This window comes from Rhinatrema bivittatum, chromosome 11 (assembly GCF_901001135.1).
Source record: "Rhinatrema bivittatum chromosome 11, aRhiBiv1.1, whole genome shotgun sequence".
NCBI lineage: Eukaryota > Metazoa > Chordata > Amphibia > Gymnophiona > Rhinatrematidae > Rhinatrema > Rhinatrema bivittatum.
In genome coordinates this window covers 86,193,762-86,310,210 of record NC_042625.1, presented here as the reverse complement: position 1 = coordinate 86,310,210, position 116,449 = coordinate 86,193,762, and the positions used below count along the sequence as shown (strand labels likewise).

The 116,449-nt window shown below is 46.3% G+C and overlaps 1 protein-coding gene and 1 long non-coding RNA gene across 3 annotated transcripts; both read right to left on the bottom strand.

Moving 5' to 3' along the window:
• Positions 1–9,914: 9,914 nt before the first annotated feature.
• LOC115073178 (mitochondrial peptide methionine sulfoxide reductase-like) lies at positions 9,915–54,877 on the bottom strand. Of its 2 annotated transcripts, XM_029571408.1 has the most exons (6): positions 54,731–54,877; positions 30,289–30,357; positions 27,858–27,977; positions 24,294–24,398; positions 19,478–19,584; positions 9,915–10,221 (listed from the first exon to the last, which is right to left on the bottom strand). In XM_029571408.1, the coding sequence occupies exons 1-6, from the start codon at positions 54,801–54,803 to the stop codon at positions 10,063–10,065; spliced, it is 633 nt and encodes a 210-aa protein (XP_029427268.1). In that variant the 5' UTR covers positions 54,804–54,877; the 3' UTR covers positions 9,915–10,062. The 2 variants fall into 2 exon arrangements, with proteins under 2 accessions (XP_029427268.1, XP_029427269.1); XM_029571409.1 differs by lacking the exon at positions 30,289–30,357 and having other exon boundaries at positions 54,731–54,862.
• LOC115073179 lies at positions 37,421–46,314 on the bottom strand. Its single transcript, XR_003851942.1, has 6 exons — positions 46,184–46,314; positions 44,949–45,023; positions 44,507–44,839; positions 44,395–44,429; positions 42,372–44,113; positions 37,421–37,723 (listed from the first exon to the last, which is right to left on the bottom strand). It is a non-coding gene; the product is annotated as an uncharacterized LOC115073179 (long non-coding RNA).
• Positions 54,878–116,449: the final 61,572 nt, after the last annotated feature.

Below are 116,449 nucleotides of genomic sequence, written 5' to 3'. Positions count from 1 at the left end.
CTCTGGGGATAGGGAAATACCGACAGTACCTGAATGTAAACCGATGTGATAAATCAGATCGAATGTCGGTATGTATAAAAAAATAAATAAATAAATAAATAATACAGCCCCTTTTGGGGTGGCAATGAGAGTCCCCCAAAAGATGACCATTTGAAACAGCGGCAAGACAGAGCTGTCTGAGGGCAGCTCGGATGCGGGCACGTCCTGGGCACCAGGTTACTGACCTGGGTACCATTCAAGAACTGTCAAACAGCAGAGCCCTCATATGTGAGCCATGTTACAGTGGATACAGAGTTTTGGACCCATGTTACAGTGGATACAGAGCTATGGGCCCATGTTACAGTGAATACAGAGTTATGGGCCCATGTTACAGTGGATACAGAGTTATGGTCCCATGTTACAGTGAATACAGAGCTATGGGCCCATGCTACAGTGAATACAGAGCTATGGGCCCATGTTACAGTGAACACAGAGTTATGGGCCCATGTGACAGTGGATACAGAGCTATGGGCCCATGTTACAGTGAACACAGAGTTATGGGCCCATGTGACAGTGGATACAGAGCTATGGGCCCATGTTACAGTGAACACAGAGTTATGGGCCCATGTGACAGTGGATACAGAGCTATGGGCCCATGTTACAGTGGATACAGAGTTATGGGCCCATGTTACAGTGAACATAGAGTTATGGGCCCATGTGACAGTGGATACAGAGCTATGGGCCCATGTTACAGTGAACACAGAGTTATGGGCCCATGTGACAGTGGATACAGAGCTATGGGCCCATGTTACAGTGGATACAGAGTTATGGGCCCATGTTACAGTGAACACAGAGTTATGGGCCCATGTGACAGTGGATACAGAGCTATGGGCCCACGTTACAGTGAACACAGAGTTATGGGCCCATGTGACAGTGGATACAGAGCTATGGGCCCATGTTACAGTGGATACAGAGTTATGGGCCCATGTGACAGTGGATACAGAGCTATGGGCCCATGTTACAGTGGATACAGAGTTATGGGCCCATGTTACAGTGAACACAGAGTTATGGGGCCATGTGACAGTGGATACAGAGCTATGGGCCCATGTTACAGTGAACACAGAGTTATGGGCCCATGTGACAGTGGATACAGAGCTATGGGCCCATGTTACAGTGAACACAGAGTTATGGGCCCATGTTACAGTGGATACAGAGTTATGGGCCCATGTTACAGTGAACACAGAGTTATGGGCCCATGTGACAGTGGATACAGAGTTATGGGCCCATGTTACAGTGAACACAGAGTTATGGGCCCATGTGACAGTGGATACAGAGCTATGGGCCCATGTTACAGTGAACACAGAGTTATGGGCCCATGTGACAGTGGATACAGAGCTATGGGCCCATGTTACAGTGAACACAGAGTTATGGGCCCATGTTACGGTGGATACAGAGCTATGGGCCCATGTTACGGTGAACACAGAGTTATGGGCCCATGTTACGGTGGATACAGAGTTATGGGCCCATGTTACGGTGAACACAGAGTTATGGGCCCATGTTACGGTGGATACAGAGTTATGGGCCCATGTTACAGTGAACACAGAGCTATGGGCCCATGTTACAGTGAATACAGAGCTATGGGCCCATGTTACAGTGAACACAGTTATGGGCCCATGTTACAGTGGATACAGAGTTATGGGCCCATGTTACAGTGGATACAGTGTTATGGGCCCATGTTACAGTGAATACAGAGCTATGGGCCCATGTTACAGTGAACACAGAGCTATGGGCCCATGTTACAGTGAACACAGAGCTATGGGCCCATGTTACAGTGAACACAGAGTTATGGGCCCATGTTACAGTGGATACAGAGCTATGGGCCCATGTTACAGTGAATACAGAGTTATGGGCCCATGTTACAGTGGATACAGAGCTATGGGCCCATGTTACAGTGAATACAGAGTTATGGGCCCATGTTACAGTGGACACAGAGTTATGGGCCCATGTTACAGTGAACACAGAGCTATGGGCCCATGTTACAGTGGATACAGAGTTTTGGACCCATGTTACAGTGGATACAGAGCTATGGGCCCATGTTACAGTGAATACAGAGTTATGGGCCCATGTTACAGTGGATACAGAGTTTTGGACCCATGTTACAGTGGATACAGAGTTATGGGCCCATGTTACAGTGAATACAGAGTTATGGGCCCATGTTACAGTGGATACAGAGCTATGGGCCCATGTTACAGTGAATACAGAGTTATGGGCCCATGTTACAGTGGATACAGAGTTATGGACCCATGTTACAGTGAACACAGAGTTATGGGCCCATGTTACAGTGGATACAGAGTAATGGGCCCATGTTACAGTGAATACAGAGTTATGGGCCCATGTTACAGTGAACACAGAGTTATGGGCCCATGTTACAGTGAATACAGAGTAATGGGCCCATGTTACAGTGGATACAGAGTAATGGGCCCATGTTACAGTGAATACAGAGTAATGGGCCCATGTTACAGTGGATACAGAGTAATGGGCCCATGTTACAGTGAATACAGAGTTATGGGCCCATGTTACAGTGGATACAGAGTTATGGACACGCCGGTGTTCACCAGCTCCTGTAAGGTCGCTGGGCCCTGCGTCTGCAAACAGGTCGGCCGGCTGTGTGCGCATGTTAGCACGCACTTCTATGCACTTTCAGGCCGATGAAATATGGATACGCTAAAACACATGCGTCCGAACTGGGCGCACGCACAATCACCTCTCCCGGGTGCCCAATGCAATAAGCAAATGAGCTGCCGAGCTAAAAAGGAGGTCCCTAGTGCATCCATCGTATCCGCTACCCAGGAGACGTGGCTGTGCCTGGGTTAGGAAAAAAGACGCTCACGTTACGAGCGTCCTATCCCACAGCAGCTGATTTACCGGCACGATACGCACGTAATAAACACGGCCCAGAGCGTGTATATTGTGCGCCCTGACATTTTTTTTCCCTGTCCAGACTTTTTTTTTTTTTGCGTGGAGCTGTTTTCTGTGGTATCGCGACGATACTAAGAAGGGGGAACCACAGAAAAGCAGTTTTTTTTGTTTTTAAGATGAGCCCTTGTTGCGCAGGAAGACTTCACGCCTGCTCCGGGGCAGGCGTAACATTTTATGGGTTAAAAAGTGCATCTTGGGCACACAGAATTTTTGCATCACAGGGTAATTAATAGCTAATAGCATCTACATAGCATTTACATATATACGTGATGAGCACTATTAGTTACACACGAATTTGGACGCGCTGATCCCCTTACGGCATTGGAGGTTAAGCACACTCGTTACCCTGTGCGCACTTTACTGCATTGGCCCCATTGTGCGTACAGCTCGACTCCTGATTCAACAAGGACTTTAGCAGGCAAAAAACTCTGCACACAATATGAGTACAAGTGCACACAACTTAGGGTGCATCCATGCAAATCCTATGCTAATCAAGGCAATTAACTATTGCTCTCCAATGCAGAGAGGCCCTAGGCTTAACTCAGGTTTTCTTAATGGTGGAAATGTAAGTCTGGGTCAGAGGTGAAGCAAAGTTTCTGGTGCTGAACCCGGAGTTCATGGTGCCAGCATCCTGTACTTAGGATTTTGGTGCAGAAAACAATTTGTGTGCAGGACCCCTGTTCTGTGCACACTAAGTATGTCTCTCTCTAAAAATAAGGTTTGCTGAAATTCAGGGCCAGAGGGAGGTACAAGGAGAGCAGAATGGGACACGGAGTACCGCCAGACTACAGGGATCACGGGGGTATGGACAGAGACGCAGGCAGTGAGAAATCACAAGAGCACAGAGACCACACGTGGGCACAGAGAGGGAGCGACAGAACATGGCAGAAGTTTAAGGACCACGTGTGGGCAAGGGAGCCAACTTTTCAAAATGAAAGTGAACAGAAATCACCCCATCCTGAACACGGGGAAGGAGCTTGCTCAGCCTTGGGGGTGTTCAAGCGGCCACAGAGTTGGCACCAATGCACCAGGGTACAGAGGAAGGCAGCGAGGAGAACATGGCAGGAGTTTAGGGGACTACACGTGGGTATGGAGAAAGGCAGGCAGCCTGACGGCACAGCAGGAGTATGGGGAGGCAGAGGGCGAGAGAATGCAGATGAGGGGCCCGAGGAACTCACAACCTCCAACTAAATGCAGGCGGTCAGGAACACCCGAAGCTTGTCCTAATTTTTTTTTCACTAACAGCAGGCATAGAGGAGCATGCACAGCTCTCAGGCTCGTTGTGCTGCAGATGGGTGACGTGTCTGGGACGTCCATGAAAAACAGTTGCTTCTCATGCGTTACTGGCAATTTTCAGAAAAGTGAATGTCTTTCATACCCTCACTATCTTTCTTCTAGGTCCTTCAGTCTCATCTCCGGAGACTTTTGGTGCAGACCCTACCCCATTTTGGACCTGGACCAGTCTGTTCTCATTGGGAGGTGTGGCCTCCAGAGGTGGACACTTCTCCAGCTGAGACCTCACCCGCGATCCGTACAGCTATTACCACCACCTCCTTTCTTCCTGGTTTGCTCATTCCTCGTCCCACCGTTTTGCTACTGTGAGATCATTTGCGCCGTCTCTCCCGTTTGCTCAATGCGCCCATCTTGTATTGCACGCTCGGGTTTCCACGCATCACCCGACACGAGGGGCTGTGACGGACACCCAGAGCAAAGGAGGCAGCTGGTCAAGCTCCGAATGCAGATGTGCGAAACATTTCTGCACCGATACTTAAAAAGCACAGGAATCCAAGTGATCATCCCCCTGGAAATTATTTTTCACTCCAAACTCTGAAATATATTCCAAATGATCCTTTGAGCCTGTATTTTATTTTTTGGAAGGCTTCACCTTAACTCTCAGAAATATTAGTTCCCCTCTCCTTTGGTCCAACACATTTTTTTTTTTTTTTTTTGTTGCCCTTCTCTGAAACGCCTCATCACCTATAAACTGTGCTTGCATTAAAAAAAAAAAAAAAGAGAGAGGCAACATCTTTACCAGCGAAAGGGTGCACAATCCCCAATCCTTGCCAAGCACTTCCTGAAGCGAGATGCTACCCGTCCTGCGGGCCATGGCTGGGAAGCCCATCTGCCGCCTCGCCTGCTCTGGAAGGCCTCCGACACGGCTTCAGCTGCTGTGACTTGATTAATGAGCCCCAGAAGTTCCTCCTCCTGGGGATGGCAGGATGCTCAGGGCTGACTGGGCAGGGGTCCAGGAATCCCACCTGTTCTGACAGGGAGGAAGTTTCCGGGAGACCTTCTTCCACCCTCAGAAGTCGGGGCTCACGCAGCTGGAGAGCAGACATAACAGGAGGCTCGGATAGCCCTTGCTCTCCTAGCCTGGGACAGCTGGGTGAAGATAAGGGGTGGAGGGGGAGGGGATGTCGGTGTCTCTTGCCTACGTTAGCAGGCTGGGAATAGATCCCATCACTCTGTGTGTGTGTGCTGACCTGGGAGGGTAGGGCGATTGCATGCTCTCGACATGGAGCTGGCATGTTTTCTGCTATTGTTGCCAGCGCTTATGGGAATGATGACCATTATGGGATGATGGTGTGGCTCCTTTCGTCCAGTGTATGCAGGCCCCATGCAAGCAGCCACCTCTGGGATATGTGGTCAGGCAGCTGGTCGCCAGTTGTTCCCGTTCTACCTCAATTAAAGTTGGGTAAACTGAGGGGGGATGGCTCCCGCTCAGATGGTAGGCTAGGGGTGACACGGGGTCAGCATCTCGGGGTCGGTACCATGAGTGGCAATGGGCCGATAGAAACCACGAGTGCCTGCAAAATATTTTTCAGGGTGGAGGGGAGAGGAGAAGCATAACCAAAGAATAGGGGCAGGCAGAAACAAAGCCAGAAATAATTATAAAAAGTCGGGGGCTGACCCCCCACGACAGAGACTCCTGAGACTATTTCTAAGCGCTGGGGGCTAGCAGGCGGGTTGCGATTTTCCGCATATCGGTGGAATCACAGGCAGCTGGAGGGACTGATTCCCTATGACATACGAATGTTTCTAGAGGGGATGGCAGCAGCTTACCCTTCCGACAAAGGCACCTGAGGATCCCTGACGGCGGCTTTCAGGGGCAGCGTGGTGGGGTCCTGGCGCCACCTGCCGGCCCTTTGCAGAAGTGGCTTACTCGGTTAATTTCTAATTTATGGTGTAGGGAGCGCTGATCCAATCCTCGACTCCTCTCGCAAATAAAATGTTGCGAGAATTCTCTGCTCCGTGGTGAAATATTTCACAAACAGGTTTTATTATAATGCCAGATTTTTCACGCATTTGTAAGAGTACTGCCTACTCTCCTGCTCCCCAAAATAGTGGCAAATTGGCATAAAGAGTGCAAAAGCGTCAAGTCTCTGTTTCTGCGAGATTTGCAATGAAATTTTAAGATTTTGGGGGACGAATAATTCGCAAGGAGAATGGTCTGGGCGCCAATATTTTCATACGCTTTCAGCTTTTAAGGTGAAGGGAGGAAGGAATTGAAGGCGACAGAATGGAGGGCCCTTTTGGTAGGATAAACCCTCTGCAAGGAGCAGGCTTGACGTTTCGTACTTGGTAAACTGCAGGGCCGGAACGGCCCGGAACGCAGTCCCACCGCGGCGGGGGAGTCCTGCCCTCTTCACGTGACTGCAGCCAGTAAAAGGGGTCGAGTCTGCACCCGTTTGAGACTTGTGAGCTGTCAAAGCTTCAACCCCCTGGCTCCATGCTCGCAAGTCTCAAACGGGTGCTAATTCAACGCCATTTTGTGTCTCATCCGGGGCTTAATCTGTGGTGGAAGGCCCTCGACCCGTGCCCTCACCATTTGTCGGGTGTAAATCACGTCTGATGGCAAAGGATGGTTGGAGTTTAACCTCTGGTGGAGGCAGGGGCAGGCGCAGGGCACGTTTTGGAGAGAGTTCCTGGCTGCGCCCCAGCTCTTCACAGGATCCTCCCCCATCCACTTCCTATTTGTCTACAAATTAAGCCCTGGCAAATGGTCTATTTGTATATAGTTTAAAAACAAACACACGAATGGTTTTCAATTTTAAAAATGTGACTTATTGGACAGTCCCAGGTGTCGGTCTTTATGCACTGCCACCGGAAAGCAGGCAGCTCTGCTCGTTGGCCACCGTAGGAGCCGCCCGTGTCTGTCACTCCCCTCAGGCTGGGAGTGCCACTGCAGGCTGGGAGTGCCACTGCAGGCGCATGTCCAGCCCGAGAGCCGGTATCAGACCTCAGGTCAGAGCCCTAGTTTCCACTATTTTTCGTGACCAGCTTGTAAGTCCCTGGGACCAAGACCTGTTGCCTTTGTATCTGTACAGCGCCGTGTACTTGAGGTAGCACCATAGAAATGCACTCAGTAACTGGACTGCAGGAAGTGTCTCAGCTTGCTACAGGAGCTGACATCTGTCAGACACTGTCCAGTGGTGGCCCAAGGACACTGATAGTTTTTCTGGCTTTTAAATTTAACTATTTGCCTTTCTAGATCTCAGTTTAAAGGGAATTGTACAGATGGTAGGTCCCTGTCCCTGTGGGCTTACAATCTGTTTGTACCTGAGGCAATGGAGGGTGAAGTGACTTTTCCAAGGTGAAAAGGAGCATAACCCTCATCTTCCATGGTTCTCAGTTTGCTGCTGTAACCACTAGGCCCCTCCTCCACTCAGCTTCCAGCTGTTTCAGATCCAGGGATGAGATCAGGCCCCAAGTACCCAGGGCCTTTTTGCCTAATTAAAATGCTTTCCCAGCCATTGCAAAGACAGTCCTTGACCCGGCACCATGTGCCATGCACCAAGGCTCCTTATGGAGCCCTGCGATTATGGTTGCCAAATCTACTCACTAGGAGTCACCATTGAGCAATGACTGGGACTTCCCACCCACCCACCCACCCCCTTATGGCATCCCCAGCCCAGGCTGGGCCTGGCCTCTAAACCCAGAATGGTCCTGGTGGCACAGCTCTTCCACAAAGGGTAATGTCATTTCCCACCCCTGGCTGGGCATCCAGGGTGGTTGCTTTTCTTGTCCACCCTTCCTGCCTGCAAGACTAACATTTCCCTATCCCGGCAGCTTCGGCAGGCCCTGCCCCACCGCCTGTGCAAGCCGTGCAATCGCCTAGGGCGATACCCCCGGTGGGGTGGCGTTGGGAGCAGGGAGAGGTCCGTGGTGCCGCCGGAGAACCTGATCCCACTGGCGGCTGAAGAAAGAGGTCCGGGATGCCACCGGTGGGCCTGATCCCACCGCCAACAGAAGCAGGAGGCCACAGCAGAGGAAGCCCGTCTGGCAGCTCCTCCTCTGGTGCTGGCCCCGCGATATTGAACACTCGCGGTGCTGGAACCTCCTGAATTCTTGCGAGAAGAGAATATAGGAAGTGCCAACCCCGCAAGTATGGAATTACCATGGGGTCAGCACCAGAAGCGGAGCTGCAGAGCGGCTTTTCTCTGCAAAGAAGGAACAGGCTGGCAGCAGCAGAGGAGGAGGAATGACCCGTGGACCCTGACTGCCTGGTCTGTGTGTGTGTGTGTGTGTGAATGGAAGTCTGCCTGGGGTGGGTGTGTGAATGGGAGTCTGCCTGGGGTGTGTGTGTGTATGAATGGGAGCCTACCTGGGGGGTGTGTGTGTATGAATGGGAGCCTACCTGGTCTGTGTGTGTGTGAATGGGAGCCTGCCTGTGGTGGGGGTGTGCGAGAGAGAGAAAGAAAGAGAAAATGGGAGGTGCAGACAGATTCCAACCTGCCAGCAGCTGAAATGAAGATGAGGGCCTAAAGCTGCTGGTAGATCCCAACCAAAGAAGAGCTGAAGACGCCTGTGGGTTTGTCCGAGAGGGAGCATGTGTGTGTATGAGCTTGTGTGCGTGTATATAAGAAAGAGAGGAGAAAGTTTGTGCATCCCACTCCCACTACTCCACGGTAACCAGAAATCAAAAGTTCCCAGGTACGGAGAGCATGAATTTTAAAATCCTTTTTAGTTTTATTTTTCAGGTGTTATTTCCTCTGTCTGCTGTTCTGAAATATTTTATTGGTGCTTGGGACTTTTAAAAAAACGTATATGAGTTTTTAGTTATTTGATCTTTTAATCATTTGCTTTTTATGAAATACTATTAGTATGTTTTTAGTATTATGATTATGTGTTTATTTTATTGTTTGATGTTTGAGGAATGGTGATGGCTCTGTTTTTCCATTGTTGCACTGCATAGAGAGTTTGGCTTCTTGTGATTTCCAGTTCAGTTTTTGTCTGCGCGTTTATATTTCTACTTTACGGTTGCTCTATTCTGTACTTGGTGAGGGTCTGTTTATGTTCTGCATGTGGGACTGAGGTGAGGCCTTCTCCTAATAGGAAGTGTATTAGAGTTTTAGGGCTTTCAGAGGGTCATGCACACACCCAAGACACCTAATGCCAGGGGTCTGTTTTGCAGGGATTTCTGGCTGGCATCACAGCAGTGCATGTAAATATAATGGAAGGGATAGTTTTCATGTAAAATGTAAATGCATAACTCTGTGTGTGTGGAATTTGGCGGGATGGGGGTGTATTGGGTAAGGTATAAGGTTCGCCTGGGACATCCCTAATACCCTTCCACCAGCCATTGGTCCGGTGGGGGGGGGGGGGGGTGAGTCAGTTTTTAAAGTTTGTATCAGTGAAGGGAGCTGGGCTTTTTTTGGTGGCCTGGGACAGAGAATGAATGAACCAGGGCTGGGGGGGGGGGGGGGGGGGCAGCACAGTAATTGTTCGCACAGGGCAACAAGAAACCCAGCACCGGCCCTGAGCTTCAGGCTGTCAAAATCTCTCCACAAGCTCCAGTGTGTGTGTCCCCCCCCCCCCCCCATCAGTGAAATAATTGGAAATAGTCCTAGGCACAGCCCCTGGGAGGGAGGGAGGAGGAGGAGGAGGGTGAAACCTCCCAGGGACCCAGGTTCACAGCAGAGAGGGTGAAATAAGTGACACGCACACAAACGACCTACCTTCCAGAACTGGCCACACCGCACAGATGTTTAATTTAATTAAAAACATTTGCAGGCAAAAGGCGATGGCTGACACATTTGGCTTGCCCCTGACAGCACTGAAGATGGGGTGAAAAGCCTCTTGTGCGGATGCTGGTCACGGCGCTCACAGCCCCATAGGGCAGCTGACACCAGTCCCCTTTAGGCCGCAGTATCCGTCAGGGATCTTATGCAGGTACTGCTGGTGGTAATCCTCCGCATAGTAAAACTCCGGTGCCTCCCGGATCTCGGTGGAGATCTCACCCAGCTTTTTCTTGGTCAGCTCCTGCCCAGGTTAAAATAAAAAGGTTTGCACGTCAGTGCACGAGGGTAGCTCTCCTTCCATGCCGCTTTTCTCTAGCACCTGCTGCTAACTGAGGCTGCGTGCAGGCTTCTGTCGCAAGACCAATTCACCAGAAGCCCCAAATCATTCCTTGCAAGCAACTCCTGCTCTTCCAGTACTGAAATCCTCCCCCTACAGCTCTGCCAATGCATTTCACCCCTGTCCTGCCGCAGCCCCTTCTATTCCACTACAGGCCTGGCATAGACTTATGGTTAGATTGTATATTCAAAATAAACTAAATACAAATGTCCTAGAGACCCAAACTGCACCTGCACCTGTTTGGAAGTCATGGAAATGGAGCCAGATTCAAGTGGTGGAGATTTAACAGGACCAAGGTCCCATGGAACTAGCAGTGGCACCCAGTGCAAACCTGATCCTGTTTCCGGGCCACAAATAGACAATGAAAGAACCGGACAGCCCAGATCCATGGGGCTGCACAGACTCTGGGGTTTGAAAAGTACCATTTTGTTCAGATTCAAACATTCTCCAATCTTGGGAGTCAAAATGATCCCACAAATTGTACATTTGTTTCAGAAAAACCCTTGAAGTCTGCTTTTTTTTTTTTTTTTTTACAAATTGTTTTTGGTAGGGTTCAAATCCCGGGCTTGCCTCCTGCTCTCTGAATCAGCTGGGGCTAGGAGGGAGGCTCAGCCATTGCTCAATGGTGGCACCTAGTGGCCAGATTTAGCGTCCACATTAACCGAGGTCTGCGGCCCAGTTGAGGACTGTGACTGGCAGGACTGGCCTGGGGCGGGAGGGGAGGGGAGTGGTAAATAAGGGAGAAATCCCTGGGGAGGTGCCTTAGCCCGACAGAAGCAGGCTCTAAGTGAATTGGGAGGAGGAGGAGGAAAGTGCAAGACCCCCTCCTCCCCTGGAAAAAAAAAATGGTTTCTTGTAAATTCTGCAATAATAATAATAACAGTTTCTGGAAAGCAGGGTTGTTCTCTTTCTTGTTTTGGTTCTGGGAGTTAAATCCATGAGCGCCCGGGGAATGGAAGATCTGCAGCACTGCAGGAAAAAGCCGGGTCTCTCTCCTCCTGCGCCTACACTGCAAACCCCTGTTGGATTTAATAAGAACAAGGTGGCGGCAATGATGCAGTCAATTACCTTTTACCGTCTGCAACTTAATTAAATGTGGCTGAGCTGAGACGCTAGAGTTAGAAACGGAGAACACGGTCTTTGCAGAGGAAGCACACGGCACGTAGCACCCACACGGCAGCAGCTCCAATGCAGCGCCACACAAAGTCAGCCCAGCCCGGGGCCAGCACGCAAACCGACAGAACGTGCGCGGTGATCGGCGTCTTGCCTCCGGCGACGCGGTGCTCGGTCAATGGCGAGGCAAGCGGCGGGTGCTCAGGAGAGATCCCAGGGCGCGCTCCCTCCGCACAGTGCAGCACTGTCCTGGTCACACAGACCAGCAAGCGCTGCAGGGATTATGATAGCACAGGAGGGGTAAGCACAGGTGCTTCCCTTCCCCAAAGAGCTTATCAACTGAGAGTAAATAGAAGAGCCCTAGGCAAGGTGTTTGGCTGGGATGTGGTCCTGGGAGGCGACAGGCTTCAGTGGATGGGGGCCCTCGATGGATTGTGGTGTCTGCAGGGCCTGGAAGGAGAGAGGAGGAAGGATCCTGGGTCTACCAAGGACGGAAGAGAGAAGGAAATCACAGAATACACACACACACACATATATATAGATAGATAGATAGATAGATAAAGGTGGGTAAATGTGGATCTTGCATTAATTCCTCTCGTGACCTCCCTGAACCTGGAACGTGACTCGTGATGGGAATTAGTGTGTCTTGAAGGAGAGTAATAGCACAAGGGTGGCACCAGTCCTAGAATAAGAGAGTGGAACTGCCAGGCGCTCCCATTTAGGAAACAACAAAACTGCATTTCCAGACAAATTATTCATCCTCCGACGAGAGAGCTGGAAGGGGCACTGGGCTAATGAAAAGGAGGAAGGGGTGGGCATTTGTTCAGACCAGGGTTTTCTCTCCTTGCAGTGAAAGCAGAGATACTGCGCAGGAAAGTTGTTTGGGTGTGGGGGGGGGGGGGTTAAAGCCCAGTCAGAACCAGGGCTGGGATCTGGACCCAGGAGCTTTCCTCCACAGCTACCTGGGGAATCTTTTCCACTATTTTATATTCCCCCCCCCCCCCCCCAACTCAGTTTAGCCCCAGTCATTGCAGTGAAGGGTCCTCAGCCAGGGGCTGTGAACGGTTTAGCTAAGCCCCAGCGGAGGATCCGCTCCATCCTGTGCTGTAAGTGCGCTCCTTGTGCTCCCGTGGCAGCGCAGAACAGGGCACTTCCGTTTCAAGTGCCGGCTCACCAGAGAAACAAAGGAGCCATTTCTACCACTGCGGGGGGAAGAGACGCGCCATGCGGCCATTATCAGCAGCGAGACGGGATCATGCAGGCCTAGCAATAGGAAGAGAGTGGGGGTCGAGTGGGTGCAGTACCCAGAAGTGCCACAGGGTGGCACCTGGCCACCCTTTCACTCATGCTTCAGAGCCGCAGCAGAGAGACTGCACTGCCCTCATACAGCCCGAGTAATCTGCTTCCTAAGCCTCTTCCTCTCCAGCAGACCTCCCCCCTACCCCTAACCTTCTAGTTCTACCGGTACAGGCAGAGCTGCTGCTTTTAATGAGTGCGATTAAAGCTAAATTTAAAATTTGTGCTCCAGTGCCACTGACTGAATAGGTTTCAGGAAACTGCCACTGAAGCCTGCAGAGCCCCTAGATCGATGGAAGGGGGGGAGGCCTTCTTACAATGAGGGAGTCTCCCTTCCAGCACTGGGGGTGGGGATGGGGGGCAGCCCATTAGAGAGCTGGATGGCTGTGCACATTGTGGGACGCGGGAAGGAGGAGAGACCCTGACAGAGGTTTTCCCTCCATCTCTCTCTCATCCCCTTTCCCCCAGTGCAGGGCGTGACTGATGCTCATGGTAGGGCTCTTCTGTAATCAGGACACTGTCCCCATTACCCATCGATACTGGCTCAGCCCTGTAAGCAAAAGCAGAAACTCCAACCAGAAATCAATGGCCACAAACACCTTCACTTTTTAGTCATGCTTACAACTTTAAAAATAAAAGCTAGCCAGGCTGGGACTTGGAGCAAACCTGTCACCTGGGGGAGAAACTGGTAAAGCAGAGAGTGGTGGTGACCCGTGGGAACGCTCATGAATTGACAGCTCGCCTAGCAAATGCCAAGAAACACCAAGTGCAGATAATGAAATCGGCCAGCTAGGGCCTCCAAAGTGGACCTGGCCTGCGGCTGAACGGAACAGGCTGGGAGCAGCAGGAAGAGCCCAGTCGGCCTGCACGGCCCAAAGGAGAGGCAAGTGCTGGTCGGAGAAGGGGGCAGCTGGGCTGAACAGGTGGGAGGGTTAGCCTGGTGGGGTCCTGGAGGCAGGAAGGGTAATGGAGACAGGCCTGGGGTGCGGGGAGAGAAAGACGTTTTGCACACTCTCCTCTCTCCTGCACACTCTCCTCTCTCCTGCACACTCTCCTCTCTCCTGCTGATTCTTGCCAATCTCAGGGAGACCGGAAATCAAAAGTTCCCAGCTAGGATGGTAATCAGTGGAGTCCGTTCTGGAGCATGGAAAGTGACCAGTGGGATTCCAGAGGGATCCGTGATAGGACCATTCCTCTTAAATATCTTTAAAAGTGACACCGGGGAAAGGCTAGAAGCAAAGTGAGCCTGTCTGCAGGTGATGCGAAAATCTGCAACAGAGCAGAGATAGCAGAGGGGTCAGAACAGATGAAAAATTGGAAGAATCATCAAGGGGTTTGCAGCTACACTTTAAAAAAAAAAAAAGAAGGATTAAATAGAAAAAAAAAAAGAGGTGAGAGACAGTAATAGGGGACTACACACAAGGTGGTTCAGAGCAAACAGAGGGAAAAAACCCTAAATAAAGAGAGCGGGGCAGCAGATGCTGTCACATGGTTCCCTCATCTCCTGGCTGGCTGCGAAGGCTGATTTTAGAAGGCCAGTGCTCAGAAAAGAATAATAATAAGGTCGCTCATCTCACCCCCCTGGATACTGTGCAATCCCCGGCCCATCGCGGTGCCAGAAAAACACTGGGGCCACCCCCCCCCCCCAACACAACTGCAGAAACTGAAAAAGCTGGGCTCACATGGGATCAGGAGCCTCCTTTGGGGGAGGGGGAATCAGGCCCCACGCTTTGGGGAACCGAAGAGCCCTGCACCCCTCCTAGGGTTAGCTCCGCATGGGATACTCCCCTACCATCCAATAAAAAGCTTGATATTAGAAAACCAGACAGAGGGCCTTTTTTTTCACCATAGACACAGAATGGGGGGAAAAAGGCCTCAAGTGAATGAGGCCCATAGGGGTAAAAGAGAAAAACACAGGAATGGCATCGCTAACAGAAGTCTCAGTACCAAGCGACTGTTCTGGACTATGCCCAGAGAGACGGAAGATCCTCGGGAAGAAAGAGATGTAATCAGAGAGCAAGACAATGCCGCGTGAAGATACAGAAGTAAATCCCAGTTGTATCGGGTGCCACGCGCTCGAGTAAAAGGCACTTCCAGGCACGGCTCCAGCTGTTGAACTCCAGGAGGAAGTCGTCTCTGTCGCCACGCGAGCCTCAGGAATAAACTTGGATTGCCACCCAACCTACCCCGGTTTACGAGCGAGGTTCATTCCTGCAAAATCCACCCATTCGGAAACAGTAAACAGGATCATCGCCGCTGCCGTCAACATGGGCAGCTCGGGCCCGACTCTTCCTCGCTGGAGTAAAGCGCACTTGGGTGCATAAGGAGAGCATCGCTAGCAGGACGAGGGAAATGCATGTTATCTCTGCAGGGGCTGCTGCCGAGACACCCCCCCCCCCCCACACCTCCAGAGGGTACTCGAGATGGGGGGGGGGGGTCTCAGGAGGTCACTGATACCGTGGAGAGAGTACAAAGCAGGGCCAGCACCACCATACTGCCTGGCCTGCAGGATGCAGCTCAGGGTACAGAAGATGGAAGGAGCGGAAGCTGTGCCATCACGGGAGAACCTTTCCTCTGTGGCACAGACTCCAAGTGTCTGACCCGCAGAAGGAAAAAATAAAGAAGCAAAACACGGAGGGGTTTTGTAAATAATTTGCAAGGGGGCAAAATCCCCACTGTTCTCAGCTTGTGGTGTGAAATTACTAACGTTTCTAGAGCTGGGGACAGCGGGGTTTAAAGGGGCAGCCCTTTGGGGAGACGGAAGGACAGAGCGAGGAGGAGGAGGAGGAGAGGCGAGTGCAGGTCTGGGGTTAGGAGGCCGACAGTAAGAAAGCTTGGGAAAGGCAGAAGGCACATCTCTAACAAGAGGAGGCGAGCGCGGTGTCCTGATGGAGAGGAACTGGCCAATGACCCCCATCCTGGCTCCGCCCCCAGCCTGCTCCATGTTCAGCTCCGGATGGCACGGAGAAGGGAAGGGAGTCCCCCTGGGGCTCAGGACAATGGCTGCATGACAGCCTCCCCACCAATCCCATCCCTTCCCCGGCTGCTGCATGGAGCCCGGCTGATAAGGAGGCCCGGCTAATTATCCACAACCCCCAGCAGGGCTGGACGAGGGAGAAAAGGCAGCAAGGAATGAGCAAAGGGACAGGGACATACAGCAGGCACGCGCACACCATCAGGAGGCACATAGAAGGTCCTGGAAAGAAACGAGAGCGAGCGTGGGCAGCCTGAATCTTGTGCCAGTGAACCTCCCTCTCAGGCTGGGGTAGCAGCCGCTCCCTCTGTTAGGCCATGGCTCTCATGTCAGTCTCTCTTAGGCTGGGGTGGGTGGGTGGTGATCCCTGTTACAGCCTCCCCTTTAGTGGGCTGAGGGGTCAGGTAGCAGTCTCTCTCTCAGGCTGGGGCTGTAATGGCAGTCTCTCTCTTCTCCTCTCTCTCACTCAGGCTGGGGCTGTAATGGCAGTCTCTCTCTCCTCCTCTCTCTCTCTCAGGCTGGGGCTGTAATGGCAGTCTCTCTCTCCTCCTCTCTCTCTCTCAGGCTGGGGCTGTAATGGCAGTCTCTCTCTCCTCCTCTCTCTCACTCAGACTGGGGCTGTAATGGCAGTCTCTCTCTCCTCCTCTCTCTCTCTCAGGCTGGGGCTGTAATGGCAGTCTCTCTCTCCTCCTCTCTCTCTCTCAGGCTGGGGCTGTAATGGCAGTCTCTCTCTCCTCCTCTCTCTCACTCAGACTGGGGCTGTAATGGCAGTCTCTCTCTCCTCCTCTCTCTCTCTCAGGCTGGGGCTGTAATGGCAGTCTCTCTCTCCTCCTCTCTCTCACTCAGGCTGGGGCTGTAATGGCAGTCTCTCTCTCCTCCTCTCTCAGGCTGGGGCTGTAATGGCAGTCTCTCTCTCCTCCTCTCTCTCTCTCAGGCTGGGATGTAATAGCAGTCTCTCTCTCCTCCTCTCTCTCTCTCAGGCTGGGGCTGTAATGGCAGTCTCTCTCTCCTCCTCCTCTCTCAGGCAGGGGCTGTAATGGCAGTCTCTCTCTCCTCCTCCTCTCTCAGGCAGGGGCTGTAATGGCAGTCTCTCTCTCCTCCTCTCTCAGGCTGGGGCTGTAATGGCAGTCTCTCTCTTCTCCTCTCTCTCACTCAGGCTGGGGCTGTAATGGCAGTCTCTCTCTCCTCCTCTCTCTCTCTCAGGCTGGGGCTGTAATGGCAGTCTCTCTCTCCTCCTCTCTCTCTCTCAGGCTGGGGCTGTAATGGCAGTCTCTCTCTCCTCCTCTCTCTCACTCAGACTGGGGCTGTAATGGCAGTCTCTCTCTCCTCCTCTCTCTCTCTCAGGCTGGGGCTGTAATGGCAGTCTCTCTCTCCTCCTCTCTCTCTCTCAGGCTGGGGCTGTAATGGCAGTCTCTCTCTCCTCCTCTCTCTCACTCAGACTGGGGCTGTAATGGCAGTCTCTCTCTCCTCCTCTCTCTCTCTCAGGCTGGGGCTGTAATGGCAGTCTCTCTCTCCTCCTCTCTCTCACTCAGGCTGGGGCTGTAATGGCAGTCTCTCTCTCCTCCTCTCTCAGGCTGGGGCTGTAATGGCAGTCTCTCTCTCCTCCTCTCTCTCTCTCAGGCTGGGATGTAATAGCAGTCTCTCTCTCCTCCTCTCTCTCTCTCAGGCTGGGGCTGTAATGGCAGTCTCTCTCTCCTCCTCCTCTCTCAGGCAGGGGCTGTAATGGCAGTCTCTCTCTCCTCCTCCTCTCTCAGGCAGGGGCTGTAATGGCAGTCTCTCTCTCCTCCTCTCTCAGGCTGGGGCTGTAATGGCAGTCTCTCTCTCCTCCTCTCTCTCTCTCAGGCTGGGATGTAATGGCAGTCTCTCTCTCCTCCTCTCTCTCTCTCAGGCTGGGGCTGTAATGGCAGTCTCTCTCTCCTCCTCCTCTCTCAGGCTGGGGCTGTAATGGCAGTCTCTCTCTCCTCCTCCTCTCTCAGGCTGGGGCTGTAATGGCAGTCTCTCTCTCCTCCTCTCTCAGGCTGGGGCTGTAATGGCAGTCTCTCTCTCCTCCTCTCTCTCTCTCAGGCTGGGATGTAATGGCAGTCTCTCTCTCCTCCTCTCTCTCTCTCAGGCTGGGGCTGTAATGGCAGTCTCTCTCTTTCCCTTCTCTCTCCCTCTCTGTACGGCTAGGGCTGCAATGGCAGTCTGACTGACTCTGTCTCAGGCTGGGGGTGTAACAGCAGTCTCTCTCTTCTCCTCTCTCTCTCTCAGGCTGGGGGTGGAACGGCAGTCTCTCTCTCTCAGGCTGGGGGTGGAACGGCAGTTTCTCTCTCTCCTCTCTCTCTCAGGCTGGGGGTGGAACGGCAGTCTGTCTGTCTCAGGCTGGGGGTGGAACGGCAGTCTTGTTCTCCCTCTCAGGCTGTTGCTGGCCTGCCTTTCTGCTCCGTGTGCCTACAGGAGCAAGGGCAGCTTGCAGGCTCTCCTCTTAAAGAAGACACCAAGGCAGGCTGGTACAGGGGGCTCTGGAGATGCCCCGCCCTGTCCAGGCTCGGCCCAGAGTTCACTGGCCACCCTCTCCCATCCCAGGCGCTGCACTGCTCAGGGCAGGGCTTGGGATCAGGCAGTGAGGCAAGGAGAATGGGGCGAGGAGGTTTAAAACTGCTTTCTGGAGGGTTCAGCCCACACTGCCCTGCCCTGCAGGTCGGGGGTCACCAGGGAGCGTTGCACTGGGAAGAGGAATTGGTCTGGGGTACCCGCACCTGCCTTCCCCAGTGACCTTTGGCCTGCGGGCGCGGGTTGCCATGGAGATCCCGTTACTGTGGAAACCCCGCTTTCAATCTGAAATGGATGAGAGAGTCGGGGACGGCACTAGCCCATTCCTCTGCGGGTGGGGAGGGACGCTTTTGGCACGGCCATAGGCAAAACCGGGGTGGATTAGATCTGTAACCCCCCAACCCCCCCCCCAACGGCAGAAGGAAGGATCTCGGATTATCGGGTGCACGAACCAGTTTCGGGGAAAGACGTGGCATTCGTGGCTCTGTTCGAGCCACCGCCCCCGATCCGTCCGGACTTTGGAGAAGAGCCACGTGCAGCTTCGGACGTTACCTGCCTGTGCTTTCCCCGCAGTGACCCCGTGTCAGCGAGAGGCAGCCCGGGTCGTGAATCTTTGAGAAAGAGAGAGAGATGCGTGCAGCCACCCCTGGGGGGGGATCACGGCTGTAACGTCTTCCTGCGTCGGCACAAGGTTGGAAGCGGTGAGAAGGCTCGGAGGCCAGCGTGCGAGGCGACTTGCTGAAAGCACCAGCGCCAGTTGGGATTTGAACCCAAATGTTCAGGTTTTATCAGCTCTTTAGAAATTCACAGGCATCTCCGTACTGCTCTGCCTGCTTTAAAATGTGCTCCTTCCCTTTGCATGTTGGGTAGCAAATCCCAGAATTACCCAGACCCAGGGGGAAAACAAAAGAAATGACCAGCGTAAAACACAGAGTTTCACTCTGAGGTGCGAGTCCTCATCTACAATGTCAAATTTAGTAATTAACAAAAAGGCACTCTAGGAAATGAACAAGGGCTAATTAGTACAATAACTATTACCCACGGAATTAAAATGTGAATATTTTGGACAATACTAGTGTGAGCCACACTATGGATCCCTCTTAAGAACCCTCCTATAAACGAGATAAATGTTCTCATAAGAAGCAGATCCCTGGTAACAGGAATTACTCTCTCTTTTCTCAGTCACTTTGCTTTAGGTCCTCCCTATAACCACACACACACACACACACACACACACACACACACCTCCTGGAAGATGCCCTTGGATTTCAGCGCTGCTGCCTTCTGCTGCGGGCTGTAGGTGAAGATGGCTGAGCGATACTGGGTGCCAATGTCGATGCCCTGTTTCATGCCTGGGAAAGATGGGAAAATAAAAGAGGGGGCGTTAAGAGGAGCAGAGGCCTGCAGACCTGTCCGTGCGCTGCTTTCCCGACTCGCCCAGTCACCCAACCCACTTGGGAGGCCAAGGGCCAGAATTTCACGTCTTCCCATTAACCCCTGCCCCCACGCCGCAGGTGCGTGATAAACGGCGACTCAGTGCAGACCTTCACTCAATTTCCACTACGTTGTCACTGAAATAACAAAAAAGTGCCACTAAACCCTTTGGGACACGCTAAATCTTAATTTTCCCTGGCAGGTGATGGGAAAAGAGCTGCTGGAAAGGCAGGCATAGGGCAGTGAGGCTTCTGGAGAAGATTTAAGTCCGGAGCCGACCACCGTCCATAAGTGGTCACAGGAAGGAAAGCTCTGTGCCACGGGCTGCCAAGTTAAGAATGCAGAGGAGGTCAGGGCCACGTAACCCTGGGAGCACAACCTCTGCAGTGCTGGACCGAATCAGCCAGCTGGACAGACGTCATCTGCACCCCACACTGACAGGCTGGGCCCAAATCCTGCTCCCCCCCAAGCTTAGGAACTTCCTTGGTGATGTTTCGGTCCCACAGAACCATTTTCAGCAGCCGAAGCAAACGTGAACCTTTCAGGGGAGAAAGGCAGGGGCTCCTGGCCAGGAAGCGAGATGGAGAAAGCCCTAAAACCAGAATGGCGGAGCAGGGTCGCAGAGTTCCCAGAACCTACGTTGACCCATTATAAAATGTTAGAATCTGATATTTCAGCAGCAGTAATTGTGGAGCAGCTAAAAGCAATGTTTTGATTAGGATCACATTACTTCTTCTTCCCCTGTGGAAGGCGTCAGACGGGTCAGGAACTAATACTGGCACCCACACCCCTGAAGAAGACGGAGTGGAAGGTATTCCAGCAATTCGCGATACTGGCGACCATCAATAAGATCTCTTGCTGCTCCCACTCGAAATCCACCCTCCAGGAAACATAAATCTGTTACCCACTGCATGCACCTAACATTGGAGGTGGGGGAAGGGTCACCTTCTTTTGTGTTTGACACTGATCAGCACGGCATCCAGGAAAGGTCTGCGTCGCCCCCTCGCCCCCCACCCGTGACCAACACGCCGGGGGGAGGGGGGGGGGGGTTGTCGTGTGTTCACGGATGTGAAGGGAGGCGAGCAGAACAATTACGTTGCGGTTGGGGAAATAAAGCAAATCGCCTGCCCCCGCCCCGGCTGGCAGGTCCGGCCAGACCTCCGACCACGTTTTGGCTTTTGAACAGCTTAACCCTCTCACTCCAGGTCCACCTTGCGGGCTGGTCCAGTCCTGGCTTTCGCCTCACTGCATGCATGGATTTGCACTGCTGATTTTCTTAGGGAAGTCAGATGAGAGCTAAATATCCTCTGCATGCAACGGGGCAAACCCAGGACCGTATTGGCCTGTTCAGGTTGACCTAGGGTGAAGCGGCAGCACCGCCTCCCCTCCCCCAAGCACCGTTCTACAGCAACATCACCTCCTGCCCTCCCCTTCTCCCCTCGCCCGGTGATTAATATTCCTGTCTCTGCGCACACGTCCTAATCACCGCCGTGTGCGAGCTGAAATGCGCCTTCAGAGACGCCCTGTGCCGCTGGTAATTTGCATAAAATTACCTCCCAGGGACCCGTTGCTCATTAGCAGCCAAGCATAACGGGGAGGCGGTTTCAAAGAAGGAAAGGCTTGTACAGAGGGGGGGGGAGAAGTGGGCATGCGTTGTGGGGGAGTCGGAATCAAGGTCATACAGCGGCGGATGCAGCCGGTGCGGGTGGAGGGGACGGGATTCCGCCAAAGAGAGGCTGTTCTACAATTAAAAAAAAAAATCCACGGAACGATAAAATAAATCTTGAGATGCACAAAAGCTCTATTTTTATTAAATTGCTTTCAGTCGCCTCCTTCCTGACTTCTATACAGAGCGCTCTCCACCCTACCCCATGCCTTTTATGGCAACAAATATTCCCCGTGTGCCTGTAGGGCTGTCTGGAGTTATATCTAGGGGACTAATGCTGCAGGCTGGTCCGGAGACTCTCCGTGGCCAGAAAAAGAGTGAAGGATGCTGGGCTGGGATGTTATAAACACACACACACACACAAATAAGAGAGAGTTTTCTTCCACAGTCTGCTTAAGAATCACCGAACTCGGTCTTGGCCACAGCCAGAGAGTTTTCTAAGCAACTCTTGCCCTCTGACTCTGGGGAGATGTTTCCCATGTGAACATGACTAGTAATAATGTTTGGGAACCGTGTCATCGATGACCTCACATGGGATGGGGTCGGATTGGTTCAAGCGGCACATGTCATCATCCGTCACATGACCGTCAACCAGCTGAAGGCAGTGTGGCTTCTGCCAGAGATGCTAGGAGTAGGGGGGCCTTGCACAATCATCTCCCCAAATGAAGAGAACACAAAAAAAAATGGACTTGGATAAGGATCGATATCCTACAAGTGGTCAAGCTTCTGTTGCCGGCAGCTGGGGTACAGCAGTGTAGACTGCAATAACCGGGCAGGCCGGATGGGCCCAATTGCCATCATCTACCAGTAAGAGTGTGGCAACACGCAGGGCAACTGTGCTCAGCCCAGGAGACGAGAGCCAGGCCTCCTTCCTAGTCCTAGATCTGAGCACTGGGGGTCATCATAAGAGTGATGTTTGCAGCACCCCCATCCCCAACCTGGGAACGCAACCCAGGTCCCGAGCATGGCGGTGCTTAGCGCTTACCGCCAGGCCAGTCTTGTGTGCTTTCAAAGCTCGCAGTGGACTGTGTGCAGCTCTCTGGGATGTGTCCAGGCTTAGAGAAATGAGACTACAGGCAAGAGAGCGTATTACAGAGAGTTTCCATAGGAGCACTGCGCTACAGTGTACCAGACTGTCACCACATAACGAAGGCATGAAGGAGAGCCGAGGTCATAGCGCAGGGGCGAGGAAGCCGATGACATGAGATCGGAGGGGCTACATCCCTAAGCCTTAGAGGGGAGGAAACCAATACCTGAAAGGGACCAATAATGCACAAGAAGCAAACCTTTTCTAAAATGGCACCAGAAGCTTAGCAGGAGGGGAGGGGAGGGGAGCTGATGGATGGACAGAGTGGAAGGGAGATAAGGCTGTGATGGACGGAGGGGAGGGGAGAGAGGTTGAGAATGTGACAGAGGTGGACGGAAGGGAGGGGAGCCAAGGCTATGATGGACAGACGGACAAGGGGAGGGGAGCCGCGGATATGATGGGCAGATGGATGAACAGAGGGGAGGAGAGGTGAGGCTGTGCTGGACAGAGAGAGAGAGGTCAGAGAAGCTGAGAACATGATGTGCAGATGGATGGAGGGGAGAGGATCCAAGGTTAGGACTGTTTTGGAAGAGGCATGCAGAAGAGATTGTCGGGGGGGGGGGGGGGTACAAACGCGGCAAAACCGCAATCCTTGATATTAAAATGCAGAGTTGAGAATGCCGAGTGGATGTGCTAGAATAAAATACAGCAGTTTCTCATCCCGTCATCAAACCCTCCCCCCAGTCCCCAGCGCATCCCTGGTGCCATTGTGTGGCTGGGACGTGAGAGGAGTTTCAAACAGCTCCTGCTGCTCCTCCTCTTATTAAACACCCCCCTCCCCTCCCTCTCAATGCAGCCCAGCACTCCCCCAGATCCCACCCCCCAGGTACTTTGTACCGTGACTGCAGCAATGCTGTACTGCAGGCTGTCAGATTTAAAGAGACAGGACCCCCCCCCCCCCGCCCCTCCCCCATCACAACTTTACAAGCCCTTCCACCTCCTTTTCTGACCCTTTTGGAATCTGGTGCTGCCCAGACCCAGGTCGACAACCCTATAACAGAACATGGAGAGGTGGGTGGGGGGCATTGTAAATAAGTTTGCCGCTGGGAATCCGATAAGGCGTTTAAATCCCTTTTCTAAGGTGTTCTGTTCGAACATTTTCCAACATAAGGACCCCCCTCTCTCGAAGGCAGGCCCTTACCACGTTCCTTTTCGTTCCCGTTGACGTAATCCATGTCTTCCAACGCTCTCTCTCAGAACACAGCTTCCGGTATAAGCAAAGCTGGGGAAAATGCCGGAAGGCCAGATTTATGATGGAGAAGGGGATTTTACCTCCATCGGCTGCATGGACCGGCTACAGATTCATGCACAGTCCGTCTCGTCTGTGCAGTTCAGGTCTCTACGTTGCTGAAGGAGCATTTTTTTTTTTTTTTTTTGGTCCGACGAGCACTGGATTCCATGGGATTCTCCTCCATGTCCAATCCAACTGCTTGTGGTACGGTGCACTCCCTCTCTCGCTATGAGACTTTCCCCCAAACGCTGTGCTCTGCCTGGACCTCTCTCGCACACTCCCTCCTTTTAGCAGTAGCTCTGGGTGGCTACGCACCAGTTGCTGCTGTCACACGGATATCAAAATGAGAAACTGGGCTGAGAATCTCTTTGCCCGTTGGACATGGGGCGTCCGGGTGTTTAGAGATTCCTGTTCTGTGTCAGCAGTCCCTCTCTGTGCATCCACTACTCTCTCTCTCTCTCTTAAAAAAAAAAATAATAATAATAATTCCCCCTGCCTCATATTCTAGAATTTCCTCTACGTTAAAAAGACTCTGCCTCTGGCCCACTGTTTTATACCTTTTCAGATATTTGAAGGAAGGGAGGGGAAAGGAAGCCGCTGCTCATCCTCTAGCACAGGAAGGCAAAAGGATTACTCCCATTACCTTGAGTTGGGTCATGAGACTCCCAGAAGACTTTGAGAAGAGCCTCGTAACTGATTTCTTTCGGATCGTAGATGACTCTCACCACTTCCAAATGCCCTGTCAGCCCTGGGGAGGTGAAAAAAAAAATGAAACTGGTTTATCTCATGGAGAGCTGAGAATACGGGTGGAGCTAGCTAAGGGCTTAAGGTGGGAGCTGAGGGAGGGAAGAGGCAGTGCAATTGGCTGACCCGGTCACCTGTTAGTGCAGGGGTGGTCTTCAGGAGCCACAGAGGGTAACCGTAACATGCATGAGAGAGCTGCAGACTGGGGTGGCAGTGCATGCAAAGTCATTGTGAATAGCCTGAAAACCCGGACCTGTCCATGGCTCTTGAAGACCAGAGCTGGCCACCTGTATTTTAGTGCAGCTCTCATGTGGGCTTCAATCTCCCTCTTCATTTGGAGGGATGATGCCTTTCCTCATAGTGGACTGATCAGGGTCAAAGTTGGGGTGAAGGCCAATCAGGAGCCTGGAAAATTCCCTACTGAAACTGACCTCAACCTGAGGAAGTCAAGGTCAGTTTCAATAGAGTCAGGTTGAAAAGCATGGGAAGTTCACGCCTACACGGGATTTCCACTCCCTTCGGTTTCACACCAACCTCATTGATATCGCTCACCTGAGGTCTTTAACATCAGGATGATGGATACGAATGCTCCCTGTTATTACAGGGTTAGGACATGTGGAGCCGTGCATGTTTGACATTAAAACCATCGTAAGTACTTGAGCCCTTGGACTTTGAGCTCCTGCTTAGACATGATGCGCAGTGAAGGTACTCTCTCGAGTATGTATTGCAGCTACATGATGATTATTACATCCTTCTCCAGTTTGTAACGCCAGCAGTGATGCCAGCCTAACTCCTGCCCCAGTGCATTCTGGTCCTTCCCCTTCCCTTTTAGTTAGGTTCATGACATTGATTGCCAGCACTGGAGCAGGTCTTGCCTGACCTCCTTTCTGGGGGGTTGCCACCCTGATGCAGTTCTGGTTCTGCTCCATTGCATGCGTGGAGTCGTAATCCTGACTTGACTTTCTTGGGGAAAAATCAATCAAAAAATCTAAACTGTGACTCCATGCAAGCAATGCGGCGAAAACAAGGACTGGACCAGCCTGTTCAGTTGACCTGGGGTAAGGTGGCAACCCTACTCCTTCCCCAAAGAGACAGAACTATAGCAAAAGTGTGAGAAAGTGCAGGAAATGAAAGGGGGAGTCTGTAAATTAATGGAGTAGGGATTTTGGGGAGATGAAGTTAAGACTCCTCCTACCTTTTTGCATTTAAGGAAATGCATGTGTTGTTTGCCAATGGGAAGCTGGCGTGGGACATGGCCTGCTCACCGCCTTCAGTGTGTTTTGCATTTTGATGGAATCTCTGCCACTCTCAGCTCCTGAGAATTCACCCAAGGCCCCCGACTCCCTCAAAGACCTCAGCAGAAGCCCCCAAAAGGCCCCGTGACTTCCCTGTGTTGAAAGCACAGCTCAGTCTCCATGTAAAGGCTTTCCTTTGGCTGAAGGCAAGGAGCTCTACAGCAGCGCCCCAGTTCACCTCAACTGTCCTTCCAAATCAAAATGAGCGATGTGCCTCAAAATTCAGGAGGGGGGGGGGGGGAAGAGTTAAAGACCTTCCTGTGCCTGCATAACTGAAGAGTGACACCAAAGGGGATGGCACCCTTATGATACACCTGAGCAGGTGCCAGCAGGGTGGTGCATGGACGTGGGCATCAGAGGCGAGTGTGCAGAGAGAAGCGGCTGTTGGAAGGGTTGGTGTGGCATGAGCTTCGGGGGGGGGGGGGGGGGCCTGCGGCGAATCAGAGGCAGGGTGGCAAGGAGGGAATGCGAGGTGAGCCTGCGCTGCGACTTTCTTGCTGCTGACTTCTCCTCCCCTCCCATCACCGTCAGTTCTGTTGCCTTTGTGCTGTCTCGCCAGCTGGATTTTTCTGTGTGCCAGAAGGCAACTGGCCTCCCTCTGTGCTCCCTGCACTCAGCAAAAAAAAAATTGCTGCAGAGCTGCATCTCATTACCACCCTGAATCTCTCGATTAACCCCTTGCTGCCCACTGAGTTTGCGTGCTACCGGAGAAAAACCGCATTCTCCCAATGCACCTCCGTCCTGCCCTGCAGGAGTGCTCCGCTACTCCAGTACCGACCCCTGTACAACTCTGCCCACGTACCTCAGTCCTGAACTCCAGCACCTCCTGCTATTGCAGTAATGAGACCCCACAACCCAACTCTACCTTACTACCAGCTCTCCCTCCTTTTGTTTTTGTATTTATAGCAGAGCCAGCAATGAGTTAGTTGCAACCTGACTTTCTAACGCTTTCATACCTATATTAATTTTATGCATTCACAATCATGTTAACCATTGCATCATCTCCCAAACAGAAGGTTTTCTGGTTTATCCATAAAAAAGGAAAGAGTCATCCATCCTAGAGCACAGGAAAGAAAAGATCCCTGATCCTTACACTACCCACCCCAAAGTCCTTAATTCTTCCTCCCACCCTTCTCCATCACCTACTAATGGGGCCTCTTGCCCAGCACTCAGAAAAAAAAACAATGCAGGGGTGAACCCCACCGCATACAGATCCAGAGGACAAGAGTTGCAGTGATCTCACCAGGTCCAGGTTCTGTAATTAGCAAAGACAGAAGTCCCGTCAGTGCATCGGTGAGCACTGCAGAGAGACCTGCTCTAAGAAAGCAGCAAGCCGAGGACCCATGCACTGCAGTGCCAGCTCAGAGCTAAGGCTGGGTAATAGAGCAGTGTGCACTGAATCGACAGTAAAGGGGCTTTTTTCAATGCAGTTGGCCCTGGTGAGATCACTGCAACTCTTGTCCTCTGGATCTGTATGCAGTGGGGTTCACCCCTGCATTGGTTTTTTTTCTGAGTGCTGGGCAAGTAGGTGATGGAGATGGAGAAGGGTGGGAGGAAGAATTAAGGACTTTGGGGTGGGTAGTGTAAGGACCAGGGATCTTTTCTTTCCTGTGCACTAGGATGGATGACAGAGGTTTATAAAATCAGTGGAGTGGAATGAGTAAACATTAATCAGTTGCTTACTCTTTCGAAAAGTGCAAAGACCAGGGGACACACAATGACGTTACCGGGTAATACATTTAAAACTAATCGGAGAAAATATTTTTTTTACTCAACACAAATTACGCTCTGGAATTCATTGCCAGAGGATGTGGTAAAAGCTGGTAGAGTAGCTGCATTTAAAGAAGGTTTGGACAAGTTCCTAGATGAAAAGTCCATAAAACATTATTAAGGGAGAGTTGCAGAAATCCATTGCTTATTCTTGGGATAAGCAGCTTGGGATCTATAGACCCCCTTGGGATCCTGCCAGGTACTTGTGACCTGGATCGGCCACTGTTGGAAACAGGATACTGGGCTTGATGGACCTTTGGTCTGACCCAGTAATGGTAAGTCTTATATGGATGCAGATATTGATGTACAGATTCTCCTTCTATTGATCACTTGTATTTTGGACTGAGTGTATGTGTGTGTGGAGGAGGTGGTGGAAGGCGAGGGGTAGGGGATGTTACCTGTGCACACTTCTTCATACGTAGGGTTGGGGCTGTAGCCTCCTGCATATCCTACTTGAGTAGAGAAAACCCCGGGCTGTTGCCAGAGCTTCTTCTCGACGCCCCAAAAGCAGCCCATCCCTGAAAGAGACACAAAGAAAGAGGGACAAAACTGATGCAGCAGCAGCAACACGATTTATACCATCAGCACTTTTACCCCTGGGGAAACCAGGGCCAGATCTAATATTTTGGCACCAATAGGCAGGACAACAGGGCGAGAGCAGGATCCCTTCCCCAGGTAACAGGGATTTCACCACCGGAAACTGCAAAGCAAGGGAGAGGTTGTTCAGCCGGAATGCCACGGTGGTGGCTCTTTGACGTGGCAGTGGTGCGTGACCCTAAAATAAGTGGGAGAAGGCTTCTTTATGGCCCCAGGTATTTGGCGCTTTCAAAATTTGTCGCCCTAGGCATTTGCCTATGTTTAAATCATAAGCACTGCAGTTAGAACAACAAAGATCTCAGCCAGTTCAAAGCTTTCACCATGTAAGAGATCTTGTTATAAACCTCGTGGAAGAGGAGCTTGCCCAAAGTTGCTGGGATCATCTATTTCTGGAAAGCTGTTTTCCATGTCTTGCCTATCTTCCTCCTTTCCTCTCTCACCCCCTCAAATGACCCAGATTGGCAGACACGGAAATCGTGATAAGCAAAGTCTTCCACTGTACAGTTTGGGCAGCGCATGCAAGCTTCCACGCACTGCGAGAAGGACCACCCCCTAAGGGTGAAAGGGTAATTGTGACTCCATGCCTGTTCAGTCTCATTCTGCCAACAAGGTTGCCAATTTGGGATGGTGGCATTAGTGGTGTGAACTCAGAACATCAACTCATGTCACACAACCCATCTTGATTGAGTCATTAGCAAATGATGCTGGACTTGAACAGGTGACCTACAGGTGAAAGGGCTCCAGGGGTGATCCAGGAAACTACAGACCAATAAGCTTGATGTCAGCGAGGACAAAATGGTAGAAACTATAGTTAAGAACAGAATTACTGGCATATGACTAGGCATGGATTAATGGGAAAAAGCCAACGTGGATTCAACAAAGGGAAGTCATATCTTACCAATCTATTAGAATGTTTTGAAGGTATAAATAATTGTAGATAAGGATGAGCCAGTCAATGCAGTGTACCTGGATTTTTAGGAGGCATTTGATAAAGTCCCACATGAGACTCCTCAGGAAATTACAAGAAGTCATGGGATAGAAGGTAATGTCCTCCTCTGGACTAGTAACTGGTTAAAAGACAGGACACAGAGGTCTAAATGGTCATTTTCCCCAATGGGGAGATGTGAGTACCCCAGGGATCTGCAGTGGGACCTGTGTTTATGACATATTTATTAATGATCTAGAAAAAGGAGCAATGAGTGGGGTGATCAATTTGCAGGTGACAAAAGTATTAAAAGCAGTTCAAACACAAGCTGATTGTGATGAGATGCAGGAGGAGAATGGGGGAACTGGGCATCTGAATAGCAGATGAAATTGAAATGTGGACAAGTGCAAAGTGATGCACAGAGGGCAAAATAATATTAATTGTGAATACCCAATGTTGGCTTCCACATTAGGAGTCACCACCCAGGAAACAGGACCTTGGGATCATTGTGGATAACACCTTAAAATCTTTAGGTCAGTGCGTGGTGGCACCCAAAAAAAAGCAAACAGAATGCCAGGAATGATTCAGAAAGGAACGGACCCAGAACCGGGCATATAATAACGCCTCCATTGATCCATGGTGCAGCCACACCTTGAGAATCGTGTACAATTTGTCACCATACGTTAAGAAAGATGTAGCAGAACTAGAAAATGTAGACAGAAAGGCAACAAAAATCATCATGGGCACAGAAAGGCTCCAGGGGTGAAGAAAGGTTTGACAGATTCGGGCTCTTTTGCTTGGAGATAAGACAACTGGGGATATGATACAGGTTTATAAAATGATGCATGGTTTGAAACAGGTATATAGGGAAGGGCTATTTACACTAGGACTAGGGGATACATCCTGAAAATAACAGTTAGCAGATATAAAAACAAAAATCGAAGAAAGTAAATTTTTTCAGTTCGCACATAATTAAGCCATGAAACTTAATACCAGGAAATATGCATAAGGCCAGCAGTATAACTGAGTTTAAAAAAGGTCTGGACAAGTTTCTGAAGGATAAACAAACAGCAGCCAAATAAGCGCTGGTTTCTGCACCTAATTCCTACGGCGAGAAATGTGAAAAGGATTCGCCGGAGACAGGATGATCCGACCCAGCATGGCGTTTTATGTTTTATTAATAGGAATAAATAAGATCCTCATGGGATATCTTTCTCCCAGATGTGCCTCATGCACTGTGAAAGCCTGCCCTCCCCCTCCATATCCTCGTCAGAGGGGAAAAAAAATACAAAATGCTCATCACCTACCAAAGAGAGCCATTTGCAGCCCGTTCGGGAAGGGTGCGACTGTACGACTCCCGATGACAGCATGCTTGACTGGCGGAGAAAAGAAAAACAAGAATTGGGGAGGGGGGAGAAGGAGAACATTTATTAATGAAGATTTGATATTCTGCGTTTCCCAAAGTGAGTGGCAAGGTGGCTTACATAAGAATAAAGCACCATATGGCCTGCGGCGATGCCTAAATACAAGCAGATTACGGAGCAGACGATGCCGATAGGACCTAAGATATGAGTAAACGTGAGAGATCGAGTGCAAACTCTTTTTTTTTTTTTTTTTTTTTTTTTTTACACATTTCTGTCTCTCAAGTCCTGTAAAACGTTGAAGTGTTCTGGACAATCGATCAGCAGCAGGAATCTGGCCATGGCACTGGATCTTCCCCACACTATCATGGGATGGTTTTCCGTAGGATACCAGTTAGAGCCATCCAAAGGGACGGAGAGGCTGCCGGTGTGCAGTGGCATACAATCAATGTGCTGTGGGGTGTTGCTGGAGTCGTGTGGGCAAGGCAACAGTGCCATCGACGGTAAAAATAAATAAATAAATAAATAAAATGAAATGAAAGGCCCTGGCCGTCCACTGACGCACACAGTGACCTAGGATCGGGGATCCACCACGACGACATGATGAGATATACAAGGGGCTCTAAGTGATTTCCATGTTTTGGTTACCCCGAAAATCAGGCCGACTTCCACCAAACCCCCCACCACCACCAAGCACACGCAACCCCACACCCCCAGGACCAGAGTTGTCCATCTTTACAATGAATGCATATTTTGGAGGGAGGAGGCGTTATAAGAGGGAAATACCATCAATTTAACCAAAATGGAAGGCCCTGTTCTCCAGGCTTCATAGTTCTATGTCCAAATCTAGACACTGCACAGCCAGGTCTCATAATGCAGTCAGTCCCCCACCGATCTTCCACTACAGGCAGTTGTTCAGGTGCTATTTGTCTGCCTTGGTGGTGCAGCCTGTGCATAAGTGCTCCCCTCACTCCGCACGCACTAACTTCACCGCGCTCACTAAGTCCGGGGTGACCCTCACTTCGAACCTACTGACTCTGGTACCGCTCCCTCCCTCCGTGTATACCGACACCTAATCTGTGCGTTGGGGTAGGGGGTCTGTGGCCTACAGTTGGGGAGGTCATGGCCATCTTGTCAGCTAGCACGGAGATGAAAAAGATGCTTAGGAAGAAGCCAAATATGCAAATGAGCTCAGCTTAGAGCAAATGCATCTGGATCCAGCTGCTGAATATTTATGGCTGAAAACCAGACCTATCTGAAGGAAGCCAGGACGGAGTTTCGGCAAAGTTTGCATAAGAAGCCGTCCTGGATTATAGCAGGAGAGGGCAAGCCGTCTCTTCCTGCATCTGATAGAAGAGGCCAGGGCAGCTTTTGTTTCAAGAGAAGAGGGGAGGGCTGGGGTTAGGACAGACAAGCAGTGGCAATTTTCTGAATGAAAATGGTACTGGCTCGGGTCCGGCCCCAGCCTCCCCCCCCCCCCCCCCCACCCCGATGGGGAAAAGGAAGCAACAGGGCTGCCTTTAGGCGGGTACAGGGCTTGGCATGAGCCAGGCGCAGAGGGTGTTGGGGTGAGACTACCAGGCTGTCACCCGTTTGCCCTTAGAAGCGGGGTCTGACCGAGGCCCATCGAGCCCAGCCTCCCGCCTCCGACAGCGGCCAACACCCCCCCCCCCCCCCCCCCAACCCACTCAGGACAGCCCTGGAAAGCAAGGTCAAAAGGCTTTTGGCTTGGGATCCGGACGAAAATCACTACTGCGGACAAGGCTAGATCACTTTGGGCCCTACAGTTTAATCCTGCAGGATGGGGTGGAGAGAAAGACACTTCCACCTTTAAATCAGAAGCAGGGAAGAGCTTAGAGAGCAGGGCGTCTGTTCTTACATCCGTTTCAGGCACTCCTACATCTGGATCTGCCCCCCCCGCCACCATGGGTTGCCTGAGGGTGAAAGTCACTATTTTTTTTTTTTATTCTTCCCTAAGGGGGTAATTTTCAAAAGGATTTACACGCTTAAAGCTGGGTTTTATGAAAATTGCTCCAATATATGCCCTTGAATTGTTAACAGATTTTGTGTGTGCAAGTGCACTTTACACGTGTAAATAGGCTTTTGAAAATTGCTCCAATAGTATGTTACATTTATTTAATTTATATGCCGGCTTTTGGCATTTCATAGCGGATTACATTCAGGTGCTGTAGCTATGTCCCTAGCGCCAGAGGGCTTACAATGTAACAGGTGAATTGTCAAAGGAGTTACGCACGTAAATGTAACTACTATTGCAGCAATTTTCAAAAGCCATTTACATGAGTAAAGGGCACTTACATGAGGAAATCGTATGGACAATTCTATGGCATATATTATAGCAATTTTTGTGTAAAACCCAGTTTTAAGCATCCAAATGCTTTTGAAAACCTGGCCCCTGGTTTGTACCTGAGGCAATGGAGGGTAAAGTGACTTGCTCAAGGTCACAAGGAGCGACAGGGAGATTGTAACTCTGGCTTCCCTGCTTACAGCCCACTGCTCTAACCACAAGCTATTCCTCCACTCTTTTCAAAATTACTTCCTCTCACTACAGACCTAAAATCACTTTGTAAGACTATGCATACTCCTAGTGCAGAAACAAAATGCAGTCTTGAAGGCAGGATGCAGGACTCCCTGAGCTAATTGTCCAGTGGTGTCAGCTATCAGGATAAAATCCTACTCGAACGGCTATCCGATATAGGAATTCAAGGAGAAGCGCATAACTGGTTCCAATCGTTCCTGGAGAACAGATTCTACAAAGTAAAAATCAATAATGAAGAATCGCATCCTATCAAATCAACTCGAGGAGTACCTCAAGGATCATCTCTCTCCCCTACGCTTTTTAATATTTACCTGCTTCCACTCTGCCACCTACTCTCTAACCTCAAGCTAAAACATTATATTTTCGCAGATGACATCCAGATCCTCATGCCCATCACAGAATCACTGCAAAAAACTTGGGCACATTGGAACAACTGCTTACAAGCTATCGACACCCTGCTATCCAGCTTGAACCTCATACTCAATCCAAACAAAACAGAAATCCTCATCATCTCACCTGACGAAAACCATACCCTTACCAACTCCCAAAGCGCTACACAATTCTCAAAACTAACTATTAACCACTCCACCTCCGTCAGAGACCTGGGGGTGCGTCTCGACAACAAATTCAACCTTAAATCCTTCATTACCAACACAACTAAAGAATGCTATTTCAAACTCCAAGTGCTAAAAAATCTTAAACCTCTTCTTCACTTCAGTGACTTCCGGCTAGTAGTCCAGTCCATAATTCTATCTAAGCTGGACTACTGCAACTCTCTACTGCTAGGCCTTCCAGCCTTATCCACAAGACCTTTACAGATGGTGCAGAATGCCGCAGCGAGACTACTCACTAACACAAATAAAAGAGCCCACATAACACCTATTCTTCACAGCCTTCATTGGCTTCCTATAAAAGCTAGAATCACCTACAAGACTTTATCAATGATCCACAAGGATATCATGGGCATTGCCCACCTAAATCTAAACTCACGACTCCGCCCTCACACTTCACAAAGACCCATCAGGCACAACTACAAAGGTTCCTTATATGCTCCCCCGATCAAAACCAAACGAACAAAACGAGCACTCTCCACAGCCGGGCCCACCCTCTGGAACTCATTACCGCCGGATATTCACCAAGAGACTTGTCATCCAACTTTTAAGAAAAACCTAAAAACGTGGCTTTTCAGGCAAGCCTACACAGAATCACAAGATCACTCCGACACCGGTCAAAGAGAAAAATAGTCCAACATCAGATCCTCGATCAACCATACTCCCCTCCAGATCTAACCACGTCAGATCTGAACAACACACCTGTTTAAGACTCCTTCTCTGATTCATCAGTCTCCTTTTACTCATGCACATCTCGGACTCTGCACAGCAACAAGGTCTATGTACCCACATATCACAATTTAGACTACCCCTCTAATTATTCAAGGTATATACTCATGCCTTAAACATCCTTTGTATTTATCCACGTCCTGTTGATGAGTTATTATTATTATTATTATAGTCTATGTAATATTTAAATTTGTATTATTTATTTATATTTTTTTATATGATATGTTATATGTTACTCATATGTTAAGAAACGCTGTTTAATGTAACGCCTTTATTGCGATAGTTTTGTTCCATGTAAACCGACCTGATTCGATACTTGTATTGAGAATGCCGGTATATAAAAATCCGAAATAAATAAATAAATAAATAAAAATATATTCAACTAAAAATTGGGGTATAATGTGCTAGGACTTTGCATTTTGGATGAAGCAGGCTGAAAATGGGGCTCTGGCATCTCATAGCATTTGGTTCTCCTTCAGTTAATTTTAGCAAGAGCAGAATCATGTTGGAAGTAGTCAGCTCTCCTCCACCTAGAAGCACCGACTTTCCTTGTGATTTAAAAAAGGAAATTCAATTTGTGTTCTCCAATAAACAAATTCAGGCAATGGGAAAAAAAAAAAAAAGACAGACTTCAGATGTACCGGATCTTGGTCACTATGATCTGAAATCTGTTTTTAAAAGTTTATAATTGTGAAATGGGTAAATGTGATGTGGTGAACATATCCATACCCTTTCATATCATCCAATAGAGTGAAAACTGGACATCAAAAGAACACTGTTGATTTAATACCTTATTGCAAGAAACTCTATGCATGCTAAGAAACCTAGTCACGTTCCTTCTGCCATGTGAATATGTGATTTGATATATGCCTTCTGACTGGAGTGTAATCTCATCGGACTCTGCACAGTCTCTGCCTGTTTGTACAACCTTTGAAAAGATCGATAAAAATGTATTGAAGGAAAAAAAATTCATCCACTCTTGTGAATTCCACTGTTCTTTATGACTAGGGTGACTGTGTTTTTAGCATCACTTGGGCGGATATGTGCGGGCATCCAATTGAGTGACTTTCTTTGCAGTGCCCTGACAAATGGCCCCTTGACCATTCTTACAAACTTAAAAGTTGGCCATCTCACTCAGGACCTTCCTCTCATTCCCAATGCACTTCTAACTATACTTCAAAACTACATATGAAAAGTTGGCAAAACAGGTTCAATCAAGAAAGCAGGTCCCTTCCAGTGCTCTTGAACTGCCATGAGAAACCAGCAGAACAACAAGACGCGGTAATGAGAAAACCCTGCACATGTATGAAGTTCTGGTGCTGCTCAAGAATTGCGTGTTATTCTGTTGGTACCACTGATCCCATACTCTCCTTCTGCGGTAGCACAAGCTGCAGGACCACATGTTGACCTTCACTCAAGGTTTAAGCTCAACTTGTCATCTTTTATGGAAGCTATTAAGTCCCCGGATAGACGAATAGGTGAACGGGTTGAATCATGCTATAGCACTTTAAGCCCTGGTGGAAAAATATTAAAAAGAATCATGAGTTCACCTATTATTACCATTTGCTTTCTTTAAAAATGAAATTGCCTTCTTTAAATCCAAGCTGCCACCATGCTTGGTAGGTTTATACATTATGTATCTATGTGATGCCCACATGGGGGTTCTGATGGGGCTCAGAACAGCAGTGCCCTCTGATTTATTTATATTAGCTCAAGATCCATGGACAAGCTTTCAGAGTCAGAATGAATCTTAAGAGATTTGCCAAGGAAATTATCCAAATAAGTTTGACTGGCTGTAGTAGCTGACAGCAGATAAAGATGACTTGGCTCCTGCAGTCTGCCCAGTTATTCCAGTCCAACCTTAAGGATACAGCTCCGCTGCCAGCCACAGAAACTGGACAGCTTGTAGGATGTCTCTCCTTTTCCAAGTTAGACTTTGGTGGTTTTCTTCTTTGGGCTCCTGCCATCCTGAACATACGAGTTCCCCTTGCGAATCCAACACCCAGATCCACTACCCCATGCCTTACCACCAAGCTCTGTGCTGTTGCTTTAGTATGGCTTTAAGATCAAAAGATTCAGGAGGGCTGGCAGCTCGTTCTTTCTTCCCAACAGTGTGAGCCAATCCTGGTTTTACCCCAGGACTACAGCATTCACTCCCCACAGGCAAGAGGGTACATATCAAGATTGAATTAACCTATAAGATTAAAAAAAAATGGAGCCAATTGTCAATTTTGTAAACTGGGGCTGGGGGCAACCAAAAATATCCCCTCCCCAAAATACTGTGCATCTAGTTTTGTATCGTACTCAGCGGCCATGGTGGTACAACAGCTTAGGGAAGCTGATCCCATCCAACAGAAAAGCAGCCCACTCCCCGCATTAAAACAAAACGATACTAGGTCTGATTTCAATTCCAACAACTTTAGAGCACAGAGTCAGGTCTCTTCCTCCCCCAGCAAAAAACGCATAGAAAATAACTCCCCATCGTCGCGCAGGCTTTTTAAAAAAAAAAAAAAAAAAAAAAAAAAGGTCTGATATTCCGCCAACCTGCAACTTTCCCCATGCCTTGTCTCTCCCCCATACTGTCTGCTTGCTACCCGTCTCCATTCTGCCAGTCTTGCAGTGTCGCTGCCAGGCAGTGCTGGCATTCCTCCAGCCTCTGCCACGTCTGTCTGCCCTCTCACTCTCCCTCGCTTTCTCTGTAACCCTTTCTCCCACGCTGTCCCTATCTCTCTTGCTCACATCCATGTTTTCCCTTCTGTCTCAATCACATTCTTCTGCTCCGTCCTTCTCGCACTCAACTCTCCCTCCTGTACCTCCCTCTCTTCCCCATCTGACTCAATCTCTCCTCCTCTGGCTCCGTCACTCACTCACACTCTCCTGCTCCGACCCCCCCCCTCCCTATCTAACCCATCTCACTCACACTCACTCTCTCTTCCCCTCCCTACCCATTTCACTCACACTCTCTCCCCCTGTCTCGTCGGCCTCTGTCCAAACTCTTCAAGCCTCCCTCTCTTTGAAATTTTTTTTTTCTCACTCCAGCTGGTATACCCAGGAGCTGTGCCAACAAACAGGAAGGAAAAAAAACCAAAACCTGGCATTTGAGCGCTTTCCTCTTATTTATTTAATTTTCTCATCCTTTCCCCTGTAAAAGAAAAAAAAAAACAAAAAACAAAACCACCAACCTTGGTTGTTCAAGAGTCAAAAAAAATGCACACTTGTCTTGCCGGACGCTGCCCGGTTTTTCGCCCGCCCGCTCGGCCTGGGGGATTTCCCCCCCGCTCCGCCATGTCTGGCTCCAGAGTTCAGGAGGGAAAGGGACCGGAGAAAGCTGGGCAGCGGAAGGGAGGTGGCGGCTGGTGGGAGTCGGAGGGTTTGGTTTCCAAACGGTGCCAGGCTCTCCCCCCCTCATTTACCACCGCAGAGACGTCAGTGGGGCAGCAGCGCAGCCCCTTGCTTTTATAATGGTGCCAGTCCTGCTGAGCAGCTGAGCATCATGGGACAGAGAAGAGGAGGAGGTGGGGGTGGTGGGGGGGGAGAGAGAAGACAAGTGAGAGACAGAGGATATAAAATCAATATTCCATCATTAAAGAAAAAAAAAAAAAAAAAAAAAAAAAGGAGGCACGTGCAGGGCTGCCATTAAAATCGTCTCTCGTTACTGCTGCCAGTCTCCTATTCTCTCTTGTGCCCGCAACCAGAACTGGCAATGCCCTCCCTATAAGGACAAGAGGGTGCTGGCCCGGATCTGCTGGTTGCCTGGTCTCTAGGGGGTGACCAGCATAGGCACCAGGGGTTTGAACGAGCAAATGCTTTCTGCAAGGAACCCTCACAGATAATTAAAAGGCTTCACTTTCCACTCCTGCCCTCTCTTCTGCTGCTTGGAACACTCCCTGCCTGCGGCAGAGACCCTGCAGGCTCGTGGCAGGTATGGCACTGTTACACTGGAATATTTGGCCCGCAGCTGGGAGGAAAAACACTCATTCTTTTAGTTATTTGGTGGTGGGGGGGTCATCTTGCAGTCACATCATTCAATCGCTTCCCTGTATCTTAACTTTTTGGGGTCTGAGCATGGATTTTCTTTCCCTGGTAGTCTGAGGGTGAGTCATTAAATATTCTCGCTCTCTGGTCCCTGGTTTTTCAATTCTTCCCCTGCAGTGAAATCTAAAACCCTTAAAAAATAATCTCTTAATACAACATAACATTTACTTTCATGTATTGCCTTCCTCACCCAAAAGGAGAGGCCCAAGATGGCTTACAACAAGAATATAAGTACAACCAGGAGCATAAGCTATCCCAACTAAATCCCATCCATCCTCTACTCTCAGGAAGGAAGGGAGAGACCACGACTCAATTTACATATCTCATAACGCAGGCCCTACCTAAAACCAGAGCCTGAAGGCAGTTTGCAGCACGAATGTAAGTACAACAACAAGCATAACATATAAAAACAAATATTTACAAATAAAATAATCTAACAAAATCCCACCCTTAATCCAATAGCCCATCCATCCCCCCTATTCTCAGTGGACCACAACCCACCCAGGGCAGATTTGATTTACGTGGTTTATCCAAAGATGCTGCTCTGCTTAATTATTCTCTTATGTTGGTCTCACAACATGCGAAGAATCCAGCAGGATGCAGAGCCACGTTTGGCAGCAGATTAATGCTCTCTCTAACTAAGTGTGTGTTATCGCCCTCGTTTATCCTACAAAATTGGGTAATAAATGTTCCTTTCCTCTTCAGCCCACGTCACAGATTGTCACACCAAACAGCAGCTGCTGGGACACCCACACCCCGAGGTGGCTGCATGGAGAGGCCTCAAGCGCCAGAGCTGGCCTTGAGAAGGACCTGCTGCCGGGCCAAAAGCTGTTATGGAGATGGAGACTAGCAAATTTTTAATCTACTCCCAGAATCGAGTTGATGTCAAACACGGGACGAGGGGGACAAGTTACAGGATCAGGACAGAATGAGCTCTGTAAGCGCAAGGCTTGCTCTCTGGTTATTCTTCTGCAAGGTTATCTCATACAAAGCTAAAAGGAGGGGGATTCAAAAGCCTGGTGAGAAAATTGTTTTCCACCAAGAGGGCATTGGGGCACCTGGACAAGACTTCCAGCAGGGATGACAGAAGCCCAACCCGTGGCCAGCGGCAGAATTCAAGCGCACACGGCCTAGAGAGCACAGATCAAGGGAGCCCCGTGACAGCTCGTCCCGACGGGCAGAGCGGACACACTGTGGGGTCCTTTATTTTGCCAACACTGTCTAGGTCTCTCGCATCTCCTACACAAAGCAGGATGTGAAATCTGTCATGAAGAGCAGTATAGCCCTTAGGAGGGGAAAGCTGGATTTTTCTTTTTAGACAAAAATAAACACATTTTTGCTCGTTCGGAACGCGAGTTGAATAAAGAAGCCAGTCATGATCTGTCACTGCTCATCCTGCCCTCGGAGGGGCTCCCGGCAAGGCCCCTGCACCCCCCCCCCCCCCCCCACGTATTTCTTGCGACAGCTCAGGGTTAGAAAAGGATGCAGTTTTCAAAATACTGCGCCCCCCCCCCCCCCCCCACGTATTTCTTGCGACAGCTCAGGGTTAGAAAAGGATGCAGTTTTCAAAATACTGCGCCCTAGTCACAGAAATATCTATCTGGCCTTACATTCCTTTCACTATACATGAAGCTAATTCTCTTTCCAAACTGGTCAACAAATGCTTTCTTTTGCTAAAACAGGCAATTTTTATTTGATGTTATTTTTTATTGGAAACTGAACACGTCCTCCGCATGATGTTTCACATATTCATACGATGCTTCGCGTAGCGTTTTCTTCTCTACGGATCTCATTGTTCATCCCACAGTCTCCACACATTTTTTTTACAAGTTTCCTCCCCCCCCCCCCCCTTCCGTTATTACAGAAAGCTGAATCCCCGTCCCTCATTGCTACGAGGGGCAGGCAATGTGACACCACGGCCAGGACGACCGCTGCTCTTTATACCATACATATTGTGCTGTTCAATTTCTCCCCTTCCATCCCAAGTTTATTTTCCTTGTTTTTTGTAACTTTCCCTCTCCCTTTTTCTGATTCACTGTATTTAAAGTTCAAGGTTCTTATTGAAAATATTGTTTTTTACGTTACGTTATGCTTTACACTCCTTGTTATTTGTAAACCGGGTTGATGTGATGCCTATCATGAAACTCGGTATAACAAAAACAATAAATACATAAATAAATAAATAAATATTGTCTGCCAGGGGGACCACTGCACCCAGGGCTCCCGTGCCACGCCAGAGGCTTCTCCGTGCCACAGACCTGCCAAAGCCCTTGTAACCGCTGCAGTTTGGGGTTTTTTTTTATCTGGTGCAGCTGCTTTCGCAGATCCTGCTGCGGTCAGACCATGCACGAGCAGTTTATCAACTTCCCCAACACAGGCACTGCCGGGAGAAAAGCTTCAGCATCCCACAGCCTTTTGCCGTCTGCCCTCTGGTTCATTTTTTCCCCCTTTCCTCCCTACTATGTAAAGGGGGAGGGGGATGGGGGGGAACCAGCATTATTGTTTTTAAGAATTGTAATCCCATCCCCCCCCCTCTCTCTATATCCTATCTTTTCCCTCGTTTCACCTCTCCTCCATAGTCTCTTTACCATTCGCCTTTCCGCTGTTCTCCCCTCCCCCCCCCCCATTCCGCTTTTCCTCCTTCCTCACTCCCATCCAACAGGGGATATGAAAGAGCCATTACGACTCCTTGAAAACATAAATACACAGGAGCTCATGGGGACGCCAAGAACCCCCCGGGGTAACCTGCATGGAGCAGCGGGCACAACCCTAACAGCGGGGCTGCAGTGGCCTTCCAAAAAAAAAAAAAAAAGGTATTTGGGAAGCTGCATGGGGTGGCCACGGTAAAAGAATAATAAAAACCCAACCGGTTCTGGACAACGTCTTCAGCAGTTTGGGCAGCAGCGTCGATGATTAGAAAACGTGGTAATTATGTAAGACATGGAAGGGGAGCTGGGTGTTGGATTTTGAGTTGGTCAAAGGGAAAGGGGGCATTGACGGCAGTGGAGGAGGTGGACTGCAGTGCTCTAGCACATTGGGACGGATGTGGAGGGCCCTGGTAGGAAAGGGGGTCAGGTGCAGGTAGAGTACAGGAATTGTATCGACTCAGTTACTCAGAGGTGAAGGATCTCAGCTGGACAGGAAAATGGGGCTTCTCCCTACTCATTTTCCATGTTGTTGCTATGGATAGTTTTAAAACGAAAACCACAAATTTTCCGAAGCAAGCTACATCAGCAGCTCTTCACCTCCGAATCACTTAACCTCCTGGGCAGTGAATAAGTGTTGGCTGCCAGAGTGGGGGAACGGGGCAAAGAAGCTGCATTGGGTCGCAGGGCGGTCAGGGCTTGGAGCAGCAGCACCATTATCATGAGGACTGAGGCAGTGAATGATTGTGGCAAAAAGCTGCAAATCTGCTGCATGACGTCGACTGGGGTAACATCAGCTCTCCCCCCCCCCCCCACCAAACAGCTGTTTTCCAGGTGTGTGAGGAGAGATTTTAGGACCTGTGAGCTTCACATGGCAGTGTCACATGTTAGGGCCAACTTACTAAGGAAGATTTTTAATGTTATACTTGAAGAAACCTTAGCTTTATTTAAAATGTAAAGGACGTCTGCAGAGGAAACGGAATCCCAGTCCTCTAAGGGAAATGAAGTAAGTGGCAGCTAATGGCACAGATTTTTTTTTTCTTTTTGGCAGAGTTATTTTAAAATGCGATGTTATTTTCAGTTACGAATAGAACCAATCTGTTCAGGGACTGGTGCTCTTTATTCTGGTAGTGGAAAAAAAAAATGTATTCATTATGTTACGAGCAATAAAAGACAAAATGATCATATCTTGAGATCCGCTAACAAGATAAATAAAATCTTTTGCTATCTATTAGATCCTGAGCAAATGACTTGAATAACTTACAGGGAATCTGCATGTACAGAGGTAGGGGAGAGAGGTGCGAACCCTGCCCGCGCTGCGTGAAAATAAACCCGATTGGTTAGAATCTAATGGTGCTAAAATGTTGTTAAGCGCTTAAGAGCTGCCCTCCCTGCCACTGGAGTTGAAATAACCACCTTTCTTCCGCAGAACCAATTCACATCAGGGCTTACCGTAGTTTCATCTGGAGTTTACGGGGTAGATATTCTTAGCATATTAGTCAGTTTTCAAGGGAGATGTTAGAGCAAGCAGCAGTGTTCATGGTTCCTGCCTCCGCACGATTCTAAGTGTTGGGGAAGGTCGGTAAAGTAAAGAGAATAATCATATTAAAAAGCAAGGGACAGCAATTCTTAAATAAAGCAAGTACTAAATTAAAAAAAAAAGTTTAGAATGGGGGGAGCGGTTATTTATTTTTAATAGACAGAAATATACAGTTAGTTCATATACCAAGGCAGACAAGCCATGCGTTAGGGGACAACGTTTAATCGGAAGATTGAGGCATGAATGAGAAGGGAGTCAAGTTTCCAAACCAATCCTGGTCGGCTACATTGAAAATTTATATCAAGTGAAGGGGTAAAAAATGGAAAACTTCTCTTTTGAAACCTGAATGTAAGTATGGACGGTGCAGCTGGAACAGCATGCAAAAACGCACTGTATGCACCTATGCCATTTCCTAATCCTCTCCCAGCACTCCCTCCTCAAGATCGCTGGACTGTGGAACCTCTGCACCTACTTTCAGGCACCAGGGCTGGCATAACCCACTGTGCAAACTGTGCGCCTGCACAGGGCAGCAACATCCGCCAGCTGAACTAGCTCACCGCGTCAAAACCGTGTAGAAGCTGTTTTATCCTCTCCATTCCCTACTACACCCGCCCACCCCCAGCGTCCTGTGCCGGGCCAGGCTCCTAGGATGAAGCACAAGGTCGACAGGATCTATTAGACTGGACCCACACAGCACAGAAAGTTGACACTGTTAAACATTGTTCCTTCTGCAAGCAGGGAGAAGCGAGAGGAAGCCAGGCTGCATGGGAGACTGCAGGACAGTGAGGATGAGGCGGGGGAATGGGAAGACTGAATGAGAGAAAGAGAAAGAAAGGCCTCTGGCTAGAAGTGAATGCACTTGAGAGAGGGGAAGAGGAGGGAACGTGGAAGGACTCTGGCTTTGATGGGTGGGGGTGGAAAGGAGGCGAGAGCAGATGGAGAGAAAGGAGGAGACCAAGACAGAGAAGAGAAGCAGCAGAAAGATAAAAGTATTAATGTATCAATTTTGAAAGAAATAGTCAAAGATGGGAAAGAACTTAACAGAAAAGAAATAAACAAAAAGGAAGTGATAAGAGACGAGTAAGATCAGTTTAACATCCTTGCACCCAGTTCTCTCAGAAAATGAAAATGGGAACAGCTGGGTTTTGTGGCCCGGTTTGATTTTTTTGCTGGTGCAGGACCCAGCCACCAGTCCTGAGGCCTTTGCACCGGGTATGAAATGTTTTGTGTTGACAGAATTGAAAGTGTGTGCTTAGAAGTATATTTTGAGAGCAGATTAGTACAATTTTTCATAGGGACAATCCCTCTTATTCCCCCACCCCAAAATGTCCTGCTTGATCACCACCGGTACTACCGCAAAAAAGCGCCCCAACTTCACCCACCAGAAATCTGGTAACTTTACTCTAACCCCCCTGCAGCTATAAACAGTGCTCAGCCACACAAACTTATGTTAGAGAGAGAAAGCTCCTGAACAGCTTCATTAGAGTCGGGGGGGGGGGGGGGGGGGGGGGGGGAGCAGCAAACAGGTAGCACCGCCCCCCTCAGCACACGATGGGGCGGGAAGCGGCCTAAAGCCGGGGCTCATCAGGTCAGGTGTCGCGGCAGGCCATGGTTTTGCAGGGGCAATTTCGGACCCAGCACCATCTTCCGTACTCTGAAATTAAAATAGAAAAAAAAAACAAAAAAACACACAAGTTCTTAGAGGAGCAAATAAGCTGTAAATCTGATCAGATGTACGAGTTTTAATTAAGATAAATAAAAAAAAAAACAGCAAGTGATAATCACCTTTGGAATACTGCTCGTTCCAATGATTCAGACATGTATTTTAAGACTAAGTTAATAGGATAAAGAGCAGTAATACTGACCTAATTCTTGCACTCTAAAACATATTTCATGTCAGAGAAAAGAAAAAAATAATTACATAAATTAACTCACAGTAACTTAAGCATACTTTCCACTTTAAGAGAAACCTGTAAAAAAAAAAAAAAAAGAGGGGTAAAGTCTGATTCTCTTTAGAAAGAGCTACAGCTGACGCTTATGGTTTTACCTTTTTTTTTTTTTTGAAGCTCAAGCATCTTGAAGCGTTCTTGATAAAACAAAAACTGCAGGATGGGTCCGACGGTGCCCGTTTGATCCCCGAGCTGGATCGCCGCACCGCGTCAGCTGGGGCCGGGTTTTGCTGCTGAGGCAGTGGTCACAGCGCTTGAGGTGGGGGTTTTGTGGTCATTGTTAAGGGCGACCCCTGGTGGCCAGATTTAGAGCCCACGATACAAGTGCATGGCTCCGGCTCTCAGCACTGTTGCTACAATGTTTGGGATAGGAACAGCGGGAGGGTTTTCTCCTCCTTTTTCAGACAGGGGCCGCAATGGCTCTGACTAAGCTGGAGGGGGAAAAAAAAAAATATCACAGCATTAAAACGGCTAAATAAGGAGAAGTCAGCTGCCTTAAATCATCATCAGAATGTAAAATGTTACTGAATCCGTACTTACCGGTAAAGAAACCCTAGTGCAGTCTCATCCCTGCCGAGAAAGAAACACGGTGCTCACTTTTCTTGTTGCTCTGCACTGCACACAGTAGAAAGGCGAGGTTGTTAAAATTTCAGGAAGGAGGTTTTTTTTCCTATCCCTTCTATTACACATCAGGTGAATTTTAAAAGCCCGGCGTGTGCATTATTTGGGCTTGCATGTGCCGAAGCCGCCTGGACAGGCGGGTAGCTGCCACGTCTTCACAAGAGGGGTGAGGCATGGGCATGTCGGAGGGCCTGAACAGTTAATGCACCCGGGCGGACATTGAGGGCCCCCCCCCCCCTGCCGCATAACTTTACTTCTGCTATGGAGGAGGCGTAAGTTTAAAATGCAGAAAGATAGGAAGATCTGCAGAGCGCTGGGGAGGAGGTGAAGGCTAGTAAACTAGAGGGGGTTTGAAGGACCTACCCTTTAACTGGGGACGAACTGGTTTAAATTGGCAAGGGCGTCGGCGCGTGCCACTTTTAAAAATCAGACTTTCGCGGTAGAAGTGGGATTTGCACGCGGCCAATTTTATAACGTCCGTGCTTGTATCATAAGATGGCTGCATCCCTGGGTGGGGACCCAACGCGTGCCTGTGTGAGCCTACGCGTCCCCATCTGTGACGAGGGACCTAGGTTTCAGTTCTTTTTCTGCGACACCTGCTTTACATAAAACAAAAAAAAAAAAAAAAAATCAGTCCAGACATATCCAAAGTTTATTTGGGACAGATTCTTTCTGGGGCCATTGGCGAGGGAACGGAAGTCATTTTTTTTTTGTCTTCTCCCTCCCATTCTCAGTTACTGTGCTAGATTACATTGTCGCATACCTGCTGTAACCCCCACCGGCTAAGGGGCAGAGCCGGGTAAAATTGTTTAAAGGGGACAGAGATCCCTGGCTAGCAAATATATCTATGCATTTAGACAGATTAAAAAAAAAAAAAAAAAAAAAATGAAAACCCTTGCTCAAAGTCTATTAAAAAAAAGATCCAGCGGCTTGAGCGCTGCGCCCTTATACGACCTCTCAGCCTTGCACAGCAGCTCACACTCCCAACGTGTGAACGATACAGTGTCAGCGACATGGGGGCGATGGGGTAAGAGAGAAGAAAGCGCAGAAAGAAACGAGTCACATGGCAGGGACGCGGGGCGCCCCTCCCACTCTCTTGCTCCCCAGCCGTACCCTAGCAACATCATCTGTTGCCATGGAGACCGTAGCCCTACCTTCAGCGTGATGGAGTCCCGTTGGCAGAGCCGCGGTGCCTCATTCCGAAGCAAGGATCCCTGGCGTGCTCAGACCGCAGCCGCCCTCCCTCCCGGGAACGCTGTCTGGGAATGCGGGCATGTGCCAGCGTCTGGCATGGAGCGAGAGAGAGTGGATGGGCACAGGCAGAACAATGGGGAAAAAAAAAAAAAAAAGTGATTTTGCAAGGTGCACCAGCCCCCCATTCCCTGCTGGGAGGAAGCAGAGATGTCCTCCTCAGGGGGGGGACATGAACACACAGGAACCTTCGTTTACAGTTCACATCGATTTCCCCCCCTCCAAAGGTGACATTTGGTTTAAACCACTGTTCACGACCGAACCACACTTGACCTGTAAATTCATTCAGTTTTAGTGTTTTTTTGTTATGTAACTCACGTTGATTGCTATAACGCTAGCATACTTTCTCTGTTTCAACCATGTGATACTGCTTTAATGGTATTTGGTTCCTTGTATATTCTGTTATAGTCAATAAAAAACTTCCAATATATTAAAAAAAAAAAAAAAAAAAAGAAAGCTGCTCCTGAGCCGTAGATGCAGCATTTCAAGGCCCGCGGTCAGTGCAGGTCAAAGCGCAAGTTGGGTTTCAAGTCCCACCCCCACTAGTGAAGGTGCTCACCCTCCAGTGCCACCCGTGCCATGCTTCCAGTCCCGCCTCCTCGCCTCCCCACCGGCAGGCTGCCTGGCCCTGCAGAAAAGCAGAAGTGAGGTGTTGCAGAGCGAGGGAGCCTCAGTAAGCTGCGGATGAAGGAGGAGAAGCGGGAGCCACCACTGGCAAGGATGAATATTGTTGCAGTGTGGGGAGGCCGCTAAGTAGGAGAATCTGATAATGTTTTATTATCCTGGCTTCTCTCCACCAAAATAAACTAACATTTACCCTGAAAAACAGTGAGTCTCCCCCCCCCCCCCCCCCAACTGTTTTTATTCTGGTCATAATAAACCCTAATAAATACAAATAAATACCTGATAAATACAAACAAACCCTGAGTCTTCCTCCCTCCCCCCCAACTGTTTTTATTCTGGTCATAATAAACCCAGGAAAAATAAAGACCCTCCACTGAAAATGGGGGTCTGTAAGAACACACAGACTAATAAATCTTATGTGGGTGGTGGTTTGGACCCAGGAACGCCCCCCCCCCTCCCTTCACCCACATCAGGGGGGGGGGGAAGTGGGCTCTGTGTCCCTGCGTAGCCTTCAAGGACTCTTGAATGGATTGTGCCTAATCTGCCCTTACCTGCAGGTGCAGCCATGCAAAAGTGGGATAAAAGCCCCATTTCTTTAAAATAAAAGGATTTTTTTTTTACTAGAAAAAAATTTGTGATAAACATTTTTACTAAAGATTTAATGCCAATCCTTTTCCACCAGGAAAGTTGTGTATGTCTGTGCGGAGGGAAGCAGTGAATTCTTGCAAAATCACTCTCTAGTCAAAAATAAAGCAAAATTCAAATGGAGCAATACCAATTTGCTTCTGCAGTCTACAAAAAAAAAATCTTCATTATGCAAATAATTCACGAGGAGTGAAAATGCCAAGCAGAGAAGTTGGGGGAGGGCAGGGGAGAGAAATGCAGACACTCACACCCAACCCATTTCTGGGTCTTAACTGCTCAAGTGCTCATAAAAATGGAATTCTTCATTAAAACCAGAATTTCTCTTGCCGCAAGTTTCCAGCACTGAAATCCAGAACCTCGAGGGCAGCTTTCTCAGAAGTGCTCCGGATTCCACATGCAGGACCCCAGAGGCTCAATGCGTGGATGAGACTTTTAGATTTGTTAGGAGCTGGACATCATTTGGGGGAAGTGGAAGGCCTTTTCCAAAAGGAACCAGACTTACTGGTACTAACCTGAGATAGTGCAGCTTTTAAACTAGATGATGGGGGAAAGCAGACAATAATTTGATAGATATTAATAGCTGTTAATGAATACTACCTCTGTACCCGTCGTCATGTACTGATTTATAGCTGTGAATGTTATCTTTGTAAACCGCTGTGATCATTACTTGGAACGATGGTATATAAAATGTCTAAATAGCTCAGAAGCACATGGGTCAGAATAATGTATTTTTGAAGGATACTAAGAGAATAGGGAAATTAGGGCATCCCAGTAGAGAGGTTGAAATAAATGCTAAAGTGGACCAGGTGCCTTTAGGAAAAGAGCAGACAGAGCAGAAAGATTCCGAATTACCCTTGCCAACTGATAAGCAGGTTGTTAATACAAACAAAATACTCTGAAATGTCAGTATACAAATGCTAGAAGTGTAAAAAATAAGATGGGAGAGTTAGAGTGCATAGCACTGGATGAAAAGGTAGATATAATGGGCATCTCTGAGCCCTGGTGGAAGGAGGATAACCAACAGGACACTGATACCAGGGTACAAATTATATCGAAATGATAGGAATGATCACGTTGGTAGAGAGGTGGCACTATATATGAAAGAGGGCATTGAGTCAAACAGGATAAACATTCTGCAGGAAACAAAATGCAATGTTGAATCCTTATGGATAGAAATTCCAGGAGAAAAGGGGAATAAAATAGCAGTGTGGGTGTTATTACCTGGCCATAATGAACAGACAATGAAATGCTAAAAGAAATCAGGGAAGCTAACAAAATCAGCAGCACAGTAATAATGGGTGATTTCAGTTACCCCAATATTGACTGGGTGAATGTTACACCAGGACGTTCTAGAGAAGAAAGGTTCCTAGATGAAATAAATTACTGCTTCATGGAGCAGCTGGTACAAGAACCAACAAGAGGGGAAACTATTTTAGACCTAGTCCTTGGTGGAAAACATGATTTGCTGCAAGAGGTAACAGTATTGGAGCCACTTGGCAATAGTGATCACAACATGATCAAATTTGACTTTATAAATGGAGGGAGGACACTAAAGAAGTCTACTTGCCACAGCATTTAACTTTCAAAAGGTGACTATAATAACATGAGGAAAATAGGAAAAAGCTTTAAAGGCGCAGATACAAAAGTTAAGAGTTTACATCAGGCATGGACCTTGTTTAAAAATACCATATTGGAAGCCCAGACCAGATGTATCCCACACATTAGAAGAGGTGGAAGGAAGACTAAACAACTTCCAGCAATTTTAAAAGGTGAGGCGAGAGAGGCTATCATAGCTAAAAGAGCATAGTTTATTAAATGGAAAAGGGATCCTAATGAAGAAAACAGGAAACAGCATAAGCACTGGCAAGTCAGATGTAAAGCATTGATAAGGAAGAGAGAATGTGAAAAGAAGCTTGCCATGGAAGCAAAAACTCAAAATACTTTTACAGGCACATTCAAAGTAAAACACCTGCAAGGGAGTCAATTGGACCATTAGATGTTCAAGGGGTAAAAAGGGGCACTTAGGGATGACAAAGCCATAGCAGAGAGACTAAAATTATTTGCTTCCATCTTCACTGAAGAAGATATAGAGAGGTACCCATGCCAGAAATGATATTTCAAGGTGATGAGTCAGAAGAACTGAAAAATCTCATGGAACCTAGAAGATGTACTAGGGCAAACTGAGAAACTAAAGAGCAGCAAATCACCTGGCCCAGATGGTATACATCCCAGAGTGCTGAAAGAACTGAGAAATGAAATTGCAGATGTGCTATTGGAAATTTGTAAACTATCATTAACATTGTCCAGGGTACCTGAAGACTGAAGGACTGCCAATGTAATGCCAAATTTTAAAAAAGGGATCAAAGGGATCCAGGAAATTACAGAGTAGTCCGTGCCAGGCAAAATGATAGTTTCTATCATAAAGAACAAAACTGCTGAACATATAGATAGGCATAGTTTAATGGGACAAAGCCAACATGGATTTTGCCAAGGGGAAGTCGTGCTTCACCAATCTGCTACATTTTTTGAGATGTAAACCAACATGTGGGTAAAGGTGAGCTAGCTGATATAGTGTATTTGGATTTCCAGAAAGCATCTGACAAAGTCCCTCATGAGAGACTTCTCTAGAAATTAAAAAGTCATGGGATAGGGGGCAGTGTCCTGTTGTGGACTGCGAACTGGTTAAAAGATAGAAAACAGTAGAGCTAAATGGTAAATTTTTCCATTGGAGAAAGGTGACTAATGGAGTGCTCCAGGGATCTGTTCTGGGACCACTGCTTTTTAATATATTTATATGTTACCTGGAATTGGAAACAGGTAAGGTGATTAAATTTGCCAATGACAACAAAATTATTCAAAGTTGTTAAATCACAAGAGGATTGTGAGACATTGCAAGAAAACCTTGCAAAACTGGAAGACTGGGCATGCAAATGTCAAATGAAATTTAATGTGAACAAGTGCAAAGTGATGTACTTAGGGAAGAGTAACCCAGATTATAGCTACAAAATGCAAGGTTCCACATTAGCAGTCACCATTCAGGAAAAGGATCTAGGTGTTATTCTTGATAATATATTGAAGTCTTCTGCTCAGTGTGCGGCAGCAGCCACGAAAGCAAATAGAATGCTAGGGATTATTAGGAAAGGAATGGAGAATAAAACAGATTATGATAATGCCTCCATAATCGCTCCATGGTGTGACCTTTTCTTGAGTATTGTGTGCAGTTCTGGTCACCACATCTCAAGAAAGATATAGCAGAATTAGAAAAGGTACAGAGAAGGGTGACCGAAATGATAAAGAGGATGAAATGGCTCCCCTATGAGGAAAGGCTAAAGAGGTTAGGACTCCAGCTTGGAGAAGAGACGGCTGAGGGGAGATATGATAGAAGTCTATAAAATAATGAGTAGAATAGAACAAGTTAACGCTAATCAGTCATTTACTCTTTCGAAAAGTAGAAAGATCCTGGTTACTAGTTGAGATGTTTAAAACTAATAAGAGAAAATACTTTTTACTCAATGCTTAATTAAGCTCTGGAATTCGTTGCCAGAGGATGTGATGGACACTATTATTGTAGCTGGATTTAAAAAAAAGTTTGGACAAGTTCCTGGAGGAAGAGTCCATTAACCATTATTAAGGGAGAGTTGCAGAAATCCACTGCTTATTCTTGGGATAAGCAGTTTGGAATCTATCAGCCCCTTGGGATCCTGCCAGGTACTTGTGACCTGGCTTGGAAACAGGATATTTGGTCTGACACATCTTATGAAGTACCAATAGAGCTATTAAAATTTAAAAAAATAATTAGAATTAATCTTGGCAGATGTAACCTAACAGAGTGTACATAGGGTTGCCAGTGAAAGTCCAAAGTGTGGTTGCATCATAGCACCGAAACGCTATTAGTATCTGTAAATAATTATTTATTGCGTAAATTGGATTTTGGTGTTGCTGTGATTGCGGCAGCAATTGATTCTGTCAACCATCAGATTCTGCTTGCCAGGTTGCAGCAGTTGGGGATAGGAGGAAGAGTTTGAATCCTATCTGCAGAGTCAAAGTCAACAAGTTAGATCTGGTTCCTCTATTTCCTCTTGGATTTCTACTGATGTTGGGGTCTCAAGGATCCACTTTGTCCTATTTTTTTGTTTAATATTTACCTTTTACCACTGTGTTTTGTTTTGGATTCATTGGATAATTATTTTCATTGTTATGTGAATGATCTGCAGCTATATTTCCCAGTATCTGCAAATTTAACTAAGACTCTGGGTAATATTTCGGTTTCCCTTCAAGATATTTCTGACTGGATGAGCGAAAATGATTTGCTTTTAAATACATCAAAATCAGAGGCTTTATGGATCTCTAGTACAAGGGTCCCTATTAATCTCATGTCCCTGGATTTTAAAGGAGGAAGCATTCATTTGTTGACCAGGTCTGTAATTTGGGGTTTTACTTAGAGTCCAATTTAGATTATACCCGTGAAATGAAATCTTAACTATCGAAGGGGTATTTCAAATTGCTATTACTACAACATATTCATCCTTTTTACACCCTATGGATTTTCACACACTGGTGCAGTCTTTTATCATGACTCCTGTGGATTATTGTAACTCCCTATATGTCGGGCTGCCTAAAACTAAATTATGTGCCTTGCAGATCTTACAGAATTCGGCTGCCCGTTTGATTACAAAGACTCCAATTCAGGAGCATATATCACCTATATGGAGGCAATTGCATTGGCTGCCAGTAATGCAAAGATTAAAGTTTAAAGGTTTAAATCTAGCATATAAAGCTCTTTGAAATGATGCTCCCAAGTATGTCAGAGCTTTTCCATTCTTATATCCCTTCTAGAGTTCTGCGATCTTCTGGTTCTCTTCTTCTACAAGTCCCTGATTTTAAAGTGGAGCATTTGCAGTCTACCCATAGGTGTGCTTTGTCCATAATTGGGGCATCTCTTTCAAATTTGCTTCCCAAGAAATTATGGCTTGAACAGGATTTTAAAGCGTTGCGACAGCAGTTAAAAAGCGTTCTGTTTTGTGAGGCTTTTCCTGCATAAGATTGTAATATTTTTGATGTTTCTTTTATTGCTTATAATTTTATGTTTTCTGTAATTGATTTGTCTTGTTTTTATTGATTTTAATTCACCTAGCATAATTGTTTCATTATGGGCAAATGAAATATTTTTTAAAATAATTAAATAAATAGACAAAGTGACAATGCAGACCTTTACAGCAATATTTTTCTTCAATTGACTAGGTTTAAATGGCCCTTGTGGGAGTAAAGCACTATAACATAGTACTATATAACCCCAAGGCTATATTAAAATCAAATGCTATTTTATCAATACCCCACCACAAAAAAAATTAAAAAAAAGTTGTAGCACTTTGTTTTGCATTCTGAGCACCTTCTGATTCCTGCCTGACATATAATCAGGAAACCAGGATGAAAAGGTGTGTTGCCCCTGATGAGTTGCATCAGTTACTACCCTTAATAGAAACATGGGGTAACCTGCATGGAGCGGCAGTTACTACCCTTAATAGAAACATGGGGTAACCTGCATGGAACAGCAGTTACTACCCTTAATAGAAACATGGGGGTAACCTGCATGGAGCGGCAGTTACTACCTTGGGAAGCTTGCTGGGCAGACTAGATGGACCATTTTGGTCTTTTTCTGCCTTCATTACTATGTTACTATGTAGATGGAAGCAAGGATAAGGGGTAGTTGTCTTGGGATGGGGAGGGGCATACCAGCCCCCAGACAATGTTGTCATGGTTATTAAGCTATTTTTTCTTCACCTCCAGAGGTGAATGTGCTGCCCCTCTGTACATGAGATCACGTGCAAGCAGTGATGTCTCCCAGCCATGCTCAAGTCAGGGCTCTTAAAATAAACTGTCCTGCAGTGCCATAGTGATGCATGTCCAGGCCTGAATTTAGATAAAGGCAACTACTTAGGGTACCAGATTTTGAAGGTGCCAAATACCTGGGCCAGAAAGCAGCCTTCTTACACTTATTTTAAGGTCACACACCACTGCCACATCAAAGAGGCACCACCATGACATTCTGGCCAAACATCCACTCCCTCATTTTGCAGTCTCCAGTGGTGAAAACCCCTCGTCCAAGCTGCTAGGGGTGGAGGGAACCCTATCCTCATTCTATGGGCACCAAGATCTTAAATCCATTCCTGTGTACTGACAATGGGATCTGGTTATAAACTGCTTCAAGCACACGCGCGAGAAAGCAGGAGACAAAATGTTACACGATGCCAAATGATATCTTCTCACATCACATACAGTAGTGCAACACCTGCATGGGGGGGGTGTCACTTTGGACAAAGATCAATGCGACATAGCCTGCTAGATTTACTGCAGATTCATCATGGTTGACCCTGATCAAGTCAGAAGAGTTTTCAAGCACTTAAAAAAAAATAAAAATCTCCAGAACAAAATACAAGGGAATCTCCAATCTGTTATTTTCCACATCAACTGAATTCCCTGAAGAATTGACTGGCACCAACACCTGAAGACTCACCAGGGTCTCACCAGCTGGCATCTTTCCAAGCCTGCTTCACAGCAATTGCAGGTTTGCAAGCTCATTCAAATGTTTTTGATTCTTTTTACAGACCACCTAACTTTTGTTTTACAGTCACACTTCTATCGTGCCCAGCTAATCTTAAGTGTGCTCAGAGTCCCCTCTCTGTGCAGCAGGGTAGAGTCCCTGACTCCCAGGTGCTGTAGCCGGAGCGCACGGCACTGGGGATAGGGCCTCCTGAAGATTTGAATGACTTGAAATTAAGGCTATACAACTTTTTTTTCATTGACAGTTGGCAACCTGGCCAATGATCTTGCAAGGGGAATGAGTGAGTGAGTACAGGCAGTCTCCTCCCTGGGTGAAAAGAGCAAGCAAGAAAGAAACTAACTTCTCTGCTGGATTTATCATTACACCAGCTCCCAGGAAGCTTTGGGGCTGGAAATTTCAAAGTCCCAGCACTCCTATTGCTTAAAATGAAAAACAACAACGAGGCCCCCCCCCCCCCAAAAAAAAAAAAATTTAAAACATGCATAGATTGAAAACCTGGAAAGTTTTCCAAGTGGGGAGACTCAGTCCCAACGGTACCTTCCCAAGTCTGCACGTTTTTAAAGCGGGCTGAAGCATGAGGAAATGAGCCCCGCCGTCCCGTAGCTACCCAGGCCCCTACCTGCCACCTCCAGCGGCTCAGAGCGCCCCGGCAGCGCCTCCTCCCGCGTGGGCAGCACGGTTTTGCTGGGCATGACTGCGGCAGGGATACTCCGGCTGCGGACAAAGTCCCTTCCACCACGTGCAGGGGATTAGAGAGGCTGCAGGTCGGTTTATAGGCAGCAGGAGATGGGCGTGGCCACGGAGAACGCGATAAGCGGGGGAAAGGGCTGGAACAGGGGCCTTTTTGGCCAGGTACAGGCTTTTTCCAAAAATGCACATTCAGCTGGGTTGAAAGCACTTCTCCCTCTGTTGGTGGAGCTCCTACTTAAGATGAAGAGGAGAAGTGTGTTGATCCCAAGCGGAAAGATGCTGTTAAAGGAGGCACAACCCAGATGTTTGTTTAACTACAGGGGGGGAGGGGTTAAATAAAACAATAGGGTGGCTTTGCAATTTCTTCCAGCTCTAAACTTCACTCCCACCTGCCTGGGGATTTTTCCTCTATTTTCACATCCCCCTCCCAATTCAGACCAGTCATTGCAGCAGCCGGGGGGGGGGGGGGACACAGAAACCACGCCTCCCCTCCTAAACCTGGCATGCAAGTACCCCCCCAGGGGCTGGGAGCGCTGCCTCTGTGGCACCGGCAGCCCCAGTCAGCCTGGTGCCGGGAAGACCAGACCTGAGAATGGAGCCCAGTCAGCCACGAGGCCATCTCCACAGATGGTTTGTTAGGATTCTCTTTTACCAGAAGGAGGGTGTAGTTTTGGAAACAACTGCTTTAAAAAAAATAAGGAAGAAAGGCCTTTCGTGTATTCATTTCTATTCACTTTTTAGCGTGGTGTGGCCCTCACGGGACCTGTGCATGCCAGTCCATTGGGGACACATCCATCTATGAAGCCACACCGCAGGGGGGACAGCAGATGTCCAGGTGCTCTTATTGTGATACCCTGTTAAAAACACAAAGCAAAAACACAATAGGATCACCAAGATTTTTAAAACCAGATGCCATCTCCCTAAGCAAAGCCTTTCCATGGCTACTGATTGCAGGGCCAGTGGACAGTGAAATTCTTAACAAAACCTTTGAGGCAGTCCGAGTCTGTCAAGGTCCAGGGCAGTGCAAGTCCTCTGGCAAGAGTTTTATAGAAGTTAATATTAAATCATCTCTGGGGAGCCAGATGTCTGATGCAGTTTCAGTGGGGCCAGTGCAAGGTTATTAGGCGCCCTAGGCGAGCCTTGTGCTCACCCCCCCCCCCCCCCCCCCCGGTCCAGGCCCCGGCTCCAACCTCATTCACTCAGACAGGCCCCCTCTCTTACACACACTTAGATTCCTTGTCTCATTCACACATGCACCCTTACACAGGCTCCCACCCTCTCTCTCACAAACACTATTGATCTTTCATACACACACAATCCCTCTCACTCACACACACAGAAACTGAGGTGGCCCTTGTGGCCTGCCGATGCGAGCAGGATGGGCGCAGCTCGCAGCCCGCCGAGTGTCTACATTTCTCGGCCATGAGCAGGATGGGTGCCACTCACGGCTCGCCAAGTCTCTATTCCTCTTGGCCGAGAGTGGGAGGGGCTCTGCTCGCGGCCCCACATGGCTGCTCTTTGCCGCCCCCTAATGGCTGGCACCCTAGGCGATCGCCTAGGTTGCCTATTGAGACACGCCTGCCCTGAGTTTCAGCCTTTTGAACCTTCCCCTACCAATATTTGTGGCAACTGTCTTTAAAATCCAGTGTTTTCCCTCCCTAGGTCCCCTGCCCCCACCCAGACCCTTTCAGGATAGCAAAGAATGAGTCTGTCTCTTCCATCCTGAGTGAGGCTTAACAAACACCTGAGCCCTGCAGTGACTTCACCATTTCCAGTCAGTTGGGGTTCCCGGGAACACAGCCACGCTGCTGACCTCAGCGTCGAGCTGTCTTCTGTGCTGATCCAATGCAGAGCGCTTCCAGCTTGCCCGATCTCACGTGTGCAGGAAAGGAGTTGTAGGCTTTGGGTCGTGCATGTCATGCATGTCAACTCTCTCTTGAGAGCTTTCTCATGATGTGGGCATGTGTTGTGCCTCTGCTGGAAAGGTCTGTATAAATCCCAAGCACACCCTCTCGTCTAAGATGTGGTGCTCTGCGGACAGAGGGGGCTTCAATAAAGCTTTTTCCAGAAAAGTAGTACATGGGATGATGTTTATTTCACCTGGGACACAGCTGGACCTGTTTAGAATATAAGAACATTAAGACTTACCATTACTGGGTCAGACCAAAGGTCCATCAAGCCCAGTATCCTATTTCCAACAGTGGCCAAGCCAGGTCACAAGTACCTGGCAGGATCCCAAGGGGTAGAAAGATTCCAAGCTTCTTATCCCAAGAATAAGCAGTGGATTTCTGCAACTCCACCTTAATAATAATGTTAATGGACTTTTCCTCCAGGAACTTGCCCAAACCTTTTTTTAAATGCAGCTATACTAAAAGCTTTCACCACATCCTCTGGCAAAGAATTCCAGAGCTTAATTATGCGTTGAGTACAAAAATATTTTCTCTTATTCATTTTAAATGTATTATCTAGTAACTTCATTGTGTGTCCCCTGGTCTTTGCACTTTTCGAAAGAGTAAACCACTGGAACCACTGACTTCACGGAGGGCTTTTCCTGGCTTCTCAGATTCCACTTGAGAACCACTGGAACCACATCACGTTTACGTTCAGCCCTTTTACCTCCCGAAGGTGCCTTTGTAAAAAAAAATAAATAAAAAATCAATCAATCTAGGTTTACTAAGGCAGTAGCAAGCCCAAATCTTGTCAGCCAGTCACATTATCAAGGTAAATAAATGTCTGGTCCAGTCCTAGCCACCCGGTTTCATTCGAGGCAGATGGGATCTTCTTTCCGGAATCACATTTCCTGTTAAGATTTGATGTGACGCTTTCATCCACACAACCCAGCTAAGCCGGCAAGCTGACTCAGTATCTGCAAGCGCAGGCACGAGCACCCCTGACCTTAGCGCACGTCCAACTTTCTTAGTGGAATTTGAAGTGCAAGTCCGTGCATGAATTGGGCCAAAACTGGGCCTGGATCCACCTGATCTGCAACCGAATGGCGCCCTGCTGGTCACCCTAAATCCAGCTAGCACGAGGAGCTCCACTGTGTTTACCAGCAGTCAGGCGCTGGGGCCTCAGCTGAGCAGAAAAGCGTTTTCCTGGGTGACTGAATCTTATGCTTCTGTGCATCTGCAGCTGACAAGAAAGGGACCTTCCTGAGCGCTGGCTGCTGTCCGCCACGGCAATCACGGTGGACACCCTTGCCCTGCTGCATTGTCCTGGTCTCTTCCTGTTTCCTTTTGCACCGAGATGCTGAGAAGCAGAGCGAAGGACGTGCCCTTTCCCCAGCAGGAGCCATCCGAAAATGGTTTAAAATCAGAGGACAATAAGATGGATCTTGCTAATTGCCACCTCAGGAAAAACATGCCTTCGGTGTGTTGCACCCCAGCCCACCCTGTCCCACCCCTCACGTTGCCTGGACCAACCCTGGTCTTCCCATCAACTGCTAAACATTCAGCTTCACTCGATGATCCCAGACTGCGGAAGTCCCGTGACAATGTGGAGGCTTCATGGCTCCAAGAATGGCCTGATCCAGATTTGGAGGAAGGTTATCTGGGGCTGCATCACTAGCATCTGGAACTGTAAAGGATCTTCTGCGAGCTTGCCACAGCTCCACGAGGTCACCAAACTAGAAATTGCCACACTCAACCCCCCCAGCCCCCTGCAAAAAAAAAAAAAGAAAGAATCCTCCCACGTCAGCAGTTAAGCGCTTGTCAATTAAGGCTCCTGTTTACGGTGTGTGGATACAGCTTTTAGGGACTTTGATTTTTTTCCTCTAGCACCTTGGCCACAGTTCCCCACTAGCGATGCAAACACTTAACCCTGGAAGCGAGACAGCTTTCCACATTGCTCTTTAAATAATTAACAGAGGTGGTGGAACCTTGGCTTCAAACCCCTGGCCCTAGTTTAGGCTGGGAGGAAGGGTGGAACTTGGAAAGCCAGCGGCCAACTGGCATCTTTGGCTGTGTGACGGAGTACATGGCCCTCACCTGCTGTCATATTCATTTTATCTTAATGTAATTGAAGGTTGGTTAGAATGCCCTGCAAACTTTCAGGCCAAATCCGTAAGAATCGTGTTGAGCGCCCGCTCTCCCGACGCATGCCCAGCCACCCCTCCCGGGCGCGCGCGATTCAATATTTAAATGAAGGGTCGCGCTAATAAGGAGGCATTAGGGACAATCGCGTGTCCCCAGCGCCTCCTTATTAGCACAGAGGTGGCGGTGTCAGTGGGTTCCGACAACCAACGCTCAGTTTTATCGGCGTCGGTTTCCAAATCCGCTGACAGCCACGGGTTAGGTAAACGGATGCCGGTAAAATTGAGCATCCATTTTTATAACCTGCTGACCGGCAGGTGGACTTTTTTTCTTTTTTTTTTTTTCTTTTTGGCTCCTCCGACTTAATACCGCTAGGCTTGGCCGCAACATTTTGCTTCAGTATCCCAGGCGACTAACTAATAGCCTCATGTGATGAGCGCTATTAGTTTTCGAGGGGGCTGGCCACACGTTTTCGACGTACTAAACCCCTTACAGTATAAGGGATAATAGATGCGCGTTGAAAACGTGCAGCCAATCGCGTGCTAAACTGAATCGGTCTGGGACTATACAGCTCCCTTTTCCCTTGTTGGATACCATTTATGTAGATCCAATACGGAGATATCACAGCCTATGGGGGCTCCAGATTACCCTCAGACCGATATGGTTGTTTGTCTGATCTTGTGGGAGAATGTAAACTTCCATGGTTCCCGTCTCAGCCCGACTATCGCCTTCTCCCTCAGGTTCGCCATCCTGGACGGTGCTCTAGAAGACTCTCATTATTTCCTTGGATGTCAACACATGAAAGGCAGGTGTTAGCCAGTTTTCTCAGTAACATAAGCATTGGCCCTTTATCAAAATGATTATATGAATTTCTCATATTTGTACTGCCTCACCGTGCTACAAATTCACCTCATGAATGGTTTGCAGCTCTGTGAAATTGTAACAGTTACTGGATGACTTCCTGTCAGTCCCAGTCTCCCCCCCCCCGTTGCATGTATGGAAATGTAGTTCTGATGTCCTTAAGAAAAGCAGGAAGTACAACGCCATGCATGCAATACTGTTAAACTAAGGCCAGCTTTGTCCACACCAGGTGACAGCAAGCTGTCTAGTAACCCTAGGTGTTGATACGCATCAGCTGCAGATTTCTCTCTACAAATCAGGTCAATGAAGCAGGTTCAGACAGGTCTGGTTTTGCCCCGTTGCAAGCATGGAATTGTAGTTCTCATTTGCACATTGATTTCCCTAAGAAAATCATAACTAGCTGGGCTTTTTTCCCCTACTCCCAACTTAATTTTAGTGCAGTCTTGCAGTCAGTCCACAGCTGGGTGTCCAGGTACCAAGGCTCCTTCAGGAATCCTGACCATGACTCCCTCCAGGGGAAAGGGGGCTAGGGGTGGCTGTGAACGCTGACTCCGCAGCAAACCCCAGCCTCTGCTGACCCCAGAGAGGGGAAGACCAGAGTTGGAAACTGAACCCAGCTTCTTCCGCATGGTAGTGCACGGCACTGCGGCTGGGTCACTGGTCTGGCCTCAGCCGAGATGTGGTTTTATTGAATGGTGTCTCTTTAAGAAATGCCAGTTTATAGAAATCCTGTGTGCTGATGCCTTTCAGATGAGGGTGAAGTCAGTCGTCAGTCTCCTTAGCATTTTCAGCCCTGGCGATTGCAGCAACATTATGTTGTACCCACAGTTTTGTTATCACTAAACCTACTACCACTAACAGTAGCAGATGGGTGAGGCCACTATTTAACAAGACATAGGTAAAAACTTACGGTGACTTTTGGTGTACTAAAAAATAAAAAAAAAACCTAAATAAACTAAAAAACTAAAACTAAAAAAACTAAAAAGTCATGGGATAGGAGGCGATGTCCTTTCGTGGATTACAAACTGGTTAAAAGACAGGAAATAGAGAGTAGGATTAAATGGTCAATTTTCACAGTGGAAAAAGGTAAACGGTGGAGTGCCTCAGGGATCTGTCCTTGGACCTGTGCTTTTCAATATATTTATAAATGATCTGGAAAGGAATACGACGAGTGAGGTAATCAAATTTGCAGATGACACAAAATTATTCAGAGTAGTTAACTCACAAGCAGATTGTGATAAATTGCAGGAAGATCTTGCGAGACTGGAAGATTGGGCATCCAAATGGCAGATGAAATTTAATGTGGACAAGTGCAAGGTGATGCATATAGGGGAAAATAACCCCTGCTGTAGTTACACGATGTTAGGTTCTATCTTAGGAGTTACCATCCAGGAAAAAGATCTAGGCGACACAGTGGATAATACATTGAAATCGTCGGTTCAGTGTGCTGCAGCAGTCAAAAAAGCAAACAGAATGTTAGGAATTATTAGGAAGGGAATGGTTAATAGAACGGAAAATGTCATAATGCCTCTGTATCGTTCCATGGTGAGACCGCACCTTGAATACTGTGTAGAATTCTGGTCGCCACATCTCAAAAAAGATATAATTGCGATGGAGAAGGTACAGAGAAGGGTGACCAAAATGATAAGGGGAATGGAATGGCTCCCCTGTGTGGAAAGGTTAAAGAAGTTAGGACTGTTCATCTCGGAGAAGAGATGGCTTAGGGGAGATATGATAGAGGTATTTAAAATCATGAGAGGCCTAGAATGAGTAATTGTGATTCGGTTATTTACTTCTTCGGATTATAGAAGGACTAGAAGGCACTCCATGAAGTTAGCAAGTAGCACATTTAAAATTAATCAGTGCAATAGGTTGCAAATACACCAAACTCTGGATTCATACAGTTTTATTATTAGCCAAACGTATTATTTTACAGTGTTGGTTGAGGGAAGATCCCCCTAATATTATACAATTAAGGATAAGGAACAATATACATACAATGTGCATAAATGAGAAATATATGGAGAAGCTTGATTTATTGAAATGCAGACGAACGTTGTTGTTGATCTGGGAATCATACTTACAATCTCTATCCCCCTATGTCAGAAGTTTGGGACTTAATGATTATACTGTTCCCTCTGGTAATTTATAACTCATTTATAACTGTTTGATAGGCTCACAGGGTTATAGGGTGGGGGAGGGGGAGGGGGTGGATTGCTCGGTGGGAGATTATATTGTATCAAAGGGTAGTGACCTGGAGAAGAATCACCCAGGCACTACTAAGAGTTTGCTTTGGATATTGTACATTGTTTTTAATTCAATAAAAAGATTTAAATATAAAATTAATCAGAGAAAGTTCTTTTTCACTCAACGCACAATTAAGCTCTGGAAGTTATTGCCAGAAGATGTGGTTAGAGCGGTTAGTGTGGCTGGGTTTAAAAAAGGTTTGGATAAGTTCTTGCTATTAATCAAGCTGCCTTGGGGAATAGCCATTGCTATTAATTGCATCAGTAGCATGGGATCTACTTAGTGATTGGGTACTTGCCAGGTACTTGTGACTTGGATTGGCCTCTGTTGGAAACAGGATGCTGGGCTTGAGGGACCCTTGGTCTGACCCAGCGCACATTTTCCTTCCTCACGCCCTAGAAGAAAAAAAAAAGAGTTAACTTCCCATGCAGTAAGCTAATGCACCAAGAATTTCTGTTTTTAAAGCAGGCTAACCTCAGCACGTGTGCTGAAAGACATTGCTTAGCCAGTATAAAACACGACGTGCGCGCAAAACACGTTCTCTGCGCATGAAACATGATTTGCCCATCCGGTGTGCCGTAGTACATCAGACATGACTTAGACAAGTCGCCCCCCTGCCCCATTATCCCACCAGCAAAGCGACAGAGAGGGCACCTTGGGCCTCCCCCCCCCACACCTGCTGAAGGTGGGGGGATGGTAAGTTACTGAGGAGGTGAAACGTTGATGACAAGGTTTACATGTGTGAGCCCCATCTGTGAGGGCCTGGGTTTCTTGCATGGCTCAAACCACCCAAAGATTAGGCTACAATTCGGGAAGGCCGTGAAAACGATGCTTGGAGCTGAGAAAAGGGAGGAGAGAGAGAAAGAAAGGAAGGAAAAATAAAGCCAAGGAGGACGCTCCTCCTGCTCGTCCACAGCAGCGGAAGGCACCTGAAGCTCATTTCATTCTCAAAGAATATTAAAATGGCAGAAAAGGCGAGCAAGGGGCTTCTCCGTGGGGGGTCTCGCCTGCAGAAGGCGGTATCATTACAGGGGCCGGCGACGCAAAATTACAGCGGGGGAGAAAATTGCAGGGCAAAGTGGGAGGTGGGAAAGGGAAGCTTAATTTAAAGAGATTATTACAGCTGAGAATGAATTAAAATTCGAATGCAAGCAATTTGGGTCAGACACAATGTGTCTAGGGAGAGCATACAGAGAGGGGCTGTGCGCGGCTTCTGCCTGGCTCAGCCATGGGCTCGCTTTATTGGTTTCAGGGGGAGGGGGTGACCAGGGAAGGAGCCCGATGGCTTTCGTAGTTTCTGAGATCCTTTGAAGCTCTCTGTTTTTCTGTTTTTTTTGGGGGGGGGAGTTTGTTTTGGGGTTGGGTTTTTTTTTTTGGGGGGGGGGGTTGTTTTAATTTTTTGCATTTGTGATTTTTTTTTCTGCCTGAGAAAATATTGTTGGCTCACAGCTCCAGGGCTCACAGCTCCAGGCCTTCCGGGCCCCCTAACAGCTCTGATTTTGAGGGTAACCACAAGGAGTGTTTGGGAGATATCGTACATGCATATGTTGGCTGCTCTTGGGGCGATGAGGACCAGAGGATTTTCTTTGTGGCCTGGCAGTTTTCTCCTGGAGATTCCAGCTCAGTTGGCTTTAGTGCCTAGAGAAGTAATTTGCCTCTACCTGGAGTTTTCCTCCTCTCTGACCCCAGGCACCACAGCTATAGTCCGTGGGCATGCCCTCTTCCTTGAGTCTGTTTAGTAGGTGTCGCAGTCGAGCAATGATGGGGACGTTCTTATCCTGGGAGCTGGGAGCGCTGCCTCCGGGTCATACACGGCCCCACCCAGCAGAAGATGGGCTCGGGATTCAAAACCCGGATCTCCTGTATGAGCACCTCCAGCACCGCCACCGAGCTACCAGGCCAGCCCATCGGCCAGGGTTGAGAATCGCTGCCCACTCTAGCTTGCAAACCCCAAGAGCATTGTTATACCTTATGATAAGGTGCAAACACCACAGCATTGCCATATGAACACCAGGGAGTAGCATGCCAAAATCCTCAGCATTACCATGAGGAGACTTGCAGTGACGGAAAGCAAATGCTGGTGCCCAGAAATCAGAGGCGTGGCACAGACCAATATAATCCCCTGCTCCAACATGAAAGGTACTTTCAGGGTGCAGACACTATAGCTGGATAGATGCACTGAGCATGTGCTCTGATTGAAGCCACTTGGTCCGGTAGGCCAAAGCTGGCGCAGTGCTGTCAGTTAAAGTCATTCAAAGGCGCCTGGATGCCCATCTCATAGCCATTAACCTCTTCCTGTGCATTTCTTTAATTTCAGTTGACATGCAGCCTTTGGAGTATTTAAGAACAATGCTCCCTGCCCTTGTTAGTGTCTCCCCTTCCTCCCAACATCCACACCCCCCTTCCCCTGACCTACTTACCCCTTCCTTGCTCTGATTTTCACACATAGATTGGATTTGGGGCAAAAATTTAATTTCTTACTGATTTATCAATGAAGTGAATTGATCCCAGTCTTCAATTAACGGCCACCTGTTAACATTCTCAACGTAGCCCCTGGCTGTTTCTTATGCAGAGTCATAGGAGCCCTCTTTCTTTGTTTTACTCAATTCAGCTTACCTTTTTCTCAAATTATCCCATCTGTAACCATCTACTTTACCTCCTCCTAGCAATACCCCGGCTGCAGTAGCTGATTTGCTGTGTGTCTTGTCTGCCCGTCTTGCCTAGATTGACTAAGAGTAGAAAGTGTCCATCAATGGGGGCAATTTTATAACTGTACAGGCTGGGGCAAAGACCTGCCTGTAACTTTTAGGGAGGTGCATTCGTTTCAGCTGTTTCGGCAGTACAGAAAATACCTCGCCGACTTTCTACTGCACATAAAAAAAGAAAGCGGACTGTATACGCAAACCTCATTATTAAAAAATACACGCATACTATCCATTTTCTTCACCCGCACTAGAAAGTTGGTGAGGTATGCGAGTACCTCTGAAATGAATGTGCATCCCTAGCAAATGTACCCTGAATTTTCAAAGTGAAGATATACGCTGGGACATGCAGAAACTCAGCCACAGTTAGACCTGTCCTATCAAGGGTGTAATGTATGCACATATACTTGTGAAAAGGAAAACTGATGCATGTATGTCCCAACTGCAGGTGCCCCTCTCCCCTCCGGACTGCACATAGTCAGGTTACGCACATATGTTTACATGCACAGCGCCCCAGCCTTCTTCATAACAAGTGATTTATGCATGTGAATGATTATGAATATTCGCCCCCATGTCTCTCTGTAGTGTTGCATACATTTGGCATGCAGTGTCCCAATCATGACCATAACAATAATAATAATATTGAGAGGCTTCTGGGCCTGATCGAGGTTCAGACAAAACTAATAATGTCCCAAATGCACACTGAAACGCAAACAATCTTAGATCCACTCGGTCAGTCCTACCTGTTAAACAAAGCCCGTGTCTGTTTCTTGCTGGGGTGTAATGAGTCGATTTAGCTTTAGCAAAGGCAGGAGATTCACTCTGGGCGCACAGCAGGGCATCCAGATTACCCGCCACCGCAGTCACCTTTACCTTGCTAATCAAAGAAAATCACCTTCCTTGTTTTCAAAATGAAAAGAACATTTCGATAAGGTCTTCGAAATGATCTCCACACAAGTACACTTCAGCCTGTTTTTCCTAATTACTTGGTCTGGTTACTGCAATGTAAAGACTTTTTTGTAAACGTAGAACCCGATGCGTTCCACATTTGTGCTACACGCATTTCTTTTTTCCTAATTTTCACACTTCCAACAGCCCCCAAGCGCTTGCTGATCTCAAAGGGATTTTCTTCTAGGCTTCCATGTAGCTTTCAGAGCCAAGAACTTCCCCAAATACGCACACCACAGGTTCCTCAGCTAAAACAACAGCACACGATGGAAACCTTGGTGCTCAAAGCAACAGAGGCAATGATGGCGGATGAAGAGCAATTGGCCTGTCCCATCTGCTCAGGTGTGTTCCTCTCTGGGGGGTTTTTTCATTTTGTTTTTATTTTGCTACTTTGGGTAGGCAAGCATATAAATATAACAATAAATATACTTACCAGCTGCCTCCCGTGTTTTTTACCCAACCTCTCAACCCTGTCCTCACCGCTGCCTCTCTGTATCTGTTCCAAGCAGGTTCATGGCTGCTCTGCCCCACCCCCCACCTTCTTTTCCCTGGAAGACAATGCAACCTCACCAGTGATGTCAGGGCCGCGATCCTGGCCACTCTGTGGTGGTCTCCTCAATCTTCTTGGAAGCCTAATGCGGCTGCACAATGTTAGGGTTGCAACCGTGGCTGCTCCGTGCAGCTTTCCTCAGCTTTCTTGCAAGCCCTGCTGCCACTCTCTGCCCATTGGTTTGTATTTTCCCCTTCTTTGGCTCTCTAAGGTTTTATAACGACTGATCAAACACGCAAGGCTTCTCTCTTATCTCTTCTGTTATCCCCTCCCCCCCCCCCCCCCCCCCCCCCCCCGCCCCTTACCACTGTCCCCGTGTCTTTGACCTAGAAAACTCTTTATCGACGATGCCCATGTGCAATATTATTCCAATGCTGTTGTGAATAATATCGTGCACGGGGCACGTGGAGTGTGTTTTCAGCTTGTTTCTGTAATCACTTTGAAGACAAAGTATGTGTCTGAAGGTTTATATGTAGGGCTCGTGCCGAGCTTCAGCTTTATGCATAATAAGGAAGGCTGTTTTTTGTTGGTGTTGTTAAAATCCAGTGTAGTCTGATAAAAGACTCATTTTCTCCTATGGACTGTGGCAAATTATAGATGGCGGAGTGTTTGATGCTCCCTTTACATTGCGCGCTTTGTCAGTTTTATATCAAGGTTCTCTTAGTAGAAAGGGAACTCTTGTCCATCTGCTGTACACTCCGAGTAATATGAAGGAATTTCAGGAGCAGGAAGTGACTTATGCATGAGTGGCAGGGTCAGGAGATGTTCATGCCATGTGGAATAAAATCCATGTTCCTGGATAGTGTTAACATTTTCCTTCTGTGCCTTCACTCCTGCAGCGATGACACGACGTGAAGAGAAACACAGAAACATGAATGCAGATAAAGACCTTACATACAGCCTGTTCACAACTCCTGCTTAGCTTTACCACCTCTTCCTATCTCTAGAAGATCCTCCATCCTTGTCCCAGTCTCTTTTGAATCCACCTCCTCCACGGGGAAGCTGTTTCATATGTCCACCACCTTCTCTGTAAAGAAATACATCCCTAAATTATTTTTCAGTCTACCCCCATTCTCTCTCATCCTATGAGCCTCTTTTCTGTCGAAAGAGGCCTGCTCCCTGTACATTCATTCCCTGGAGGTATGTAAATGCCTCTATCATGCCTCCTTTCCTCCTTTCTTTGTCTCTCCCAATATGTTTAATGATGATGGCCACTGACCATTTTAGTATCTGCCCTCTGGACCCCCCTATTTGGTTTCTATTTGGTTAAGAAATTGCTATGCTGGGACAGACCAAGTATCCATCAAGCCCAGCATCCTGTTCCCAACAGAGGCCAAACCAGGCCACAAGAACCTGGCAATTACCCAAACACCAAGCAGATCCCATGCTACTGATGCAATTAATAGCAGTTGCTATTCCCTAAGTAAACTTTAATAGCAGTTAATGGACTTCTCCTGCAAGAACTTATCCAAACCTTTTTTGAACCCAGCTACACTAAGTGCACTAACAACATCCTCTGGCAACAAATTCCAGAGCTTTATTGTGCGTTGAGTGAAAAATAATTTTCTCAGATTAGTCTTAAATGTGCTACTTGCTAACTTCATGGAATGATCCCTAGTTCTTCTATTATCCGAGATTATTTCAGAGATGTACATTTAATGTGTTGATGTAATTTTTCTGACAGCATCTGCCCAGTACCTTCTTTCTTTCTTTCTTTCTTTCTTTCTTTCTCTCTCTCTCTCTCTCTCTCTCTCTCCACCTGCCCAGCACCCTTGCTTCACAATTCCCCCACCCACCAAGCCTTCTTTCTGTGTCCACCCCCATATCTACCCAACATCCGGTCCCTTCTCTCTTGTGGTACTGAAAAGGCCAGCTTTAGGGATGTGACTTGTATACTAGTACAAGATGGTGCTACTTTATGGATATGGCTAGGACTGCCAGCTCACCCTAGGTGAACCGAACAGGCTGATCCAGTCCTGGTTCTGCCCCATTGCATGCTGGGAATTGTAGTTCTGATTGTAAGGGAAATCAGTTGGACCATCAGAACTACAGCTCCATGCATGCAAAGAGGTGAAACCAAACCTGGAGCAGCCTGTTTGGTTGTATTGGAATGAGCTGACAAGCATTTTGTGAAATTCCCAGCACTCCTCACCCCAGCTGTGGAAGGCGTCATTACTGGTTCTTGCATAGAGTGCCACTGTTATTAGAGACAGCCCCGAGCACTGAGTCTTCACCCTGCACCCCACCCTTTTTATTCCAGCAATGACACATCCCCTCAATAACTCTGCCAGTGCACCTCAGTGCTGCCATGCAGCAGCCCCTGTTATTCGAGTAATGAGATGCCCTCTCCCCCGATGCAGCTCTGCTTATCTGAATACCTTAGGACTCGGAGCAGTGTTGCGATGTAATGTTTCCACTACAATGCAAGCTGAAACCATGAAATTTACATACATTTAAGCATGACTGACTGCGGCGGGTACCACGTCCGGATCATGAGCATCAAGATGCGGACTATTGCGGAGGGTACATCAGGTTTCCATACCCAGATGTTTATGCCATCTCCTCCTTCTCATCACATCTGTATGCGCCCTATTGAGACAGTCAGCTCATATTTAGCAGGGAAGTGGGGGGGGGGGGGGGAAGGGGAGGGGGAGGGGTGGTTGGAAGTGACAGAATGATCAATGTCTCCTCGCACACCTAATGTGCAGGAAGAGGAAAATTAATTCCAATTATTGATCCCGGCCGCGTGTGAGGAAGAGGGAGGGCGAGTCTGGGGAGGAGGGAAGAGGAGAAGCAGGGGAGGGAACAACAGTTCATTCTGAAAATTAATCGCCATCGAGTGGATTTCGATTCCAATCAATCAAGGTCAGGGCCGAGCTCCCGGCGTTAGCCCGCGTGCTGCCGCAGTGCAGTGCCTGATGGGGGGGAGGGGGGAGAGACAGCGTGGGAAGGACTGATGAGAGCGCTCGCACGCGCCGTCCAGAGCTGAGAGTGTGGTGCCCTTTCATTCCGGAGCTTTAGCACAAGGGCCTTCCACTTTTTGCGGACCCTTTAGGGCTCCCTGCTTCTCCCTTTCCTATTCTGGCCGTGCATTACTGCTGTCAGCGAGACTGACAGGCGGATCAGATCCGCACCGGTCTCCATGGCAGTGCAGAGTCAGTTTTCTGCAGCAAAGCATCGCTCTCCTGTCGCCCCACAATACCATGGGGTTGGATCTACCCCTTTGTGCCAGGAATAGCAAAAGCCAAAAACAGTGGCAGCTTGACATAGTTTCCAGTGCAAAATGTTTCTCTCTCTGTGTTGCTTGGGTTAAATGCTATGATTATCATATTAAAACTGGAGCAAGGTCTACCTTGCTGCTCCTGTTACCTATTCCAGTTCTTAAGAAAGGGGAAGAAATGAACAAACCATTATCTTGCATGTCAGGTTGTTACTTTCCAAGCATTTGCTTCTCGACCATGGAACGAAACGTTTTGCTAAGCCTCTTGTAACAGCTCAGAATAACCTGTTCTGCATAGGCTCGGGGGGGGGGGGGGGGGGGGGGGGGGGGGGGGGGGGGCCATGTTGTCTGCGATGCATGTTTACAAAACCCGGGAATTGATAATGATAGAATAATATCCAGGATCTGTACCGTGCTTCTTTCTCTCTAAAGCCCTGGAAGGGTAGGCTGGAGAGTTGTTGTTATCCAAGTGCCACTAATGCCCCTGTACAAGCCATCAGTGAGACCCAATCTGAAGCACCAAGTCCATTTCTGGAGGCCCTAACTCCCGAGGGAAGCTGGAGGTGGTCCAGAAAAAAGGCGACCAACATGATGCAGGGTCTGCACCAAATGCCCCGTGCGACAAGCCTTCTGGAGCTAGATATGGAGGCGAGGAGGACTGAGGATTGGGAGGACTATGATAGAGACTTTCAGATACCTGCAAGACAGAAATAACACACAGGAAGCAAACATTTATTTATTTTTTTTAAGTGGAAGGTCGTGGGAGAAAGGCGTCCGAAGGAGGCAGACTCAGAGGTAAGATCAGAAAATATTTCTTCATGGAAAGGGTGTTGGATGCATGGAGCAGCCTCCCACGGGAAGCGGTGGAGACAAAAAAACAGTAACGGGATTGAAGAAAGCCCAGGATGGGCACAGAAGATCCTTAATTACAGTGAAGCGAGGGGGAAGGCCGCGATCAACCCGGGTCTATGGAACTACAAAAAGAATCCGATTGAGCGGACTGGATGGGTCTCTGGTGCCTTCGTGCTCTGTGTACTTATTAATCCCTGCCTTAGAAAGAGAATGGTCTGAGAGGGCCCTTGTTCGAATTTGGGAGCCCCAGATATACAGATAAGTTGCACACATTCCAGAACGTCACCTTCCACAGACCTTTTCGCTCCAAACTAGAACAATCTCGTAGTGAATCAGTGGCAAAGGCAAAAAGCTGTAGTGTGGTCTTCTGCCTATGGGACCCTTTTCCTTTTTGTACTAATCTCAGCAGTTAGACGGGCCCTTCAGCAGTCAGTCGTGGGCTGACATTGGTTGAATTTCTTCTCTGAAGATTGCCCCCTTCCCACCCCCAAAACAGTCCCCAGGGCCAGCCATGCTCAGAGCCGTGCCACGACTGTTCTCCCCTGGAAGAGAAGTCTAGGAACTCTCAGTAACACAGCTGCTGAAAAACATAAACTGGCTTTAGATTAACATTTTTAGTTGACGCAGGGCATTTCTTACAGCTTTTTGCTTCCAGTTTTGGGGGGGGTTTTTTACATTTTTTTATACATAATACATAGGAATTAATGTATAGGAACGTCCAAGAAGGGGAAAGAAAGAAGAAATATTTAAACGGCACATTACATAATAAGCCCACATCGTAGAAGGGTGGGGAGATGACAAAAAAGAAAAACGAATTAAAAGAAGGAACTATAACAAGGCTTAGCTAAAAATTATTTCTAAACTCCCAATCACATCATGCACCATCGACCAAAAGAAAAAATGATCAACCTGTATTCCTGTTCCCAGGAAACATTTCCAAACGAGAAGGATGAACAAACATGTACTTGTTCCCTTGATAACAAACCAGTGCATGGAAACTTAATAATCTGCTGTCTCACCTGATGGGAGCCTTCCTCCTCAGTTGAGTTGAGCAGGCCACATGCACTTTCAGAAGGAAGGAAACCTTTTTCTTTTTTTGTATTTGAAATATTGTTTGAGCCCCATGGCCTTGTCCATACCCAAGCAAAAGGAAATCCCCAAGCTGGCCCTTGTTGACGTAGCATCTTGAGAAGTCTCCAAAAAAGCCGAAAGATCCAGGTGATCAGCGCTGATGGCATCCAGTGCTTCTGCCATGCCTCCAGTTTTTAAATGCTGCGCAGTGCACCGGTTGGAAAGGTTTTCTTTTAAAACAAACTGAGGCAATCCTAGCAGACCTAGCTGAAAGTCACTTTTGCTCATCCCTTTCCTGGAGATGTCAGGTGCAGGCTGTGGAGATTTCAGGCCAATGCACGTTTCACAGCGAGACCCACTAAACTTGTGAGTTTAAGGTAGTGTTCGACAGGCGGCTGAAAGTATGCTGAAGCTACGATGCACCAAGGCTGCCTGCATTTTTAGAAGGAATGCACGTGTGGACCCTTCTGGAGCATCGTTTCCTCCCTGTTCCCACAAACCTTGCACTAGCAGGCTCATATATTGCTTTAATCTTTTACAAGTGCAGTTAGCGCTAAGCTTGCATGCTAAAATGTGGCTATAGTGTGAAATGTGTGGTTTTTGATTAAGGAATGGACCCTTGCCCTTATAGCCATAAGATTGCTCCCCTCTGGAAGTTACTGCATATGGATTTTCCAAAAGGCAAGGTCTCTGAGCAAAACAGGGATTTGTAAAATGCTTTGGTAAAGACAAGACCCTTGTCTTTCTAACTTTGGCGTCCCTACGCCAGCCAGGATTTGTTATTTTTAACGCTGTGCAAAAACGGAGAAAACCAGGTACTTTGGGAAAAAAAAGCCACCACTAGGAACACCGTAGAACTGAATAAGAAATGTCTTGATGAGACAGGCACAAAAAGGCAGCTTTTGTGACTTCTATTCACCCCCTCCCTCCTGTTCTCCTTTTTCCTTAAATTTGGAAAAATGCTCTGGAACAGGTGAAGTTTGCTATGTTTTGCATTTCAAACCTAAACTCTACCATTAAAGCTGGAAATGGATATTTTATATGCAAATTTATCTCATGCATATTCATGGTGGATATCCTGAAAAACCCAACCCCAGAGGGGTCGTGAGATCAGGCTTGGGAAGATTAAGCACGTGAAGTAGAATTTTATTTTCATTAAAACAGCAGCACAAGCAAATAAAAAAAAATTAAAAACATTAACAGTTTAAAATAATAAAGCAGGCATGAAGACTTCCATTCTGATTTACAGTTTATTTTAAAGGAGCCACTATTATGAATATAAATGTCCTGCAAAAGAAACAAATCATGTTATCTGTTCTAATTTTCTGGGGAGAGGAAGCACCGTGAATGTTCTGGGTATTTTATTTTATATTAGAAAAAAAACCGGAGCACAGAGTTCTAGTACCTGTATGGAGCCTGCATTCTCTGCAAGCTTTCAGACCTTAAATTAGAGCTAAGGCTGCTTCCAAAATGCCGTGATCGAGCCATCAGGACTGCTCCGTGGAAGACCGGGCCCATGTGGGATGGAAACCTCGCCTGGCAGATTCTTGTGACGCAGCCCACAGAGAACGGTGTGACGTCACGGGTTTACGCTGCAAACCCAGGACAATAATTAAAGGGGTTTGCGTAAGACAGAGCCGTTTTGGGGGTTAGGTGTCCTGGAGAAAGAAGAGGCTTAGAAAGATTAAGCTGTCAGTTGTTGTCTGCAGACCTCCCTTACAGGCTTAGTTCCTTCTGGGACTGGGACTGAATCTTTCGGGTTTTATGAACTACAGTATCTTTATAGTGGCCTTTTGTGGCTTTTGGGAGTCCTCAGTGCTGCTCTTTCGTACCATCAATTTCATTAGAAGTCTTTAACCCCTCATTGTCTCTCCGCCTCACCCCAGAACCCTCCCAGCACCACCACCAGTAACCCAGTTTCAGGACAGAGGCTTTCACCACCACCCTCGCCTAACCCTGGTGCATGCTGGTACCTGCAGTGTCAGTCCTAAATGCAAGAAGCAGGAGCACAAGTTCACAAACCAGGACTAATTGAAAGTCTTCTTCCAGAAGGTGGGTCGCTCCGCTCCTCTGCTCTGCTCTGCTCACTAACTCCCACCCACCCCGGGTCTGCTCCCCAGAGATTTCTCGTGGTACAAGGTAGCATTTCTCAGGCTCACACAGCCAGCGGTGATGCCGGGTGGTCATTTTCTAAAAAAAATATTCTGACCAATGGTGGCCTCCGCCTTCCACTCCAGCTACAATAGGGAAACATGAAGCAGGTTCAAAAAGGTCCCAGGCCAGTGACCTGGCAGGAAATCAGCTGATGTCCACCCCCGTATCATTCTGAAAGCCGGGTTTTGGCAGAGCCTTGCATTACCTCACACTTGCTGGCTCCAGCTGGCCCCATATGGGCCATAACATAACATATGACATCAGCCAGACTGAAGGAACCAATCTGACCCTGGGCGCATGTGAGGTCACACGTGACACTGCTCTTAACTTGGGCCAGTCTGAGGGGCTCAGGTGACCTGGGTGAAGGAGTAACCAAGTGGTTAGTGCAGTAAGCTGAGTACCAGGGACGTGAGGGTTCAAATCCCCACTGATGCTACTTTTGACCTTGGGCAAGCCACTTCATTCTCTGTTGCCTCAGGTTCAGACTTACTGGGAAATTTGCACAGCAGCGGGGAGAGCCACTTTTAGGATATTGGGGCCCTCCACAGCAAAATACCACAGCCGTGTTATTTTTTATCGTGGAAAAACCCCGTGATAACAAATATCTTGGGGAAAACCATGCAGTGCTGGCTCACTTCGCTTGGGGCCGCCATCACGTTAAAGGGCCAAGCAGCCCTGAAGTAAGTTCTCCCCCCAAGTGTAAAACTCCCCCAGGGGTCTGGCGAGACCGCTGCCCACCCTCGTGATAGGGGCAAAGGCTGGTCGGTGCCATTTTAGAATATGGTGTTGACCAGCCCGGAGTCTAGGGGGGGCGACCCGAGCCCACTAGCACCAGGAATGGGGGGGGGGGATCCAGGGGGGCCATTGGACACCAGGGACATTTCAAGGAAGGGGGGGTCAGGGTGGGGGTGGGGTCCACTAGATACCAGGGAGTATTTCTAATGTTGGCTGGGGCGAGGGGGCAGGATGCATGGGGGGGACGGGGGACGAGGTTTGATACACGGGGGAGGAATTTTTATTTGAAGGGCAGAGGTTTGGGAAGAGAGCAGAGCATCGCCACACATTATTTTGTGTTATTTTTCAACTTTGGGCCCTGACGAGCTGTTTCGACAGGCGGTGGCGGGGTAAGAAGATGGATTTTTACAGTTTGTTGTTTTGTTGTTTTTTTTTTTGGGGGGGGGGGGGGGGCTTTTTCAGGCTGCTCAGCCCTTTAAATAGTGCAGAAGCATGGGGACGTGCATTAGCCTCCTGATGCTCCAGAAGAAAATATATACAACTCCTGAGTTGTAGGTAAAATAACACGGCTTGCCAGATTTTTAGCAAGCCGTCTTCTTTTATTAGCATAGGATTACCTATGTATTAGCTACTTTGTGTGTATTTGCAAAATTAAGTATGTAAATGCATGCAAAGCAGTTCTTTTTAATGGCATGTCTTGGGCCAAAATAATGCGCAATATCATGAATATTGAATGATATTGCTGCGATATGCTGATCTGTGATGTACAGCGTTTAATGCATGATAAAAGCTGTTTTTTATGCATTAATGGCATATCGCAGTTTAATCAATCTCCCGATTAGATTGTGCACCCTTTGGGGCAGGGAAATACCTTTGGGACCTAATCTGCTTTGAAATGAGTGACTAATCACAAAAGGCAGAATATAAATTAAAAAAAAAAAGCAATGACTTGATAATAGTATGTTTAAGAGCTACAGAGCATCCTTTGTGAAATACTGAACACCACAAAGAGGGTGCATCTTATTTTTAGCCTCCTTCCTCCTAATCCTGAGCCCTAGGCTTGACAGTTCTGCCAAGCCTTCTCCTAGATTCCTCTGCAGACACTTTCTGTCCTAGGACCTGAGCCTTTGATCAGATTCTTATCTTGTCTGCACTAGCCACATCTCTCCTCTTGCACCTGGCCTCTATATTCTTGCTCTTCCCCCATCAAATAGATCCTTGCTTACTCACTACATGTACTACCAGATGTACTACTAGATGGCTATTTACAGTCTCCCTCACTTCTTTAACTATTTGCACTGCTACAACCCTGAACTACTCACAGTCTATCCCGCTTCTTAATTTTATCTTTCGAGTTCAATTTTCTTTGTTTCGATGGGAAATTGTAATGTTACTGTAATTTTGATTTCATTGATTGTAATCCACTTTAAGAGTAACGCTACTCTAAATTAGATTTAATTTTATTGTAATCTGCCTTGAGACTGTCACGGGGAAAAAGCAGAATACCAAATGTTTGTAAATAAATAACAGGTAAATACTTCTGGCCAGGGCACCCGATGGGATGGGAGTTCTCCTCACCTCGGCTGACTGTTGTCATCCTTTTAAATTCTTATGAGAGCCTTTGTCTCAAAGCATGCAATGGGCATGATAACCAGAGAGGATCATGTCAAAAATGGAAGAAGAGGATTAGCAGAGAGACAAGCCTGAAAACCAGCGGAGACAGAGAAGGAAGGGAGCCTGGCGTCAGGCAGGGAGTTCATGCACCTTGTAATGAGGTCACAGCAGAAGTAGCCACTGCATGCGATTGGGACCAGAATGTATATATATATATATATATATATATAATTTTTTTTTAATGTGATCATGAATCGTGCATCTAGAAACTCACCCAAATGATTAACACCCAGACCCTGTGCAGAGCTTTCAGTCACATGACTTTTCAGACCATTTAGAATATACGTTTCCAGCTAGGTCTTTGGTTTGGTTACAGCCAGAACGGCGCGTGTACAGACAGACCACAGTAATAAGGACACAAGAACATAAGGTGGACCATGGTGGGTCAGACCAGAGATCCATCGAGTCCAGCATCAGTGGCCAATCTGGGTGTCATTAGGAAGTGCCTGGCAGATTCCAAGGACCAGATCTATTTCTTGTTGCAAACATGACAGGAGGCGGGTGGCACCTTATAGACTAGCCAATTTATCGAGGCATGAGCTTTCCAGGACAGAGTCCACTTTGTCAAACGCATGCCTCAGTAAAGTGATTAGTCTATAAGGTGCCACCCCCCTTGTGTCATTTTCTGTTACACCAGACTAACACGGCTATCCCTCTTAGATCTTATGTCTTGTTGCTCACTCTCGGAGATAAGTGGGGCTTTTCCCAGAATTACCTGTCTAATCATTCGTTATGGATTTTTTCCTCCAAGAACTTGCCCAAACCCATTTTAAAGCCAGCTATGCTACCTGCCTTGACCACATCCTCGGGCAATGAATTCCAAAGCCCACGTGTATGTGCTCACATATGTAACAGTGTGCGTTATGTATTTATTTCTTTGCTTTATATTCTGCCTTTTGAAGTTATCAGGGGATTATTCACCAGTAAAGAAGGGAGCAGCAATCTGCAGGGAGAAACCCAATCATGTCCCATTGCCACAGGGCTGTTTCTGGTCTCTGCACTCGTCCGCTTCTTTTGCAGTATGGAAACAAACTTTAATAAATAATACTTTTCATTTTTACCGTGCCACTACATGTTCTGTACATATAGAATGGGGACAAGTATTCAGGTATGACGATACCTTGCCCCAAAGGGTTTATAATCTAAGTGGGAACCTGAGGAAATAAGAGCTGCAGCAATTTGCCCAAGGTCTGAAGGCCTCAAAATGACATTTAAGCCTCGGGTTGCTCTGCTTCCATTGCTCTAACCTCTAGGCCACAGAGTAAAGGAGAAGGTCAATAACAGGGCTATTTAAGTATAATTTATTCTTTGTTTAGGCCATACATGTAGGGATTACTGCTGACTAAGTCATAAGAGACAGCCCGATCCCGTTCTGGCTTTTATCACGTAGGATGTAGACCTGACATTCATAGGGAGACTGTTGCTAGAAGTCCAGAGATACCGTGAGGTAAAATCAGGATGAGCTTGGTCTCTCACCAGGCGCTAACCCACCTCCTCCCTCCCCATCTCTTTTAAAATGAATAATAAATAAATAATCTCCAGGCAAAGCAAGGTTTACAGTGAGGAGAGGGACACCACTGCAATTATGCATTCATAAAGGGGCCATTTGGTGGTGAATTAATTACCATAATGCAGAGCTGAAGAAGGCTTTTCCGTGAACGGACAGCAGCAACCAAGTCAAAATTTCCATAGTAAAATGCAGTAACCCAGCACGCAGAAATGTGATTTCGTAAAGCAGTGACCTGAGCAGGCCTGATCCATGCATCGCAGAACAACGCAAAGATCTCGTTTTCACTCCGCTGACTCATTTCCAGAGGCATGCTCCAAACCAACGGCATCTAACCAGAGCAGCGAGCGGCGCTGCCCGTGCCTGGAACCATGTGCCCCCAGCATGGCGGCAGACGTCTGCGTGGCACTAGAGCTGGTACGATGAACCCTGGGGGGGGTGGCAGTCCTTCTAACCGCCATGGGTTTGAATTTGAGCTTTCACAGCTTCTCCTCCTCCGCTTACGCACCCTCCTGGTAAAGAGGTGTTGAAGCATATAGAGACGATGGCAAATTTTAATGTGCGGAAGTAAAGCTAAAATCTTTTTTTTTTTTTTTTTTTTTAATGTGAGTGGTGTACAGAGCATGATAAACTACACTAAAACTAACATTTAAATCTGAAAAAAAAAAAAAAAAGAAGAAAACCCCAGGTAAAAAAAATACCATCAAAACTACAATGTTAAAGGAAGGGGTAGAAGCTCAGCTCACATTCTCCCCAATCCACTTTCTGGAGGGAGACTACAGGCCAGGCCTGGCTCTCTGACACCCACCCCCTGGTACATTACGGTGCTTGAGGTGATTCTGGCAACACCATGAAGCAGGACTACAACCCCCCCCCCCCCCCCGCCCGCCACCTCCCATCCCCCCACGCACCGAGATACAAGTTCAAACCTCAGGCCTGGTTAAAAGGCTCCCTCCAGAAATTGTTTTTATCCCCCTCCCCCCCCCCTAAATGCATAATTAAACAATGGAATTTCCTGTTAGAGAATGTAGTGGAGTCTAATAATCCTGCTGAGTCGGGGAAAGGTTCGGCTACATTTCTGGAGGACAGGCCCATTAACCAGAGCCTTAAGGGTCTTCAGCTCCCACTTTTGAGAACGAGCCGCATGCATTAGGCTTTTCCCGTCTGGGATCTGTCAGGTACTTCCATGCGACCCAGTCTAGCCACTGCTGGTGGCAGGATACTGGGATTTGACGGACCCTTGGCCTGACCCTGCATAGCACTTCTTAACTTTCAGGTTCTTGCCCATGTTTGCTCTTCCATTCTTCTTCCTGATAGGGATGGCTGAGTCCTTTTGGAATACAGTCACAGCTCTGAGAAAAAGCAAGGAGATGTCATGGGGGCACCAGCTGGAATAAATTAATCTACAGCTGTCCAGTGTGCCTCAAATTGAACCCGAGTCTTTGTGCCTGGGTTCTCCAAAAGTCAGGCCAATCACAAATCAATGACAAGATGTGCAGGAGAATTCACAGGAGGTTTTTTTTTAGGACTGGAGGAGTTGAGATCTACAACTCATTTCATATAGGTTACCTTTTTTTCAGAGCCCTACTGACCTGACCTGGATTTGAACGGGTGAGGGGTACAAGGCACTATAAGGCTATCATAATTCCCTTACATCATCTGGTCACCTGCCCCGGGGAGTGAGCTGGGCTGGACTCCCAGGCTGGGCTACCAGAGGGCTCCTTGTCAACCTGGGGTAATCTGATCCAGTTCTGATTTTGCCCTGTTGCATGCATGGAGTTGTAGTTCTGATCTCTCTTAAGAAAAGAAAGAACTGCATCCAATCAGGGGGAGAGGGATAGAATCAGGTGACGTGCAATCAGCTGATGCCCCTAGTCCCTGGCACTGGGGGGGGGGGGGAGAGAGACTCATTTTCCACCTCATGCCCCACCAAAAAATAAAGTATGGTATTGTTTTATATCTGACGCTTTGCTAGAGCATTTAGAATTATATGGCAAGCATCCACGTGACCAGCATCCTGCTGCCTCTATTCACAGCGATTATTCTATTTATATTAGACCTTCCTTGTAACTGCTCAGCATGCTTTGCCTTCATGGGTTCTGCATTTTGTACAAAAGCTGTTTAGGATTTTAGGTGCAGTGTTTAAGTGCTGAAAAAGGTCTCAGCTCCTCCCCCCTTCCAGCATGACCTCAGCACACGCTCACCTCTGGCGTTATGAGGGCCTCCCTTCTTAGCTTTTGCAGGCTTTTGAGGGCTCTGATCCTGGTGTCAGGAAGCTAAACCTATAAAAGCAGGTTTTATGGTTTTGTGAATTATGAAACTTTTTTTTTCCCCACAACTCTCTGAGTTCAGTGATTGTAGGTTATCTGCCGCTCCCCATCCTCTCCCCTTATATCCCGATAGATCCTCGGTCCCCTTTCTTTGGGGGCTGGGCCAGGATGTCCCAGGAGTCTCTTGAAGCTGAAGCAGCTGGGACTCTTCTTAATCTCACAGCATTGTTTGGGCTGGGAGGGGGTGGAGAGGAAAGGGAGGGTGGAGGAAGAAATGGTATAAAATGGAGCAGGCAGGATCTCTGCTCAGTGCTGGGGCTGTCACTGATTCCTCATTTTCCTCCATAGGACCCTCTTCCAAGGCAGAGGATGGGGCCGCAAAGGGAAGGCATATATAATCCTCTTTTCAAAGGATGACAGAGACCTGAGAGTGGAAGATATAGCTGTGCATGTGTGTGTGTGTGTGAGAGAGAGTGTGTGTATACATCAGTGTGGCTTTTCTGGCCATCAGAAAACTAACTGGTCCCTTTGTGGGCTCTGATACCTCTATTGGACCAGTGTAACAATAAATCCAAAGATGGTTTGATGGTCACTTAGGTTCCTTCTTCAAATATGGACTGAGTGTGAGTGTGTGTGTGTGTGTGTGTGAGAGTGTGTGAGTGTGAGAGAGTGTGAGTGTGTGTGTGTGTGTGTGTGAGAGAGAGTGTGTGTGAGTGTGAGAGTGTGTGTGAGTGTGAGTGTGAGTGTGTGAGAGTGTGAGTGTGTGAGAGTGTGTGTGTGAGTGTGAATGTGGGGGTGTGTGTGAGTGAGAGTGTGAGTGTGTATGTGTGTGTGTGTGTGTCTTTGAATGTAGGAGCATGGGTATCATTTGTTTTTAACATCTGTTTTAGCATCTTCACTATCCTAAGCTGGATCTGGGATGGGGGTAGAGGGGGGAGGGCCAGGCTGAGGGCTATTAAAGGAACCAAGGGACAAAATGTCTTTAGAGGTAAACTGGTGAGGTTTTGGAGGAAGGTTCAGGTGGGACAAGGCTCTGCTGGAAGAGGCGGAATAATTCTGTCAGTTTCTCTTTATTTTCCATTTTCTAATTGTGCTCTTGCGCATTTTCCTTTTGCAGGTCCTCTCGATTGGGCTGGATTGCAGATCCGCTTGGGATCCTGGAAATAACGTTTCAGATCTGCTTCGTCTTTATCATCACCCATTACCTTCTCCCTCCTCTAGTTCCCTCCCCTCACCCAATCCCTCCCTTGAAGACGCTGAGGGGCTGGAGGAAGAGAAGCAGTGGAACAGGAGGCGGGGGCAGGGAAGGACAATGAGCACAGCATCATTTACACTTTTCCAGCTCTGACAGAAACACGTCGGAGAGAAGAATTCTGGGGTGGGGAGACGCAGACCGGTTGGGTTCGGTGAGGGTCTATTGTTAGCTCAACGACCCAAGCACTCTGACAGCCGAGAGGGAACTGGATAAAGGAGGCAAAGAAATGGAGCTACCCCTCCTCACTGGTACCCAGAGATGCTGCGGGATGAGGTTGGATGCTGCTACTGCCCGAAAACAGGAAGGATGGAGGGGTTTGTCCTCATGCTTGCTGCGCAAGGACAAAAAAAGCAAGGCTGAGGAATCTGACCGTGTGTTTCATTTCCGTGCACCCGTGTGTGCATGTCTGTGCATATCTCTGTGCATGCGAGTTCAACGTATGTTTGTGGGGGTATATGTGGGTGCGTTTACTCGAGCTTGGTGTGTGTCCTTGCATAAGTACATGTGTGCGCACATGTAACTGTGGGTGACTATTCGTGCATGTTAGGATATGGGCTTGTATGTGCATGCGTGTGTATGCGCGTCACGTATGTTTGCATATGTTAGATACATATATATATATATATATATTTTCCACACATTCTCTGTCCATCTGTCTTTCTCTTTGCTGCTCTTGCCTGGCTTCGGCTCTCCGTGTTCACAGCGGACCTTGATTTCATTTCATAGAATTAAGGCACGCGGTGAATGCTAAGAGAAGAACTTCTTGATCGTCACCTGCTCCCTGCCTTTGCTGGAGGAATCCTGAGGTCTGTTCTCCCCTTTCTTCTTTTCAAATGGTCTCATGTGTATATTTACAGCCTGAGGGAAGGTGGGGGGCGGGGGAGGAGAGGGGAACCGGCGAAGGCAGAAATCAAGACAAAGGGATTCCAGGACTAATACGACAAGGAGCCCCCCCTCCCCCCCCCCCCAAATAAAAGGATTTGCTGGTAAGAAAAATCAAATATTAATAAAAGTTGCTTATCTGATTATTTCATCTGGGTTTACAGTTCATTAAATTTTACTATATTCCTTTTTTTTTCCCTTTTTTCTTGCTGTATAGTACGGAGAGAGTTGTCCACAGAGAGGACTTTGTAAGCTGGTTTTGAGTTCACATGCAGTGCATGGTACAAATGTATTCAGGATACTGGGTCATTGGATCTCTATAGCATGTATAATGTAGCTAAAGGTGCACTGCTGACAGAGAAAGAAAAATAATATTAATAATATAATACCTTGGATATCTAATCCGCCTTTTCAAATGATGCCCAAGATGGTTTACAGCATTAGTAGAATTCCAAATCATTTTACAGCCATGTAAAATGAGATTTAAACACCTGTATAAATAGCAATGTATCCAGACACATGTGACTGCAGGCATATATTACATACTCTATATAAACACCATTTGCATGGATTAAATAAGAGTTCTGCCTTAAGCTATATATATATATATAGCCTGCAGTGCACATGTGTATTTGGTTAAAAGCAAGCACTGAAAGTCATATATCCAATTAAAAAAAAAGAAACCTGTAAGAGATTACGAAATCTAATACGGTATAATATATTTCTTTTCAGCAGAAAGCGGATCCGAAATTTTTTCTTCAAAATATGCAGGTAACCATACTGAAGGAGAATTCTGTGATAGTACTGGGAGTTTGAACTGGGAAAATATTTTTGCTGCATTTACTTGACGTCTGTGTCATAAAAAAAAAAAAAAAAGACTGTATACAGTTAATGCAGTTTAGCGCTCAGTACAGTGCTAGCGGGGGGAGTTGGATGAAAAGGGGGGTGCCGCAGTGCATATAAGAAGAGGGACCCTAAATGCATGAGATATGGTTGCACACATACAAGTAAGTGGCATGGTGACTTTTTGGAGGAGCTAGTGGGCCTTCTGCAGAGGAGCAGAAAGTAGAATGCTCTCTGTGGAATCAGGTGATGACTGAAGGTTCACTTGGGGTGCTGGGATATTGGCTGGGAGGCTGGCAGAGGACCTATAATACTGCAGTAATATTGCATAGAATCTTTAAGGAGCTGAACAAGAGATGGTGGTGGCAGTCTCTGCCTGGTAGTGTTTAGGCAGCTGGACAAGAGACTGGCGGGGTCAAGGTGAACTCTATAGTGTTGCGCTCTCTTCCTTCTTATAACCTCTTCCCCGGAATCTTTAAGAAACTGGACCGGAGATGGGAAGAATTTATAGTGCAGAAATCTTTTCTTTTAATTCCTACCCTCGGATGTTTAGGAGATGGGCTAAGAGACGGGAAGGAATCCCAGTGCTGCAGCCTTTCAATCTGTAGGAACCTAGACAAAAGGAGGCAGGCGCAGTGGTACAATTTCTGCCCAGGAGTCTTTGGAAGTGGTTCTCAAGCTGAGGAGCTGGACCCAGCAGTGAGACTCATACAGTTTTCGGATGGGTCATGCGATGAAGCCCCACTGAGCACCCTCCAGAGGACAGGAACCTAGAGGGGATAACAAATATTCTGCGTCACACCTATGCTTTAAAGCTGTGAAGGGGACAACACATTCTGAACTGGATTTTTTTTCAATCCTTACATTTTTTGATGGGTCCCCTCATTTTATTGGAGCTCAAAAATGGGAAGGTTTGAGGACTCCCTGCTTTAAAGTGGTGCAGTCTCTGCATTTTATAGCTCCTGCCCTGAAATTCTTGGGAAGCTGGACAAGAGACCAGAAGGTCTCTAGGGCTGGATAGGCAAGGTCAAGGATAGTGAGGGATAGGAGCTGGACAGAAACCGTAAGAGATAAAAGGGCAGTGGGAGACAGGCACAGGAGCGGAGCTGGAGATTTTGAAGGGCTGCTAGGCAGCGGTTTCTCCCAGTCCTGTGACTTTCTGCCTTCTGACCTGGGTCTGGTTCTGATCCAGCAGGAGAATACAGGAAGGAAAATGTAACCATGAGGGGAAACAGAATCAGTCTGAAGGGCACAGAATTGTTTCTTATTGTATTGGTGAATAAAGTCATGCGGTTGCCCTGTCATGTAGAAATCAGGGTCAACAAAGAAGCTGTAGTTGAGCCCTTTTGATTGGACTCAATTAATACATTTGCAAGGAGCTTTGGGAGCTCTGCGTTGACCTGATGACAGCCAGAATGCATATGGGAACAGTATGAAACCCTGCAAAAGCTGACAGAGGTGCAAATGTTCAAAAGGAATAACCCCCCAGGGCTCCCAGGCAAACTAAACAGGAAAAGCATAATCAAGAAATTGAAATAGAGGAAAAAGGGTCACCCAGACCTGTTCATTTATTTTCCAATACTAAAATACTAAAATATTCCTAACATATTCTGTTTCACACACACACATTTATTTTATTTGTATTCCACCTACAACAATATGTCAATATATATGATTGTTTATTTGTCTAATTTGCTTAATTATATATCTGTAATGCTATTACTCACCTAGGATTGAATGGGATACAAAGATTTTAAATAAATAAATGTTTTTATTTAAAAAAATGTATAACCCGCACTTAAATCCAAAGCTCAAGGCGGCATGCCACATAACAGTCTTATCCACATATAGACATTCTAGTCTTCAATATGCAAAAAATATTTATGTAAAAAGATCTGCGGAAGGGGAAATATATCTTTTTTTGTAACAGATAGCTCGCTTGTGACAAAATGTTTTACAATGGGCTAATATGTAAATATATATACTTATATATTTTTATCTATCTACATATGTATGTGCATGTGTATATACCTCTGTAAGAGTTTTATATATATTTATTTATATATATATGTGTGTGTGTGTATATGAAACATACCCCTACATATAGAAATATTTGTTTTCATAAGAATCTATTTTAAATATTTTGTCACAGTGAAAGAACTGTCTTATAAAGGAGCAACATTTTCCTTCGGCAGACATTTGTTACATAATTCATTTATTATGTCGATTGTACGAACCGCGGGCTCCAATGAGATGCTGGCAGCCGTGAACAGAATAGTCGCACATATAAAACCCCTGCAGTTCCAAAAATTAGGTCTTACCCAAACAACGCTGAACATTGATAGTTAGGGCCTTATTTAGTACAAACCCCATCTTTTTTTTTTTTTTCTTAAATTCCGCAAACACAGAACAAGGAAAAGTCCTTTTAGGATAAGGCCCCAAATCATTTTTTCCTGCATATTTAAAATTGTAACCATCTTCTCCTAGATGGGTGAGAGCCACTGTGGTTTGGAAGGGAAGGACGGAATGTGCAGAGAACTTTATCTGCCCCTGTCTGACGTTACATCCCGAGTTTAGGGAAGATTTTCTTATCTGTGTACCCTTCTTTTTTTTTTTTAAGACCCGGGGCCATGAATGGGAAACGAGATTCGTGCTCAGCAGAAGCACCACAACCTGAGAATATGCAAGCCCGGCGGCAATGAGGCTTTTAAGGTGCTTCTTCAGGCCGTTGCCAAATCAGTTTCACCCCCGGTTTGCAATGCATTCGGTGGGTCTGAGAAGCCCAGCTCTTAGTTTCACTCGGTGACATTCATATTTATAACTCGCCTTATCGCCCAGGCTCAGGGCTCAGGAGGCAGTCAGCGCTCTAACAGCAAAGAGATTTGTTTTTTTGTGCATAAGAGTTTAGGGCTTATTTGTTGGATTTTTTTTAAGGTTTATATCTCCAGGGTCCCTGGTAGTTTCTGCAGACGGTAATCGGTGCCCGCAGCGGGACTTTCTCACTGCATTAAGAGTGCGGGAATACGAGCGGGGATGCAATGAAATGCCTTTACAAGGTCAAATAAACAGGGGGGAAAAAGGTACAAAAACAGCGTTAAAAAGCCAAGAATTCAGGCAAAAAGGTGAATGCGATAAGTTTTTATCTAAAATATTTATATTCTGCCTTCTGCGATGATTATTCAAGACAATTACAGCAATATATGAACAAATCGCAAAAATTACACTATAAAACTGTAAAATATCGATTAAACTTCAGATAAACTGTTTCAAGAAAGCTTCCCAAGCCCACTCGGAGAATGCGAGAGAAAATCACTGCGTCCTGATCGCTTTCCGAAGAGGATGGGTAGCTCCGGGGACGGCTCCCTTCTCACACGAGGTCCATCTTCGGCCATTGAACGCAAGGCCCTTGCTGGTGCTCATCCTTGCATACGGCCTCATCTCTAAAAGTTTTAAACCACAGCAGCAGCAGCAGCAGCAGCAGCAGCAGCAGCTTATACTTCACTCGCCTCTTCTGTCGGCGCCCAGGGTAAACGAGGCAATTCTGCGCGTTTATTGCATGTTTCAGGCACTTCGAGGCGGATTGCATTCAGGTGCTGTAAAGTAATACGCGCAGATTCGGGGCAGCCAGTGATAAGACGCGCAGCTGATATTTAGGAAAACCCGTATACAATGAATTGTAATAATGCAAAGGTCCTAGAGCACCAACAACTGAACTAAGTACAAAAGTTGACAGTAGTAAGAAAATATTTTAAATCGTCTAATTTATAAAAATAAGATTTCAGGACAACTTTGATTTGTGGCTTAAAGCTAAGGGCAGATTCTAATTAAATCCCTAGATCCCACACCTCTGATTTCTTTCTTTATTTCATTTTCAAACCTGTTTTATTTATTTCAGCAATAACATGACAAATGTTTGACAATTTACAGGCCACATATGTCATCAGGAACAGCAGTACCTGCTTTTACTGAGGTTCAATGCAATCCAAATTTGCACTTCATGTATGCATGCCAATTAATTAATCATAGTGGCTTACTAAGACCGCTCTATAGCAAGATACAATAGTACATCATCTGCATATATATATAATATATTTATGAGGTGATATTACTATAACCCTAGAACCCAGAAACAGTAAAATAAAAATTAATTGAAAAAAATTATTGTAACAGTTTTACAAATGGGAGTGTTTTCTGGATGTCATGGATCAGTTTGATGTTAGATTTCATGTAGGGGGCTATAAACTAAGCAATTTTTCCATTAGGTGAATTTTTAAAGAAGTTACACAGGTAAATGTAACATACTATCATAGCAATTTTCAAAAGCCCTTTACCCACCTTAAGTGACAATTCAATGGCATATATTGTAGCAATTTTCAAAAGCCCATTTACACAGGTAAAATGCATTGACACTTGTAAAACCAAGTTTTAAGCATGTAAATGCTTTTAAGAATCAGGCCATTTGTGAGAAACCTCCCTGAGTACATCCAGCCTGTAGACAAGCACTCTTGGACCTCCGTTGAAGCTACCTTACTTGCAGGAGCCATTCCCAGCCTGGGCCAAGAGCCTAGTCTGCAGTGCACCCAAGCTGGAATCTTCTATGTGAAATGAATTACATCATAGGCCACTACACCTCCCATAATTATCCCTTGCTGGGACTTTTCTGGGGGGGGAATGTAATTAAGTTCTTAACCAAAAGGAGAAAACAGAAAATACAGTCTCAAAAATGTTATTAAAACTATTTTGCTGCTTTTTCTAACATTTCTTTCTTTAAAAAGAAATGTATATCTATATCTATTTATATAAATCTATTTTTAATCTAATTATTTATAAATCAGGTTATAAACTGCGATGTATAACAGGTGCTGTAGCAGCAGTATACAAATTAAAACCATAAATACATTGTTAACAGAATAAGCAAACTGCATAATAAAACTGGGATAATCAAAAACCTGATGGTAGGAAAGGGCACTTGAGGCCTCTGTGGTTATACTTTTATTTCTTTGCATTTTAACAGTAGAGGAGAATATTAAATATAGTGTAATGGATACATTTCTTATTATTTATTTTTATTTTGTTAGATTTTGCTCAGGCCTATTGATTGATAGAAGAAGGCAGGTTACTTTCAGTTACAGGTACCTATTTCCCTCTTACTGAGGGCAGACAGTCTAAGGATCTTCTCACATTCTGTGTCTATGGGGAAAATTCTTCGGAAACCAGGCCCTAACTTTGTACCTATATTGGTATGCGTACATATAAATTTAGAAAAATTGTAAACAAGGTTTTCTGCAATGCCCCGCAAGTATGAACAATGAAGCCTAAGCATTAGTGGGGATTTCATCCCCCTCCCACCACTGTGTGAGATGGTATATATGAATTAATTGCTGTGAGATGGTATGTACAGATTCATAGCTGTGTAAGACGGTATGTGTGGATTCTATACTTTGAGACGTTATATACAGATTCACTGCTGTAAGATGGTATTATGTACAGCCATTGATGTGATAGGATACATACAGATTCACTGCTGAGAGACGGTATGTATGGATTCACTGTTGTGAGAGACAGTATGTACGGATTAATTGCTGTGAGACAATTTGTATGGATTCACTGCTGTAAGACAGTATGTATGGATTCATTCCTGTGAGAAGGTAAGTAAGGATGAATTGCTGTAATGCGGTATTTAGAGATTCATGGCTGTGAGATGGTATATATGGCTTCATTGCTGTGAGATGGTATGTAAAGATTCACTGCTACGTGGGATGGTATGTATAGATTCATTGCTATAAGTCGGTATGTATGGATTTATTATTGTGTGAGACAGTATGAACAGATTCCCTGCTGTGTGACGGTATGTATGGATTCACTGCTGTGTGAGACAGTATGTATGGATTCACGACTGTGTGAGATGGTATTTATGGATGCATTGCTGTGAGATGATATGCACGGATTCATTACTTTGAGACATTATATATGGATTCACTGCTGTTTAAGATGGTATGTACTTATTTATTGCTGTGAGACGGTATCTATGGATTCCCTGCCATGAGACGGTATGTAGAGATTCATTGCTGTGAGATGGCATGTATGGATTCACTGCTACGTGGGATGGTATGTATAGATTCATTGCTATAAGTCGGTATGTATGGATTTATTATTGTGTGAGACAGTATGAACAGATTCCCTGCTGTGTGACGGTATGTATGGATTCACGACTGTGTGAGACAGTATTTATGGATGCATTGCTGTGAGATGATATGCACGGATTCATTACTTTGAGACATTATATATGGATTCACTGCTGTTTAAGATGGTATGTACTTATTTATTGCTGTGAGACGGTATCTATGGATTCCCTGCCATGAGACGGTATGTAGAGATTCATTGCTGTGAGATGGCATGTATGGATTCACTGCTACGTGGGATGGTATGTATAGATTCATTGCTATAAGTCGGTATGTATGGATTTATTATTGTGTGAGACAGTATGAACAGATTCCCTGCTGTGTGACAGTATGTATGGATTCACGACTGTGTGAGACAGTATTTATGGATGCATTGCTGTGAGATGATATGCACGGATTTATTACTTTGAGACATTATATATGGATTCAATGCTGTTTAAGATGGTATGTACTTATTTATTGCTGTGAGATGGTATCTATGGATTCCCTGCCATGAGACGGTATGTAGAGATTCATTGCTGTGAGATGGTATGTAGGGATTCACTGCTACGTGGGATGGTATGTATAGATTCATTGCTATAAATTGGTATGTATGGATTTATTATTCTGTGAGATAGTATGAACAGATTCACTGCTGTGTGACGGTATGTATGGATTCACGACTGTGTGAGACGGTATTTATGGATGCATTGCTGTGAGATGATATGCACGGATTATTTACTTTGAGACATTATATATGGATTCACTGCTGTTTAAGATGGTATGTACTTATTTATTGCTGTGAGATGGTATCTATGGATTCCCTGCCATGAGACGGTATGTAGAGATTCACTGCTGATGGGATGGTATATACAGATTCACTGATGTGAGATGGTATGTATGGATTCACCGCTGGGAGATAATATGTATGGATTAATTGCTGTGTGAGACAGTATGAATGGATTCACCGCTGTGAGATGATATGAACAATCACTGCTGTGAAATGGTATGTATGGATTCACTGCTCTGAGACAGTATGTACAGATTCAGTGCTGTGTGAGACAGTATGTATGGATTAATTGCAGTGAGGTGGTATGTGTGGATTCATTGCTGTGTGAGATCATATATATGGATTAACTCCTGTGTGAGATGGTATGTATGGATTCACTGCTGTGAGGTGGGATATATAGATTCGCTGCTGTGCTAGACAGTATGTGTGGATTCCCTGCTATGAGACAATATTTAGAGATTCACTGCTGTGTGAGATGGTATGTATGGATTCACGGCTGAGACGGTATGTGTGGATTCACTGCCGTGTAGGATTGAATGTATGGATTCACTGCTGTGTGAGACGATATGTACAGATTCAATACTGTGTGAGATGATATGTACGAATTCACTGCTGTGCAAGATGGAATGTACGGATTCACTGCTGTGTTAAATGTTATGTAGAGATTCACTGCTGTGAAATAGTATGTACAGATTCACTGCTATGAGGTAGTATTTATGGATTCACTACTGTGTAAGATTGTATGTACAGATTCACTGCTGTGTGAGATGCTATGTACAGATTCACTGCTGTGAGGTAGTATGTACAGATTCACTGCCTTGTAAGATGGTATGTACGGATTCACTGCTGTGAGGTAGTATGTACAGATTCACTGTTGTGAGACGGTATGTATGGATTCACTGCCTTGTAAGATGGTATGTACAGATTCACTGCTGTGAGGTAGTATGTACAGTTTCACTGCTGTGAGACTATGTATGGATTCACTGCCTTGTAAGATGGTATGTACAGATTCACTGCTGTGAGGTAGTATGTACAGATTCACTGCTGTGAGACGGTATGTATGGATTCACTGCCTTGTAAGATGGTATGTACAGATTCACTGCTGTAAGACTATGTATGGATTCACCGCCTTGTAAGATGGTATGTACAGATTCACTGCTGTGAGACGGTATGTATGGATTCACCGCCTTGTAAGATGGTATGTACGGATTCATTGCTGTGAGACGGTATGTATGGATTCACTGCCTTGTAAGATGGTATGTACAGATTCACTGCTGTGAGACGGTATGTATGGATTCACTGCCATGTAAGATGGTATGTACAGTTTCACTGCCTTGTAAGATGGTATGTACGGATTCACTGCTGTGAGGTAGTATGTACAGATTCACTGCCTTGTAAGATGGTATGTATGGATTCACTGCCATGTAAGATGGTATGTACAGTTTCACTGCCTTGTAAGATGGTATGTATGGATTCACTGCTGTGAGGTAGTATGTACAGATTCACTGCCTTGTAAGATGGTATGTACAGATTCACCTCTGTGAGATGGTATGTATGGATTCACTGCCTTGTAAGATGGGATGTACAGATTCACTGCTGTGAGACTATGTATGGATTCATTGCCTTGTAAGATGGGATGTACACTTTCACTGCTCTGTGAAATGCTATGTATGGATTCATTGTTGTAGGGTTTACTGGGTTTTTTAAAATTTCTTTTTGCTCCAATTTACACGATGTGGTCAATCAGCCTCTTAACCTTTTCAAGGATAAATCTCCTCCAAGGCAGGGTCAGGATTTTTCCATAGGCTGCTGGCTGAGTGCTATTTGCTTAAGAGGATCTCATATTTTTTGTGTTCGCCCCCCCCCCCCCCCCCAGTGAAGGCAAAACCATTTTCCTCCTTTTCTCTTTCATGCAGATTATAGATAATAATGGTATGACCTTTCTGCTATAGTGTCCTGATTTATTGTCGTATGCTCCCATTTTAATCAGTTATGTATTTATTTTTACATTTAGAAGACAAGACAAACGTATTTGCAATGTTCATTTTCTTTCAAGGGTGCTGTACAGTGTCGTCTTACAACCGGGCACGTTGGGTGAGCTCCACCTCTTTCTATGTTACATTTCGTTGCATTTCCTTGGGTTAGGCAGGCCAGGATCCTGATCGGACACGCAGAGCAATTGTACATGGAAAGGAGACCAACTGAAATCGCTCTCCTGCCGCACGCCTCGTACGATGCTTTACCAGCTCACTGCTTCTGTAACCCCAGGGGGAGGTGGGCCTGGGGGCTTGAGGAGGAGATGAGAGTGGGGGAGGGATGGGCTTGTCCTCCCCATGCCCAGCTGTGGCTCCATCCCAAGCCCGGGGCAGAAAGAGTTCGGGTTTTGTGATCTCCCGGGATTTCACCCGACATGCACACAGGGTCGCAGGCAGGACAGGTCGCCCTTACAGAGCAGCCAAGGCTGCTGCAGCCCTGCTGAGGGTGCGCACACAGGGTCGCAGGCAGGACAGGTCGCCCTTACAGAGCAGCCATTGCAGCCCTGCTGAGGGTGCGCACACAGGGTCGCAGGCAGGACAGGTCGCCCTTACAGAGCAGCCAAGGCTGCTGCAGCCCTGCTGAGGGTGCGCACACAGGGTGGCAGGCAGGACAGGTCGCCCTTACAGAGCAGCCATTGCAGCCCTGCTGAGGGTGCGCACACAGGGTCGCAGGCAGGACAGGTCGCCCTTACAGAGCAGCCATTGCAGCCCTGCTGAGGGTGCGCACACAGGGTCGCAGGCAGGACAGGTCGCCCTTACAGAGCAGCCATTGCAGCCCTGCTGAGGGTGCGCACACAGGGTCGCAGGCAGGACAGGTCGCCCTTACAGAGCAGCCATTGCAGCCCTGCTGAGGGTGCGCACACAGGGTCGCAGGCAGGACAGGTCGCCCTTACAGAGCAGCCATTGCAGCCCTGCTGAGGGTGCGCACACAGGGTCGCAGGCAGGACAGGTCGCCCTTACAGAGCAGCCATTGCAGCCCTGCTGAGGGTGCACACACAGGGTCGCAGGCAGGACAGGTCGCCCTTACAGAGCAGCCATTGCAGCCCTGCTGAGGGTGCACACACAGGGTCGCAGGCAGGACAGGTCGCCCTTACAGAGCAGCCATTGCAGCCCTGCTGAGGGTGCACACACAGGGTCGCAGGCAGGACAGGTCGCCCTTACAGAGCAGCCAAGGCTGCTGCAGCTCTGCTGAGGGTGCAGGGTACGCAGGCAGGGCCGGGGGCTTTTTAAAGGGTGATCTGCAAATACATCATGCTAAGCCTTTAAGTCAGAATTTGTTTTCAGTTTTTATTTTATTATCCCCAAGAATTTAGCAGAAAAAACAGGAGAAAATAATTGGGGGAAAATTGTGTCTTTTTTTTTTTTTCAGCTGACTTAATGCCATTGGTGGGTTAATTATTTAAAATGGTAAATTCCCAGGGAGTATAAAATAAAAACTGAACACGAAGGTCCGTAGACTCAATGCATTTACTAGGATAATTAATTAAATGCCATCAGTATTCTTGCCTGGCGGTAGAAAGACAGAAACGTTATTAGCTGTTGACTGAAAAGGACCTCTCAGCTCACCCAGTCTGACCAGTTGATCTCTTGTTATTTCTCTCTGCGGCTTCTCGGGGAAAGCCAGTGACACCCTGCACCCGATCCCCTTCCATCCCCAAACGGGCATCGGCTGAGCCCCCTTTTCGGAGTACATTCTGAAATATCCCCCATGGCACATTTTTTAGAAGCTGATTTCAGATTGGTTTAAGAGATGCTGTTCTGCAACGTTGGGGAGCCGGGTAAGTGCTCCACCTACGTGGCCCACGGACATATTTCCCCGTGCAGCTGGAAATGAGGGAGATCGGTGGTTGTGTGCCACGGAGATTTGCTCCCAGGCATGATTTTTTTTTTTTTTGTACAGCTCTGAATTTTGCAGAATAAAAGACCTAAAAAAGCAACTGATATGCAAAACCATTTCCAGGTTCTTTTTTTTTTTAAACTTTATTAATATTTATCAGATATGCGTGTATAGCATTCCATGTGTCTTATTCTGGAGAAATATCAGGAAAGGTATCATAACGTTCTCGTTTTATTATCGGGAGCACTATTATGATTGGAATTAAATTGAGGGCTGATGATCAGAAGTTCAGTAAAGCCTGTCAGGGCACTAACAAACAAACCCACAGAAGGGGGTCGACCTTGCTGTGAAACTGCTTGCTAGATATAACCTGATTGTTTTTTTCTTTTCAAAATTATAAAAGATTGTGTTATCTTTAATGGGCTTGTAGGCTGCGCAGAGCTAAACTGAACTCGAACTGTACAGAAACCAAGTGAGAAGGACGTTCCTAAGGGAGGGGGGAGTAACTGGATAAAAGGTAAAGGCCCCCCCCCCTCTATTATCCTTCCCCAAAAGGGTAATTGGGGGGGGGGGGGCTTTGGATGCCTTGTGATGCCGTCTGGGGGTACATTTAGTGCACCGAGATGCGTCAGGACCATTTTGGACAGAATGATCCTGACCTGCCATCCTAATCCTCTCAAACCAGACTTCCAATAAGGTTTTAGCAAACCAGATCACATATTAACATCCCCTTATTGTTATGCCATCTTCATCCCTGTCCTGGAGTACTCCCCAGCCTTCCAGATTTTCAGGATATCCACGAGGAATATACAGGAGACAGATATGCAAATCCATTCTGGATATCCTGACAACCCAAGTGGCAAGGGGATGGATGGCTCAAGAACAGGAGATAATAATGCAACCAAGGACAAAACCAGCTCCGCATTCTAAAGACATTACCCAGTTTGTCTTCTATAGGTGGAATAAATTCTTCATATGAGGCCGTGATAGATATCAACTCCTAAGTCATTTACGGACTATCTTGTAATGCCTTTCAATCCTTCTCTGGGCAAACATTCATGCCGCTCTGTATGACCTGCCAGTCACTTGCCTTTACAATTTTCCTTTTAGGGTCCAGACCCAGTAAAAGCCCATTCTGGCCCCCTCTTCAGAAACGAATTGCTTTCTGCCAAAATGCTTGGCTCTGCAGACAAGCTCAGCCCATGCGTAAGAATGTGCCCTGCAGACCGCCTCGCCTCCAGCAGTCACCAGCGGCTGAGTCAGGAATGGTTATCACCGCAGTCCGCTTCTTACCGAGGCAGGAAGCCAGCGTTGCGCACACCCACAGTGCACACAGAGCCAGGAGTACGTCCAGAGATGCAGAATCTCAGCACATGGTGGGAATCCTGTCAGGCCTGGCTCGGCTCCTCATGGCTAGGGAGAGATCTCTAGAGCAGCTGTAATAGTTATTCCTGCTTCTGAGCAGTTTGCAATGGTGACCAAGCATGAAGGGAACGGTATGAAGCCATCAGCTTGGGTATTCCAGTTTCCTCCTGCTCCTTTGGATTTCCAGCTCATTCAGAACCGGTACCATGAGGTACCATTTACATGCAATCAGGGGTTTCCTCTCCTATCTTACACCCCTCCCCAACTCTGCCCAGTCATCCCAGTGACAAGCCTCGGCCAGGAGCCACAGACCAGGGCTCTTGCAGATTCTGGGTACATCTTGGGTAAGTCCAGCCACTTAGTGTCAGTGTTGCCCACACGTGACGACTGACACCGTCTCTCCCAGTTGAAGCATGAATATATTACACAAACACAAGTTTATTAGGCACAGAATGGGAAACTAGATTGCTTTTGGATGCCCTCTCTATTCGAAATACCTGCCGATTCTCAGGTGGTGGAGCTGGGTTCAGCAGCACAGCCCATTTCTGATAATTATATGCTGGAATATGCGTGTTCCACGGGGTTCTCTGGGAGGAGTCTAGTCCTGGAAGTATTTGCCTGCCATTACTAGACTCAGGAGAAGTCCCTGGGCAAGCCTTCTCTTTGTCACTAACTCTGTGTGACCTTAGGGTAAGTCGCTTTGGGACTGATGCAATAATTCTCATGGAAAGCGGGTGCTGACTTTTCGGTGCCCACTTTCTTAACGCACGCATGGTGCCCGCAAGGGGGGGCGCCATGCAATAGGCAAATTAGGGGGTCGCGCTAGCAAGGAGGCAGTAGGGTCACTTGCGCGACCTTGACGCCTCCTTGCTAACGCAACCCCGCGGCGACTGCCAGTTATGAAGACCGACACCGGTAAACTCGGCATTGGTTTTCATAACCGGCCGTCTGCCAGTCTGCCATCGGCCGTCTGCTTTAATTTAAAGCTTATGCTGGTACATGATCTGCTGGCAATGTCCTTCAACTGTCTAAGAGTGGCCCAGATGTCAGGTTGCTGGGTCCTTGACACTGGCCAGGACTTGTCCTTGCTTTCTCTCTGGGACAGCAAGGAGCTGTACTTCACCTTTATCCTAGAAGAGGGATTTTTATATTTCACTTACAAAAAACATGTACAAAATTCCAATAAAAGCAAAAAGAAGCACATTACGGGACTTTGACCTTTAACATTTTTTGGCCTTTCTTTCTCTAACACCTTAGCGGTCTCTACCACTCTCATCCCTCCCCAGATGAACTGCACCCTTACTGGCTTCAGGGATGGAGGAGTGCCTTGAGTTGACACATAGGGGCTGCCACTGTAGCAATAGCAATATTTCTCTCCCATCCTGGACCTGGTTGTGTAAAATTCTTTTTATAAAAAAAAATAAAATAAAATAGTAGCATTGCATAGATTAATGTGGCCATTTAGATGAACATATTTCCACAGAGGGTTGTATACTTGCCTTGTGCACTTCAAACCAGTTGAAATTGTACTGAACCCTGATTGAAAGTTCTGATTGTCTCTCCTTGTCTCCATTGTCATTTTACCCATCCCCTTTGCCAGTCTCTGGCACTTCCTAGATCAGTGCCCTTAACAATTTCTTTGTCATTGGTGGTAGCAGGATTTGCACAATCATTGTATAATCAGGACTTAAAGACCCATCTATAGCAGCTCGCCTGATGGGGAGAAACTTTGTTTAGTAAATATCAAGACCCCCCAAGAGGCTATGCGGATTGATATGTTCGTTGCTGATATCTGTGAATGACTGTATACACTTGGGAGAGAATGAGATCTTCTTTCTATGGGTGCAGAATGGGGAAAAGTCCTTTCTGAATATGGCCCCACAGTGACACCACCTCTTACTCCCCAACACTTTCAGCATGGACTATAACCTAACATTTTCCATATCATCACTGCGAATGGACCCCAGGGATTGTCCTCTACGTTAGAGAAGTGCCAGGCTGGCACACTGGCTCGGTAGGAGTTTGCAATATTTTGTTAAATTACCCCGCCGCAGAACAGAAATATTTTTATCACACCTTGAAATTAGTAGTCACCCCTCATAGGAAAAACAGAAGCAAGATGTTGTGAAGATAATACATCTGTTTCCATATCTCACCTTTAGATGGAAGAACAGTGAGATTAATCCAATAGAACAAAATCTTCTGGTGAACTATCCATGAGTGGACCAACATTGGCAGAACAAGAAAGCAGCCGCTCCTTAATCTGTGTCAGCAGCATGAGAAAAACAGAACAGATGGAACAAGAAATGCATATCTATCCCTTCTATCTCACTGTATCAAACAGTGCAGAGATTAAAAAGATCATCCCCAGGCATTTCTATTCCTTCTATCTCACTGTATTGCATGGTGCAGGGAATAAAGACCATCCCCAGGCAATTTGATCTATTCTTTCTCACTGTATCATACAGTGCAGGAAATAGTGACCACTCCCATGCATTTCTATCCCTTCTATCTCACTGTATCACACTGTAAGGATTAAAGACCATTCCTAGGTGATTCTATCCCTTCTGTCTCATTGTATCACATGATGCAGGGATTAAAGATCATCCCCAGGTGCTCCTATCCCTTCTGTCTCACTCTATCACATGGTGCAGAGAATAAAAACCACCCCCATGCATTTCTATCCCTTCTATCTCACTGTATCACACTGTAAGGATTAAAGACCATTCCTAGGTGCTCCTATCCCTTCTGTCTCACTCTGTCACATGGTGCAGAGAATAAAAACCACCCCCATGCATTTCTATCCCTTCTATGTCACTGTATCACACTGTAAGGATTAAAGACCATTCCTAGGTGATTCTATCCCTTCTGTCTCACTCTGTCACATGGTGCAGGGAATAAGGATCATCCCCAGGCATTTATATCTCCTTTCTAATCTGACCCAGTAGTTACCTCCTGCTCCTTTGTACTTTCACCTCAATTGAAACCAAGGCTAGGGCTAGGAGCTGACACTATGAGCCTTCATTTGCAATTACATGGGGATTTTTTTCCCTTTTCTCTCTCTCAATCCTCCTGTCCCCTGGCCCCCTACCCACACCTAGTCTGACCATTGCAGTGATGGTCCTGGTCTGGGGGCCCTGAATTGGGCTCCTCCCAGAACCCTATAATCATGGGCCCTGGCCACCAGGTGTCAACCCTTAAGCAATGACTCTTTTCCACCACTCCTGGAGGCTGACCCCAGGCAGCGGATGATCTGACTCAGGGATCAAACTGGGGACCTTTCATGGCAGTGCGAGCCAACTGCCCAGCTTCTCTATTTCTTCTATCTCATTGTCTTGCTGCAGATAATATAGATCATCCCCACTTATAGTCATTTGTTTATGGCTACAAGTTCACATGCAGAAAAGAACAGGGGTGAGCAATGATTAATGTTTCATTTTCTTTTCTTTCCTTTTCTAATTTTCTTTGTTTGTTTATTTTAATTTCATTTTTTGTTTCATTTTGTAAAAATAGAACAAATAACAAACAAACCCCCCCCCCCAAAAAAAAAAAAGTTGGGACACCTCCACCAAAGCACCCCCACAGCACCATTTACCCCATCTGCAGGTCTATGGAGAAGGAACAATCCTCTGTCACTTCTGCCCCTCTGGATCTCCATTTCAGCACCAGTAGGTCCTGAGTCTGGCACCATTTTTGATATAAGAAAGCAGGAAGAGAAAGGCAAATAAAACGGAGGATGTCGTACTGCTTCTGTATCGCTCCATGGTGAGACTGCACCTTGAATACTGTGTGCAATTTCTGGTTGCCACATCTCAAAAAAGATATAGATGTCTTGGAGAAAGTGCAGAGAAGGGCAACTAAAATGATAAAGGGTATGGAATGGCTACCCTATGAGGAAAGGCTAAAGAGGTTAGGGCTGTTGTTTGGAGAAGAGACGGCTGAGGAGGGTTATGATAGAGGTCTACAAAATCATGAAAGGACTTGAATGGATAAATATGAAATGGTTATTTAACCTTTTGGATAATACAAGGAATAGGGTGCACTCCATGAAGTTAGCAAGTAGCACATTTAAAACAAATGAGAGAAAAATATTTTTAATTTAATGCACAATTAAGCTCTGGAATTCATTCCCAGAGGATGTGGTTAAGGCAGCTAGTGTAGCTGGGTTTAAAAAAGGTGGATAAGTTCCTGGAGAAGTCCATAAACTACTATTAATCAATAGGGAATAGCCACTGATTGTTGCCTGCATTAGTAGTATGGGATTTATTTAATGTTTGGGTACTTGCCAGATACCTGTGACTTGGATTGACCACTGTTGGAAATAGGATACTGGGCCTGATGGACCCTTGGTCTGATCCAGTATGGTATATTTTATGTTCTTTTGTGCCTCTGAAGGACGTGGTTGTATACCCTTTCCAAAAATACATGAGGAGGGGACATCCAATGAAACTGTATGTTAGCAGTTTCAAGACAAATGCAAAAAAAATATTATACACTTTCTCTCATTTCTGGTATTGCGAGATGCAGTCACAGCAAGCAGCATAGCAGGGTTCATGAAGTTCCTGGATGCATCCCTAGAAGACAAGGACATAGACGGATACTAGAGATTAGGTGGGAGTTGGGTTGCTACACACATACATCTACAGGGAGTACTTAGCTGAACTCTGATTTGGTTCTATTGGGTAGTATTACTAATAATCCTAGGGTCGCTGTTGATGACAGGATGCTAGCCTAGATGGACAATTGGTCCGACCTTGCATGGCCGTTCTCCTAGCTATTGCACGTACACAATGCTCCTCAGATATACATAAGACAATGTCCCTTCTCTGTGGAGCTTACAATCTTAATCTGGACTGTCCACCCTCTTGCTATGAAAGATGAAAGATCCTCTCTTGCAGCATTAGCCCACTAGCTCATGCTTTTCCCATAGTTTTGTCTTTCAACATTGAACACTGTCACCTGTAGACCCCACCGATACATTTCAACCTTACCTACCAATTACTTGCAGTTATCTTACCATTTATTCATGTTATTTGACAAATTTTAATGTCGTCTATTTTATATTTCTTTCACATCTAATTTTTAATATTTATTGATTTACGTTCTTTTGTTCAATATGTTGATTGTTTAATGTAACGCCACACATTATCTGTTCAATACTCTGTTTATTGTTTAATGTAACGCCTTACCGGCGACAGTTTTGTTATCTGGAAACCGACCTGATTTGATATGTATATCGAGAATGTCGGTATATAAAAACCCTAAATAAATAAATAAATAAATAGATATGAAAAATATTTTTGTCTAAGAAATCAAGTTTTCCACTATTACAGCTGTTAAGGTAAAAATCTTTTCCAAAATGTTTCAATCACGCAATGTCTTTGCATCGCAGTTCTGAAATAGTTGGCCCTCAGCCAGCATATGAAAGAAAACCCTTTTAAACAATCTCACATTTTCTTCTTTTCCACATATATTGAGACAGTACTATGACAACATGAGGGCAATTCATGCAGCCTGCCGTCTATTTACAGAGAGATGTTTTATGACATTTATAAATCAGAAGTGAGAAATCAGCCCCAGTGCAGACTTGAGCAAGAAAAAGCCTCACAAGATTTGAATATGCTCAGCAGCCAGATTGCTCCACTATCAGCAGAATGAAAACCGATGTCGCCAGTACTGCAGAGGGATGAAAGAGAGCTGGATGTTTTGCCAGGGTGAGGCTGGACAGAAAAAAAACTCCTGCCAGCCCACCAGGTGAATAACTGCATTTTGTAGCAAATGAACAACCCTCGGATATCCACAGTGAGCTCTACAGAAAGTCTTATGCATCTAAAACGAAGGGAAAGTAATCTTCAGTCACTTTAAATTTATGTTTTTATTTCAGTCTTTCAAAGACAAAACAACAAATTCCAAAATGTTTGTTTCACTCATTTCCATCTGACGACACATGTGTATTTCTGTAACTTGATTTGGTATAACGTGAAATGATGATCAATAGATACTGAAAAATAAAAGTATGTTTCAGACCCTCCTGCCAACTGACTTCTTGATACATCACTTGTATTTCAAACTTTTGGCACACGGTCAGACATTAAGGTTTTTGTTTTATCCTTACTCTAATCTTCCTACTGCCTCCTGAGCTCTCATTATGTAGCCATTAAGCAAGCCCTTCCCCCAATTCCCCCTCCAGTGAAACAGTCTGCCCATCCATCCATCCCTCCCGCTCAGTTTTACAATCCCTATAAAGGCTGTTTGCCTCCGCACACACACACACAAGCAGAAATGCAACAACTCCTGTGGCAGAGAGAAGAATGTGGATCCTTCCAGTCATTCTTGAAGCTGCTCCTTGATGGACTAGTTGATGCCCTTCCACCCCCATGCACCCCCAGAACAGCCTAAACAGTAGTCGCCTGAATCAAGGACAGAAATGGAGTCTTTCTCATAGTAACATAGCAGATGACAGTAGAAACAAGATCAAATTATCTATCCACTCTGCCCAGTTGAGATTCTTCCTCTTCGGGCAGATGAACATATACATTCCCATGTGCAACCCAATACCAGCTTCCCCAATCCCCCCTACTGGCAATAGAGAGAACAGGGGCATAAAACTACTCTCTACTATCATAATTTGGTATTTTAGCAAACAGAGTGGACACTCCTGAAGCTTGAGGAGAGATCCAATGCTTGGCAGTTAAGCTTCAATGCCAAAAAGTGCAGTCATGCATTTGGGGTACAGAAATCCAAAGGTGCAATATTGTAAAGGTGCTGTTGTGGTGAAGAAGCTGAATGATAATAGCAGCATAGTAAGATTGAACTAATCAGACCTGTGGAAATGCTAAAGTATGCTAAAGATTAGCCAGAATGCTAAAACATGTCAAAGGTCAGCACTAAGTTTTGCTTCTGCCTTCTGGTCTCAGCTTACAATCAAATGAATACAAGAATGCAATATTATTAGCATATATGAGATAAGATAATAATACTATACTTACAAAGAAACCCATTGGTGTGCCAGTTTGAGGGAGGTGACTTATATAACCTATTGCACAATTCAAGAGCTCTTTATTTTACTCCACGTTGGCCCATAAGATATCTACCTAATAAAAAGATTTTCTCTTTTCTGACTGTCAGTATTTGGTGTCTATTCTTACAGATGAGGCTAGTGGGTGAGAGACTGATCTGCAGGAACTGGGAGAGGGCCTCAGGGTGATTAGTGTCTGATGATCTAAAGGTAGCGAAGCAATGTGACAAGGCAGTGACTACAAACCGAGGGATGCTAGGCTGCTTTTAAATACCTGAAAGGTATTACAAATGCCCAAGAAACAAACAAACCTGTTCCAGTGGAAAGGAAGCTGTAGATCCAAGGGTCAAGCTCCGGGGGGGGGGGGGGGGGGGGGGGGGTTAGACTGGGGAACATTGTGAGGAAATATTTTTTCATGGAAAAAGGGTGGTGGATGCGCGGAATGCAAACACGGTGATGGAATTGAAAGTGGTGTGGGATAAACACACAGAGGATCCCCTCATGGCAAAAAGGATGGAAATAAAGTCCTGCGGTAACCATGGTAACTTTACTGAACGGGGGTAGCCTGCATGGAGCAAGCAGCCTCAACCTTTACACAGAAGGCGAGGGAGTAACCTGCACCGAGTGGCAGTTACAACCATGAAAAGAGGACAAGGGATGTCCTACACGGGATTGACGGTTACATCCCTAAAGAGAAAGCGGAGGTGGTAACCTGCATGAAATAGCAATTGCAGCTCTTAACACCATACTGGGCAGAATGGATGGGCCACTCTGGCTGTTACCTGCTATTATATACTATGTATTTATTTATTATTTATTATATACCGCACAACAGATTCCGGATCAGGTCAGAGCGGTTTACAGTTAAGACAACGGTTAAAAAGGTTTACAACCAATGTAACCATATACTATACTTAGTATGTGAAATCAAGAATAACGTTGTGCAGATTAATTCTAGACATCACAGAAGCACAAAGCACCGTTTACATAAATATCTGTGCTATCCATTTTTTTTTCTGTAGTATTACATCATTTCAACACAAGCAAAAGAAAAAATAAATCTTAAGACATTGAAAATCTTGAAAATCATTATTATGTGAGTAATAATGATTTTCAAGATAGCTTGGTCTGGTGAATGAATCTGCATCTTGAACAGTCTGAATTTAAAAGGGCCAGAAGTGTGTTCACCTTTTCTTACCAGAAAACACCTGCTCTATATTGTTGAAGGAGAGAAATCAGTGATGACAAAAAAAAAAAAAAAAAAAGCTCCTTGCAATGTGAAAGAAAAAAAAAATCACATGAGAATCTATTAAAAGTCACTGCGCAAAAAATATGATGGCGGATTGCCCTTCTCAGCCCTCAGGTAACTAAACCACATTCAGATCCAAAACATGGTGCATGGCATAACCTTTCCATCTTACAAAGTAGAAGTTATAAGGGACTTTCCCCCCAGAACACAAAAAAAAAAAAATGAATCCCCAGGCATTTCTATCTCACTTTATCACACTGCACAGTGCAACCACCACGAAGGGAGATTTCTAGCTCTTTGTTGTTCGTTCTTTCTTGTGGGTTATGAATGATGCTTTTTCTGTAGTTGTAATTAGCCCGTGGAACAGATGGTGATGGCTGTGTTATGCATCCTGACCTCTGCCGCTCCCAGATTATTCCCTGCAGTGGGAATCTGTGCAGTAAAATCTCCAATGGAACAAGTTTAAAAATACCAGCCTCGATTCTGCGGAATTCCTCAGTCTTTAAAATGGCAGAGGATTTGGCGATAGGCAGTATATGCAATATTTCTTATGCTGCAAAAAAAAAAAAAAAAAAATATATATTCGATACCATCCCTGGGAGATTTAATCGTGGGCATATTGATTTGCACACCTCCGAACTGTACAGGAGCAAGCCCACAAGTAATAATTTTTATTGGGGACAGAGGCGCACAGAGAGTTAGGAATAAGTTACAAAAGCAATAGCATTAAAGAGAAAAAGAAATGAATATTTTGAGTGCTCTCGTACTACAGCTTCAGACTCTCATGGCTATCAGAGAGAAATCGGGAAGGGCATCTTGAAAAATGGCCTTCTGCATGCATTTCCCTTCCTCTTAATGAACTTGAAGGGAAAATACTTTGCATTTCTAAATAAAATTCAAATATAAAAAATGTAAAAAAACAAAAACCTGAAGGGCAACATTTGAGGATTAACTAATTTAATTCAACTAGGGTTTTCTCTGGAACTTAAACCCTGATGTAACAAAAAGGGGTTTTGCATTTTAGGCCTGATTCACTAAACATTTTCCTCATTGTTGGAATAGGCGATAAGCCTTCATGAATCAGGCTCAGATTTTGTCTATGGGGAAATGCCCCATCCATCTGGTCCTTAGTTTAAAAAACTTTTTTTTTCATTGGGGGGGGGGGGGTGTTAACTGTTTCCTCCTTTAATACTGACCTAAGAGGGCAGTACTTAAGGAGCAGTGGCTTAGTGGTTAGAGCAATGGGCCAAGGAGCTGGGAACCAGACAAATCAGGACTTGAATCCCACTGCTCCCACCAATCCACCTTGTGACCTTGGACAAGTCATCTTATCTACCATTGCCTCAGATTCTCACCTAGACTAGAAGTTATTTGGGGCAGGGTCTTACACTTGAATACTTATCACAGGGGCAGTGTCTCCCAACAGGAATGAACTTCATTCATTAGCCAGGGTATGTTAGGTGTGATTTCGATCTCTCAAATGTACTGCTAATGTCCTTCTTAGTATTTGCATTGTGCCAAAGAGAGTCTCCTTCTGGACTTCAGAGGGTGTACACTGTATAGGCAACAGTGGCACCCAATATAATTGGGACTATTTCTGTATCGTTCTGCCATATTTTTCTTGGTCTCTGATTGCATCTCTTGATATTTAAGGAGCGTTGCTTCCTCCATATAATAGTCGCTGGGTACTGATATCTCTATCAACAAAACAAAACAAAAGAAAGGCATTGCTTTTTTCTCCTTCACCACAATATCTGGTCTTCTAGCATTGACTTTCCTGTTGATTGGGATAGGAATGTTCCAAGTAACCTCAACCCTTTATTATCTTCTCTTCTTTTAGAGTTGTGCTCCTACATTGATGTTATAATGTTTACACAGTTTGCAATGAGTAAGTTGTGCCTCTCTGTGTGCAGGCCTTCTGACATCAGCACATCACATCCGGCCACGAGACGAGTAATCTGCATTTGCCTGTTTTGCCATTCTTTTCTATGCTGGCTGTGAACCATCTTGTCCGTAGTCTGCTATCCTCTGCTGCATCTATAGATCAGAGTTCACCTCTCCTTAAACACTGTTGTGTCAAATCTTGATCCAGGTGGGGGTTCTTGAAGCAACTCTCTCTGCGTTTCCTACAATATTTGTGCTTCTGCCAATTGTCTTTCCTTGTTTGTTGGTCTGATTCTTTAGAAAGTTATTTTTCTTGTTTTGCTCCCTCTGTAGTTTCTTTCCCTTTGTGTCCTGGTGGATTTTCAATCACTTCCCTCCATTCGCTGGAATGATTACCCCAGTTTAAGGATTGAGACTGATGATGCTTACTCAGCAGTATTTGAGTATTTCCTTCTGTTGACACCATTAAGTATACCTGAAGGCCTGTTATGGTAGCTCTATATGTAATCAATTTCTATAAAATTCATACCGCCTTCAAATCTCGGCATTTACTGGTTCTTACAGGTTACCATTATACAGCGCTGCATATGTCCAGTAGCACTATACAAATAATAAATACTATTATGCTTGACACCAGGAGTCCTGTAGCTTGTTCTGTTCTTGCACACTAAGAAATGCTCTTGAATAAAAAAAAACAAAAAACGAAATTGAAAACAATTTCCGACAGCATCTGATCCTGGGAAAGGAAGACTAGAAGCTGAGCATGAGGAATGTGAATGGTCTCCGGTCAAGGAGGACATTTCGCCAGGCTACCCGAGATGTTCGGTCCCCCAGTTTAGGGGAGGAGAAGGCACAAGGAACTTAGAGGAAGTCATTCCATCCCTCTGTCTTTGTTTCGCTCAGCAGCACCTTTGGTCTCCTTCAGAACTGTCTTTCATTGTGTGATGGCCTCAGAAGCCTTCGCTCGCAGCCTTCCTGGGTTTTCCCCCTTCGAATAACCCCCCAAAGCAATGTCCTGATAGACAGCTAAGTCCGCTGTCGAAAACCTGGGACGCGGCCTTACAGAGCGAAACTCCTACCAGCACGGATTCATTTAAACAGGAATAGATTTTCATCCTCTCTAAACTATTCCTAAATCGTGAACGAATGCATTATTGGGGTGAAGTTTAACCGTAGCCTTTGAGGGCTGTGATTGAGAAGAATATTCCGAGGAGCACCGTTTCCCTGAGCCCGCTGACGAGAGGACCTTTCCATGGATAATTCTGATTTATTTATTTTGTTGCATTTATTTCAATGTACGAATTGCTACATCTGTAGCGACCAAAGGCAATTAACATCCATAATTAGAAACACAAATAGACCGGTATAACAACATGAAACATCACATAGTAGGTGTACAACAATCATTCCCTAAAATAGATCGAATGCAACAATAGCGATAGGAAAGCACACAGATTTTCAGACACTTTTAACTCTTCAATCATTTGGTTTAAATTGATAGAGATCTTAAAAAACAACAAACCCACATCTTTAAATGATTGAAGAGTTATAATAAGGTGTTTGAACATCTCTGTGGTTCCCTATTGCTATTGTTACACGCACGCTGCTTTGAAAAAAAACCCCATGGAATCTATACCTACAAATACATTTCAAACGCACAGGGTCTACATTCTCCCCTCCCCCACACCAGACTCGACCTCTTCCTTCCCTTTCACTCTAATATCGCCACAACATGACATTGGTTTAATATAAAGCACTTCCCAGACCTGCCCTGGGGACGCCACAGCCGGTCGGCCACAAGGAGCCATGCATGAGATAAACGTAGCCTGCACTGCGTTTCCAAAGGGTGCAAATCCATCGCATGTAGACCCGCTGCTCCTCTCCACCTGGACTGCACGCTACAGGGCTGAGCGTTTTCAAGGTGCTGGCTTTCCCCCTTATTTTCTGTAGCATGCACAGCTTTCTTGTTATCTATGCCTGCACTTCATGTGGCTCGCTTTTAAGGGGCTACGGCTTTCCTAATATTTCCTGCGAGCTGAGAAACTATCACTCAGGTCTCTCCTGTGTAGTTTTATTGTATTTTATTGTATTTCTGTCAGCTGCTTAGAACCCGGGATTATGTGGCATGTAAATATTTTCAATCAATAAAATAAAATGTGACCGGATAGGCTGTGGAGTCCCCAGGGCAGATCTGAGAATAAGCAGCTGCCTCCATGGCACCTAAGGCAGGCTGAACCCAGCTCCTGCTTTAGCCCATGATGCATGCAAGAGCAGGCAGCTCTGAATTGCATCTCCACACATGCGATGGGGGGTGAATCCAGGACTGGCTCAGTCTGCCCAAGGTGACCCTGAATCATCTGCTAACCTAAAATGTGGCTAGAGGATTTTGGTTTATTTCATCTCGTCCACTTTTGCCAAAGGCGATGCAATTTGGCACACCGTGGCCCAGACTGAATCCAGAACCCCAGCATGTTGTGGGCAAGGGGGTGCTCTGGGTGAGAGGATATGGGGCTCAGATGGGAATTGATGAAGCCTACAAGGTGAGCACAGACCAGAGAGATTGTTTAAGAAGAAGGCAAAGGAAGAAGGGTTCTTATGGCCTGGATTGGCCACTGTTGGAAACAGGATGCTGGGCTTGATGGACTCTTGGTCTGACCCAGTATGGCATTTTCTTATGTTCTTATGTTCTTAAGGGGGAAAACCTCTGGTTTGGATCTCAGCAAACAGCAATGATGAAGAAAGCAAACAAATACAATCATTTTTTAAAAGACTTCCAACTATAATTTATTTAAACTTCTGTGATGGTACCAGAGAGAAAAATCTGGCTTATAAGTCACTTCTTCACTAAATGCATCTAGAATTTATCATCTATCTGTGTGAATAACATGTTTTAAAATTCATATGGTTTGGCATGAATTAGTTAAGGGAGGAGAGGTGTCCAAATTTCATCAGCACACTGGTTCACTTTTAATATGTCCGAAGCAGCCACACTGAGTAATAACTATCAAAGTGACTTTACCAACTGTATGCCCTGTGCCAGAGGATTGAGAGAAGCCCAAACTTCTTACAGTGAACTATGCAGAGGAACACATTAACCCCTCCAGCTCCCAGCTTTCAGAGTAGGTATGAAGCACAAATAATTTGCGGCTGCTAATTTGCAAAGAGAAGGATTACTTCTCTTTGAAAATTTGCATAATGTACATGTGCTAAAAGCACTGGCATATTTTGTAGCTATGCAGGCTATTTGAATTTTATCTCCTAAGAAGTCTGATGTTTGTTTACCAAACCAGCAGATGTCCTTTGTATGCTACATAAATTACTAAACAATGAACATCTAGGTCAAACTGGCCTAAACATAACCCCTTGGAATACCCAAAGAAACTTACGCTCAAACAACGCCGCTTAACCGTCCCCCCCATAAGAGATGCTTCTTGACAACAACAAGAGAAAGAGCTTTTTCCATTGCCTGCCCTAAAACATGGAACTCCCTCCCAAAAGATTTGAGAACCCAACCTAACATCAAAACTTTCAAAAAAGATCTAAAAACGTGGTTGTTTACAAAGTCTACACTAACTCTCAAACTTCACAACATCCTAACACCCAAAGGAACCACCAACCAAATCAACAAAAATAACCTGCCTCCAACCAGCACCAAATAATCCCTCCTCAATATTATAATGGTTTCCTTCTGGACTATGAGAGATTAACTTTTTGTTTAATATTTATCCTGTTATACCTTAATTCACAAGTGTTAAGAAAATTACTCTTTGAATCTTGTAAACCATTGTGATGGCTTCACTGAATGACGGTAATTAAAAAAAACTCAACAAAATAAAAATGAGGGCCCTATTAAAATACACCAAGAGCAAAATACTCTCTTTAACTATCACTGTGTGTTTGACCTGCCTCACAGTGCCCTCTCAGCAGTGTCCACAGCCAAGTTACACATGTCATGAAGAAACCGTACCGAGCTCTGGTCATTGTCACCAGCAAGGTGCCATCAGGACAATGAACTAGGATGGGTGCCATCAGGACAATGAACTGGACCAACAGATCAGCACAAGCTGAGCTGCCGCAGCAGCAATACCAGGAGTTGTAAACATGGACACCCAAGCTCAAATGGACAGAAGAGCACAAGAGACACCAAGTAACCCCCTTCTTGAAGGGGGAGAAAATAATATCTTCCTTTCTTGCAGTTGTGAAAGGAAAGACAACGCTCGCAACTTGGAAAGTCTAAAGGAAGGCAGGGGAAGGATAGTCAGGGCAACAGAGGGCAAAGTACAGCCAAGGCAGACTTTTTCTAGATGCCTGGGTGAGAGGAAAAGGCACAGAAGAGATGACGTGCAACCTGATTGGGCACAGGAGAGAAAGTGATTTGCCCAAAGGTGGGTCAGAGTGACATAGGCAGGATTTGAGCCCTGGTCTCCATTATTCTAACCACTAGGCTACACCCAGACCTGGGCCTGTGTTTTGCAAAGCACATTTGAGCTTTGAAAATGACTTCAAATACGCTAATTCTTTCCTCTAGGGATATTGCACAGATAACCAATGGATATCATGGTTTGTCATATACTACAAAAAATAATCATCCATCTGCCTCCGCCTGCGATTCTTCAGCCCATACCTGGTCATGGTAGGAAGTTTTTGGAAGCGTACCTCTATTGGCCAAACATGTCCAGAATGGCTAGAGAGAAGAATTAACCAGAGCAAAACTTGAAATACCAAATGTTTGGTTTATTTTGCCAACTCTCAGACCCTTAAAGCTGTATCAAAGGCAAGTTTGACTACCCATTTGAAGAACAGAGAGAGGGATTGCGAGGATTGGGTTCAGTGTAGGTTAGCCACCAGTTCCATAGTGGAAGAGACAGGGTAATCCAGTCCTGGTCTTATCCCATTACATGTATGGATTTGTAGTTTGAAGTCCCCAAGAAAAGCAGGACTTTTGATTACCAGGAACTAGGTGTGCTGTGTAGGCAACGCTCACACCCTCAGTGGGGTGTGCTGGGTGGTGGGGGAGAGGAGAGCAAGTCATTGTACAATGGTGAGACCAAGTGGCCATGCTCAGGATGAAAGCATACTAGATTCCAGAGGGAGCCATGGTCTGTGGTCCTCAATCACTGCAATGACCGGGCTAGGCGAAAGGCTACAAAATATGGAAATATCCCCTCTCCTCACAAGCATAAAGGAGCAGGAGGAAACTGCCAGCCCCCCCCCCCCCCCCAAAAAAAAAGGCATGACTACATCTCCCAGCCTGCTGTGGGGTAAAACCAGGACTGGCTCAATCTGTCCCTTATGACTGGGAATTATTGGCAACCCTAGCCCAGAAGACACATCTAACCAGTGGGCTTTGTGTTTTCTGTTTAGGAAGAAAAATCCCAGTTGGCTCATTCAGTCTGCCCAGTTATTCCTGTCCACACCTCAAGGATATATCCCAGCTCCCAGCCATATAAACTTGACCACTTATAGGATGTCCCTCTTTATCCAAGTCCATTTTTGCTGTCTTCCTCTCTGGTTCTCTAGGATTCTGGGTAGATAAATGTACAAGTTCCCATACTTAAACCAACTCCCAGCCCCCACAAACCCCCAACCCCCTGTCATATCAGACTAGCTTTGTAATCTAAACCTCTAGCAAGCATACAGGACAGATTTTGGGATGGTGGAAATACAACAGAGATATGCAGAGAGAGCTTATTTTCCCCTCCTAACTGAAAATGCTTGTAAGGAGTTCAGAAGTTCCTTTCCTCTGGCCTTAGGAGCACCAGCTCTGCTCCTGTTTTTATACATTAGCCACTTTCCTCCTCTGGTACTACACTGTTACCTTTTACCTGCCATGGGGGGTCAGGAATCACAGTTCTACCTGCATCACGTCACCTTCTGCATTGAATGCTATTGCCCCAGGCAACCAAAAGCTAATTTGGGAATCACTCTTCTCCTCGCACCATCCCTAATTAGTGAAAGTGATAAGGGAGGTGTGTGTATATATATATATATAAAACCCCCCTCACAAAAGCTCATTATAAGAATTCTGTTTGCTTCAAGCTGCAGAGCGAACAACTCGCTAGAGTGTGCTGCTCTGACCTGAGTTTCAAGATGGCTCATTGTCCAATTCTGTTTCTCTTATTAGTCACGTGTGATGCGAGGAGGTGGATGAAGGGATGAAAGAGCTGGAGGTTAGCTTAGGACACAGTGGGGTGCAGAACTCACCAGAGAGATCTCAGATGCTGCCAACAGAAGCCTGGGCCAGGGAGGGTGCACGTTTCTCATCGGTTTGTAATTGTTTATTTTGTTGCGTTTTACTGTAATGGTTTGCTATAATTATTAATTTAATTTTTATGTAAAACGCATTGATGATTTTAATGATTTTGCATTTTATCAAATAAATAACTAAATGCTGCTCAAATCCTGGTCCTGACCTGCAAATAATCAATTAAAATATTCTCAGGGAACTAGAGTTGGCCTTGACTTGGTTTGAATGTTTACTCAGATTGCTTCAGACCTACAGAGGAATATTTGCAGAGTTCAACAGATTCAGATAATACAAATATAGGTGTGAATATTTGCATCTGAATCAGATAAAAAAAAAAAAAAGACCCAAAGCTGGCAAATGCAGAGAACTGAGTTATGGGGCCAATGGCCTCTCATCATCCATTTAAGATTGCCCAACTGTACTGCCTCTGATTAATCAACCCTCCCCCTCCTTGGAATGTCTGGAAGAAAGGGAGGGGGGGTGGAGGTGGTGGTGAGGGGGAAGGGGCAGGTGTGATAGCCTGGAAGAGAGGGGGGGGGGGGCCAGGAGCAAGACCCAGATGTCAGTATGAATCATCACGCGGATACTACTGTTGCCATTCAGCTGCACCCCTGAAGGAAAAAGGCTGGAACCAGGCTAGGTTTTAGCCCCAATGTATCTGTGGACCTCATAGCTCAGATTTCCCCTAAAAAAGGCAGGACTGCAAATCCATAAATGCCACGTGGTAAAAATCAGACCAGGCTCTGCTGCCCATCTTTCATGAAATGGAGCTTGTCAGCACTTGTGGCCAGCAAAGGGCAGCACTGCTGTGAAGCACTACGTCCGTCTCACGCCTTGGAGCTGTCCAGACCTTGGTGCTGAACAGCGCTTTAACAAACGCCCAAGCTTTCCTGTTCATTTTTTTAAAATTAAATTAGAGGGAGACAGCTCTTAAATGTAGAACTTCCTTTCTTTTTGATGCCGAGGTAAAATTATTTTTTAAAAATGTTTTTTTGAAAATCAGTGCAGCTGTGACTGTGAGGTATGCCCAAGCATATAAGAACCTGTTTCACATGCCATCAATGTAGACCCAGCAGCTCTTTTGCAGGATGCCTGTGGCAACATAGTTAACACAGGGCGAACAGTCTGGCACCACTCATTTACAATCACAATGCAAGCAGAAACAACTGCATTTTTTTTTTTACCTCATGAGCTTCCAGCTCAATTGGTACCAATGGCCTTCATCCACAGCTACCCTGGAATTTTTCTGTTCTATTCTCCCCCCACCCAACATACTTAGTCTGGTCATTGGAGCGATAATCCGGGGCAAGGTACCATGCACCATTGACTAGGGCATCTTCTGGATCCCTACGACCATAGGCCCTGAGTCTAGCCACCAGGCGGCCCCCATATGTAATGACGTTGATTCCTTCCCCAGGGTTGAGAACACTACCCCTGCAACATCCTCATTCAAGGCAAGGATCTTCTGCATGGCAATATGTAGCATTGAGTCACTGAGGTGACTTACAAATACATTTTAAGGATCACACTCCGCAACCCATTTTAGCCTTTTCCTTATTGAATTAATCACACATATGCAAATCTGATCAACATCTAACATACTCCATAAGATGCTAAGTGAAAAACACAGCCATATGTTTTGTTTTGTTTTTGGCAATGTATGGAATAATTTGTTTTGAGTAATACAAGGTCGCCCCCTGCTGTCCTGTTCTAGAATTGCCTTTCATTTTTAAACTGGATGTTTACTATTGTTTTAGCTACTGTCATAACTTCCACTCTAATCCCCTTCCCAATTGAGTGTAAGTAAATAGGGGGAGTAACACTCAGTTAGGAGTGGCTAACTCCAGTCCTCAGAAGCCACAACCAGGTCAGCTTTTCAGGATATCCACAATGAATATGCACGAGATAAATTTGCATATAATGGAGATAGTGCACATCTGAAGCGTATTGTAGATATCCTGAAAACCAGACCTGTCTGTGGTTCTCGAGCACCACAGTTGACCACCCCTGATCTCAGTTAAAAGGCCAAGAAGGGACCATCCTCAGCTCATAAACTCAGACCCAACACTCAATCAGAATCAAAAGGCTGAGAAGCAATGAAGCATAAAAGTACAGCAAGATGACAACAGGTGCCATGCAGGGTTAAACCATGGAGCCCAGCATCCTGCCTCCAAACAGTAGCCAATCTGCAGGAAGTTTAAAGCTCTGCATGGTTACACTACAGCAGGATATGGGACCAGCTTATTTAGCAAGGTTGACGACTAAATATAAGCCCATGCAATTATTACAAGCACAAGGGGGCTTAGAGGTCCCCCTACTGTGGGTGATAAAATGTTAAAGCATGGGCTCATACCTCTCTTACACTGTTCCTCATTTTCCAGTTCCCTTACATCAAGCTTGTTGACCTGAAGGTCAGGAAATGAACTGAAAACGTCTTTGGTTCCTACCACAGCTCCAGCCAGGTTAAGCTGTGATATTTGTTGGGGGTAGCAGGATAGCAATTTGAGAGAGGTCTTGTCTGTTTTTGTTTTTTTACTGTAAATATATTGATGTAACTTTTTCAGGTCATGTTATAATGAGATGGGTAAAAAAAAATTGAAATACTTACAGACACAGCTGATGCCAAAGAGTAGATCTATTTCCAGGGATAAGCAGTGTCCTTCCTTCCAAGCCCTGTTGGCTAATTGCTTATGGACTTTTCCCTCCAGAAATCTATCCAAACCCTTTTCAAAGTCAATTGTGCTAGATGCCTTAACCACACCTTCTGGCAACAAACTCCATCTTTATGAAGAGAGAAACTACTTTGTGCAGTTTAGGTGGTATCTTTTACGCACTAGTGTCATGGAATGTCCACTAGTCCTTGAACTATCTGAAAAGGATAAAATAACCAGTCCCAAGTTATTTGCTACCCATTCAGTTTTATAAACCTCTGTCATGTCTTCTCCAAGTTAAAAAGCACTAGTCTGTTTGACCTTTCTTCCTAAAAGGAGCCATTTCATTCACTTTATCATGTTTAGTACCCTTCTCTATATCTTTTCTAGTTCCACTCTCTCTTTTCTGATCAGAACCGCCCCAACACTCAAGGCATGTTTGCATCATAATTTGGTATAGAGGCATATTCTGTTTTATTCTCCATAACATCTAACATCCTATTTGGGGTTTTTTGACTGCTGTTGCAACCTGAGATGAACATTTCACTGTATTGCCTACAGTGGCTACAAGATCCTTTTCCCCTACAAGTAATACTTCTACTATGAAACATATCATTGTATGTGTGTAATTTGGATTATTTCACTCTCTGTGCATCACTTTGCACTTGACCACCCCAAATCTGAATGTCATTTAGATGCCCAATTCTTGCATTTGGCAAGGTTCTTCTGCAATTGCTCAGTCTGCTTTTTTAAGCTACTTTGTTCCTGTTGCAGAAGATAAATACAGGGTGGCCCATGGAAAAGTAGCCTGCCTCCAATACCAGTGCCATGCAGGCAGGCTACTTTCTCATGGACCACGCTGTACTTTTAGTAAATAAATAATGAATACTGTAGGTTGATTGGCTCACCTTTGCCCAACTGTTTATTCACAACTTCAAAGCATTCAAATAGAGTTGTAGGGCTCAATCTCCCTTTGCTAAATCTATGCTGGTTGTTTATCCATAAGTTTAAGAATTTTACATTTTTTCTTAGCAATAGCCTTCCATCATTTTACCCAGCCATGTCGTCATGCTCACTGGTCTGTAGTTACTTGAATCATCCCTGGAGCTTTTTTTTTTTTTTTTCTTTTTTAAAGCTGGCATTATATTGGATACGTTCTAGTACTTAGGTACAGAGGTCACTTGGATTACATTACAGATTACCAGTAGCAGATTTTCAATTTCATATTTGAGTTCTTTTAGAACCCTGGGATGAATACCATCAGGTCCCAGTAATTTGCTATTTGGTTTGTAATTTGCTCTAGCACCTCCAAGATTTGCACCACCTTTATTCTCAGACTATTCCTAAGACAAGGCTCAGTTTTAATTTTCAATTAGACTGGCAGGTGGGGTGTGCAGCAATACAGGTTAATACAGGATTTAGGTTCAGCGCATGCTTCTAAATTAAGTCACACAGATGTACTAACGAAACAGATAAAGAGCAACTCCACGAGAGATCAGTTTTTTAAAAAGCAGGGCAGGATAATACAAAGCACACTTTATTCCAAAAACTGGCCCAAGAAAGACCAGAGAGGGGAAGAGAGCCCAAACTGATTTTAAATACGATAGAGGATACTGCATCATCGAAAGGGGACCAGATCCCATTTGCTTTGTCTGAACCCCTTTCCTTTTTTTTCTCAGTACTGAGAACAAAGTTTTCTGGTGCATGTGCAATTTGAGAGCTTTCACCTCCCTACTGGAATCTGGATGCACGTGTTTGCAAGGCACCACAAGACTATGGGAGTGATAGCAGCACACATCCCTAAGATATAGCTAAGTCAGCAGCTCTACTGTTCTGTCAGCACTCGGCCCATCTCTTCCATGGCTCTCCCCAATCCCCTGAAAAGGGCTGACTAAATACAAAAAATGTATACAAATATTTAGGAATATTCATTAGGGATTGACTGAAACAATTTGTAAGAGGGAATAGAAACCAAAAGAAAGGTTTCCACTAATTCAAGGTGGGGGTCAGGCAAGGAATTTTAGACAAGGGTAAAGAGTAGTGGATCTCAAAATTGTCCTGGAAGACTTCCACCTAGTTGGATTTTCAGGATGGGCACAATGAATACGCATGAGATAAATTTGCATGCACTGCCTCCATAGCATGAAGATTTTATCTCGTGCATATTCATCGTGCCTATCTGAAAATCTGACTGGCTGGGGTTCCTCTAGGACAGGTTTGGGAACCTCTGGTATAGAACATTAGAACAAGTCACAGAGTAGTTTATACCATGCCTGTCATGTAAGCAGCATCCAACTACTGTTATTTTTTTTTTACCATAAAGAAATACAAATAAATTCAGATACCTCTGGTGTGGAATGTCTCACTGGTGACAGAGCTGTATTGACAGTTCAAAATGAACAAGGAATATTACTACTGCCGCAAAAAAAAAGTTAATGTGACTTGTCTATAGCTGCACAGAATTAGACAAGAATACGTTGAATTTACAAGTTTCAGAGCATTTAGCAGAGGGCTCCCAATTCCATTCCCCGCGTGCTCCAGATAAGGCTGGTGTTCAGAGTAACCAACATGCAAAATTAGTTCTGATCTTAGGCCAAAATGCATGTAA

Excerpts from the sequence above, each read along its gene's own strand:
- LOC115073178 (XM_029571408.1), bottom strand. The coding sequence starts at position 54,803 with ATGCCCAGCAAAACCGTGCTGCCCACGCGGGAGGAGGCGCTGCCGGGG. Across the intron at positions 24,399-27,857 it reads GTATGAAGAAGTGTGCACAG|GGCTGACAGGGCATTTGGAA; the intron begins GTAACATCCCCT and ends TCACCTCCCCAG. Across the intron at positions 10,222-19,477 it reads CCAAGGGCATCTTCCAGGAG|GAGCTGACCAAGAAAAAGCT; the intron begins GTGTGTGTGTGT and ends TAACCTGGGCAG.